Raw genomic sequence first — 123,710 nt, forward strand, 5'->3', positions numbered from 1 at the left:
GACACCCAGAAAAAAAAGGTGAAAGGTGGGAGGGGAGCTTCAGCACATTATGGTTGGACTGGATGGACTTGTGTCTTTTTTCAACCTGACTAACTATGTAACATAGCTCATGATTGACAGCCTCAGCTCTGTTCCTGTGTGCTGTGTCAAGGGTGGGGTGGGTGTGTCCCTTCCCTCCAATCAGCACTCACAGCTCTCCTCACTGAGCTCTGCAGTGTGTAAATTTAGCTCTCTACCCCCTTATACAGGAGGATTTGTTAAATATCTGTGTATCACCTGAGGCCAGTCACTTCACTGGCATAAATTGGGATTTACAACCAAAGGATAACTAAATGCAACATTTTTAGTTTTGGATAGAGTGGGGAGGGAAGAACACCTGTCGAGGCTTTATTGCTGTCTGTGTCCCCGTTAGGCAGATTCGTCCTCTCTAGTTGTCCTGTTTACCATTATCAAAAAGAAATTTTGGTTTGTCCTCAGAACAGGAATAGAGGGGAAATTTTCCATTGGGGATGCTAGTTCTGGTGACAACATGATATTCCCTCACTTTTGATGGATTTCCTCTCACTTCCTGTTAAGGCTGTGGGACAGGAAGTGATTTTTTTTTATATTGTGAAAGATAATGTTATGCTGAGTAAATTGATACCCAACATGTCAAGCTTCAAAATTGCGCCCACTCGTGGAATGGCGACAAACTTTTAACCTTAAAAATCTCCATAGGCAACATTTAAACATTTCTACAGGTTACCAGTTTTGAGTTACAGAGGAGGTCTTTTGCTAGAATTATTCCTCTTGCTCTAAGTCTAAGCGATACCTCACATGTGTGGTTTGAACACCATTTATATAAATTTAAGCAAATTATGCATGCGTTTGCTTCTGGGCGCGACGCACAGAAGCAAATTATTTTATTTTATTTTTTTTCTCATTTATTTTTATTTTTTATTTTTACACTGTCCCTTTAAAAAAAAACTGGGATCACTTTTATTCCTTTTACAAGGAATGTAAACATCCCTCCTAATAGAAAAAAAGCATGACAGGACAGAGCATGATGAGGTCAAAACGACCTCAGATCTCACATTTACACTTAAATGCAATAAAAAAATAAAAAATAAGTAAGATGTCAATAAAAAAAAAAATTCCCCTTTAAGGCCGTTGGGCGGAAGTGACGTTTGATGTCGCTTCCGTCATCCAACATCATTGAGTCGAGTGGGGGCCATCATTCCCTCACTCAACACAGTGCCTCAGAAGGGAAAGGATCGGATCGTCTCTGCCGCTACCAGCGTGTCCGGTAAGCAGCTGAGACCAAAAGAGCACACACGACTTCAGGCAAATCTTCAGGTGCAAATGAATGACATGTGCAGACCCCGTCTCACCACCATCCAATGCGAATAAAATAAAGAAATGGTCGCACTCTGAATTTCCAAAAAACTTGCTTGATGTACCTTTATTGTCACAAGTGTATAAGACAAACACAGAACAAGCAGTTGACATGTTTCACAAGCGATAGCTTGCTTGTTCACAACAAAAGTAGCATACACTAAGCAGGCTGTTTAAGGAGTACACCCTAATGAGGCACACCCAAAACCACCTGCTTAGGATTACGCTAACTGCAAAAAACATTTCAGCTGACATGTTAAAAACATTACAACGTTTAAAATGTATGTATATACATGCAAACACTGACAGACCTCAAAAAAGGAGAAATTGATCAAAACAAAAATGTCCATAAACAAGATATCCATGAGACAAAATGTCATATTACCCATAAATAAATGAAAACAACAGAAAAAAGAACAAAAACACACAAAACAAAGAAAAATCAATGTATTTATTTCCAGCCTACTAATGCCCGAAAAAGATGATTGTATATATACATTCTCAAACCATCTATTGAGTCTAAATGCATATGTATACTGTATACAAGATAAGTATAAATTATAAGTGTAAACTTGTTCAGAAGGGCATAAGAGGCGAGCTGCTATAATGCTGTCCAGCAAAAAATACATATGTATATGGGCTTGAGACAAAAACAAAATCAATCAAGCCCTAATACAGATGCATTTAAAAAATGGTGCTCAAACAAAAAAATACAACAAGAAACAAAGTTGCTATTGCATGATAATAAATTATCTATGAGTCCTAATGGGAACAGTGTATAAATGACAAATGGACATGTGCCAATAACTGGATATGTATAAGAGGATAAGAAAAACTCAAAAGTGGCGAGAAAAACGAACCAAAACCTGTGTATATATATATATATATATATATATATATATATATATAAATACGGTATATATATACCGTATATATATATATATATATATATATGGATACAGATGTAAACACAAACGCATGCCCAAAATATATATAACACAAACCATCCTGGTTAAATGGTTAAGTATGAAAGTGTGAGATGTCCCACTCATGGTTCATTCCGAAAGGTTTTCAGGTATTAAAATGAAATATCCAAAAAACCTCCCTTTTACAAAGGATTTTAAAGAAATCTCCTCCTCTTTTGTGTGTCTGGACTTTCTCCAAAATCTGTACCCCCACCGTGGCACTACTGCCACTGTGGTACTGGTTAAAGTGTCTTTAAATTGGAGACGGGTCACTTCTTGGGGTTTTTTATTGAGTAAGGCTGTAGCTGGATTAGGGTCCAGTGAGTAGTTAAATAATAGGGAAAGGATATGGAAAATTTCAGTCCAAAAGGTTGTAACCAGTGGACAGGTCCACCAAATGTGGAGGTGGGTGCCTGCTTCTGTGAAGCCGCGAAAGCAGAGAGAGGAGTATGAGGCAAGGATTTTTGAGATCCGGGCAGGAACAAGGTACCAGCGCATGAGGACTTTATAGTTCGTCTTCAATGCTACGATATTTTGAGAGGCCGATTTAGTGGCTTCCCAAATGTCTGTCCAGTCTTTGGCGTCTAGTTGAAGTCTTGGATGTTTAATTTGGAGATATCAGAAAAGTTCAGTGCTCGGGAGACCATGGGTTTCGCATAGGGATGGGAATGGCTTAAACGTGTCGGGTGTGGTAAATTTATAAGCTCGGGTAAGATTGGATGAAGTCCATCTGTTGAAGCACTCGGTAGAGATCCAAGCCGGGTAAAAAGCCGGGTGGCGGAGATATGACAGAAGTGGGTTATGTGGGGATTGGAGGTTTTGCTGTCACGCGGGCGGAGCCATAGCATGTTGGCTACTGATAATGGATCGCAGTCAACAGATTCAGTTGCTACCCATAATGGTGTTTCTTGTGTGGCGTGGTATTTAGGTAGCTGGGCTACTTGTGTGGCTTGAAGGTATTTCGTAAAGTTGGGGATTCCTAGGCCCCCCTTGTTTTGGGAAGGAAAAGTATGTTTCTGACGATGCAAGGTCTGGTTTTGCCCCAGATATATTGGAGTGTACGTTGTTGTAAGATTCTAAGAAAGTGGGATGGGACAGGGATCAGTAATACCCGAAATAAGAACAGTATTTTTGACAATATAGTCATTTTAAGGACTGTGATGCGGCCCAGCCATGCCAGGGGTAGCGCAGACCATGAGGACATGAGTTTGGATAGTTGCGTTAGCATTGTGGGGTAAGTAGCTGAGTATAACACCGCAGGGTCAGCGGTTAGGTTGATGCCAAGGTAAGGGATAAAATGGGATGACCAGGAGAATGAGAGAACCTGTTGGAGTTGGGTAAGGAGTGACAGAGTTAGTGAAATGTTAAGGACTTTTGATTTTTGTGGGTTCACTACTAGGCCCGATATGACTGCAAATCTGTCTAGGGTCTTAAGAAGATTAGGGGAAGAGATTAATGGAGATGAGAGGAAAAGGAGGATGTCGTCTGCGAACAGGCAAAGTCTATAGTGATGTCCTCCCAGCTCAACGCCTTTTATATCTGGATTAGAATGGATTAGTTGGGCTAAGGGTTCTATAGCTAGAGCAAAAAGGAGTGGGGATAGGGGGCATCCTTGTCTTGTCCAGGGAAGAGGTAAGACTTATATCCTGCATATCATAGATAGGCTGTGGGGAAGGTGTAAAAGGAAGATATCCACAATAGAAAATGGGGACCAAATCCCCAGCTACAAAGTACAAAGTTCAGATAGGGCTGATTCGCCTTTGGGGGCAAACTGGGCCAGGATGAGATCATTGGGTAAGACAAGAACCACCTGCTGGAGATTTGTCTAGCCTCAATGGCCTGTGTGTGGTAACAGAATGTGGGAGGAAAACAGGAGTGACTTTGTAGTCTTACCATGAACATATAATGTTATAATTGTAGGAACAAACATAGCAAACCAATTGAGAGCATAGGAGCCCACAAACACTTAACCGTTTGATCCGCACCTGATGGTCCCATAACCCATAGGGGTGTCACCGCACCTAGATAAGTCTCTAGTTGCGTGAATATCTCACCTATAAGGTTGTGGATTCTCGTAGGAAAGGGCGGTCAGATGAGGAATCACAGGGGAGTAGCAGAAAAAAGTGTCTGCGAGAAACATCTCGTGGCTAGGTTCCCAAGGTGTAAGTAACAAAACTATTGTTTTAGTAAAGAGAGGGGGTCATAGATCCAGCAACTTAGTTTCCAGCCCAATTTAATGGAGCGGGGAAATTAGTTTATGGAAGTTAGTTTCCAAAAGAATAAAAAAGGGGGGGATGAAAAAGTAAGATGTGCCCTAGGGGCTAAAGAACTATTTAGCAACAGCAAACCCTGTTAGTCATCCTCGTCTTCCTTCCTTAGTGGTAAATGTGGATTCAGTTGGGGGTTAGGAGGTGGTGAGAACAGTAAGTAACACACGTGTGGGGTGACTGGAGCACTAAGGAGAAGGCAGGGAATGCAGAAGAGTCAGTTCAAGATCAAAAATAGTATGGGTTCCCTGTATGGATAAAAAAACGGGCGAATACCCTGGAATGTAGGGAATCTCCATCAGTCCATGGAATCAGGTGGGTCCAGAGGGGGGGATCCGAATCTACCACGTTTGGAGGAGCTCCGGTTGTCAGCCGTAGAGATGGAAGCGAAGGTCTTCTGTGGTGAGTTGGATGCAGATCATCGTCTTTGGCATTGGTCTTTGGGTGAGGGTGTTGGGGCGGCGAGGTACAGATCCTGGGGGAGAGATTGGAGGTCTTCTTGCGATTTGCAGGCGTGTTTGCGGCCCTTGTAGGTAAATTGAAGAGAAAAGAGGAACCCCCATGTATAGGAGATATGGTGGCTTTGAAGAACTTGGAGTTGGTTTAAGCGTTCGGCGCTTGAAGATGGTCGATTGTGCTAGATCTGTGAACAGCTGATTATCATGGCCTTAGAATTTGAGGGCTTCCTTCTGTCATGATGCTTGGAGGAGCTGTTCCTTCGTTCTAAAAAAAGAAGTTTAGTGACTATATTGCATGGGGGGCCCTCCGGCTTGCGTGGGGTAAGTGCTCTGTGGATTCGGTCCATTTCCAGGCGTTCGATGGGGATGGATGGAGCAAGTTCTTTGGAATAGGGCAGTGGTAGTGGATTGGATGTCAATCACTTTTTTTAGGGATGCCTCCAATACAGATATTAACATATAATAATATCAGCGCTTTAGTCCTTATAACGATCAATAGTAGTTACTTGGTATCAGAACAGTCTCTAAAAAGTCCATATTGGTGGGTAGGTATATTGGCAGATAAACTCTTTTGTCTTTAATGATCACCAGCGCTGAGGGCAGCTTTCATGGAGAGCGAAGCCAGCTCTTAAAACGACCATATAAAACAAAACGGAGAAAGCACCTCTGAGTGCAAGCATTTAATTAGACATATTAATCACATAAGTACACTTACAGTAAAGATAGACGGGGTTGAGTAGCCGTAAAAGAGTCATCTGGGATCAGTAGAACGTCCAAATAGCGTGTTCCTATGATGTGACTCCAGAGGGACGGCTGCGGACCTCCACTCTGGGTGACAGATAGTAAGGCGGCTAAGTTGGATTGGGGCTTCCGTGTTCCGGAAGCCCCACTAGCATTCTCATTGGTTAAACACGAACCATGGGTGTACTGGACAAAGGACTGTACCAGTCCTATATCCTTTGTCCAGCACACCCATGGTTCGTGTTTAACCAATGAGAATGCTAGTGGTCATCAACATAGGATTATTTAAGATTAGATCCTTTCCGCCTTCCCCACACTTGAAAAAGGAGCGCGCATGCCCACTGTGAGCTTCGCGCATGCTCTGAAACGCGTTGTGTGCCCTTGTCTACTACAGTCTCTCGGTGACGTCACACGCTCATAGCGAGCGGCCGGAACACGGAAGCCCCAATCCAGCTTAGCCGCCTTACTATCTGTCACCCCGAGTGGAGGTCCGCGGCCGTCCCTCTGGAGTCACATCATAGGAACACGCTATTTGGACGTTCTACTGATCCCAGATGACTTTTTTACTGCTACTCAACCCCGTCTATCTTTACTGTAAGTGTACTTATGTGATTAATATGTCTAATTAAATGCTTGCACTCAGAGGCGCTTTCTCCGTTTTGTCTAATACAGATATTAGATCTGCGGGCTCGGTTTTCAAAATCCTCCAATTGGGATTGCAGGGATAGGTTTTTCTCTCTGAGTCCTTCCAGGTCATCAGCCTGGTTACTGACAGTGAGTTCCAGGCTGCCAACTCTCTGTTCCAATTCAGTTGTGCGGTGACCTAGCTTTCTGATTTCTTTAGTGAGGCGCTCTGTAATTTGGTCAGATGTTTGACACAGGGCCCTCTGAAAGCATGCGCTCGAACTGGTGGAAGAGATCAGGCTGTATATTGGTAGCTTGTGAGGGCAGAGGGGAAGCCAGGATATCACAATCCGACTCACCCTCATCTCTGTGCGGGAGCTGTTTCATCCTGGGAGAGTGCTTCGAGCCCGTATGCTGAGGAGACATCTTGGAGGAGGCCCGGGTGAGTACTTCCTGGATCGTTTTGGGCATGGGTTTCTGTCGGGAGCCGCCCAGCACCATGGTGGCAGCTGCGGAGTGTTCCTGTGGCTTATACGGTGCAGCGGGTGTATGTGACAGGGGCCTGGCTTGATTTTGTGCACTAAAACAATTCAATTGACTAAAAATACGACTAAAATGCCATTTTAGTCAAAAATCTATAGCTAAAACTAAATCGAAATTTGATGTCAAAATTAAAGGGGTTGCATAGGATGCATTAAGGTGAAAAAACACCTGGCAGTGACCGGCCCCCTAGCCCCCCACGTTTTACTTACCTGTGCCTTGAATTTCTGTCGGCGGAGACGCGCTCTCCCTTTCTCCACGGGGTCCCAGCTCTGGAATAGAGCTATTGGCTCCTGCTGCTGTCATCCAAATCCAATGAAGCGAGCGTTGGGGTGCGGGGCCGAGTCCGATATTCGTGTCTATGCAAATGCTGGACTCAGGAGCTCGCAAGGTAACCCCCCCCCACGGCAAAGCGCTTCTCCTAGGGGGTTATCTGATGCGGGAAGGAGCCACGTGAGCCGCCGGGGGACCCCAGAAGAGAATGTATGATATGTTTGTTATTTAAAAAAAAACAAAAAAATGAGCCTTTACAGTCACTTTAACACTGAATGGCAGGCAGAGATTTGCATGACGGAAACATTTTTAGAATTTTGTTTTGTATTTATTTTGTCCGAATTTCAATTTGTTATTTTCATCAGACCAGGCCACTTTCATTCATTGTTCCATGGTCCAGTCCTGATGCTCACATGCTCATTGTAGGTGCATTTGGCTGTGGAAATGGGTCATCATGGACAACCTGACCGGTCTGCTACACAGCCCCATACACAACAAACTGCAATGTCCATTTTTTATGCTTTCAATACAACATCTTCAGGGACAACATGTTTACTTGCTGCCTAATACATCCCACCGACTTTCAGATGCCACTGTAATGAGATAATCAATGTTATTCACTTTACCTGTCAGTGGTCATAAAGTTATGGCTGATCAATTTAAATGCTCCTTATGTCTAGGGGTAGATGAACAGGCATTTAGAATGTGAATATGATCTTTTTATTGTATATAATCTTTAAAAGGGGCTCAATTGCATCACACATAACACATGCATTGTTTTCATTAGTATGCAATATGTAAAAGGATCATTTCAGTGTAATAAAGAATATATCACATGGATTAGCCGGCTCTATGTACATCATATTCATTGATTTTTTTCTGGGACGTTGTATGTCAAATTCAGTTCTCAAACATGACTGCATGCATGTTGCACCTTAAGCACATGCATGTAAAGGGAAAATGTTTTTTTTTCTATTTTATCTGGTTGCCGTGGAGACAGTAAGGGTCTTCATACACTTTACAATCTAACTATACAATCTCTGTACAATCAATTTTAGATTTACCAAAACCATGTAATATGAATTTATGAATACCTCAACCGTCCAATTAAAGAGTATGTAAACCCAACATTTCATATTCCTGATATGTGTCTGCTGTACCATGTACTTGTATGAGAAAGTCTCCTGTTCTCTTTGTATTGCTTCATGTGTGTGAAATCCCTGGTGTTCCTATCAGTCCCTCTACTTTCCTCTTAAAAACTGACCACACTAAGCAGAATAACACACCATTGTCAGTTCTCTAGAAATGTTGGGAACTCAGCCTGCTCTCCTCCAAAGATCAGCCTTGTTTTGACACACCTCCCCTGCACAGACTATCACGGGGAAGATCAGTGAGCTGTTGTTTCTCTTCCCTCACCTCTCTGTGTTGCTGAGAACAGAGGGAATGTGATCACTTATATAAAAGGGAAAAACAGGTATGTATAATGTTTTTTTTATATCTATACACAAATGTTTTGCCTTTTTTTAAAAAAATGGAATGGGTTGTTTTACAAGGTGATCGTTTACAATAATTTTAATTTGTATCCAATCAGGCAGAACCTGGCATTTTTTTTTAATGCAACAAACACACACAATTTACTTTAGATCCACCAAAACCCGTAGTAGGTTTTGGCAGATCTGAAGTAAATTGTGTGTTTGCGCTACATTAAAAAAAATGGTGGTTTTTATGACAGAAGAGACCCTATTGGCTTCTGTCATAAACCCTTTCCCTGCCTGTCAGCTTTTATGTACACTGAGCCACAGATTCACAGCTCTTGTACATTTATGGTACAACTCTGTGTCTTGATGATGTGACTCCCATGCACGGGAGTGACGTCATCGCAGCCTGGCCAAACCAGCTAAAGAGTTTGAACCTAGAAAAAAAAACGGGAGAAAATAGAAGTTCCTTGAAAAGGTTGCAATGACGAAACGCATTGTGGCAGAGTTACGTAACATCATCCCACACATGGCCCAGGCTTACTCCAGGCTGAGCGGTGGAGCCAGAACTGAACAAATAACACAGCGGTTTATTTGAGTGCTGGAAGACAGTACATGACAATGTGAGTCTTATTGAGCTTTATTTTAATAAGAAATGCTATAGCACTTTTTTATTATTTTCTCCCATGGCCTGCATAAGTGAATGAGTCTAAAAGGTGAAGGAGAGAAGTCCCACAGTATATGAAGGTGGCCAGTCCTGAGAGATATTAGTCTGTGGTGGATTACCCGAGTGGGCACAAAGTGGAGGAGTGGTGGAAACCCCTTGACTTGTATTTTGAGCGCAAGGTGACCTAGGACTAAGTGGGTCAGTTGATCTGGTGAGTGCGGAGTGTGGGTGAAGGTACTCATGTGGTGCATTTTAAAAGAGTGAAGAAACGGAAACAGTACAGAAATTTTACTGTGTCCTGTTACACTGAAACTGGGACATTTTTGTTTATGCACTTTATTCTTATATAGAGATATATGAATTTGATCTAGAAATTGCAATTTATTTTTGTATATAGGTATATGAATTTTTTGGTGTAGGCGCACGTATGAATTGATGGAGCACTTTAGGTATTAATGGGTATATAGTTACTCAAGCGCTGTGCATAGGTGTGTGCAGGGGGTATGCCGGATGTGCCTGGGCACACCCTCATCACCCCTTGTGATGCAGATTCCCCCTGCTGATATTTCACCTAAGCCCCCGAACAGGGCTTCTAAAAAAAATAGTAAAAAATAAAATAGTAAAAAAAATAATTTAAAACAATTTAATAATAGAAAGTCCACTGCCCTACTACATTTTAAAATGTTTTTTTTTTTTTACATGTATTTATAAGTGTGTGTGTATATGTATATATATATATATATATATATATATATATATATATATATATATATATACATATACACTGGTACATTGTGGTTAAAATCTTCTGGGGGCCCGTTTTTATTTTTTTTTTTTATGCAGAGATTTATTTCCGCTTTAAGTTTATTGAAAACCTAAATTTTTGCATTTGTCACAAGAGCAGGAAGTGAGGGGAAATCTTCTAAAGGTTACAAATTTTCTGGTGACAGCTGTGTGATATGAGAATTGCCCACCCTTCATTTATTATTATTATTATTATTATTATTATTATTATTATTATACAGGATTTATATAGCACCAACAGTTTTACGCAGCAATTTACAATATAAAAAGGAGACAATACAGTTATAATACAATAAAATACAAGAGGATTAAGAGGGCCCTGCATAGAAGAGCTTACAATCTAATAACATTTAAGGTGAGATTTAGGTTCCCATGTTTCCGCACTAACATGCACAATACATAGTAAACGTACTAGTGCAATGCTATGCCATTCATTAATTTTCAACAGCACCCCAATGTATTTTTAATGAACACCTGTGGCAACACAATAACATGTGTTGCAGTGGAGTGAAAAGTACTATGTTGCACCAACGCACCTAATGCGCATTGCATGTGGGTTCACATATGGGTCTATTTATAATAAAAAAACACAATGTGTAAATGTCTCAACATTCGAACAGTCATCACAAATAGTTCAAATAATGTATCTAATATGCAGGTTTTTTTAATGATTGTCAGCTCCATCTAGTGGCCGTAATGCAGTATTTTCCTGTTTGAAGAATTGCGACCATTGGGTGGAGCTGATGATCGTAGGAAATAAAAATATCAAACACATAACAGAGATTATTTGTGACAGCTGAGAGAATACTAAGACATTCCCACAGCAAACCTTTTAAAAATAGACTCCTTAGATTCAGTAATTCACCCTAAGAAATACATTTTGGTATTTCTTTCAGTGTCCACATTAATGAGGCAACACCATACTGGACATGTCCAGGACTTTTCAGTTTATGTATCTTTATGCAATAAAATGAGATATACAGTGTCATTAGAAAAGGCTAAGATGCTGATTTTCTACTGCTCGTTTTTTGATAACTGTAGCAATTATTTAAAAAGTAAAGCTGACAACAAGCATATTAGTTTTGCATCAACTTTGTTTTAAATGTAATTGAAAGCCGTGTTTGCTGATGGTCAGGGCTTATTTTCAGCGGGAACGCAGTTCCGGCACCTCCAGCACTGAATGTATTCTATGGCAAAGTGTGCTGGAGAGTCAATTGATGCTGACTGCTGGGGGATCTATTGTCACTGGGGATCTATTTTTTTGTGGGGGTCTGTTATTGCTGGGGTGGTATTTTGTTGCGGGGATCCATTGTTGCTGGGGGGGAGGTCTTTCGTTGTGTGTGGGGGGATCTATTGTTGCTTCTTGGGTGGGCTCTATCAAATTCCATACAATTTAGTAGCACAAAATGATACTTGGTTCTGTATTTTCTAAAAAGGGGTGGTACTGGGAGGTGGGTAGGGGGTGGAGCCACGAGACAGTGCTTGGAGGTGGGTAGGGGGGCAGAGATGAAGGGGGACTCATAAGGGATGAGTTCCTGCGCCTATTCTCTGAGAAAAAAGCCCTGCTGATGGTGCTATACTTTAACAATGACAGGGACATGTGAATGACAGGGACACTTGCCTATTAAATTTAGGTGACCATGGACTTCCAAGGAAGAACATTATTACTGCATGAGACTATAGTTAATAAAAACTGAATACATTATATGACCAAACAGTTATGCACACTAGAGATGAGCATGGGTATGGTCCAAACTCAACATGGAAGAAAGCTGTTGCTCTTCCCAAATCAGCACCCAATTAGCTGTAGCCTGGGCATTCCCTGCCCGGCAGACACATGGGTAGGGATGCTTGTGACATCAATGACCCGATGTGGCCACATGGCCAGATTTAAACAATGTCATGGACCAAATATAGCTATGTTGCCATATTATGTCAATGCTGTCACAAGCATTTGTTATATTCTGCAGGAATGCCTTGACTGCAGCTGATTCTGCACTGATTTGGTGGAAGTGACAGCTTGCTTCCAGGTTCAGTCTGACCTAAATTTGGACCAAACTCAGGCTCATTCATAGTGAATACCAGAGCATCAGACTTATAAGAGCTTGTTGGACATTCCATTTTAAAACCATGGGCATTACAGCCTTCACGTTTGGTTTTGCATTCCACATGCTTTTGGAGTAGGGTTGCCACCTTTTCTTCAAGCCAAACTCGAACAGTTTAGAGGCGGCATTTTTTTGGAGGGTATACGCTATAAGATTGTAAAAGACCTGGGACACTTTTGGTGGCCTGAAAGAGAGTATTAAATGTGGTGCATAGCTCACCGCAGCAAACAGTGCGCATGGCTGAATTGTGAGTGTTCTGCACAGAATTCAGGGGTTAGATATGTCCTGAGGAGAGGGCTAGTGCTAGCAGGGGGGAGGGGAGAGTTAGATGTATGCTGGGGGGGGCAGTGCTCAAAATTTTTTGAGGGGGCGCAAACAAACTGAAAAATTCTGGAAAAAAACCCATCAATTGTAGCCTCACTGTGCCCCCTAAAATGCAGCAACTGTGCTCATCAAATGCATACATTGTGCCTATCAAATTCATCCGCTGTGCCCATCATATGCAGCCACTGTGCCCATAAAATGCAGCCTCTGTGCCCATAAAATGCAGCCTCTGAGCCCATCATATGCAGCCACTGTGCCCAGCATATGCAGCTTCTGTGCCCATCATATGCAGCCTATGCCCATCATATGCAGCCTCTGTGCCCATCATATGCAGCCTGTGCCCATCATACAGCATCTGTGCCCATCATATGCTGCCTGTGCCCATCATACAGCCACTGTGCCCATCATATGCAGCCTCTGTGCCCATCATATGCATCCTCTGTGCCCATCATACAGCCTCTGTGCCCATTAAACAGCCTCTGTGCCCATCATACAGCCACTGTGCCCATCATATGCAGTCTCTGTGCCAATCATACAGCTACTGTGCCCATCATATGCAGCCTCTGTGCCAATCATACAGCCTCTGTGCCCATCATATGCAGCCTGTGCCCATATGTGCTGGGGGCACTTGGGGAGGGGTCAGATATGTGCTGGGGGGGGGTGCTTTGTGAGAGAAGAGGGCCAGTGTAAGGGGGAGGGGTTAGGGGGTAGGATATGTGCTGGAGGGGTCCCTTTGGGAAGGAAGAAAGGTTGTCAGTTGCCAGTGGCCAGGTAAGCAGCTGATCAGACCGATTTGTGTCTGATCGGCTGCGTGGGAGTCCGGAGGAGAGTTGGGGTCAAATAGACCCCAACTGTCTCCATAAAGAGGACCTGTCACGGTCCATGCTATCACAAGGGATGTTGTTCATCCCTTGTGATAGCAATAAAGTTAGTACAAAAAAAGTGTAAAAAAAAATATTTTTGTATAAAATAAATAAATAAATAATACATTTTTTTTTAAAGTGCCCCCATCCCACCGTGCTCATGCGCAAATGAGTACGCATACGTTACTCCCGTGCGTATATGTAAACGGCGATTGAACACCACACGTGAGGTATTGACACGAATGCCAGAGCGAGAGCAAAAATTCTAGCACCAGACCTCCTGTGCAACTCTAAACTGGTAACCTACAAAGGCGTTTAAAGCGTCGCCTATGGAGAATTTTAAGCACCGTCGTTTGCCGCCATTCCACGGGCAGATGCAATTTTAAATCATGACATGTTAGGCATCTATTTACTCGGCGTAACATCATCTTTCACATTATACATAAAAATAGGACTAGCTTTAGTGTTTTGTTTTATTATAATTCATGAAAGTGTTTTTTTTTTCCCAAAAAAATTGTGTTTGAAAAACCACTGTGCAAATACCGCGTGACATAAAAAATTTCAACACCCACCATTTTACTCTATAGGGTCTCTGCTAAATAATAAAAAAAATATATATATATATATATATATATATATATATATATATATATATATATATATATATGTATGTTTGGGGGTTCTAAGTAATTTTCTAGCAAACAAAAGTAGATTTTTACATGTAGGTGTGAAGTGTCATAAATGGCCTGGATGTGAGGTGGATAATGTAACACTCATGCTGTATATGATGTGCACATTTTTATGCAAGAGATACAAATATAAATGTATGGAAGAGCCCTGGGGCCATCATAAAAAAAAAACTGAATTCTGACTTTGAAACTCAGAATTCTGAGATTGAAATTCAGAATTGTAAGTTTAAAAAAAAAATACAGAATTCTGAGATTCAAAGTCAGAATTCTGAGTTTCAAAGTCAGAATTCTGACTTTTAATCTCAGAATTCTGACTTTTAATCTCAGAATTCTGTATTTTATTTTTTTTTAAACTTACAATTCTGAATTTCAATCTCAGAATTATGAGTTTCAAAGTCAGAATTCATTTTTTTTTTTTTTTTATGATGGCCCCAGGGCTCTTCCATAATAAATGTAAACCTATCTTCCACAAATAAAAAGGGATTATCTTTACTTCCTATAAAAAAAGAATGGCAATGCATGAAGAAAGACTATGGAGAGAAAAAGATGGCTTGTGTGCTGTGGACAGTTACTGAGTGCCAGATTATCCTCTGCTGCCCTCTAGTGGTTAACAATTTAACAACTTCTATATATCTATTCCTAATGTTCTCAAACATGAGAAAGATCATCAAGACATTATTAATGATTGTCCATTAGAGGGAGATTTCAGCAATTTGGTGCAATTGCTATGTCTTAACGTGTTTGTCTGGGGAAAAAAAAATCCAGTATCTCTCTAAAAAAAAAAACACACATTGCAAGTAAAGAAAAATAACAGCTGGTCTGCCAGAAATATGGTATGTGCCTAACTTCTTTCACTTCACTCTCTGTCCAGGTGATGACATGTATCATCGCAAAAGAGGTAAGGGGAAATCTTAAAGAGGACACAGGCAGCAATGAAAATCTTGTTGCAATTTTCCCTAAGGTATCCATAGGCAAATAAAGGTTATAGTGGGGTTTAACCACTTCAGCTTTCTTTTGGTGGTATTTGTTCACCTCTGCGTTTTTTATTTTTTGCGCTATAAACAAAAAAAGAGCGACAATTTTAAAATGTTTTACTTTTTGCTATAATACATATCCAAAAATATATATATAAAAAAAATGTATTCATCAGTTTAGGCCAATATGTATTCTTCTACATATTTTTGGTAAAAAAAAATCGCAATAAGTGTATATTAATTGGTTTGTGCAAAAGTTATTGCGTCTACAAAGTAGTGGATAGATTTACGGACTTTTTTTTTTTTTTTATAATGTTTTTACTAGTAATGGCGGCAATCTGCGATTTTTGGCGGGACTGCGACATTGCGGCAGACAAAGCTGACCCTATGTCAGTGTTTCTCAACTTCAGTCCTCAAGGCGCCCCAACAGGTCATGTTTTCAGGATTTCCCTCAGATGAAACAGCTGTGGTAATTATTAAAGGCAGTGAAACTGATCAAATCACCTGCGCAAAATAATGGTAAGCCTGAAAACATGACCTGTTGGGGCGCCTTGAGGACTGGAGTTGAGAAACACTGCCCTATGTAACACTTTTTGGGGACTAGTGACATTATTACATTGATCAGTGCTATAAAAATGTACTGATCAATGCATAAAAGACACTGGCAGGGAAGGGGTTAACACTAGGGGGCGATCAAGGGGTTAACCTGCATTCCCTGGGTGTGTTCTCCCTGGGGGCTGCCAGAGACACGACAGAGATCGCTGTTCCCGATTACTGGGAACAGCAGATCTCTGAGATGTCTCCTGTCAGAACGGGGATCGCCTTGTTTACATAGGCAGATCCCCGTTCTGCCTCTGTGTACCTCATTCGCAGTTCGCTGGTGGACATCGAGTTCATGGGATCCATGGGCGCGTGCGCCCACAGTTTCAAATGCACGGACCGCCGTACATGTACGGCGGCTCGTGCAGGAGAGCCAATCTGCCGCAATATAACTGCGGTGGCTGGTTGGCAAGTGGTTAAAGTTGACCTCCATCTCTAGCAATTCCCAGTGTATTTTTTGAATTTTGAATTTTGCGTATATATCTTTTTTCAGACGTCTTCAGGATGGTCATTTGACATGCAGAGTCTTCTTTAGTGCTGTGTGGTCTTCATTGATGCAGAAAGCATCACTGGCATGATGATACCAAGCAAGCTGCAAGAAAAAAAATGTAGTGGCAATTGGGGGGGGGGGGGGGACAGGAATTTGACTTTAAGGACTTGTTCACACTTGACTAAATTTCTAACGCTTAACATTTGACCCAGGAACTGAGAGTGTGTTATTCGAAGGGCCCAGCAAATGCCTGCCATTCCATCTTGTCCTATTTGCACTGCTGGGCCCTTCGAATCCCACACCCACAGTTCCCAGGTCAGACATTTCCAGGCGACTACCATTAGGTCATGAGCATGTGATGTCTTGCAGATTTTTAAGTATGGGTCCTCATTTTGGTTGATACCCAATGTTTGCAATAACTGAATACATTGAATTACGCGTATCATATATTCCTAAACTATTTCTACTTTATAGGCAATTGTGTATGCATCAACCCCTGAGGAAGTGAGGCTATGTCACGAAACGCGTCGGGTTACATAGATGCAAGTTCACACCTATTGTGGATTGATCTTTGAAACACTGTACTTGGCTATGGAATTAGAATGTATATATTGACCGATCTGCTTAACTATTTGACAATTATGTCACTGTTGATCTGTTGGAAATTGTATTTACCAATAAATCTTTAATTTATTGATTTTATTACTGAGTGTGTTGCGCCTCATCTAAAGTCCCACTCATGTTTCTTTGTATGTTGAATGGGGATGAAAGCGCATCATGGGGCACATCCATCCATACTTCGTTAGTTCCTGCTCAATATAGGTTGGCCCCTTAGACTCACAAGGGCACTATGGGGCACAGGATCCTCCCCTGGGCACCAATGGAGGAGCACCCCTGAAAAGCCCCCAGCATGGCCTAACTAGCACCACCAGAAGTCTGTTCCATACCTTCCTCATGCCTTACAGCAATAAACTCCAAAAGCAGCTTCATCCGTAACCTGGTAATTTCCAGAGTACATTCCCATCTAGAAGTTAGGAGAAGGAAGAGTCCAAACAACAGAAAGCCTTTTTAACTATTGAACACAGTTTATTTACTCATAAAATCGTTTCAACAATGCTGCTGTCCAAAGGTGCCCCCCATGCTTCTTCACCCAGAGTGAAGAAGCACGCTAATACAAAAAAGTTTGTTACTAGCCAAATCACTAGGTGAAAACAGAGGTGAAAAGCTCAAAAAAGAAAACAAATGCAGCCACCATGTCTAATGATTGGTAAGTTGAATTATATTATTTTTGTTTTGGGTTCATTATCGCTTTAACTATGGTGGCATTCAGTGGCCAATTTGGGGAACTACACTGGACACCTCTGTGCCTGTACCCTACATGGTTAAATGCTGTCTGTATCCCCTTTAAGGAGATTTCCCTTTAATTTCTGTTTTGTGTGACAACCATCGTCACCTGGACAGAATGTAAAAGGAAAATCCCTCCACAGACATTTAAAAAAAAAACACTAATAACAATTTTCTGATTTACTGGGAAATAGATTTTATTGCCGTATGTCAAATAGAAAACTATAAAGAGAAATCTCCCATACAGAGACACAGGCATAAAACACTGTTGGAGTTTCTCACCTAAGAAGACCTAAAAAGTCATCATTTATTATATAGTTCTTTAGCTGCATCCTCCATGTGCATATTGAGGTTTGGATTAACAGTTTAAATAGTAATCACTGCTGCGTTAATATTTAAAAGATAGTACTAAGGACAAAATGTCAGCCAAAAAAATAAAAGCATACGTTGTGGAGTGATTTGTTTTTTAATGTAAAACTTTAAATACAGATGGATTAATGGCCATAGTTTCCATAGCTGAGAAGGTCGGAGTTTCGCTGTCCTGATTATGGATTCCTGCTCTCCATGTGGGCCATCTGAGAGATAGAATCCCTTCAGTAGGGATGAGCCGGACACCCCCCGGTTCAGTTCGCAACAGAACATGCGAACAGGCAAAAAATTTGTGAGAACATGCGAACACCGTTAAAGTCTATGGGACACGAACATGAAAAATCAAAAGTGCTAATTTTAAAGGCTTATATGCAAGTTATTGCCATAAAAAGTGTGTGGGGATCCGGGTCCTGCCCCAGGGGACGTGTAGCAATGCAAAAAAAGGTTTAAAAATGACCGTTTTTTGAGGAACAGTGATTTTAAGAATGCTTAAAGTGAAACAATAAAAATAAAATACTCCTTTAAAGATCGTGCCTGGGGGTCCCCTTAGTCTGCCTGTAAAGTAGCGCATATGTCTGATGTGTTTTACAGTCCCACAGCAAAATTACTAAAGGAAAAAATGTCATTTAAACTTGCTTGCGGCTGTAATGAATTGCCGGGTCCTGGCAATATAGATAAAAATCAAGGGAAAAAACAGTGTGGGCCCCCCCCCCCAGTTCATACCAGGCCCTTTGGACCCTGAGTGCCCCCCCCTTAACCATACCAGGTCACATGCCTTCAACATAGGGAGGGTGCTTTGGGCTCCCCCCCAAAGCACCTTGTCCCCATGTTGACATGTTGATGGAGACAAGGGCCTCATCCCCACAACCCTTGCCCGGTGGTTGCGGGGGTCTGTGGGTAGGGGGCTTATTGGAATCTGCAAGCCCCCTTTAACAAGGGGGCCCCCAGATCCCGGGCCCCCCCATGTGTATGGGTATCGGGTACATTGAACCCCTATCCATTCACCAAAAAAGTGTCAAAGTAAAAAACACACAAGACAGTTTTTGACAATTCCTTTATTAAAAAAGAAAAGAAAAAAAAGTGTTCCATGATGTCCAGCTATCTTCAATCACAGCGCAGACGGACCTGAAAAATAGAAAAAAAACAAAAAAATTCTGCCTCGATGGGAGGCCTCCCAGCGACTGCTGTCTATTCACGGTGACAGCTGTTATAAAGGCAAGGGCGGGGCCACCCGCTGACCTAACCGGATGACCCCGCCCCCTCTGAGGGCACATGATGTCAGAAGGGGCGATGTCACTCGGTTACATCACCGGTGGCCCGCCCTTGCCTATATAACAGCTGTCACTGGGAAAAGACAGCAGTCGGTGGGACGCCTCCCATCGAGGTGGAGCTTTTTTTGTTTTCTACATTTTTCGGGTCCGTCTGCACGTGATTGAAGATGGATGGACATCGTGGGACACTTTTTTTTCCTTTTTTAATAAAGGAATTGTCAAAAACTGTCTTTTGTGGTTTTTACTTTTTGACACTTTTTCTGGTGAATGGGTGGGGGTACAATGTACCCCACACCCATTCACATAGGGGGGGGCAGGATCTGGGACATTGTTAAAGGGGGCTTCCAGATTCTGATAAGCCCCCCCTGCCCGCAGACCCCCACAACCACTGGGCAAGGGTTGTGGGGATGAGGCCCCCGTGTGGGGGACCCCAAAGCACCCTCCCCATGTTGAGGGCAAGTGGCCTGGTATAGTTCAGGAGGCCTCCTCCTATCATGGCCTGCCAGGCTGCTTGCTCGGATAAAGGTCTGGTTTAGATATTGGGGGGACCCCCACGCCAATTTTTTTTTTTACATTTTGGTGCGCGGTTCCCCTTAAAATCCATACCAGACCTGAAGGGCCTGATATGGATTTTGGGAGGGACCCCCACGGCATTTTTATTTTTTTATTTTGGCGCAGGGTTCCCCTTAACCACTTTTAATATACAGTGTTATATATACTACACTGCCTGCACTGACTGAATATAGTCTACACTAAATGCAGAGTATATATATATATATATATATATATATATATATATTCAATACACTGCCTGCTAGCCACTAACTAACCTGCCTGCCTAATCTAGCTCAATCTATCTCCGTCCACACACTATACACGGACACTATGTAAGCAGCCATATATAGTGTGGGGCGTGGACTTAGTCCCCCTGAGCCATGATTGGCCAAAGGCACCCCGCCTTTGGCCAATTATGGCTCTTGCAGCAGAGCGTGCTGTGATTGGCCAAAGCATGCAGGTCAGGCGCATGCTTTGGCCAATCATCAGACGTCAATGCACTGCGATCTCGCAGTGCATTAAAGGGCGTTCCACGGTGCTCGAATTTCCTGCGAACGGCCCATATGTTCGGTTAGTTTACGAGCAAATGAAGACCCGATGTTCGAGTTGAACTTGCGTTCGACTCGAACCGTGGGCTCATCCCTACCCTTCAGTATGTTCTGGATTTGCATCGGGGCCTTCTCTTGGTTAAACAACCTTAAAATAACCCCTGTTGAAGAGAGTGGTGGCTGGTGCTCAATATTTTGGGGGAGACGGACAGGAAGGCGGCGATCAGAGGCCCCCTTACTAGGGATGAGCCGAACACCCCCCCCGTTCGGTTCGTACCAATACATGCGAACAGGCAGAAAATTTGTTTGAACACGCGAACACCGTTAAAGTCTATGGGACACGAACATGAAAAATCAAAAGTGCTAATTTTAAAGGCTTATATGCATGGTATTGTCTTAAAAAGTGTTTGGGGACCTGGGTCCTGCCCCAGGGGACATGTATCAATGCAAAAAAAGTTCTAAAAACTGAAGTTTTTTCGGGAGCAGTGATTTTAATAATGCTTAAAGTGAAACAATAAAAGTGTAATATTCCTTTAAATTTCGTACCTGGGGGTGTCTATAGTATACCTGTAAAGGGGCGCATGTTTCCCGTGTTTAGAACAGTTTGACAATACACATAAAAGTTCATTGATAAAAACAGCATGGGATTCCCCCACAGGGGAACCCTGAACCAAAATGAAAAAAAAAAGTGCGTGGGGGTCCCCCTAAATTCTATACCAGGCCTTTCAGGTCTCAACATCGGGAGGGTGCTTTGGGGTAACCCCCCTGTTTGAAATGGTAATGGGTATATTGTACCGTACTATTTCACAAAAAAAGTGTGAAAATGGTTCAAAAAAACAACACACACCATGGGAGAAGTCCTTTATTAAAAAATTAAAAAATAAAACTGTCCCACGTAGTCCATTCACCTACGCCGACGGACCGACAAAAAAAAAAAAAAGAAGATCTGGACGAAAAAATGGGAGGCACACGCCATATGACGCGTCCTCGCAGGTGACAGCTCTTTTAAAACTGTGGGCGGGGCCACACTGTGTTGTCGCCGGGTGACCCGGCCCCCTCTGATGCACGGGGACATCCCTATGGCTTCCCCCGTAGCGTCAGAGGGGGCGGGGCCACCCGGTCCGCCCCCTCTGATGCTACGGGAAAGCCATAGGGATGTCCCCGTGCGTCAGAGGGGGGCAGACCGGATGGCCCCGCCCCCCTCTGATGCTACGGGGGAAGCCATAGGGATGTCCCCGTGCATCAAAGGGGGGCTGGGTCACCCGGCGACAACACGGTGTGGCCCCGCCCACAGTTTTAAAAGAGCTGTCACCTGTGAGGACGCGTCATATGGCGTGTGCCTCCCATTTTTTTCAGTCCATCGACATTTTTTAATAATGGACTTCTCCCACGGTGTGTTGTTTTTTTTTTACCATTTTCACAATTTTTTTGTGAAATGGTACTGGTACAATGTACCTGTTACCATTTCAAACAGGGGGGGCGGGATCTGGGAGTCCCCTTGTTAAAGGGGGCTTCCAGATTCCGATAAGCCCCCCGCCCGCAGACCCCCACAACCACCGGGCAATGGTTGTGGGGATGAGGACCTTCTCCCCATCAACATGGGGACAAGGTGCTCTGGGGGGCTACCCCAAAGCACCCTCCTAATGTTGAGGGCATGTGACCTGGTATGGTTCAGGAGGAGGGGGCGCTCTCTCGTCCCCCTCTCTTTTCCTGCGGCCTGCCAGGTTGCGTGCTCGGATAAGGGTCTGGTAAGGATTTTTGGGGGGACCCCACACCATTTTTTTAAAAATTTTGCCGCGGGGTTCCCCGAAATAGCCCCCGAAATATCCATACGAGACGTGAAGGGCCTGGTATGGAATTTAGGGGGAACCCCACCATTTTTTTTTTCAAGGTTCCCCTGTGGGGTAATCCCATGCTGGAACTTGCAGCATTTGTACCATTAGTACCACAAAGCTGACTATTGTGATCCTTCCTACCACAGCTCCTGTCCAGTTCTCATACATTATTTACTGCAACTAGGGATCAAGTGTTCTGCTGAATTATCCTTCTTATTAATATCTTCTTATAGGAACAGACCCGTTTTTATCAATGAACTTTTATGTGTATTGCTGGACCGACAATTCATTATAGCCGCGAGTAGTTTTAAATGACCTTTTTTCCTTTAGAAATGTCATTTTGCTGTCAGACTGTTCTACACACCGGAAACATGCGCCCCTTTACAGGCATACTATAGACATCTCCCAGGTACAAAATTTAAAGGAATATTACGCTTTTATTGTTTCACTTTAAGCATTATTAAAATCACTGCTCCTGAAAAAACGACAGTTTTTAATTTTTTTTTTTGCATTGATACATGTCCCCTGGGGCAGGACCCGGGTCCCCAAAACACTTTTTATGACAATAACTTGCATATTAACCTTTAAAATTAGCACTTTTGATTTCTCCCATAGACTTTTAAAGGGTGTTCGAATTTGCCACAAACACCCCAAATTTTTCGCTATTCGGCGAACGGTCAAACAGCCGATGTTCGAGCCGAACTCATGTTCGACCCAAACATAAAGCCCATCCCTACTCCTTACCTTAGGAGGCAGATGACATGGATCCAGGGTATAGCTGCTGCTCCTTGCTCCAGCTACTCTTCGCTCCGGGAGACAAGATCAGTCAAACAACTTCATCCCAACAGACTGCTCTCAGTATGATGGACAGCACAGTTGGTTTAGTGGTTTGTGGCCAAGATACTATCTGCCTGGAATTTGCATGTTCTCCCTTTGCTTATCGTGGGTTTCCCCTGGTTACTCCGGTTTCCTCCGACACTCCAAATATATGCTGGTACAGTAATTGTCTCCTGTCTAAATTGGCCTAGTATGTGTGTGCATGTGAGATAGGGACTTTACATTGAGGGTAGGGACTGATGTGAATGTACATTATGTAAATTGTAAACTAATGCTTGTATTAATACTGATAAAAATAAAGGGTAGTAGATCTACAGTGTATCTCATCACCTATCACTATCATTTATTTCCCATTTGCTGCTTCTTGGTATACAGCACAGCAATGTCTGGTATAAAGCTAGGTATACACTAATAGAATTTTGAATGAAAATTTGTATAAAAATTCTTAGTATATTTGAATGTCATTCGTAATTAGTTCAAGATCTGGTTTGTTTTTCAAATTCAATTTTGAAATGAATGGACTTTACTAAATGAAAACCACATACACTGTCAGAAATGTGTGCACTGAAGAAAAAAAAATGAATTCTCTCACCATTGGGGTCAAAGAAACGATTAGAGAAACAAATTAATGTTCTTAGAACATACTTACAAGAAAAAATGTCAAATGAAACTCTACTGGTGTATACCAAATCTAAAGCGGAACTTTGGAAGTTCCACACTCCCTCCTCCACTGCCATATTTGGAATTTTTTTTTTGGGGGTGGGAGCGGGTACTTCGTTTTGGCAGGTACCCGTTCCCACTTCCGGATGTTCCAGAAGCCCATTGTGAAGCCTTGAGGAGTCACAGCCGGCTTCCTACAGTTAACATGCTGGCACCGAGGACCCCAAGACTGGCGAAGAACCAGCCTGGGTGAGAAAAATTAAGATCTGGCTGGAACTTCCAGCATTTGTACCATTAGTACCACAAGGCTGACTATTGTGATCCTTCCTACCACAGCTCCTGTCCAGTTCTCATACATTACTTACTGCAACTAGGGATCAAGTGTTCTGCTGAATTAACCTTCTTATTAATATCTTCTTATAGGAACAGACCCTGTTCCTATAGGCAGACATTGTTCCTATAGCTTGGTCAAAAAGGGCCCAAAGTGGCCAAACGCTGCGCTAAAATAGAGAATAACAACTAAACAAGGATAAATCAATTGAAAACGAGACAATAGAAGCAGCTTGCACCAAGAGTCTGCAATACAAAGCTCAAAATCATGTAGTATATAAATAGTGCAGCGCTAAATAAAATGATAAAGGTGAAAACAAGGCTGAAAAAAGAAAACTAATGCAAGCATGTGTGAAGGTTAAACCATTAAATGAAGTGAAACGTATTCAGAAAAACAGCACTAATATGCATATAAATGACAGTGATATAAGGTACACAAATGAATAAAATTCAAAATAAATATTAAATATGATAATCCCAAGTGAGAAATATTATCATGTGTGGTAAAATTAGTGAATAAAAAGTCCCAATAGCATTGCAGGAGAAACTTCAATAGGCGAGTGCTACAATAAGCACTGTGATGAAAGAAAAGTCCCTTAATCCAATGGAGACCGGAACACCCAAAGTGAAATAGATTGGCTCCTTACCAGCTATACAGACCAAAAAGTTGGTCTCACTAAGCCACGTTAAATGGGTCTCCCAAAAACCATAGAAACATATCAAGGTTGTGATAACTGGAACTCCTGAGAAGGATAGGAGGAGTCTGCAGTTCCGACGTCATCACGCTTTCCTCCACCGAGGAGATGTTCTGACAGCGGTAGTGTACGAAGGAAGCCTCGAGGGAAGCAGCCGCTTTGATCTATTGACATGATCATCTGTGTGTGCCTTTACCCAGTCGTCTTTCTGTAAGTGCAATACTTTATTAAGTTCATTAAATATCTGTTCATACTGCACCTCTTTGTTTTATATTTTGAGTGACATCGCCATCCTTAGTGGAGCAGCCTTGGTCCCTCCTATCCTTCTCAGGAGTCGCTGTTTCTTGGGACCAAAGCTGGGGAAACCCTTTGCCGTGTGTGCCTACATCAGGGAGGACCTAATCGCTGAAAACCTGATTGGGAGGATCTGATTATGAGTACTGAGACCTCTGGAATAGCAGACTGCCAAGTGATCTGGACCAGACAAGAAATGCTTGCCCCACACAGTGAATGCCAATAGAGTCTTAAAGAGACAGCTTCATGTGCACCACCTTCCAGAAGAGCCCCTAACGATAGCTGGCTGATATTGACAATTAGGCACCAGTTACTTTGCAGCCATTCCCAGGGGTACACCGCTCAGAAAAGTGTACACCCAACCACTCTTAGGGGTGTATGCGTAGAGTGAACTCAGGGACAATTTTTTTGAATAGCTATTGCCAAGAGTTACAGTGAGGCGTTTCTTTGTGCCACGCTTTCTTGGTTGATGCTGTTCTTATTGATGGTGTGTGTACTAGTTTAATGGGATTTAGCCTTATTGTGGTGTAAGTCAGAGTGAGGCTAATATTCCCATAAGTTGGTCTAATGCATTCTAACATATTCCTTCAGCATGTTTATTGCTATGTACAGAATATTGTGTTTATTCTACTTTGCTGCAATATGCTTACTTTATCATCGATTGCCTGTGGCCTATTGTCTGTGACTTACTATAGAGTGGTAGCATACTAACATGTAAGTTACACAGGTGTGAGCAGCCTTCAACTTAAAGGGGTTGTAAAGGTAAATTTTTTTTTTTTTTTAAATAACAAACATGTTATACTTACCTTCACTGTGCAGCTCGTTCTGCACAGAGTGGCCCCGAACCTGGTCTTCTGGGGTCCCTCGGCGGCTGTTTCAGCTCCTCCCCGCAATAACTAACCACCTTAATGCGAGCTCCCTCGCATGGTGGTTAGTTATTGCGGGCGAGCTCCCGTGATACAGCCGGCGGCTATAGCCGCTCACTGTATCACTCTGCCCCGCCGCCCAGCGCGCCGCATCATTGGATGTGATTGACAGCAGCGCGAGCCAATGGCTGCGCTGCTTCCAATCCATCCATTGTAGCCAATCAGCGGCCAGCCTGAGCGGAGGAATAGATGTCGGGAGCAAGCAGCTGTTTTTCGAGGGGTCAGGTAAGTAAAACGGGGGGGCTGGGGGCGGCGGTATTGTCAGAAGTTTTTTCACCTTAATGCATAGAATGCATTAAGGTGAAAAAATGTTTACCTTTACAACCCCTTTAAACCAGGTGTGTCAGTGGGGACCGAGCGGCTTAAAGAGTCATAGCTGAGAACAGAGGACCCATCTTGCCAAGTGGCTCCTGTGGGGGTAGTGCTACAAAAATAAATTAAATTTATTGATGTAGATTGCAAAGTTGCATTAATTTATGTATCTTATATTGGCCTGGAGTTCGGGGTTTTTTTTCATTTACGGTATTAAAGATTTTCAAAGTACCAAAAGCATAACCAGGTCCCTAGTTGCCATGAAAAATTAAGTTCTTATGGGCGCAGGCTATATGTATCAAGGAAAGAGAGAGAATGAATGAGTAGTTATATCAGAGTGGAGTGCTCGCATTCCTTTTGCTTCATCTTAGGTTTTTATAGCTGTCTGTTCCACCACTAAGGAGATTCACCCATTCTATTTGTTCTGGTGACCTCTGTCCCCAGAACGGCAAAGCTGGCTGTACATTGACTGAATTTTGGACAATTAGTGCTGAATCAGTCATAATTCTTTCATGGGCGGCCCAGTTGGCACCTTTTACCCAAGAAGCAGCAGGCACTATTCGGGTATTCTTTGATGACCCTAATTGCCACCAGCTATCAGAATACAATCACTGGCAGGGGAGATTCATTCATATAACTCCCAGGGAATAACTAGAGAAATCTTAACGTGCATGGCCAGCTTTAGTGAAGGGAAAATACACAACTAAGTAGTCATCAGAACAATAAAAAAGGAAAAGCCTTTGTTTCAGTAACAACTGTCAAAGCTTAATCCCCTCACCTTAGAAAGATTTCCTCTCACTTTTCATTCTGTGTGTAGCGCTACCCCCATAGGGCTGTTGGTAATAGCTGGTTCTCCCCAAATAGCACAGAGGTTACCGACCACCACAAGTGCCAGTCCATACACTCCGATTCAATAACTCAGTCTAGAAGATGTCTTTTTGATGTTTATTGCTTAAAGAACTTTGAACAGGAGAAGGGTTAGAACTTGGGATACTCCAAAGAACAATCAGCAATAGCAATGAGAGGACAATCTTCTTCCTAATTTTCTCCCCTCTCTCTGGAGGTATTTAGGGGCTTCGAACTGTCTAACAGCTGTAGACCATAATGCAAATCTCTTTGGCATCTGGTCACCTTGTGCTACTGCACAACTATTGGCAACCAGTGCGATTTCAGGAATGCTGCACAGTAACAGGGGACACTTTCTTCTAGGCTCACACTCCAGATTCTGCTGAGGACAGGGGAACAGCCATTTCTCTAAAACTCTATGAGAGCTGTGTCAGTCCATAGCTACCTCTATCTCTTATATCCCAATAACACAGTCACCAGGAACAAGTTCAGGGTATTTTCTCACAAGTCCCAGGGCAGCTGGACACATTCCAGCTTCCTCCAGACATGGTCCACTGAGGGAGAAAATGCTTCTCCTGACTTCTCCAGCTTCTCAGGAGATCAATTCAGGCCCTCAGCCCTGACAATGCTGAGGCTTCAAGAATAACTACACAGTCTATCGGCTGTTTTAGGGCAGCAACTCCTGAGGCTTTGAAACCCTCCTGGGGAGAAGGAACAATCTCACCAAAGCTTCGAATCACTGTATTTATTTCCTCCCAGCCACCTTTTGGACACTTCTCTCCATGTATTGGCCAGGCCATGATTATTTAGGCATTTGAATCTCCCCCCTATGTTCTGGAAGCTACTTCCAGAGGCAGGAGGAAGCACTTAAACTCCTAGACTGTGAAACTCTGAAAAGACGAGAATAAGCAAACAATCGCTTTACTACAGAAGGAGCTAAAAACTAAAATTGTCTAGCATCCCATACTAGAAGTGTGATACATGTGTGCATGACAGGAAGTGAGGTGAAACCTCCCAGTGGGAACCATTCCCTACTCTATCCAAATGGAAAAAAAAAAACTTATGGCTTTAAATACACTTTATCAAAAATATTTAAATCTGCAACATTGTATAAATAACGTATACAGACATTGATAAAATTACTTTATTAACTGTTTCTATGTTATTTTTAACATCATCCATTGTCTTCACTGAGCGGAACAGCTATATCCTGGTTTTACCATCACTAGCCTGGTTATAAGTATAATTTTCAGCTGGTTAGAAAATGGATTCAGTACCAAACTTCCTATTAGAATTACAGTTGATCAGCAAAGTAAGAAGCCATTTAGAATGACAGGAATGAAGGTCATGGTGCATAGTGTAGATTGTAAGACTTTATTTATCAATTTTAGCTTTGCAGGCAATCATGAACAATCAATCTATCTGCTGCCATCAACTGGTGTATTGTCCATTCAATTCTTTTCAATCTTCTTCAGATTTATATGAATCCCATTTAAAGAACGAAGAACTACTTGAGAGATTTTAACTGGCTCATTTTCTGGATCTGGAAGCAACTGAAACCTCTGCAATGTCAAAGCCAAAGCTACTTTCATTTCATTCATTGCAAAAGTTTGTCCAATGCAATTCCTAAAAAACAAAATTTATATTTGCAGTTTAATTTCTATAACTCAATGTCCAGCCTAAGGACATTAATAGGTGCATCAATACAAAGTGTCTATTTTTAGGTGTTTTTTATTTGTTTTTACATATATTTTTACATTTGCATTTATTTATTTTATTTTATATTTATGTATAATTTTTAAATTTTTCTGTATTTTAAGAAATGCAAAGTCTTACAGTTTGTTTTCTTTAGAAGCAGCCACAGCCTAAGTAGAAAAGCCTGTTCCCTGCCAGCATGGTATAGAGAATGACCCTTGCTCCCTGTGTGGAAGTAATGGTCTCACTGCAGAGATCAGACTTGTCCCCTGTAACGTCAGAGGTACAACTCTTCAATAGGAAGTGTGATCTTTGCTGAATATTGAGATCTAACTATGATTTCAGCATAGTTGGTACCCCCATCAAAAAGACAGAAAGTGGATATGAATCTTCCCAATGGGGACTGAGACAGCAATAGACTTTCACAATGCCAACATTCCCCTATAAAAGCATTGTGCAGATGACATGTCTTCTTAATGGAGACATCAGGAGTCTATTAGACCATTGATGTCTTTCCTGTTCTTTGCCTCAACAGAACAAGTACAGAAAGTATTCATTCTGCTGTTTTACCTGGCACTGCATTCTGTCATCTGTCAGCTGTAAACCAGAGCGCTTCTGGGTTCACTGCACAGAACAGAGATAGCCTATATGTACAAAAAAAAAAATTGAATATAAAAATCCTGTTTTTCCTTGTCTTAATATTCCTCCCTGCACGTGCCCCCCCCCCCCATGACTTTTCCATCAAAATCAACAATGCAACCATCAGGCCCTCTCCTCACGCCAGGGTATTAGGTGTAATCCTAGACTCTGACTTGTCATTTCAGCCCCAAGTCCAATCGTTGTCAAAAGTTTGTAGAATTCACCTCCGTAACATCTCTAAAATTCGCCCCTTTTTAACAAATGAAACCACCAAGCTCCTCATTCACTCCCTTGTTATCTCTCCCCTTGACTATTGCAACTCCCTTCTCATTGGCCTGCCTCTCCATAGGCTCCTCCCCTCTTCAGTCTATCACGAATGCTGCTGCCAGACTTATCCACCTTACCAACCAAATAAACACTGATTTGGGTTATTTTTACCAAAGAAATGTAGCAGCATCATTTTTGGTCAAAATTTATCAAGAGAAATTACTTATTTGCAAAATTTTATAACAGAAACTAGGAAAAATGTCGGTCTTTTTTTAATTGTAGCGTAAAAAATGAAAACTCCAGCGGTGATTAAATAGCACCAAAAAAAAGCTCTATTTGTGTAAAAAAAATGATAAAAATGTAATTTGGGTACAGTGTTACTTGACCGCGTAATTCTCATTCAAAGTGTGACCGCGCTGAAAGCTGAAAATTGGTCTGGGAAGGAGGGGGGTGAAAGTGCCCAGTATTGAAGTGGTTAAAGCAGGAGCCACAGCGGAGAGATGCTTCCTTGACACCTGCAACACTCCACCCAGAAAAATTATGTCAGCACTCAGTTCCATAGCATTACCACATTCTACGGGAAGCTAGTGGAAAAATGTGGGATTCAAAATAGGCACTGGTGAATAATAAAAATGGGGGAATGTCCGATGCCGGGCCCAAATAGCCTACTCAGAAAAGTGAGTCATCAGACAGAGCAAGTTTGGAGGCCATACTAAAAGCCCTTAACCTGAAAAGCCCTCCACAGCTAACTTAGAACAGTTTGGAAAGTACTAAAGTGGAGCCCAGTGCTCAAGGGTCACTTTCAGGTTTAATCTGCAAAACCAGATCCAGTGGGGTCAGGTCCAAAGTAAGACCAAAAACTGAGACTGAGGGCAACTTTGCCAGGTAGCTGCGAGGGAGCGAAGATACCTCCTACAGCTACATGAAGATGAATATGGTTGGAGGGAAAAAAGTTGCTAGAAAAAATGTAGGTTAAGGTATTTGGGTAGTGAGAGGGGCTAGACTACGGTTGTTTATTTGCCAGTGAACACTCCCCCCTGTAGGCATCAGTATATTATGAAAGATTTCCTCCCTCCCTCAGTGGACAATAAAGAAATTTTACTGCCTGAGTAGTACTCTGGAAAATGTACCTTTTGTCTTTAACATGTACTGAAAAATAGTAGTGCACTTGCTGGTATGTTAGGGGGTGCTTATTCACTCCTGAGCTTACAGCCTCATAGCTGTATTCCCACAGTATAAAATCCAAGGCACTGCTGCCTCTGACTGTTACTCCTAGGAGATGTAGAATGAGACTTGGTGATTTTACTATTGTGCTGCTCACTGTTGGATGTTCTGACATAAGGAAGCACAGTTCTGCCTCTACCAAGATGGCAAGCTCCGCACTGAGACACAGGGGGTTATTTACTAAAGGCAAATCCACTTTGCACTGCAAGTGCACTTGAAAGTGCACTGAACGTGCAATTGGAAGTAAAGTCACTGTAGATCTGAGGGGGATATGCAAGGAAAATAAAAAACAGCATTTTAGCTTGCACATGATTGGGAGATAAAATCAGCAGAGTTTCCACTCATTTCAGATCTACCCCTTAGATTTAAAGCGACTGCACTTCCAAGTGCACTTTCAGTGCAAAGTGGATTTACCTTTCGTAAATAACCCCCACAGTGTAAAACAAGTAATGGTAAGTCAGTGATGGGAAAAGATAAGCTTCAGAGACACCACAGGTTTTGCTGGTGACTTGGTTTTGATTTAGGACACAGCTATCAGAGTTCAGTTCCTATTTAATTGTACATCTTGAGTCCATGAAGTCTAGTGGACATGGAATTAATTTTTTTCTCATTGATCTAAATTTTTTGTCTGCAGGCTATTAATATTCATCTTGCTCACTTAGACTATGTTGTACTACTGTATTTGGTACCTAATTGGTAAATAACCATAATATATGGCCATAGTACCGATCTGGTCACAAAATGTGTTTCACATTTGTTTGTACTGTAAAATAGTTTTTACTTTGTAATTTAAAAAAAATATTGCAAAAAAAAAAAGAAAAGAAAAAAAAAAGTCAGTGAAAGGCAGAAACAAATGAAATTTGCAGTGAAAAAAAAGAAAACCTTCAGCTCCCCCTAAAGTTTACGCATCTCTGTGTGCCACTGAAGGAGCCTACTTTGTACCTGACTAGCATTTTATAGAGTACAGTTTCACTGGTGGCTTAATCTCATGACAGCATACAGCAGATGGATGTTAGATAACTGAGATGATATTTCCTTACCGTGGGCCGGCAGAGAATGGAAGGAAGGCATGTGAGTTTCTATCTGATGTGTTCTCCGTAGAAAACCGTAGTGGGTCAAACACCTAATTGACACAAAATATTCAGAGATCATCTTGCAGGAATGTGTAAGGCACCTTGATGATATCTTAAATGAACATTGAAATTCTTAAGTTTATAAGATAAGGCAAAACCCAAGGTGGAACCCAGCCCAAACTTTGCTTGTTTTGGATATCAGGGGGAAGTGTTAGTATCTCAGTCAGGTTTTTGTCATGTGTCTGTTGGATAGGTTTCCCTTCATAAACTGCGTGGCCACCATGACAGTAAGTGAGAGAGGAAATCTACCCAATAGGGACACAAACAGCATTAGAAACCTGATGGAAGCCAGGTTATGATTTATCCCAATCCTTGTCACTGACATGAGTATACTGAATTATTATACATATTAGCTGCAAATAGTTATTATTATACAATATTTTTGTTATAACCCTTTAAAATGTATATGAAAATAAATAGGATCTCCCTAATCAAACAAATGTGATAAATTAATAATAATCAGTCCACAAGTGTTGTGATAATATGTTCTTGGTGTCATTCTCCACCATCCACCACCTTGTAGTGATCTTAAACATCAGTGCCTCCACCAACAGCTAAAAAACTTGCTTACCAGCTCCAGTGGGCCTCTCATTACAAGGGGTCATTTGTACTTGTGGCTTTAGTCCAGCCAAGGCCTTTCTCCAAATCCGGTTACTCTCCTGCACAGGATCATCACTTGGCACCGTGTTACATGCAAAGATGTCTGTATAAGTCGGCAAGGGCTTGAAAGTTGAGTTTCTTGATCTTCTTTTCGTTCATCCAATACCTGACCTGCTTCCCTTTCAGGAATGTCTGCATTTTTTTTTTTGTACGTTTCTGCATGGTGCCACCAGAGGTCAGGTCAGTTTAAACCACCTTCAGTGAACGCAGCCCACGCAGTTCACCTGGATAGCAGATGCAGCCTAGTGGAAGGAGACAGCTCCAGGTCTCCCTCTTGTTGGTCATCTGTCTCTTCTGGACTGTCTCCCTCCCTCTCTCTCTTCTCCCACCCCCTCTCTCAGAGTTCAATTTCCTCAGCTGGGTCCCTCCCTGCTCTCTTCTTGCAGGCTGGGGAGGACAGGCAATGCACCGGGGCTTCTCAGACGGGGGACACACCCTGTGCTGTGGCTCCAGGTCCTCTTGTGGATCTCCGAGCTTCATCCGTGGAAGGGGGGAACAGCAGCTAGTGTGGAAGTTGGAGGCACAGCCAGCAGCACACACAGCACTGCCTGCTCATGGGAGCAGGAAGCATGGGAACAGGAAGGACCTGGAGCCACAGCACAGGATGTGTTACCCTACCTGAGAAGCCCCGGTGCATTGCCTGTCCTCCCAAGCCTGCAAGAAGAGAGCAGGGAGGGACCCAGCTGAGGAAATGGAGCTCTGAGAGAGGGGGAGGGAGAAGAGAGAGAGGGAGGGAGACAGTCCAGAAGAGGACAGATCACCAACAAGAGGGAGACCCGAAGCTGTCTCCTTCCACTAGGCTGCATCTTCTATCCGGGTGAACCGCGTGGGTTGCGTTAACTGAAGGTGGTTTAAACTGACCTGACCTCTGGTGGCACAGGAACATACAAAAAATGCAGACGTTCCTGTAAGGGAAGCGGGTTGGGTATTGGATGAGTGAAAAGAAAATCAAGAAACTCAACTTTCAAGCCTTTGCAGACTTGTGCAGAAATCCTTACATATAACACGGTGCCAAGTGGTGATCCTATGCAGGAGAGTAACCAAATTTGGAGAAAGGCCTTGGCTGGGCTAAAGCCACAAATACAAACGACCCCTTGTAATAAGAGGTCCACAGGAGCTGGTAAGTGAGTTTTTCAGCTGTTGGTGGAGGCACTAATGTTTAAAATCACTACAAGGTGGTGGATGGTGGAGATCGACAACAGGAACAAATTATCACAACACTTGTGGACTGTTTATTAATTTATCAGATTTGTTTGATTAGCGCAATCCTATTTATTTTCATGTTTGTGTACAGTATATGTCTGACAGAAGGTTTTGCTGCTTAGACTTTTTATTTATGAGGTCATTTATTAGCGCAGTTTTTTCATTTTTTTTACTTTAACATTAATAGTTCAATTTTTGGCAAAGTTAAACTTCTGTCTGACTCTTTTTCAAGTGACTCATGATTTCAAAATATCTGAATGTAACCTTTACTTGTAAGTCTTTTGGTGAACCTACTGCTCTGGAAGATGAAGGGGAATGTGTTAAAATGGAATATTATTGCTCATTACATCACCTCAGGGTCTTTCCAGAAAATGGTTGATCTGTTTATACAGTAAATGCTCAGGATAATCAGTGAACCTGTATAGGACAGAACATATGTTATTTTAATACTCTGATCTAAAAACACCAACATTTCAATGACAACATTATATAAAAGCTAAGCAAAGGGTTTATTTTTTATTTTTTTGGGTAAGTTAAAAAATATATAAACCTATGTATAGTATAGTAGTGAAGTATAGTGTGTATATATAGTATACAATTCATAACGAACGACAGATTGCAAAAGATATTTGGACAAACCCCCAAAAAATTCTTGAGTGGGTGACTGGGGACAAAGAGAAGGCAAATTTATTAAATACCTTCTTCAGCTTTGTGCATACAAAGGAGCATGGGGGAGCTCATGTCTATAATGGGGATGGTATTGACACAGCCCCAAATGATCCACTATGGCTCAAAAGTGATATGGTTCAGAAATATTTAGACAGAATAAAGGTAAATAAAGCACCGGGTCCAGATGGCATACACTTACGGATCCTAAAAGAATTGAGCTCTGTCATTTCAAAGCCATGGTTTCTAATTTTTAGATTTTAGATTTTTTTAGATTTTTAGATTTTTAATGACTGAAATAGTACCACTGGATTGGCGTAGGGCCAATGTGGTACCTATATTTAAAAAATGACCAAAGTCTTAACCAAGTAACTATAGACCTGTTAGTTTAACTTCTATAGTTGGGAAGATACTGGAGAGTTTAATAAAAGACCACATAGACGAGTTCTTGCTAGAAAAAAAACATTTCAAGTAATAGCCAGCTTTTATTCATGAAAGACAGAAGTTGTCATACAAATCTGATAACTTTTTATGAGGAGGTCAGCAAAACCTTAGACGAAGGCGTGGCTGTGGACGTGGTATACTGGATTTTGCAAAAGCGCTAGTCACAGTTTCCCACACCCGGCTAATGTGTAATTTAAAGTCTACAGGCCTGGAAAGATCAGTTTGTAAATGGATAGAAAAAAATGGCTAAAAGACCAAATTCAGAGAGTAGTGGTTAATGATTCTTACTCTGAATGGAATGGTCTAAGGTGGTGTGGGTACAGGTTCAGTGTAGGGACCCTTACTTTTTAATATCCTTATAAATGATATAGGGTCTGGGATTAAAAGTGCCATTTCAGTCTTTGCAGATGACACTAAGCTATGCAGTGGAATAACGTCCTTAAAGGATATCTCCAACTTACAAAACAACCTCAATGCACTGTCTAATTGAGCAACTAAGTGGCAAATGAGGTTTAATGTCGATAAATGTAAAGTTATGCACTTGGGAGTTAAAAATATGCATGCATCATGCATACTAGGGGGAGTCCAACTGGGGTAATCCATAGGTTAGAAGGATCTGAGTTTTGGTAGATCATAAGATTAATAACATGCAATGCCAAGCTGTGGTTTCCAAATTGAGCAGTTCTTTCTTGTATTAAGAGAGGTATGGACTCCAGAGAGAGAAAGATATAATTTTGCCCCTGTACAAATCATTAGTAAGACCTCATCTGGAATATGCAGTTCAGTTTTGGGCACCAGTTCTCTAAAAGGATATTGGGGAATTGGAGAAAGTGCAGAGAAGGGCAACCAAACTGATAAGAGGCATTTAGGAGTTTAGCTATGAGGAAAGATTAGAGGAAGATTAGAGAAACTGAATTTATTATCTCTTGAAAAGAGAAGATTAACCGGGATATGATCAACATGTTTAAATACATAAGGGGTCCATATAATGAACTTGGTGTTGCATTATTTACTTTAACCACTTCCCGCCTGGCCCATAGCAGATGACGGCCGGGCGGTGGTTCAGTTATCCTGACTGGGCGTCATATGACGTCCAGCAGGATAACATGCCACCGCGCGCCCGCGGGGGCGCGCATCTTGGCGATCGGTGGATCGGTGTGTCAGTCTGACACACCGCTACACCGATCTTGGTAAAGAGACTTCCGGCGGAGGCTCTTTACCACGTGATCAGTTGTGTCCAATCACGGCTGATTGCGATGTCAATAGGAAGAGCCGTTGATCGGCTCTTCCTCACTCGCGTCTGACAGACGTGAGTAGAGGAGAGCCGATCGGCGGCTCTCCTGGCAGGGGGGTCTGCGCTGATTATTTATCAGCGCAGCCCCCCCTCAGATCACCACACTGGACCACCAGGGATCACCACTAGGACCACCAGGGAAGGGGCAACATGTGGATGGCCAAGTATGTACCCCATGGCCATCCACATGTGCCCAATGTGCCCAGTCAATCCCCAATCTGTGCCAATCAGTGCCCACAAATGGGCACTAATTGGCACCATTATATAGCACTGATGCCCAGCAATGCCACCCTTAGGGGCATCAGTGCAAACAATCAGTGTCATCAGTGCCACCCATCAGTGTCCATCGGTGCCACCTGTCAGTGCCCATCCGTGCCCATCAGTGCCCACCTATCAGTGCCCATCCGTGCCCATCTGTGCCACCCATAACTACCCATCAATGCCACCTACGAGTGTCCATCAGTGCCACCTATGAGTGCCCATCGGTGCCACCTATCAGTGCCCATCAGTGCCACCTATCAGTGCCCATCAGTGCCGCCTATCAGTGCCCATCATCAGTGCCCGTCAGTGCCACCTCATCAGTGCCACCTCCTGCTTCTCTGCTTTACTTCCGGGTGTGGAGCGAGCGGTGGAACGCACACCGCACCGCACTGCTGTTACTGTTTTTTCCCATTCAGTTAGACTGCCCACTAGGCAGCGGGACATTGTTTTGTCTTTTTTAATCACAACTTTTAATAAAGTATACAATATTTTTACGGATTCACGCGATGGGGATCATTTTTATTTCATATGGATGTGCCTGCGGGGAGTAACTGGAGACAGCCCGGACACCGTGAACGGAGATTCGATTAGGAGCCTTCACTGAGGACCGTTGCTGCAGGATACAGCTGACAGGCTTGATACCCCTGCAGGGGTGTTTTCCTTCGGTGAGTGAGGGCACATTGGGGGGCTTTTTAGAAGATTGGAAGATTTCATGTCACTAAGAGCACTGCTAGAAGATTTGAAGAGACTCACTATCTGCACTTTATGAGGAACTTTTTCACTAATATATTTAATATATTTAATATAACTTTTTATTATCCATTTGGTTTTGGGACTTTTTGTGGACTGTAGACTTCATGATTTTTAATTTTTTATGTGCATTTAATTTATGAGTATTTTATTCATGCAACATTGGTGTTTTTTATGTCCAGTATTTTTTGTTTTTTCAAGCCTTTTCGGATATATTTTTTGGATTTTCACTTTATTCCTTAACACACATTGCACTTTGTATGGATGCAGGTGTCACATATATTTCATGAGTTTCTGCACATTGTTTCTCAATTTTATATATTGTTTAGTTTTGTTTATTGTTCTATTTGATACACACATTTTTTACACTTGAGACACCTTCAGTGGAACAGCGCCAATCACCCCTCATTTGACTTTAATTTTCTAGAATTCCACCTCATTGGTGCCACCTCATCGGTGCCCATCAGTGCCGCCGTATCAGTGCCCATCAGTGCAGCCATATCAGTGCCCGTCATTGAAGAAGAAAACGTACTTATTTACAAATATTTTTTACAGAAACAAAGAAAAACTTGTTTTTTTTCAAAATTGTCGGTCTTTTTTTATTTGTTGCTCAAAAAATAAAAACCGCAGAGGTGATCAAATACCACCAAAAGAAAGCTCTATTTGTGGGAACAAAATGATAAAAAATTTGTTTAGGTACAGTGTAGCATGACCGCGCAATTGTCATTCAAATTGCGACAGCACTGAAAGCTGAAAATTGGTCTGGGCGGGAAGGTGTCTAAGTGCCTGGTATTGAAGTGGTTAACCACTTGCCGACCAGCTGCCATCATTTTACTGCGGCAGGTCGGCTCTCCTGCGCAAACTGCTGTAGCTGTACGGCGGCTAGCGCATGTGACTCGATGTCCGCCAGCGACTCGCAATCACCTTGTACAGAGGCAGAACGGGGATCTGCCTGTGTAAACAAGGCGGATCCCTGTTCTAACAGGGGACATGTCAGAGATCTACTGTTCCCAGTGATCGGGAACAGTGATCTCTGTCATGTCCCAGGCAGCCCATCCCCCCTACAGTTAGAACACACGCAGGGAACACATTTAACCCCCTGATTGCCCCCTACTGTTAACCCATTCTCTGCCAGTGTAATTTTTTACATTGATCAGTGCATTTTAATAGCACTGACCAATATAATACTGTCACTGGTCCCCAAAAAGTGTCATTTGGAGTCAGATCGCTGCCATTACTAGTAAAGACACTTAAAAAAAATAAAAGTCCCTAAATCTATCCCATAGTTTGTAGATGTGATAACTTTTGCGCACACCAATCAATATACGCCTATTGCGATTTTTTTTTTAACCAAAAATATGTAGAAGAATATAAATCGGCCTAAACTGATGAATAAATTAGTTTTTTTATATATTTTTCTTTGGATATGTATTATAGCAGAAAGTAAAAAAAAATATATTTTTTTTTAAATTGTCACAATTTTTTTGTTTATAGCGCAAAAAATAAAAACTACACAGGTGATCAAATACCACCAAAAGAAAGCTCTATTCGTGGGAAAAAAAGGACATCAATTTTGTTTGGGTACAGTGTCGCACAACCACGCAATTGTCAGTTATAGCGACGCAGTGCCCTATCGCAAAAAATGGCCTGGTCATTAAGGGGGAAATCCTTCTGGTCCTTAAGTGGTTAAGGTCATCACAGAGGACAAGGGGGCATTCTTTACGTCTAGAGGAAAAAAGATTTATTCTCCAAAAACAGAAAGGCTTCTTCACGGTAAGAGCTGTGAAAATGTGGAATAGAATAATAAAGAAAAAGTGAGGGGCCGCTATACACAAGTGAATGATACAGTCAGATGATTATACCTGTGATGCTCAATAAATAAAATAGTAACATGCAAAATGATAGCGTGCATTAAATATTTAAAGTGCTTCAAATAAAGTTCATTGTGCCCTTCTGGACAAATAATCTTAATTCTTCAGTGTGGAATATCATTAAACCTTTACCACCATTTCCATTCACACCCAATGTGCTCTGATGGAATATCACTCACCAGACTGCCATGACCTCTTTAACTAAAAAGGTCAATAATTGCTTGAATGCTGAGTTTCCTTATGGCTCTTCAGATATATAACACAATTGTCAAGGATCCAATACTGCATTCCTCCACTCCTCCATACCACCATAAATCAGAAAAAACTATATAGTGTAATATTGTTTGTTAAAAATGATTAGAAACATGTGCAAAAACTTCTAACATAAATGGTGCCCTCTCTGACACTGGAAATGTCCACCTAATACAATGTTACGGAATCCCCGCTGCTCCGCTCAAGCCCTGGAGCCACCACACACTGTATAAAACACTAGTCTAGTCGACCTGGTCGAACCCTAATTACGTCATTTGCCGAAACGTATGCTGAGGCATAACTTTCGGTCACGTCATTTCCAGGTCCCGATCTTCTGGTCCCAAGCATTCGGCAGGTGGAACGCACTTGAGTATAACGCCTCCTTACTTTATCTTTTTTTAAATTCTGTTCAGTGTTTTATACACATTTGCGGATTGCAGCTTTACAATTATTTTGTTTATTTAATAAAATTTTTAAACACATTAGTGCGAGGTATAAATAATGTAGCGCTGGTGGATTTGCAATCTACCGCAGGTTAGGTAAATTTAGTGAATTGTGTGTTAGGAAGGCTAAAAGTTCACCTCTGTTCCAGCTTGGCTGACGTTGTGTGTGCTTCCGTGCTGACCGGTGGGTGTCGCTGTTACCACTGGTCAGTGTTGGAAAGGCAACGTGTCAAAGTGTATAGATGCTCCTCTTTCTCGGAGACAAGCTCGGTGGAGGTGGTCCTCCAAGTTGCATTCTGGGAAGAGGGTATTTATGAGACAGACGCCATGTTCTAGGGTCGGGTTTTACAGCCACCTGCTGGCCCTCCTGGCTGACAGGTATGCGTTAAGGAGCTACCTCGTGGTCCTCCGATCGGGAGGCCCACGATACAGCGGCGCAGGGGTGGGTCCAGAGGCTTGTCTGGGGCCTACAACCGCGGCTGAGGAATGGTCCTGAGCTGTCGGTCCTGTGTGACGAAGCTAGACAGCCGAGGAGATCCCAGGGGAGGACCTGTCTTGGAGAGATCATGCGGTGAGCTGGTCTATAGAGGGGCCCGGTGACTCGGTTGGAGGACGTATCCAAAAGAAGTAACTATACAGCATAGTGTTGCCGGTTCAGCTTAAAGGTTCAAGCACTGTGACTGACTTTCACTGCAGAGAAAATCTGATACATCCTGTGGCAGAGGATCGTATGGATTTACCCCCCAAACAAGTCTGTGGCAGAGACTTTTGATTCGTGCTGCGTACTGGCTGCTAGACCGGTGAGAGAGGCCTATCCAGACGAGCAAGGAGTGTGTCCCACAAGTGGAGCGCATTCCGCCTAGTTATCTGAATTCTACCAGGACATTTGTCGCTAAGATTCTATAAGAAGATATTTGAGTTTCTCCTGAAAGTTTCCTTTTCTGCCTCTTTCCTGCTACTTCCTAAAGTTTGTTTGTTCAATAAAGCATTGAAAACTCCAGTGTTGGTGCGTGTGTCGTCTAGCAGTAAACTCAACGGAACCCCTAGACCCGGTGAAACCAAGGGAAGCAAAGTGAAGGTAACAGACCCGCTTAAACCAGCAGCTCCACCGAGAGTTAGTGCTACATTAATATTTCTTTGAAAATGTGGAATAGACTTCTTCAAGAGCTGGTAATGTCCAGGCCAGTAGATTGTTTAAAAAAATGCCTGGATTCTTTACTAAATGCACAAAATGTAACTGGATACTAATATTTATAGGCAAAGTTGATCCAGGGAATATCCAATTGTTTCTTGGTGGATCAGGATGGATTTTTTTTCCCCATTGGAGCAAATTGGATCATGCTTTACGGGTTTTTTTTTTTTTCGCCTTCCTCTGGGTCAACTGTGGGTATGGGATAGCGTATATGGAGGTTTTCTATTTGTGTGTGTTTTTTTTAATCTGTTGGCTGAATTGGATGGACTTGGACTTGATATGTAACTATATAGGATAACGATGACACATCAAACAGGCAATCTGCACAACTGATACAAAGACAGAGCTGCGCCGCTTCAGGTGGGAATGATTGCTCCCCTCAACCTTGTGGTGCAGGTCCAGTCCGCAGCCTGGATAAGAGCCAATGGTTCAAGAAAGGTTGACCGCACTCCCAGGTATGAAGCAGTGATGATTACTTTATTGAAGATAAAAATCCATCAAGATACATCATAAGACATCATGAGACCTCTAGGCAGGCATGGCAAGATTAAAGCATTTCACGAATCAAGAGCCCTAGGGGGCTCAGGACTTAAAGTGGATGTAAACCTTCTCCTATACCCAGTGAAGTGAACAGCCTCAGATGATACACAGAGATGAAACAAATCTCCCTACATAAGTATATCTGCTGCCTTCATCTTTATATACTGTTTAGAGAGTGCACATGGTGTTAGGAGATTTTCTCTTCCTGGTTAACACTGCAGTGAAGCCTGGGCATACAGCCAAGACAGCTGATTGCAGGAAAGTCACACACCCCCTCTCCTCATAGGTAGAGACTTTCAGCTCTGTCCCTTGAATCATTCAGCTCAGTGCTAATCTATTTATAACATCCTCCCCAACACAAAACTCTGTCTGCTTTTATCTTGTGTCAGAGAACTTTTCAGGAGTTATCAGGCTGATAACAGAAGAATGAAGCAGGAGACAGCTACGGGACATAGTGCTTTGAAGAGAGATAACAAAACAGCTTAAAATTTCATGAACTTGGTTTACATCCACTTTAAGAAAGAACTGGACATGTGCTGAGGCCTCCTGGGACCTGTGGTCCATCTTCGGAGCGCTGATTCATTGGGACACCCAAGAACAAGGACATCTCCAGTCGAGTTTTGCCAATTATGGACTTTTCCCAAAGAGACTTCACCTGTACAGGTAACCTGGGGCAGCCACTGTTAGGTGTAGTTAGGAGAAGGAATTTAAATGCATGTAGTACATGTTGTGCCAAGTTTCCAGTAAAAGTTGCTTCAACTGCTTGAGTACTGAGTTCCCAGTATAGGTAGAGAACTTACCACAATGTGCTCTCTTGCTTAGTGTGGTCAGTTTTTAATAGGAAAGCAAGGGGACTAGCATGAACACCAGAGATATCACATAAAAGAAGCAATACAAAGAGAATCGGATATTTTCTCATACAAGTACATGGTACAGCAGGCACATATCAGCAATATAATGTGTTGCGGTAACAATCCCTTTAAGTCTTCAGAGACTGGGTCACTCCAGAGGATGTGCCATGGCTCTGGACCTGGATAGCTCTCTACAGCTAACATAGTAAACAAGGGTCTGGAAAGCACCAAAGAGCGGAACCCAGTGTCTAAAGATAACATTTCAGACTAGCTTTAGATCCAACAGGGTATGGTCTCCAAAGCTGTTGCTGAGTATGTGCTGATCCAGATAGCTGCTGTGAAGAGACTACAGTAAGTTACAGTACACATGTCTATATGCAGGTGAACATTTTCCAAAATATTCATTAATCATAGCCACTGATTTAGAAAGAATTAAATACATTTTGATGTTCATTAAAACAGAACTGAGCAAATGACATAAGCTCATGTAAGCCCAAATGTACCCTTAGACAAACCAACACTTATGGTACATGCCAGAGTAGGCTGCATGTAGGCCAGTGTGACTTTGCATAAAGGGCCTACAGGGGTAGCTGAGTGGTTGTTTGTCACGTCCTTTATTTTTTCCCATTAACTCGTTAGACGCCAAGTACTGGGTCACACGGCAGACCTAACCCGTGTGGGTTCTTCTGGGCTACGTTAGGCACTTTGTACAGGGTCACTTTACTGCACATATGGGGTACTTTGTCTTTAGTGCCATTTTCAACAATGCCTAGGGACAAGGCTGAGGCTGCCGTGGGGTAATACTTGACCTTAAGGTGTGCCTTACAGATAAATGTACACTATGCACACTGCACTACAACTGTTCTTCAGTTAACTGTCAGTTCCCTGTGACAATGCACACCTTCTCTGTAATCTGCATTTTGGAGGGATACACTGAGCCAATATCCATATCCACCTATCCAGTGGTTTCCACTACCATTCCCCAGTAGCGGAGGGGGCCCCTCCGTGCACTCTTTGCAGGCTCCACACGTGCAGTCACTTAACTCTCAAACTTCCTCACCTCTGTACAGGATGGGAAACCTCTGTGGTACAATCCGATCCCGTAGCTATAGGTGACAGACCGCAGGCAGAAGGAGTGCCGACAACATCTCCCTCGCTGCTAGTGACCTGTGACAGGTACACACTATTGACAGGCTGCTGTAAAACTTCTGTTACTCTGGGTAACCACTTGTATCTTCACACTACTCCACTCCACATGGATTCATACCCCAATGTGTGTAAGACCCACTCGGTGAACCATGTGTGCCGGTTACTTACAATACACTCCTTTCAGTAACTTCAGACCAGACAGGGACAGAGTTTCAAACGCTTTACTTTGTAAAAGTGCAAAAATAAACATTTCACAGTCCAATAGGGAAGACATGATACTTCCTGGATCCCTAACTAACACAATAGGTGAAGTGCTGCCCCGGCATACCTGAAAATGGTGCTTTTCAGAGTTCATAGTCCTTCCAAGGATCTCACGCAAATGTAAATCCTTATGAGGCACATCCCAGCATTAGTGTCTTTGGGATGAACCCCAAGTTCCGATAGCTTGGCATTCCTATAGTGATAAACAGCATCCTTCTGGTTACGTGGAGAGCTTCCACATGCACTTATGAATCCTGGGCTCTAGTCCATGGTCCCTTTTATATGTCACAGGACCAGTGGGTTTGACCCAACAAAATGACCTGCCAAAAAGCAAAAGAACTGGGAAAGGTCTTAACTCCTACCCTCCCTGTCAGGGCAGCACCAAGCTTATTGGCTAAAACTTCTAACCTGCCTTACATGCATATTATAGTTATTTTCTACAGACATTTTATGGAGGCTTTACAGGGAGCATCAAGTATTAATAACAATCTGTGTTCCTAAGGAACTTACAATCTAAAATTTCTACACACAAACAGGAACTGGGGCCAGTTTGGGTAGCCTAACCTGCTAATATGCATTTGGATTGTGGAAAAGAAACTAAGCCCCCAGAAAAACCTTATACAAATAGTGGAAGAACACACAAACTCCATTCAACTAGTGTCCCGAGTGGGAGTTGAACCCATGATCCCAGTGGTGCATGTGCTAAAAACTGTGCTGTAGGGCTGTTTCACATATACAGTAGTTACTCTTCTGTTTGTACTTCTACATTTTGGGTATAATCCTAGCCTGAGGATGCAAAAATGATAAATTATGATAAACTTACCTTCTGGAAGGCTCCGCCCATCACAGAAAGTGATTGGTTTGGCCAGCTTCCTTGCAACCCCGGGAACAGGAGGATAAAGACGCAAACATTCCTTAATGCACATAGTTGTGTAAGGTATCTTTCCAATGTCGTCCCTAGTACAAAATGAACAAAGAAAATGTAGATCATCAATTTTTAATGTGCAATAAATTCCCTGAAAGAAAAGAGATTGACAGGAAATCACACCATAAGCAGCCGCGGAGTTCAACAACCCCTCAATCTCTAGAAACAACCACACAGATTAGGCAACAATTTTTCTTTATGCTTCACTAATACCTTTCTAAAAACACATACTGTATAAGTTTATGCAAAAATGAATCATTTAACATCTTCAATACCAGACACTTTCACCCCCTTCCTGCCCAGGCCAATTTTCATCTTTCAGCGCTGTCACACTTTGAATGACAATGCGTGGTCATACAACACTGTACCCAAATTAAATTTTTATCATTTTTTTGAGACAGATAGAGCTTTCTTTTGTTGGTATTTAATCACCACTGGGTCTATTTTTTGCTATACAAAAAAAAAAAAAAAACAGGAACTAAAAAAAAAAAAAGAATGAAAATTTTGAAAAAAAAGTGTCTTTCTTAGTTTCTGTTATAAAATTTAGCAAATAAGTAATTTTTCTTTTGTGCTGATGAGACTGCACTGATGGCCATTGGTAAGCTGCACTGATGGGCACTGATGAGGCTGCAAGGATGGGCACTGATGAGGCAGCACTGATGGGCACTGATGAGGCAGCGCTGATGGGCACTGATGAGGCAGCGCTGATGGGCACTGATGAGGCAGCGCTGATGGGCACTGATGAGGAGGCACTGATGGGCACTGATGAGGAGGCACTGATGGGCACTGATGAGGAGGCACTGATGAGGAGGCACTGATGGGCACTGATGAGGAGGCACTGATGGGCACCGATTGGCACTGATGGGCTGCACTAATGATCAGGGCACTGATTATCAGTGTAAACAGTGTGCTAACAGTTTTGTCGGTTATCTGCACTCCTTTTCTCACACAGGCACAGCGCACGAGAAAAGGAATGCCGATAACCAGCAAGTCTCTGTACATGTAATCAGCTGTGATTGGACAAGCTGACCACATGGTAAAGGGCCGCTGTGATTGGCGCTGATGGGCGCTGATGGGCACTGATGAGGCTGCAAAGAATGGGCACTGGTGAAGCAGCACTGATGAGGAGGCACTGATGGCCACTGATTGGGGCTGCACTAATGATCAGAGTACTGATTATCAGTGTAAACAGTGTGCTGACAGTTTTGTCGGTTATCGGCACTCCTTTTCTTACACAGCCACAGTGCATAAGGAAAGGAATGCCGATAACCAGCAAGTCTGTTTACATGTGATCAGCTGTGATTAGACACAGCTGATCGCATGATAAAGGGCCGCTGTGAATGGCCCTTTACCCCGATCACAGTACAGGACACAGTAGTCACAGAGCGTGCACGATGCGCAGCCCAGGGGGTGCGCAGGGGGCAGAGTTCTGGGAGGACGCCTATGGGCACCCTCTCAGAACTATAGTACCACGCTGTAGTTGTCTTTTGGCTATAGAGCGGTACTAAAGTGGTTAATGTGCAGACTTGACAGAAATGTAACTGTTAAAGTGTTATTAAACTCAAGACCCTGCATTCAATATATCTGGTCTTACACAGTACATAGAACATGGAAATGCAATCGTTTTATTAAACGGCTAAACACCTTTTTTCATCAGCAGTTAGAGCATTCTTGTGACTTCTATCAGTGTCCAACAGAGCACTAGCAAAAGCTTGTAGGAGGAGTTTTTATTCTCCTGTGACTGTCCTATGAGGCTGCAGGACCCCGAACCGTGCTGATTGGCCCTGTGCTGAACACATGTACTCTCCCAAGGAAAAAAAAAACTCTCCAGCAATACACACCAAATTGAGCATGTGCAACTTGCCCCCAAGGGTCTGTTCTATCAGGACATGGTTTGGGGACTGTGTAAGAAGGGGGGGATCAGAGAAGACAGGCTCAAACAGCCTTTTTACACAAGGCAGAGGATTAACCCCTTAGGTTCTACAGTGAGTATAACAAGCATGCTTTACTGCATATACAGACTGATATTTACTGTTGTGGGTTTAGTGACACTTTAAGCTGGCCAAAGATGAGTAGAATTTCAAGCAAACATTCTTAGTGAAGAAGAAGATTCTAAGAAAGTGCAATAGTTTTTTCTAATCTCATTAGTGGGATGAAATTCGATGTTTGTTACTGACTACATTGACGAGAAAATTGCAAAGAGTGGGATGGAAAATGTTTCTTGAACTAATACATTTCTAACAGTGTATGTGGTTTTTGTTTGGGAAAGTGCATTTATTCCAAAATCAAGTGTTGAAAGCAAATGAAATCTTTTGAACGAGAAGCAAATGTTTGAAGAAAGTTCTGAGAATTTTTGTATGATTTTGCTAGACTTTTCCTAAGAATTTTTGTTCGAAAATTCTATCCATCTATGGCCAGCTTTAGACTTCAGTCTGTCAAGGGGACCCGCTGTTCATGTGGAAGCAAGTTTTCTTTGTAAATCCTTGGACTGGAGTTGCCTTTGGACACAGGTACAAGTCAATGGGGGTTATTTACAAAAGGAAAATCCACTTTGCACTGCAAGTGCACTTGGAAGTGCAGTCGTTGTAGATCCGAGGGGGACATGCAAGGAAAATAAAAAACAGCATTTTAGCATGCACATGATTGGATGATAAAATCAGCAGAGCTTCCCCTCATTTCAGATCTACCCCTTAGATTTACAGCGACTGCACTTCCAAGTGCACTTGCAGTGCAAAGTGGATTTGCCTTTCGTAAATAACCCCCCATTGTCTTACAATGGCTTCCATAGTACAATTGACAGACCTTATTATAATTTTATTACCCTATTATGTTTTACAGACCATCTAAGCCAATCAAAAACAGAAGAAGCATTTTGACAGCTGCGCTATGAAAAATGGCCTTGAAGGGCAAATTACTAGTTAACTGGAAACCAATACCTGTCTGGATGGAAAAAATCAGAAATGGTATTGTTGATTTTCTAAAAATCCTTGCTTCCTTACAAAATAGGTAAAATAAATATACAGTACATGCAAAAAATCTTATCTACTAAAGCATACCTCCCAACTTTTTGAGATGGGAATGAGGGACACCTATCAGCAAAAGTATGCAGACATATGACACACCTCTTGCCACGCCCCCTTAGAGGGGAATTGTACAAAAACGAGCTACCTCTCCCAGCAAGGCCAATATCAAGACAGATTCTGGTACTTATTCTAGTTCAATGCAAAAAATACAGCCACCTTTGTTTAAAGGTATACCCAACTGCATTAAATTGTGTTCTCTGTTACAATTCATCCGGAAAGTATTCACAGCGCTTCGCTTTTTCCACATTTTGTTATGTTACAGCCTTATTCCAAAATGGATTAAATTCATTATTTTTCTCAAAATTCTACAAACAATTCCCCCATAATGACAACTTGAAAGATGTTTGTTTGAAAGGTTTGCAAATACTTTGTTGAAGCACCTTTGGCACCAATTGCAGCCTCAAGTCTTTTTGAGTATGATGCTACAAGCTCGGCACACCTATTTTTGGACAGTTTGTCCCATTCTTCTTTTTGCAGGACCTCTCAAACTCCATCGTGTCGGATGGGGAGCGTCGGTGCACAGCCATTTTCAGATCTCTCCAGAGACGTTCAATCGGGTTCAAGTCTGGGCTCTGGCTGGGCCATTCAAGGACATTTACAGAGTTGTCCCGTAGCCACTCCTTTATTATCTTGACTGTGTGCTTAGGGTCATTGTCCTGTTGAAAGATGAACCTTCGACCCGGTCTGGGGTCCAGAGCGCTCTGGAGCAGGTTTTCATCAAGGATGTCTCTGTACATTGCTACATTCATCTTCACCTCGATCCTGACTAGTCTCCCAGTTCCTGCCGCTGAAAAACATCCCCGCAGCATGATGCTGTCACCACCATGCTTCACTGTAGGGATGGTATTGGCCAGGTGATGAGCGGTGCCTGGTTTCCTCCAGACATGACACTTGCCATTCAGGCCAAACAGTTCAATCTTTCTTTCATGAGACCAGAGAATTTTGTTTCTTTTGGTCTGAGAGTCCTTCGGGTGCCTTTTGGCAAACTCCAGGCGTGGCTTCCATCTGGCGACTCTACTATATAGGTCTAATTGCTGCAGAGATGTTGTTTTTCTGGAAGGTTCTCCTCTCTCTCCCCCAATCTTTTAGTTTGGCTGGGCGGCCCACTCAAGGAAGAGTCTTGGTGGTTCCAAACTTTTTCCATCTACAGATGAGGCCACTGTGCTCATTTGGACCTTCAATGCCGCAGAAATTTTTCTGTACCCTTCCCCAGATCTGTGCCTCAATACAATCCTATCTCAGAGGTCTAGAGACAATTCCTTGGCGTTCATGACTAAAGCTGGCCATACACTATACAATTTTCCTGTTCAACTTTCCTTTAGATTTACCAAAACCATATAATATGAGGTCAAACCTAAACCCTTTCAATTTGTATGCAATCAGACAGGCCCTTGCACTACATAGTTGAAGGTAAATCTAAAGGAAATTAAATCAGAAAATTGTATAGTGTATGGCCAGTCTTAGTTTGTGCTCTGACATGCACTGTTAACTGTGGGACCTTATATAGACAGGTTTGTGCCTTTCCAAATCATGTCCAATCAACTTAATTTACCACAGGTGGACTGCAATCAAGTTGTAGAAACATCTCAAGGATGATCAGTGAAAACAGGATGCACCTGAGCTCAATTTTGAGTGTCATGGCAAAGGCTGTGAATACTTATTTACATGTGATTTTTTTCATTTTTAATAAATTTGCAAAGATTTCAAACAAACTTCTTTCATGTTGTAATTCTGGAGTATTTGTTTGTATTTTGAGCAAAATAATACATTGAAGCCATTGCGGAATAAAGTGCTGTGAATACTTTCCGGATGCACAGTATCTGTTAGGAGTTCAGCGACTTAAAGTGGTCAGTAATAGTGGTCCCCATGTTTCTCTTATAATCAGTTTCCCTAAATATAACTGTAGTCCATCAGTTTATAGTAAGAAAAAACATTTATTTACCATTCCATGGTGTCCCGATCTCCCAGCACCTCACTGATCTCCTCCCGACATTTTTCCTGGTGTTCTGGATATTTGGCCATACAGTAGAATATCCAGGAGAGCCCACTGGCCGTTGTATCATGTCCTTCAAACATGAAAGTGTCCACCTCTGCACGCAGGTCTTTATCAGACAAACCCTGACCGTTCTCATCCTAAAAACACACAGCTAATTCATCATTTATTTACATTTGAACTTCTAATGCCGCGTACACACGAGCAGACTTTTCGACCGGACTGGTCCGACGGACTATCCGACGGACTTTCGGCGGACTTCCAACAGACTTTCCCAACGAATGGACTTGCCTACACACGATCACACCAAAGTCCGACGGATTCGTATGTGATGACGTACGACCGGACTAAAATAAGGAAGTTGATAGCCAGTAGCCAATAGCTGCCCTAGCAACGTTTTTCGTTCGTCGGACTAGCATACAGACGAGCGGACTTTTTGATAGGAAATGGGTCCGGCGGAGTTCCTACGTAAAGATTTGAAACATGTTCCAAATGTAAAGTCAGTCAGATTTTCAATCGAAAAAGTCTGCTGCAGGTCCGATGAAGCCCACACACGGTCGAATTGTCCGCCGGACTTGGTCCGTCGGACCAGTCCGGTCGAAAAGTCTGCTCGTGTGTACGCGGCATAACTCTTACTTAGCATGAAGAAGCACGTTGAAAGATGGCTAAAAACTATATCTAACACATTTAATTTTTTTTTTTACTTAATTCTATATGCATTTACATCTGTTTCTATCCATTAATGTGCCTTTCCAGGAAAAATGAAGGCCTATAATAAATGTACTTGTTTCTTAGTACAAGGCACAACAATGAGGTGCGTGTAGAAGTATAAAGTTGTCAACAATGAAAAAATACCATTAATAAACACTACATTTATTGCATTGCACATTAAACAGAAGAAGGGGCAGCCATTTAAACCAATGAGAACAACTGCCCAGTGCTGGCAATCTAACCCAGGGAGCTTGCAAACAGGAATGTAAAGCACAAAAAATGCTGTTGCTTCTTCAAGATCCAATCAGACTCTAAGACAGTTTTTTTGACTAAGGCCGACCATACACGGTTCGAATCTCAGCTGGTTCAGCAGCAACCAGACAGGATTCAAACCATTAATGGGTAGGCTGAATGTACCAAGTAGATCGATCGATCAACTTGGGTACAACCAGCCTGCCGAATTCTTTTTGCAATTATCGCTAGCGGCTGCTTTAGCGTCTAGCGATAATCACTCTCAACGGCCTGCCAGAAGGGATTCCCGCATCAACACTGACTTGATGGGGAAATCAAACGATTTGCATGCCTGAAACCCGTGGTTGCAGGAAAGAAATTCACTTCATGTATGGCTGGCCTAAGGCCTCTTTCACAGGGGCGCCTCCGTGGAAAGGGATTCCGCCTGCTCAGTGGGGGGGAATCGCTCCGCTGATCCCGGATGAGCAGGCAGATGACAAGTCCTGGCCGCTCTGCTATGCAGAGCAGACACAGACACAGTCCTGCTTTCCTCTATGGGGAAATTGTGTGGAAACGGACCGCCTGTGCATTTTCATTTGATCCTATCCAATCTGTCGGACAGATGGAAAATAGGACCACCATCCGTCTGGATTTTATGGGCAGGATCGGATCGCATATGGGCGGATGTCAGCGGACATGTGCCTGCACACATCCGCCGCTCCATAGGGGAGACTGCAAGATCCAGTCAGGTCCGCCTGAAAAACTGACAGGTGGACCTGATCGGAAAGCCCGTGTGAAAGGGGCCTAAGGGACTGCAATACATAAACCTGAGGTAGGGCCCTGGTTATGCTGTCTGGCAGGGTTATCTGGATCAGAAAGCTAAACATGGCTACAAATCTATTGCCACAAAAAGCAGATTACACATTTGTCTTTTAACTGTTAATCTAGCTGTCTACTGGCCTTGATCCTGAATGTAACATGAATACGATACACATCTAACATTCACACTACTTCTAACATCTGACCTTTGCACACAGTAGAATATCAAGAAAATCAAGATGTCTTTTTTGGCTGATTTTGTCCAACTCCTTCTCACATTTTAGCAATTCTTTTCTTTTTTTGATTACTTTATCTGGAATGCAAAGAAAAATGTAGATAGATAGATAGATAGATAGATAGATAGATAGATAGATAGATAGATAGATAGATAGATAGATAGATAGATAGATAGATAGATAGATAGATAGACATGCAAGTGTTTATCTCTGTTCCCTACCACATCTTACCACACAAGACCAACTTCATCCCGGCCATTACCCTATCGTCTTTAACAGCTTGATACAATTTTATCTTACCAGCACCAATAGAGCCAATCCCATGCCTTGTCTTAAATGGCTATACATGTTTTTTTTAAAGGAATGATCCCTCTACAAATATAATTTTGTCCACAAAGCCATTCATGCACCTCCAATGGCCCCTGTAGAGCTTTATGACCCATACAACTGTGCAGGCAGTATTTCTCACCTTTACTTCAACACAGGCCTCCTCAGATACATCATGTTTAATCTAAATGTAGCATCCTCCTAGTATAGGATGCTGGGTACATTTATATTTTTACTTGCACTGTAATCTGAGGCACAGTGATCATTTGCCTTGGTCTGATCATGATTTCACAGTCTAGGTCTAGGAGGATAGGGCAGGGAATGCAAATGACTAGCCTGTATATTTACTATGCCCTGGACAATTTCTGGGGAGGGGCACCCAGAAGGTGATCAGGGAGGAGGTAAATGGCCTGAAGCATGCTCTTTTTCCCCGTGAGGGATGGATCATTGAGCGAGGGATGGATCAGTGAGCTTCAGGGGGCAGCTTGCCCCTGAAGCATTCCCGGACTGACTGCTGAGTTTCACTATTAGTGGATCACACCTGAGAACATGTCTCTTCTGGAATTTGTGAGTAACTGTTCTGCAATAATTTCCATGATTCCCTGTTGTCTAACTATCCTGGAGCTACCTCATGGTCACCAGCTATGAGGCTTTAACTGTTCTGCAGACTTATGATCCCCAGCTGTAAGAGCTAGATTGCACTGTCTTTATTGAGAGTAGAGAGTCATTTGTCAACTGTTCTTAAGCATTTGGAGTGTCACATATGCCTCGTACCCCTCTCCTGTTCTGCAAGCAATAGATAAAAATGGACATGCCTTAGACCAGGGATATGCAATTAGCGGACCTCCAGCTATTGCAGAACTACAAGTCCCATGAGGCATAGCAAGACTCTGACAGCCACAAGCATGACACAGAGAGGCAGAGGCATGATGGGACTTGTAGTTTTGCAACAGCTGGAGGTCCGCTAATTGCATATCCCTGCCCTAGCCTGTGTAATCGAACCAGAGTGAATGGATTGTTGCCTGTGTGATTGCTAGTCTCTGCACTGCTTGGGGAAGAACCAGTTAAAATCAGCGGCTCCTATGGGGATAGCGCTACATAAACACACACACATATAGAAAAACACGTACATTAAATCCAAAATCTTACCTGTATGATGATGTGCTATCCTTTGTGCCTTTCGAAAGCGGAATCCCTGGGGGCTGAGGTAGTAAATGGTGTCACTATGATAGAGGAAGTTGCGGAACCTGTGATCGACCTGGTAAGCCAGCTGATAAACTGCCTTAATGTAGTCATTGTCACTTGAAAAAAAGGAAAAAGAAGAAATACTAACAATGGGTAACATTAAGGCTGGATTAACCTTCTTAGCGGTATTCCCGAGTGTGGCTCGGGGTTCATTTTCAATACCAAAAGCAGTAACCCCGAGCCACACTCGGGATTGCATCGCAGTATCCTGGTACAGGTTACATATCTTGTCCCCAGGATCCTGTGATGTCCTCCCACTGTGTCCTCCGCCGGATCCTCCGCCCAATGTATTACTGTTCCGGGCTCCATTCCCTGCGAGCATTGCAACGCATAGGGGCAGAGCCCGCCGGCAAATTCAAAAAAGTACAAAACACATAACACACATAATACACTGTAATCTGTAGATTACATTACTGTATCAAATCATTTCACATCAGTTTTGTCACTAGTGCTTTGTCCAATGCCCTGCATGCACTTTAATATTATATATGCTGTTCTTTCTGCCTGGAAACTTGAGAACGTCCATATAATCCAACAAGTCTCCCTTTACGTCAAAAGCGGTTTTAGACCAACTAGAAAACAGCGATAGTAAATTAGAACTCTTGCAGAATTGAGCGATAGTGATTCATGGAGAAATTCGTCACCAGACACTGAAAATGACGACAGCGAAGATTCTGCGACTGAGCAAATTTCAGTGTTTTTGATTACATTATTGAGTAAAATGTATTATTATTATAGTATTATTTTTTATAATTATTTATAGTTATTTATATATATAATTTATCAGGGCTTGACAAATTTGCTTGGAATCTAGGAGCCAGCTAAAAAAGTTAGGAGCCAGGTTTTTTTTTTTTTTTTTTAAACGACCGACAAAGCTTTATTTTCAATATAAAAATTAACCAATCTTAAATTTACACAGAGACGACTAGAACTAATGTGACTGCTTTTATTTCCTGCCATGCAGGGACACAAGACCACCATATTCTCGCTAAGGATCCAATCAGGTCCGCCTGAAAAACTGACAGGCGAATCTGATCAGACAGCCCGTGTGAAAGGGGCCAAGCAGGGAGATGACAAATAATAAATTCATTTTAATTAACCACTTCCTTCCCGCAGGATGAGTATATACGCCCTGTCTTTGAAGAGAAATACCGTTGTTATGGTAGCAGCTAGCTACCATAACCCCGGTATCTTCTTCAAGAGCCGGCGGTTCTCTTTCAGATAAAAGTGGTCTCTGCAGCAGATTAGCAGCGAGATCACTTTTATCGGCGGCAGGAGAGGGCCCCCCTACCGCCGCTCTCCGGTGCCCTTCACCGCTTACCGTGGCCGTCGGTAACGGCGGAGGCGATCCGGATCTGTCCCTGGCCTGACATGGAGACAAGTGAGAGGAAGATGGCCCCCCCGCCCATCTCCAAGTCATTGCATGGCGGAAGCGACGTCAAATCGTCACTTCCACCCAAAGCTCTTGAAGGGACATTTTATTTTTTTTTTTTCAAATGACAATTTTTTTTTTTAATGCATTTTAGTGTAAATATGAGATCTGAGGTCTTTTTGACCCCAGATGTCATATTTAAGAGGACCTGTCATGCTTTTTTTCTATTACAAGGGATTTTTACATTCCTTGTAATAGGAATAAAAGTGACTTTTTTTTTTTTTTTTTTTTTTTTTTTTTAAAGAACAGTGAAAAAATAAAAGTTAAAATAAATAAGAAAAAAAAACATTTAAATGTGCCCCATCCCTTGTAATAGAAATAAAAGTGACACAATTTTTATTTTTTTTTAAAAACAGTGTAAAAATAAAAAATAAAAAGTAAAATATATAAGAAAAAAATAATAATTTTTTTAAATGCGCCCCGTCCCGCCGAGCTCGCTTGCAGAAGCGAACGCATATGTGAGTAGCACCCGCATATGAAAGCGGTGTTCAAACCACACGTGAGGTATCGCCACGATCGTTAGAGCGAGAACAATAATTCTAGTCCTAGACCTCCTCTGTAACTCAAAACATGCAACATGTAGAATTTTTTAAACGACGCCTATGGAGATTTTAAAGGGTAAAAGTTTGTCGCCATTCCACGAGCGGATGAAATTTTGAAGCGTGACATGTTGGGAATCAATTTACTCGGCGTAACATTATCTTTCACAATATAAAAAAAATTGGGCTAACTTTACTGTTTTCTTATTTTTTAATTAAAAAAAGTATTTTTTCCCAAAAAAGTGCACTTGTAAGTCCGCTGCGCAAATACGGTGTGACAGAAAGTATTGCAATGACCGCCATTTTATTCTCTAGGGTGTTAGAATAAAAAATATATATAATGTTTGGGGGTTCTAAGTAAAGGGAAGGAGATGAGCAGGCAGTGAAAACAGGTAGGGAAAGCTCCATTAGCATTGGTGGATGTCTTGTCATACCAACGGCCACCACCAGAGGGCGCCCGATTGCAGAAGGAACCAGGAACCATAGGACTGCAGTAGGCCGCAAAGCCGGGGCCTCAATTACCGGCGCGGCCCAGTGCGATCGCGGCGGGAGGGGGGGGGGGGTGTCGAAAGGACACAGGATACCCCAGCTGTGCCGCCCCAGGCGCCAGGTCGCTAATTCTAGTCGCAAATGCGACCTGGCGCCCGGGGTTTGTCGAGCCCTGTAATTTATGATTTTGTGTTTCAAACTTTATCATGCCCGGGATGTAGGGTTGCACCGATAACACTTTTTTAAGACCATTAGTACAAGTACCGATACTTTTTTTTTAAAATGTCAAGTGACAGTTTTCAAAGCACAATACAGACTAACAATATCTTCTTTATAATTATGAATGGGCACTGATATGCAGCACTGATGACTGGCACTGATAGGTGGCAGTTATGGGTACTGATAGGTGGCACTGATATGTGGCACTGACTGATGGGCACTGATGGCTGGCACTGATGGCTGGCACTGATAGGTCTCTGCACTGTTTGGGGAAGAATGGAAGTACAACCAGCTTACCCCGGGCCAGCTTACCTTCCGCTGCTGCCAGGACTCGCTCTCCACTGCTGGCAGGACTCGCTTTCCGCTCCACCCTCTCCGCCCCGCCCTCTCTGCCCACTGACTTCCGGGAGCGAGCGTGCCGCCTCCTTAATGCAAAGGTATCGGATTAGGTATCGGGAGCATTTTACCGAGTACCGATACAGAGGAATGAACAAAGGGTTCAATTAAAAATGATTATAGAGCATATACAAATTGCATGTAGTGGGTCGCTGGTGTCCCAATATAAAGAAGGTGGTCATAGGTAGATGTTGTATCCCAACATGTTTCGCCAGTGATGGCTTTCTCAGGGGATTGTTTAGGACCACCACAAATAACCCAGCTCTAACACAAAATACAAAACAAAATATCAGTTGATTATATGAATAGTGAACATACAAAAGTAAGAGAATTAAAAATAAAAAAAAAACACAACCCCCCCCCCCAAAATGACATTTGTCATGGCTTTAAAAAAACACACAATACCTACCTCCGCCACTCCCGAACCAGAGAATGGACAAAATGGAGGGACCCCCTCAAAAAGAGGGGGGGGGGGGGTGTAGGTGTAAAGAGCCCCAGCCAGGAATAGTGCGAAGGAGACCGTGCACAGCCACAGGAAGTAGATAAAGACCCAGCTAAAATCTAAGAGAACAAGCAATAAATTATTATTTATGATATACATGGATATTGGACAAAAACCAGAGATCCAATGCACAGGCAACCAACACTTGAGTTGATGGTTGTAGACGTGTTTTTTTTTTCTACGCGTGCATCGATGTGGGGTAAATTTTGTGTTTGTTTACAACAAGAGCCAGAATACTTTTCATTCCTTAACATGCATTTCAGAACACTTGCAACACATTGGGGTTGATTTACTAAAGGCAAATGGACTGTGCACTTTGCTTTTTTTAGCTCTGGAGCAAATGCCCTTGCAGAGCACAACTGTACTTGCAAAGAGAGCTCTCACAGACTTTGGGCAAGTTAGTCCAGTGAGCCGGACTCTCTAGGGAGGTCAGGACTTGGGAAGCAGCTTCTTGGTGGAAATAGCCAACAGGGTGTTTGGAGTCCGTCACATTTGGTTGGCAGCGCTGGGATGCTTTCTTGTGCCTGGAACATCCAAACCACCGACGGGACCTTGTTGGATGGATCTTTGCTACTCCAGCCTTAAGCTAAGCACACTCAAGGATCTGCTGGAATCAAGGGGACAGAATGCCAGCAACAAGTCAAAGGCAACTCTAATTGCCAAGTTGATGGAGAGTGACCAGGCCAGCGACCAAAGCAGAGGGACAGCTATGGAAGGGTCCAGGATGGGCGAGCTCCAGTGAGAGATCCAGTGGCGGCTGTTGCTATACAGCACCACTCCCGCCCAAGAGATGATCACCCAGATAATTGCAGACACGACACGTCTGAAAATGCTTGAGGTTCAGAAGGAGATCGGGGGTACTGCAGCTGCAGAACGGGCTAGCCACAAGAAACTTCCCTATGCAGCTTTTCGACCCTTCCAGGATGGGGTAGAGGAAATCGACCTTCATGTCTTCGAGACCCAGTGCGATCTCCAGGAAATTGACGAAGCTGACTGAGTCACTATCCTCATCAGCAAGCTGTCTGGTCGAGCACTGGATGCTTTTGAAGCCATACCTGGGGAAGACAAAAAAGACTACAAGCGAGTCAAGGAGCGACTGCTGGCAAGATACGCAATCACCCCCCGAAGCTCATAAGTCCAAATTTCGCAGTCTACCACGGAAAGAGGGCCAGCCCTATACAGAATGGGCTCATCAGATGTGCCAATCCATAGATGCAAGGTTCTACGGCTGTCAGGCAACTAACTGTTGCTGCCCAACTGATCCTACTGGAACAGTTTTACAACCAATCCCCTAATGAACTTCGCCCAGTGGGTCCAAGACCAAAAGCCCTTGACAGTAGACAAAGCAGCAGAACTAGCCGACCAGTATATGGATACCAAAAGATCCCACCAACCGAAGCCTTGCGGCATCTCCAGACCACTGCAAGCACCTGCCCATATCCAGCCATTCACCTAGCAGTCAGTCGCCCTCCCTGCAATGGCTCGACCGGCTATACCCATCAAGAAGACCGGGCCTCGCTGTTATGGGTGTAATCAAATGGGACACCAACGAGCTAACTGTCCTCAAAATGTCAACCTCACTTCATGGAACCGTGCTGCCCCTGGCCCAGCCCGAGCGGCTGCTCATTACCTGGAAGCCACCCCACCATCTACCTCAACTAGCTGGGGTGAAGAGGAATTTGGGCTACTCAATGAGGTTAACCCGATACAAGCTGCTGCCGAAGACAATCGCAGGCCGTATGGGTGAATGGGCGACCCGCCCAAGGACTCAGGGACAGCGGAGCTACTATTACTTTGGTGCAACCCAGGATGGTTACAATGACTGAGAAAACCGGGAGGTCCATAGCTGTGCGAGCGGCTGGAGGCAAAGTTTTACGCATCCCTACAGCCCAAGTGCATATGGATTGGGGCTCGGGATACAGAGATGTGGAAGTTGGAGTTATGAGAGATATACCCACAGATGTTCTACTTGGAAATGATTTTGGACATCTTTTTTCACCTTTCCATGTGGATTTATCCCCAGAAGCCTTCCCTGTGACCACCCGGCAGCAATCAAGGCGAGCTGAGGAGGCACTCGATGATGGGACCCAGGTAAGGCCTAACTTCCCTAACCCCAACCAGACTGTACCACCCTTTACCTGGGTTACCCTGACTGACTTGGGAACTACTATCTGACTCAACTTTAGATAGTTACCGGTAGAGGGCAGGGATGGACCCCAAGGGATTAGAAAGGGAACGGATAGAGTGGGATAGGGAATTAATTTATTGGGTGACCGAAGGGAAGGGATCTCATCCAGTGCCCAAGTGACAGCTAGTCGTGCCGACCTGCTTAGCATCGGGCATGACATTCCCCTAGCTGGTCACTTTGGAGTGACCAAAGCTGTTCACCGTTGGACTCAGCTATTCTTCTGGCCAGGGATAACTGGAATATTAGACAGTATTGCCATACCTGTGATACATGTCAGTATGTGGGAAAGAAGGGTTACCAATCTAAAGCTCCTTTGTATCCCCTACCGATCATAGCTGAGCCCTTTATCCGGTTAGCTGTAGACCTGGTAGGACCATTACCCCGACCCAGTGCTTCTGGGAAGAGATATATCTTAATGGTGGTGGATTATGCTACTTGTTACCCAGAGGCAGTTCCTCTGACAAACATCCATGCAGAGACAGGAGTGGAGGCCCTGCTCCAAATCTTTGCCAGGGTGGGTTTCCCTCAGGAGTTTATCTCAGACCAAGGGACTCAGTTTACTGCGGACTTAACCCAGCAGTTGTGGAAGCTCTGTGGAAATAAGCCTATACACAGCTCTCCCTACCACCCCCAGTCTAATGGACGATGTGAGCGGTTCAGTGGAACGCTAAAGCAATTGCTGCAGACGTTCGCAACTTCTCACCGGGATTGGGAGAAATTTCCGCCGCACCTCCTGTTCGCTTACAGGGAAGTGCCGCAGGAATCTACGGGGTTCTCCCCATTTGAGTTATTATATGGGAGACGGGTGAGGGGGCTACTAGATCTACTTAGAGCCCATTGGGAAGGAGGTGTAGGGGCTGAAGAGACCTCTGTGGTAGGGTACGTACTAGCGCTCAGGGACCGGCTGAAGGAACTCATGGATACCATATGGGAGAACCTTCAGACCGCACAGCGGGGCAGAAGCGCTGGTGTGATCGTACCACCTGGAATCGCACCTTGGCTGTAGGGCAGAAAGTTCTTGCCCTCAAGCCTACCAAGACAGACAAATTACAGGCCTCTTAGTGCACCAAATATGTGACACTACCTACCTGGTAGCTAAGTGCTCAGATGAAAGAGTCCGGCGGACCTTCCATGTGAACATGCTCAAAGCGTACCAAGAGAGGCCTGAGGAGATAGCTGCCATATGTGCTCCAACCAGGGAAGATTCCGAGAACCTTCCCCTGCCAGAGCTACCGGTTAGAGATGGGGACAGAGCAGGTGTAGAGACAGTGAGGTTAAACAGGCAGCTAGGGCGGGAGCAGCAGGACCAGACCAGGCTGGTCCTTAGGCAGCATCAGGAAATGTTTTCCACCAAGCCTGGATACTCTACTATGACAGTGCACCGAGTGGAAACCCTGGGACAGCCACCTATCCGGCAGGTGGCTTACCGGGTACCTGAGTCAGTAAGAGAGTGTATGAGGCAGGAGATAAAGGACATGCTTGATTTAGGAGTCATCGAGCCCTCCAACAGCCCCTGGGCATCCCCAGTAGTGTTAGTGCCAAAGCGGGATGGTACTACCCGCTTCTGCATAGATTACTGCCGACTAAACGACTGCACAACGACTGACGCCTACCCCATGCCCCGGGTCGATAAACTGTTAGACCGAATCACCCAAGGTAATTCCCTAACTACCCTTGACCTATGCAAAGGGTACTGACAGATTCCTCTGGACCCGTAATCTGTGTCGCAGTCAGCATCCATCACCCCCTTTGGCTTGTACCAGTCTAAGGTCATGCAATTCGGAATGAAAAATGCTCTGGCGACGTTCTAGATGGTAGATTAACTCCTTGATGGCCTTCAGGATTATACCTGTGCATATCTGGATGACATTGTGATCTACAGCGATACCTGGCAGGAACATCTACTCCACTTGGGTACTGTGTTAGACCGCATCAGGACTGCGGGAATAACATTAAAGCCAGATAAATGTAGCATAGGGATGTCCGAGGTTCAGTACCTCAGGCATCGGGTAGGCCATGGGCAACAGCGTCCTGAACCAGCTAAAGTGGAGGTCGTTGCCAACTGGCCTACCCCCCCGGACAAAAACCCAGGTCTTGGCATTCATAGGTACTGCAGGATACTATAGGAGGTTTGTTTTTCCTGGTGCCTCCATGGCAGCATACCTGCGACATGCTCTGCCTTGGCTCCTCTCTCAGGACCAGTGAATCTTCTAAAAGAAAAGGATTAGTGCACTCCCAGCATTCTACCTAATATAGCATACTGAGGGTGGGATTGTATGCTGTCATGGATAGGCACCAGGAAAAGAGCAAAAAAAATTACCGTAAGTAGGATACAACTTTCTGTTTTTTTTTTCATTTTGGATAGAGTAAGGGAGGGTCAAAACCCCTGTCAGTTTATTTTTTGCCATCTATGTCACATTGCGGAGATTTGCCTTTACTTCCTATCCCACAGCCAAAACAGGAAGTGAGAGGTAATCCCTTGGATACCCCCAGATTACCAGAACTACTTTTCTGGGGACAACCCAAAATTTGGGAATTTCTTTTACTTTCACTTTCAATGATAATGGTAAACAGGACAAATAGAGAGAGTGAATTTCCTTAACGTGGGCACAAACAGCAGTAAAAACTGGCAGGTGTTCAGTGGCATCTCCAGCTTTCATATTTAGGGGGGGCACATGGGGGGACAGGGACAAAAGTAGGGGGGCAACTATAAAATGCAATTACATATATATATATATATATATATATATATATATATATATATATATATATATATATATATATATACATATATATATATATATCTATCCTGGGGCCCTTTACTAGGAACCCACAACGGCCTTTTCACATGTTCTGCAGTGAGCTCCCTTCCTACTATATTGGGGCCTCCCAGTGTGGCAGAAAACAAGAGATATATGTCACCAGCATACCAAGAAAATATAAGGATCCAAAGCAGTGGGAGAACTATCAGGGTTGCAAAGGTTGTCTTGCCACCGGGTCCTGGTGTTCTGCCACTGTGGGGTTCCCCAGCCTCCTCTTGCTGTCCTGCCCCTGCTATTGACAGTGCTGGTCTTGCATCTCTTGGAATTTACAGGCTGGTTCTCCTGTCCTAAGGATGGGAGAAATCAGTCTGTTTTTTCAGTAACTGAGAGTCCTGGTGAAGTCCTTCCTGCAACTCGCTCTTCTCCCTGCCAATGAGGATGCAGGGGAAGGAGCAGATCGGGTGGCCGTGGTTGTGTGAGCACTCGCATTATGCAGTGTTATCGAGCAGAGGGAGGGGGGAGGAATCACCCGCAGGAGCTGACTGGGGACTCTCTCCCACTTAGACACATGGTGGGGCACAGCATAATGTTGGGGGGGTCAGGGCCCCCCTCTGGCCCCCCTTAGGGACACCATTGCAGGTGTTCTAGACTCTCTCCACTCCATCCAAAACTAAAAAAAGTTTGCCTTTATTGTAGTTGTACTTTAAATGTTGTATACACTGATCTGCATAAGGTGTTTTTTTAATCCTTCGATGGCCCCTCCCGTGGCCCCCATCTTGCAGTTGCGTTAGGTCTTTGACAGAAGGTCATGGCTATTCTGAACACAAACTTGCTATCAGACACGATGAAGTATGACAGCTCAGGGGGTATTTGTAGAATTACAAAACACCTTTTGCAGAACAATGTACACAGCTTTTAAATATGTACATTTACTGGTAATTTACCGAAACAGTTCCTTTCTTGCATTCTGGCATCGGACCTGCATGCTCTCAGCACAGAGGATCCTAGAACAGGAACAGGTGAGTGTTGAGAAATTAATGTTTCAAAAATCATGGCATTATACTCTAACATGACAAACCCCATAGAGTCCACAAAACTCCATTCCTGGCTTCTCTACTATGATTGAAGTCTCTTGACATTACATTTTTTTTAAATAAGGTAACACTTTTTTTTTTAGAACACCGTTAATGAAAATGTATTTGATCATTACAGGTGAGAGTTTGCAGTCTTCAAAGTTTTGTTCTACCTGTCTGTCTGGCAGTTGCTCTGATAACTGAAGGCACATTTCATGATGGTGTCCAGAGTCATGAGGCTGACATGTTGGAAGAGTTCCACCGGCTTATCTTGGACAAGCTGCTCCCATTTATCCTGAAATAAGATAAAACAATCTTAGAGGGGTTGTGTTCTTTAAATAATTTTCCTATTCAATTAGCCATAGAAATTGGATCATCATTTTGTAATCTGGCCAATTTTAGCAGGATCAGGTTACCATCATTATAATGGGAACATTCAGAGTGCAGCGGACATTCCTAGCCATCAATGGGACTACCTGTACAGGGATGCATAGAACAGCTTAAGTACACCCCAAATGAACAAGGCGTAATGCATATTACCTTTGAATTAAAATACATTTAAATTGTCTGCATGTAGTCTGTATGTGAACGCTAAACATCTCAATATTATTTCAGCTTTGAAGGAAAACCCCATTACCAGCATGATCTTAGTGCAGTCAGCCGTTAATCGAACGTAGGGCTTTAGGACATCGTAGTGAAAGCCAGGAGTCAGAAGCCTGCGATGCTGGAACCACTTTGGCCCGGATAACACCAATAATCCTTCACCTAGTTCAAATAATAGTATTTTTAGAAAGCTCTCAGACCAGACAGGTGAGTCAAATAGCAAACATAGGCTGTGGATCCTTCAGTAACATTTTACATCTTAATAAACTGTTCTAGAGTATTACCCTGACTGCCAGTGAACTGCAAATGGTCTTTTCAGAGTTTATACATTTATTTAATAGAATATTGTGCATAGCTCCCAACTGTTCCTGATTTCGAGGGACTGTTCCTCATTCAGAACAAAGTCCCTCTGTTCTTCTTTCCTCCTCATTTGTCCCTCATTTTGGTCTGATCTACATATTTATATATAAAATGTACTACTTATCTTACTTATGAAAAAGTGTTTCCCAGTACTAATCCTTTCACCCAATTTCTAAATTTCTCCATTTGTAAATTCCAAAAGCCAATATATATAGGAATAGCACAAATAGGTGATAGGGGGCGCTTATGTGATTCTAATATATACCTCAATTTAAGACTGTATAACATGGAATAAAGTGACATGTGCAAAAAGTGTAATAATGTTAATAATAAATACCTAGAATAGTGCTAAATAATGTGAATTGAAACGTTTACATAAAGTGCACCAATAATTGACCAATTGTGATATTAATAAGGTGTGATTAATGATTGATTGGTATAAAAATGGTAGAGACCATAACATATTGTATTTGATCTTAATAGTAGAGGAGAATTCCTTCACCGTTTGCATAAGAAACACACCCAAAGTGCTCAGATGTAAAAACTGCTCACCAGATGGATATGACCTCTCTACTTAAAAAGAAGGTCTATTGCGCTGTAGGAAAATCCTATTTGGATACCCTTGGTTACTGGATAAATCCTCTGTACTGTGTCTTCCTCTCCTCCAAGTTATCTCACAAGGAAACAAAGGGACAATCCATAGCGCAATACTGAAGTTTTATTTAAAATAATAAATACAAAGAGGGGTGCCTGCTTACATTAGTAGGTGCCTTAGCCTGGCACTGAGGATAGCCTGCAGAAATTACGATATGAAAGCTGCCCGCCGCTGGCCTCACGTCCAGAGCTGGCGTGCGTTCCATTTGTGCATGGGAGAAAAACGGAAGCAGAGGGGCATTGAGTTTAAATTCAGGTCTGTGTACAGGATGCCAGGGATGGGTGTATGGGTTCTGGATTGAAAGTCTGTGTCCCTTTTGTTTGGGTTGTGGTCCCTTTAAGGGGGTGACAAGTATAGGTTTTCACCTATTTTGGGTGAGGGGGTTCCAGGGTGGTCCAGTAAAAGGGGAAACTGACTTGCAGTTTCCCCAAGAGAGTTAAATACTATGTTCTCCTTTTGTAAAAAAAAAATAAATAAGAAATGCACATCATTTTTCAGGTAAAAACAAGTTTATGCTTTTTTTTTTTTTTTAACAGCGCAACCTGTACAGCATTGGACCCGCGATCAGCAGATTGTAGGTGTAACGTCAGGCTCCTGCAGACTCTCAGTATAGCTGTCTACCTGTATCTCCTGTACAGGGCAGACAGTTAGGGCTCCTTTACACTTGCTTTGACTTCAACACACATTAAAGCGTCTACCGCTTCAACATGCTTTTTTGATGTGTTTTTGATGCTTCGTGATGCTTCGGTGATACTTTTTTTTAAAGCTTTAATGAAGCTTAACAGATGCCCTGTGTGTGTGTTGATATCTCATACCTGCAATTTCTCCAAAACAAAGTGAAGCTAAACCTGAATTAAAGCATCTCAAAAGCTGTAGGTGCTTCAAGCGAGCTTTGTCATAGACTTCTATGGAGGCTTTGAAGATGCTTTGAAGCGCAACTAAAGAGACATGGGGTATAATTTTTGAAGCGAAGCAAACGGGACTTGTAAACAGGATTGTCGCAGTTCTCCTAGAGCTGATGAGACACATTTTGGCTCTCCAGAAGTACAGGTGGAGAATCACTTCAGCAGATAGTACAAACCCCTTTGGCACGAAAGAGGTGGAGACCTCTCCCCATAGGGCACCTGGAAAGTCATGCAGATGAACTTTGGTCAACTAATATACAGTTGTGCTCATAAGCTTTCAGACCCTGGCAGAATTTATGATTTCTTGGCCATTTTTCAGAGAATATGAATGATAACACAAAAACTTTTCTTTCACTCATGGTGAGTGTTTGGCTGAAGCCATTTATTATCAATCAACTGTTTTTACTCTTTTTAAATCATAATGAAAACAGAAACTACCCAAATGACCCTGATCAAAAGTTTACATACCCCAGTTCTTAATACTGTGCATTGCCCCCTTTAACATCAATGACAGCTTGAAGTCTTTTGTGGTATTTGTGGATGAGGCTCTTTATCTTCTCAGATGGTAAAGCTGCCCATTCCTACTGGCAAAAAGCCTCCAGTTCCTCTAAATTCTTGGGCTGTCTTGCATGAACTGTACGTTTGAGATCTCCCCAGAGTGGCTCAATGATATTGAGGTCAGGAGACTGAGATGGTCACTCCAGAACCTTCACTTTATTTGGCTGTAGCCAATGACAGGTCGACTTGGCCTTGTGTTTTGGATCATTGTCATGTTGGAATGTCCAAGTACGTCCCATGCACAGCTTCCTGGCTGATGAATGCAAATGTTCCTCCAGTATTTTTTGATAACATACTGCATTCATCTTGCCATCAATTTTGATCAAATTTCCTGTGCCTTTGTAGCTCACACATCCCCCAAAACATCAGCGATCCACCTCAGTAGGAATGGTGTACCTTTCATCATAGGCCTTGTTGACTCCTCTCCAAATGTAGCGTTTATGGTTGTGGCCAAAAAGCTTAATTTTGGTCTCATCACTCCAAATGACTTTGTGCCAGAAGGTTTGAGGCTTGTCTCTGTGCTGTTTGGCGTATTGTAAGCAAGTAAGCATTTGCGTAGTAATGGCTTTCTTCTGGCGACTCGACCATGCAGCCCATCTTTCTTCACGTGCCTCCTTATTGTGCATCTTGAAACAGCCACACCACATGTTTTCAGAGAGTCCTGTATTTCACCTGAAGTTATTTGTGGGTTTTTCTTTGCATCCCGACATGCTTTTTTGATGTGACGGAATTTTCCTGGAAGTTGTGGCTGAAATTTTAGTTGGTCTCCTGATCGTGGTTTGGTTTCAACAGAACCCCTCCTTTTCCACTTCTTGATTAGAGTTTGAACACTGCTGATTGGCATTCTCAATTCCTTGGATATCTTTTTATATCCCTTTCCTGTTTTTATACAGTTCAACTACCTTTTCCCACAAATCCTTTGAGAATTCTTTTGCTTTCCCCATGACTCAGAATCCAAAAACGTCAGTGCAGCACTGGATGAAAGATGCAAGGGTCTGTCAGGAGTCCAGAAACTCATTGACCTCTTATACACACACACTAATTACAAGCAAACAGATCACAGGTGAGGATGGTTACCTTTAATAGCCATTCAAACCCCTTTGTGTCAACTTGTGTGCATGTTATCAGGCCAAAATCACCAGGGTATGTAAACTTTTGATCAGGGTAATTTGGGTAGTTTCTGTTGTCATTATGATTTAAAAAGAGTAAACACAGTTTATTGATAATAAATTGCTTCAGCCAAACACTAACCATGAGTGAAAGAAATGTGTCTGTGTTATAATTCATATTCTCTGTAAAATGGCCAAGAAATAATAAATTCTGCCAGGGTATGTAAACTTATGAGCACAACTGTATATCTAGAAGAGTAATACATGAACTGACTTTTAGCTGTTCATTCTCATTTTAATTGTTTGGCATAGGGCAGATATTTTTTGACAAAACAGGACAAATAGAAACAATACATCTTTCTAACAGGGGTCCTACCTACTTACTACTCCAAAACTAATAAAAAAAGTTTTAGGTTTAGATAAACTTTAATTTACGTACCAATCCATGGGACAATAAATCTATAGGCTGCATCATCTTTAGGATCTGAAATAAAAATGCAAAATAAGACAGAATGAAAAGTTTAGCATTGCAGTCTATACATGTTTGATACAAATAGGGGACAGATTTCCACCACTGGAGCCTGTAGGCACAATGTCTTTGATGTATTTGATATGACTACTATCTCGACCAGTGTGTATATGACTGACCCTCCCATTCATTTCCGGGGACCCTCAGCTGCTACAGCGATATATGTGAGCACCATAGGTGGGCAGAGGTCTCACAGGGAGATGGGAGGGGTGCTATCCCCCTCTTCCACTAGGACGGCATCAGTCGCCATACTTCGCCCAGTGTTGATTGGGAAGAAAGGTGATTGGCTGTTGGTAATTGAGGATTCATTCAGGTGTGCTTCTCTAAAAAGCAGCAGTGGATCAATTTTGAAAGGCGTTTGACAGGTGGTGAGGTGTCCATATGACGTCTGATTTAACCCTCAAGATGCCAGGCCATCGTGCCACCACCGCCTGCTTTACAAGTGGTTGTGACGCAACCCCATTTACTTAAATGGGTCACATTCAGCAGCGCGACCAACCTTGCCTGAATGCCTTGTGCAGGTGGCTGGTCAGGAAGGGGTTAAATGGCAGAACTAATAGGAGGAGACTCCTCTTCCCAACACTCCCTCACTGGTGCCAGCATCTTCTCTTGTGTTCCAGGTCTTAGCCATCTTCATTGGCTGGTGCAGGATTACGTTATTCCAGTGCATGTGCGGGAGCCAGTCATTTCGGCAGGGATGGGGCTGCCTACTGTGTATGTGAAGCTCGGTTTATAGTTCAGGGATCGCTGGGATACAATCTGATTGTACAATCTGCTTTAGATCTACCAACATGTATGTATTGTAAGGGTCTGCCTGATTGGATAGATTAGGGAGGTTCTCATAATACAAAAGGGGATGACAATCAGCGCAAACAAATAGAACAAACACAGTCACAAGTAAATAATGCAAGCTGAACACTACAGGTAATCACATATGCCTGGAGAGTATACAACAATGGAGGGTAAGTGCAGCGCAATAGGTAAAATTGAATGATTAAAGGATGGATGGATAGATTTTACAAATGTCCATCAGGATAAATCCGTATTAAATAAACTTCAAACGACATGAATCGGTCTTATATAACACCTTCTCCCAAAAACTCAAAATGCGCTTACCAGATTCAGTGGACCTCTGCGAAGCAGGGGTCAAACTCACATGTATCCCCACGGGGATTTTTATACATACATATTTTTTTTTTTATTGCCGCATAACCCTCTTTTCCTGGACGTGTCACCGTGCAATTTAACGTGGAGGTCTCTATCTGACTTCCATTTCCGCCACCTCTTATTTAGATATGGCTTGATTCTAATTGTTTACTGGAGAGGACGTCGGTAAGGTCTGGTTGCTAAGGAAGTTCCTCTGACTTCCGTTCGTGCCGCAGCCCATTCGGACACTGTCTGCTCTCTTCATAAGCTGCTGGGTGACAGTCAGGCTGACGAAGTCCAATAGGATGTTATGCCACGTACGGGGGGGAGGAGCTTCGTTATGGACGTCACCCGCTGCCACATTGTCTGTGTCGGTACTACATTGTGTTGTAGTCCGATTATTATTTTTTCCTTGTCAAAAGAAGTTTATTGAGTATACAATGTTATAAAGATACATAAAGTAAGTTTACAAGGATCTATAAAGTAAGCTCATTGTTTTCCGATTATTATTTTTTTATATTACGTTCAAGAGCGCTGTTTTTTTTTTTGTTGTTAACCAAGTGAATTTTTCAATAAAGCAAACAGATTACTCTTAGATGGTATCCCTATATTTTTTATTGACACTGTGGAGCGGACTTTCCTACATCTTCACATATCGGGCTGGACGGCTGGTTTATTCCCCTGGATGACCGGATCTGTAGGTTCTCATATTACTTAGTATTGGTCTGGGCTTTGTTTCCAGCACTTAATACCACAAAACAGTGATATCAGCAGGGAGCGTCGTCAGCAGTTTAAAAAATCTATTAGATGGGTACCTTAACGATCACAACATACAGGGATATGCAATGTACTATTGACATAGACCCACACACACAGGTTGAACTGGATGGACTGGTGTCTTTTTTCAACCTCACTAACTATGTAACTATGACTGATAGGACAAAATGCAGGGCTTATAATTATATGGGGAAACACCTATTACTTATTCTTCTTTATACACTACTCTATGTGTTTTGGTGTGCTATTAAAAATAATTGGCAAATCAAAAAACAATGCAGGTTTTCAGGAGTGCAATTGTTATAGCTTCTCTGCCTTTTGGCTAAGATCAAGTGTAGTATCTGCTCTTATCAGTGATCCCGTGGGGGTACTGTGCTGTCATTCTGACCTGACCAGGGCTGGAGTGGTGGCCATATACTTCTGCTGGAGTGATGGGGGCTTGGAAGCTCAGTACCAGCTGGGACAGAAATCGGGGCGCACACAGGCAGTTGGGGCACGAAAGTAATCCTCTGGGGAAAACTGGAAGAGCCCAGTACCTCCTGATTTGAGTGGATCTACCTTGTCTGGCCATGGGGGAAGGCAGAGAGTCTGTGGTATCTGTGCCCCCTGGGAGTGGTCGCCCTAGGGGTGCTCTTAGTAAAGCTTGGGTGTGGGACCCCACTGTGTGAACAGGCACATGGTCACAGTCACCAAATGCTTACTTTCTGCACTGCACCTTTTTGGACTAGGCCTTTTGGCTAAGTCCGGGGCAATTTTTGTCTTCCAGGCCTCAGGTCCCGACAAGTGCACTATTGCACAGCCACTTATTTATTTTATTTATTTTCTCCCACTGTTTTTCTCACTTTCACTTTTATGTGTGTTTTCTCACTAGGATGAAGCCCTCAGGCTTGCCCTGACTTCTAGGGGGAGGATGTGTCGCCTTCTGGTTTCTTCCTCCCCTGCCCCTGGGGGGGGGGGGTCACTCTTCGGGAGGGCCCCTCGACCAAGTATTCAATGGTCGACTTCAGCTGATAATAAATAAATGTTTACTTTTGGGTTAACGTTTAATACTGCTTTAAGATCTCATTCACACTTGAGCTCATCATCTTTAGTCAATTTTCAACCATTTTTTTATAGCCAGAGAAAAGCTAGTTATTAGGCAACAAAATACCTCAATAACACACATTTTTAAGGAGCTCCAACTGAAGTCTATTGAGACCAAAATGTGCAACTTTGCCCCAAATAGAGCTCATTTACTTCAAGCTATGAAGTTGCACTATGCTCAGGTGTGAAGGGGCATCACTGAATACATTTGTAATTCTGGGGAAGCTTCAAATTGCTCAGGTGTGACCAAGGCCGAAAAAGGGTCCCTGCAGTCAGCATTCCTTGGCTCCGTTCACAGCTAGGCAATTTGAATCGCGGCAAAACGCAGGACGCGTCTGTGATGCCATTATTTCTTAATGGTACTCCAAATGTGGCTCGATTTTGCCGCAATTGCAGAGCGACAAAACGCATTACACTTGCAGCAAAAAATCGCAACACTCCTGGCTCTGTGCCAAGATTTGGTACAGTGGCGCTCCACTAAAAAACACAAAACAGCTAAAAAAAATGCGCTGTTACAGCTGTCGCTGCGCTACGCTCAGGTGTGAATGGATAAGTTCACCTTTCATAACATGTTACATCCATATTCAGGGTGTAACATGTGACATATTAGAAACAGGACTGCCCCCCACTCCCCTCCAATCCCCCGCTCTGACAGCTAGCGGGGATCTTCTCAGTTTTAAAACAGTCCTCTGTGAATGAAAAACTACAAGTCCCTTTGTGGCTGTCGACTTGTAGTTTTCAACGAACTACGATGGTGCAGTGGAGCGCTGTGGTAGTTCATTGAGTCTTCCTGTCAGATTGTATCTGCGTGCCTGTACAGGCACACAGATACACTGACAGGTCTGCAGGAGACCTGCATGGCACCAGTGGTCTGCTGATGGTTGGTGCAATGCTTTATAGGCTCCAGAAACAAAAAACAATAAATGTACATATTCTTTACCTGCAAAAAAAAAAAAAAATGTGCATTTATTATTTTTGTTAAAAAGTGAACTTATACTTTAAGGCCTGGTTCACACAACTATGCAACTAAAAGAGCTGCTTTTGCTTGAGCAAGGCAGCCCATTCAATTGAATAGGCCACTGTGCCTGCATTTCATGCAGGAAAAATGTTCCTGCACCATTTTAAAATGCAGCGGCAGGGAAATCACATGTTGCTTTTGCACCATGAGATTTCCCGGCGGTTCTCACACCCACAAATGCACTGTGTTTTTAGATGTGTGGGGCTGCCATTAAGAACGAATGGCAGCCTGCACGTTTTTAAAAAGCAGCGCATTTTGGACTGGGGGTGCCAGAAAACCACAATTCCCTCATCTGGAAACATCTGCAATAGTGTGAACAGGTAGTTGTTGCTGGTTAACAAACTATTTAACCACTTCAGCCCCAGAAGGATTTACCCCCTTCCTGACCAGAGCACTTTTTACAATTTGGCACTGCACTGCTTTAACTGGTAATTGCGCGGTCATGCAATACTGTACCCAAACTAAATTTGTGTCCTTTTTTTCCCACAAATAGAGCTTTCTTTTGGTGGTATTTGATCACCTCTGCGGTTTCTATTTTTTGCAAAAAAAGACCGAAAAGTTTGAAAAAAAAAAAAGATATTTTCTACTTTTTGCCATAAAAAAATTCAATAAACTCAATTTTAGTCATATATTTAGGCCAAAAAGCATTCAGCCACATGTCTTGGCTAAGAACAAATTCAATAAGCGTATATTTATTAGTTTACATAAAAGTTATAGCGTCTACAAACTAGGGTACATTTTCTGGAATTTACACAGCTTTTAGTTTATGACTGCCTATGTCATTTCTTGAGGTGCTAAAATGGCAGGGCAGTACAAAGCCTCCCCAAATGACCCCATTTTGGAAAGTAGACACCCCAAGGAATTTTCTGAGAGGCTTGTTGAGCACATTGAATATTTTATTTTTCTGTCACAAGTGATTGAAAAATAAAAAAAAAATAAAAAATTTACACAAAAGTTGTCACTGAAATTATATATTGCTCAAACATGCCATGGTTATATGTGGAATTACACCCCAAAATACATTTTGCTGCTTCTCCTGAGTACGGGGATACCACATGCGTGGGACTTTTTGGGAGCCTAGCCACGTACGGGGGCCCCGAAAACCAATCATCGCCTTCAGGCTTTTTAAGGGCGTAAATTCTAGATTTCACTCCTCACTACCTATCACAGTTTCGGAGGCCATATGCCCAGATAGCACAACCCCCCCCCCCCCTCCAAATGACCCCATTTTGGAATGTAGACACCCAAAGCTATTTGCTGAGAGGTATAGTGAGTATTTTGCAGATCTCGCTTTTTGTCAGAAAGTTTTGAAAATTGAAAAAAGAAGAAAAAAAAAATCCTTTTCTTTCTTCATTTTCCAAACAAGTGAGAGCTGCAAAATACTCACCATGCCTCTTAGCCAATACCTTGGGGTGTCTACTTTCCAAAATGGGGTAATTTGGGGGGTTTTGTGCTATCTTGGCATTTCATGGCCTCCAAAACTGTGATAGGTAGTGAAGAGTGAAATCAAAAATTTACGCCATTAGAAAGCCTAAGGGCTTGGTTTTCGGGGTCCCGTACGTGGCTAGACTGCCAAGAAGTCCCACACATGTGGTATCCCCATACTCACGAAAAGCAGCAGAATGTATTTTTGGGGTGTAATTTCACATATGCCCATGGCATGTTTGAGCAATATATCATTTAGTGACAACTTTATGAAAAAATAAATAAATTATTGTGATTTTCCCGAAACTTGTGGCAAAATATAAAATATTCCATGGACTCAACATGCCTATCAGCAAATAGCTTGGGGTGTCTACTTTCCAAAAAAGGGTCATTTGGGGGGGGTTTGACCTGTCCTGGTATTTTATGCACAACATTAGAAGCTTATGCCACACATCCCCCACTCTTCTAAACACTTGAAGACAAAGCCCTTTCTGACACTTTTTGTTTACATGGAAAAATATTTTTTTGCTAGAAAATTACTCTGAACCTTCAAACATTATATATATTTTAAAGCAAATGCCCTACAGATTAAAATGGTGGGTGTTGCAATTTTTTTTTTCACACAGTATTTGCGCAGCGATTTTTCAAAAACAAAAAAAACCCTTTTTTGAATTTTAATGCACTAAAACACACTATATTGCCCAAATGTTTGATAAAATATAGAAGATGATCTTATGCAGAGTACATAGATACCAAACACAACATGCTTTAAAATTGCGTACAAGCGTGCAGCGGCGACAAACTACATACAATTTAAAAAGCCTTTACAGGTTACCACTTTAGATTTACAGAGGAAGTCTATTGCTAAAATACTGCCCCCAATCTGATGTCTGCGGTGATACCTCACATGCATGGTGCAATTGCTGTTTACATATGACACGAGACCAACGCTTGCGTTCGCCTTTGCGCGCGAGCATGGGGGGGACAGGGGTGCTTTTTTCTATTATTATTATTATTATTTAATTTGTTTTTTTTATTTTATTTTTACACTGTTCCTTTCTTCTTCTTTTTTTTTTTTTATAATTTTTATTGTTATCACAGAATGTAAATATCCCCTTTGATAGCAATAGGTAGTTACATGGTGGTTACATGGTTAGTAAGGTTGAATAAAGACACCAGTCCATCCAGTTCAACCTGAGTGAGTGTGGGTGTGTGTTGTCCCTATTCCTGTATCTCATTAATATGCTCATCTATTATGTTATTATTTTTTTTATTCAAGGTACCCATATAGCGCCATCAATTTTACGCAGTGCTCCACACATACATTGCACACTCACATCGGTCCCTTCCCTCAAGGAGCCCACAATCCAAGGTCCCCAACTTACATTCATATACTAGGGCCAATTTTGGACAGAAGCCAATTAACCTACCAGCATGTCTTTGAAGTGTGGGAAGAAACCGGAGTACCCGGAGGAAACCCATGCAGGCACAGGGAGAACATGCAAAGTCCAGGCAGGTAGTGTCGTGGTTGGGAGACGAACCAGCAACCCTTTTTACTGCTAGGTGAGAGTGCTATCCACTACACCACTGTGCCGCCAGGTAGTGACAGGTACGCTTTTTTTTTTTTTTTTAAATTGGGTCTTTTAGACTCTAGATCTCTCCTCTTCCCTCAAAGCATCTGACCACATCAAGATCGGTGTGATAAGATGCTTTCCCAATTTCCCAATGGTGCTGTTTATATCCGGCGAAACCAAAGTCATGAAATGCTCACAGCTTCCGGTTTCTTATGCCATAGAGATGATTGGTGCCATTCTGATCTTAGATCAGCTCTATGGTCAGCTGGCGGAGCCACCAGCTGCATTATCAGGTTACCCAATGGGACAGGAGAGCCAGTGAAAACCAAGGAAGATGACGGGGGGGGGCGGGGGGATGTTCCCTCCCACTGCTTGTAAAAGCAGTCTAGTGGCTAATTGGGTCAAGGGTCAACTGGGGATTATCGGCGATGAATTGACCAGCATACAAATTGCTTTGGTCTACAATAGATCTATAGAAATCTTCCGTGAAAAACAGCGAATAAAAATCAAGAGACGTAAAATCAACTGTTTCCACCTGAATTCCGAGTTGGCCAGTGAATGGGGAAGTATGGGTGGTGCAGAAGTGGTGGGCTCCCAATTAGGATTGGCAAATGAAGCAGGAAGGGCACTATGGGCTCGACGGGCTTGTGTTTGTCTTCTTGGTGGCTGCGGGGCACTACTTGTGCTAGCCACCACACCAGCTTGAACTGCACTTATGGGACTCCCCACGTCACCACGTGATACTGCAGTGCTGGTTTGACTACGACCAGTGTGTACTAGGCTGCTGGTGCTTGCCAGTTCACCAGAAGGATGAGCGGCACTAGTACTGGCTCTCTGCTCCATACGAGAGCCCTGCGGTTCTTGCACCTCAACAACAGCAGAAGAACGGGGTCGGGTACGCCTGACCTTAGCAGGGACCACTACTCCATCGTCAGAACTATCTGTCAGGGTGCCGCTGCTGGCTCGTATTCTGTGCCTCAATCTGACAGATAAGTGACTTCCTCTTCACTCTCATCTGTCATGCTCAGAAACGTGTAGGCCTCTTCACTAGTGTACCTTCGATTGGGCATTGTGGCATCTAAATTTACTGGTACAACTAGTGAAACTCACAGGAAAAATGAGCACCTGATTGTCAGCGACTGCTTTAATCGCTACCAAAAAAACTGTTATGCCCGTACACACGGTCGGATTTTCCGATGGAAAATGTGTGATAGGACCTTGTTGTAGGAAATTACGACCGTGTGTGGGCTCCATCACACATTTTCCATCGGGTTTTCCGATACACAAAGTTTGAGAGCAGGATATAAAATTTTCCGACAACAAAATCCGTCGTCAGAATTTCCGATCGTGTGTACACAAATCCGACGCACAAGGTGCCATGCATGCTCAGAATAAATAAAGAGATGAAAGCTATTGGCTACTGCCCCGTTTATAGTCCCGACGTACGTGTTTTACGACACCGCGTTCAGAATGATCAGATTTTCCGACAACTTTGTGTGACCGTGTGTATGCAAGACAAGTTTGAGCCAACATCCGTTGGAAAAAACCCTAGGATTTTGTTGTCGGAATGTCCGATCAATGTCCGACCGTGTGTACGGGGCATTAGGGTTCGCAGGGATCAGGCCTGTCTCTGCGAACGCGGCAGTTAGGTGTTTTGTGTTTTGTAAGTGACAGTAATCGATTGATACTGCACTTGGGTGGGCTGGACTGGGTGGAGGGGCTAATCCGCTAATGCTGCGTTTTTGGGAACCCTAAACTACTGGGGACACTAGTATAGATCTGATCAGATCAAAGATAGTGATTTGTTCAGACAATATACTAGTAAGGGAGGTGTATGGTGCATGCATATATATGGCGGGTGCCCTGACGCTATAAAAAAAACAACTAACTAACCAGCGTCACCCTTGACACTAATACGGTAATCACTGGTGACAGGAGGTAAAAGGGTTAACTAGGGGGCAATCAGGGGGTTAAAACCTTTATTAGGTAATCTATGGGGGTACCTGACGCTATAAAACCTGACGGTGAAACGGTTCAACTAACTGGCTAACTAGCGTCACCCGTGAAACTAATAGGGCGATCAGAAAAAACAGTGACAGGGAGTGAAGGGGTTAACGGGGGGGGGGGGGGGAGGGGCGATCGGGGGGTGACAAGTGTGCCTACGTGTACTGTGTCAGTGTAGTGTTGGTGCAACTCACTGTAAGACGTCCTCTCTCCTCTCTCTGGAACGGAAAAGAATTCCAGAGAGGGAGATAACATCACTTCCCCTGCCTGTGTTTACACTTACAGGCAGGGAAAGCATTTTCATTCGCCAGAATCGATCAGCAGGTCCAGGCCAGAAATCATTGGCCTGGACCTGAAGACTGATCGGTTCTGCAACTAATCCGATGGCCGCAGGCGACGTACAGGTACGTGATTTTGCGCACCCGGGCCACTTTGCCGACGTATATCGGTGTGAGCCGGTCGGCAAGTGTTTAAAAAAGGCTTTTCCACAAAGAATAGTTAAAATGTCGCTGAAGGCAAAACTTTTTTTTTTCATTTACACTGAGCAAAATTATAAACACAACACTTTTGTGTTTGCCCCTATTAATCATGAGATGAACTTAAAGTTCTACGACTTTTTCTATGTACATGCAGTCCCCGAGTTACTCACACAATAAGGACTGTAGGTTTGTTCGTAAGTAGAATTTGTTCATAAGTTGGAACACTGCATTTGTAAGTGCAACTTCCACCTGTGCATGGATGTGGGATGTTCCGGGTGCTTGTTATGTTATCTGGGGCTCTTCTGGCCATGCAGTAGATGTAGTACTGCAGTGTGGGATGTGTCCGGAGGTGCTCGGAGGTATCTGGGACCAGTGTGGAGCACAAGTGGCCAGCATTTGAGGCTGTTCGTAAGTAGGAGTCGTTCGTAACTCGGGTCTTCATAACCTGGGGATTGCCTGTACTCAAAAGGCCTATTTCTCTCAAATATTGTTCACAAATCTGTCTGAGCCTTGGTTCACCTGACTGTGGGAATGAAATTGTGCGAGTTCAAACTGGCACGATTTAATTCCTGCATGCCAGTCCCGACTTCGGGGGCGATTTCAGAGACATTTGTGTGGGTTTCTGCACAGATGTCAATGGAAATCACACCCCGAAATCACCAAAAGTAGTACAGAAACTACTTTTGTAAATCAGTGCGGCGCCGCAAATGCGGCGTCGCACCGGTTCGGATGCTGCCATTGCAGCCGATTTGACATGCCATGCCATGTCAAATCGCATGTCAAATAGCATCAATGTGAACCAGGGCTTGATCTGTATTAGTGAGCACTTCTCCTTTGCCGAGATAATCCATCCACCTCACAGGTGAGGCATATCCAGATGCTGATTAGACAGCATGATTATAGCACAGGTGTGCCACAATAAAAGGCCACTCTAAAATGTGCAGTTTTATCACACAGCACAATGCCACAGATGTCGCAAGTTTTGAGGGAGTGTGCAATTGGCATGCTGACTGCAGGAATGTCCACCAGAGCTGTTGCCCTTGAATTGAATGTTCATTTCTCTACCATAAGCCGTCTTCAAAGGCGTTTCAGAGAATTTGGCAGTACATCCAGCCGGCCTCACAACCGCAGACCACGTGTAACCACACCCAGGACCTCCACATCCAGCATCTTCACCTCCAAGATCGGCTGTGACCAGCCACTCGGACAGCTGCAGCAACAATCGGTTTGCATAGCCAAAGAATTTCTGCACAAACTGTCAGAAACCGTCTCAGGGAAGCTCATCTGCATGCTTGTCGTCCTCATCGGGGTCTCGACCTGACTGCAGTTTGTCGTCGTAACCGACTTGAGTGAGCAAATGCTCACATTCCATGGGGTCTGGCACTTTGGAGAAGTGTTCTCTTCACGGATGAAACCCGGTTTTCACTGTACAGGGCAGATGGCAGACAGCGTGTATGGCGTTGTGGGGGTGAGTGGTTAGCTGATGTCAACATTGTGGATTGAGTGGCCCATGGTGGTGGTGGGGTTATGGTATGGGCAGGCATATGCTATGGACAAAGAACACAGGTGCATTTTATTGATGGCATTTTGAATGCACAGAGATACCGTGACGAGATCCTGAGGCCCATTGTTGCGCCATTCATCCACAACCATCACCTCATGTTGCAGCATGATAATGCACGGCCCCATGTTGCAAAGATCCGTACACAATTCCTGGAAGCTGAAAACAACCCAGTTCTTGCATGGCCAGCATACCGGACATGTGACCCATTGAGCATGTTTGGGATGCTCTGGATCGGCGTATATGACAGCGTGTTCCAGTTCCTGCTAATATCCAGCAACTTCGCACAGCCATTGAAGAGGAATGGACCAACATTCCACAGGCCACAATCAACAACCTGATCAACTCTATGCGAAGGAGATGTGCTGCACTGTGTGAGGCAAATGGTGGTCACACCAGATACTGACTGTTTTTCAGATCCCCTGGACATATTGGGGTATACAGTAAAACTACACATTTTAGAGCGGCCTTTTATTGTGGCCAGCCTGAGACACACCTGTGCAATAATCATACTGTCTAATCAGCATCTTGATATGCCACACCTGTGAGGTGGATGGATTATCTTGGCAAAGGAGAAGTGCTCACTAACACAGATTTAGACAGATTTGTGAACAATATTTGAGAGAAATAGGCCTTTTGTGTACATAGAAAAAGTCGTAGATCTTTAAGTTCAGCTCATGATAAATAGGGGCAAACACAAAAGTGTTGCGTTTATAATTTTGCGCAGTGTAGTTTTGGATAGAGTGGAGAGAGATTACAATTCTTGTCAGGTTGTATAGCTGTCTGTGTCTCTGTTATGGAGATCACTCCTCCTATTTGCCCTGTTTACCGTTATCATCAGAAGCATAGCTCCCAACTGTCCAGATTTTAAGGAACTGTTCCTGATTTGGAACAATGTCCCTCTCTCCCTCTTTCCTCCTCATTTGTCCCTCATTTTGACTTGATCTATATAGTCGTATACAAAATGCACTTTTTACCTTTCAAAAAGTGTTTCCTGGTGCTAAACCTTTCATCCAACTTCTAAATTGCTACATTTGAGGAGCCATGCTTTGCTAAATTCTGTATGTAACGCAGGGGTTTACTAAAGTCATTTACTGGGTGGGGTGTTATTCCTTAAGTAAGGGAATGGCTCCCTCTAGTGGCTGCTACAACTTTGGCATGAACTTTTCTCTACTTAGCAACAAACAATGATGCATTGTGGGATTAGTATTTTAATGAGGAATAGGGATGAGCCGAACACCCCCCTGTTCGGTTCGCACCAGAACATGCGAACAGGAAAAAAGTTCGCTCGAACACGCGAACACCGTTAAAGTCTATGGGACACGAACATGAATAATCAAAAGTGCTAATTTTAAAGGCTTATATGCAAGTTATTGTCATAAAAAGTGTTTGGGGACCTGGGTCCTGCCCCAGGGGACATGGATCAATGCAAAAAAAGTTTTAAAAACGGCCGTTTTTTCAGGAGCAGTGATTTTAATAATGCTTAAAGTCAAACAATAAAAGTGTAATATCCCTTTAAATTTCGTACCTGGGGGGTGTCTATAGTATGCCTGTAAAGGGGCGCATGTTTCCTGTGTTTAGAACAGTCTGACAGCAAAATGACATTTGGAAGGAAAAAACACATTTAAAACTACCCGCGGCTATTGCATTGCCGACAATACACATAGAAGTTCATTGATAAAAACGGCATGGGAATTCCCCCCAGGGGAACCCCGAACCAAAATTAAAAAAAAAAAAAATGACGTGGGGGGGTCCCCCTAAATTCCATACCAGGCCCTTCAGGTCTGGTATGGATTTTAAGGGGAACCCCGCACCAAAAAAAAAAAAAAAACGGCGTGGGGTCCCCCCAAAAATCCATACCAGACCCTTATCCGAGCACGCAACCTGGCAGGCCGCAGGAAAAGAGGGGGGGACGAGAGTGCGGCCCCCCCCCTCCTGAACCGTACCAGGCCACATGCCCTCAACATTGGGAGGGTGCTTTGGGGTAGCCCCCCAAAACACCTTGTCCCCATGTTGATGAGGACAAGGGCCTCATCCCCACAACCGTGGCCGGTGGTTGTGGGGGTCTGCGGGCGGGGGGCTTATCGGAATCTGGAAGCCCCCTTTAACAAGGGGACCCCCAGATCCCGGCCCCCCCCTGTGTGAAATGGTAAGGGGGTACTTACCCCTGCCATTTCACTAAAAAACTGTCAAAATAGTTAAAAATGACAAGAGACAGTTTTTGACAATTCCTTTATTTAAATGCTTCTTCTATCTTCCTTCATCTTCTTCTTCTTCTGGTTCTTCTGACTCTTCTGGTTCTTCCTCCGGCGTTCTCGTCCAGCATCTTCTCCGCGGCGTCTTCTATCTTCTTCTCCTCGGGCCGCTCCGCACCCATGGCATGAGGGGAGGCTCCCGCTCTTCTCTTCATCTTCTTCTTCATCCTCTTCTCTTCTTCATCTTCTTCATCTTCATCTTCTCTTCTTTTCTTCTGCGGGCCGCTCCGCATCCATGCATGGAGGGAGGCTCCCGCTGTGTGACGGCGTCTCCTCGTCTGACGGTTCTTAAATAACGGGGGGCGGGGCCACCCGGTGACCCCGCCCCCCTCTGACGCACGGTGACTTGACGGGACTTTCCTGTGACGTCACGGGGAATGCCACAGGGAAGTCCCGTCATGTCCCGTGCGTCAGAGGGGGGCGGGGTCACCGGGTGGCCCCGCCCCCCGTTATTTAAGAACCGTCAGACGAGGAGACGCCGTCACACAGCGGGAGCCTCCCTCCATGCATGGATGGGGAGCGGCCCGCAGAAGAAAAGAAGAGAAGATGAAGATGAAGAAGATGAAGAAGAGAAGAGGATGAAGAGAAGAGGATGAAGAAGAAGATGAAGAGAAGAGCGGGAGCCTCCCCTCATGCCATGGGTGCGGAGCGGCCCGAGGAGAAGAAGATAGAAGACGCCGCGGAGAAGATGCTGGACGAGAACGCCGGAGGAAGAACCAGAAGAGCCAGAAGAACCAGAAGAAGATGAAGGAAGATAGAAGAAGCATTTAAATAAAGGGATTGTCAAAAACTGTCTCTTGTCATTTTTAACTATTTTGACAGTTTTTTAGTGAAATGGTAGGGGTAAGTACCCCCTTACCATTTCACACAGGGGGGGGGCCGGGATCTGGGGGTCCCCTTGTTAAAGGGGGCTTCCAGATTCCGATAAGCCCCCCGCCCGCAGACCCCCACAACCACCGGCCACGGTTGTGGGGATGAGGCCCTTGTCCTCATCAACATGGGGACAAGGTGTTTTGGGGGGCTACCCCAAAGCACCCTCCCAATGTTGAGGGCATGTGGCCTGGTACGGTTCAGGAGGGGGGGGGGCCGCACTCTCGTCCCCCCCTCTTTTCCTGCGGCCTGCCAGGTTGCGTGCTCGGATAAGGGTCTGGTATGGATTTTTGGGGGAACCCCACGCCGTTTTTTTTTTTTTTTTTGGCGCGGGGTTCCCCTTAAAATCCATACCAGACCTGAAGGGTCTGGTATGGAATTTAGGGGGAACCCCACGTCATTTTTTTTTTTTAATTTTGGCCGGGGTTCCCCTTAATATCCATACCAGACCTGAAGGGCCTGGTATGGAATTTAGGGGGACCCCCCCACGTCATTTTTTTTTTTTTTAATTTTGGTTCGGGGTTTCCCTGGGGGGAATTCCCATGCCGTTTTTATCAATGAACTTCTATGTGTATTGTCGGCAATGCAATAGCCGCGGGTAGTTTTAAATGTGTTTTTTCCTTCCAAATGTCATTTTGCTGTCAGACTGTTCTAAACACGGGAAACATGCGCCCCTTTACAGGCATACTATAGACACCCCCCAGGTACGAAATTTAAAGGGATATTACACTTTTATTGTTTGACTTTAAGCGTTATTAAAATCAATGCTCCTGAAAAAACGTCCGTTTTTTTGCATTGATACATGTCCGCTGGGGCAGGACCCGGGTCCCCAAACACTTTTTATGACAATAACTTGCATATAAGCCTTTAAAATTAGCACTTTTGATTTCTCCCATAGACTTTTAAAGGGTGTTCCGCGGCATTCGAATTTGCCGCGAACACCCCAAATTGTTCGGTGTTCGGCGAACTTGCGAACAGCTAATGTTCGAGTCGAACATGAGTTCGACTCGAACTCGAAGCTCATCCCTAATGAGGAAGTGACTCATATGTTTAAATCAGTCAAGGAACTACCTACCCACAATGCCCAACTCACCTACCCACAAGGCAAAGCGACAGAACAGCCTGCTGGGTAAGGAAATAAAAGGGACAGGCGTGGCACGTTTTTTCTCTCTCTTGGGGGGACGCCATTAAAGACCTGCCTGCATGGAGCTGTGGGTGCGAGATCGGGGGACTGCGGCCGGGGTAGCTCGGAGCGGAATCGTGTGGCCTCTGAGGAGTTCCGGAACACAGTGGGCTGGATCAGCGTGTGGACGGATCGGAGGACCCAGGATAACCCGAAAATGTTTCCTGCATCACAGCCATCAGCCATCAGAAGGAGCGGTGTGGTGTGACAGCCCCAGCTTGGAGCGGGACTGAGATATCAGAAGCGGAGCAGTACAAGCATCTGGGCCTTGTGTGGTGAGTGGGGACTTGCCCAGATCGATGTAATACTTTGCTGCTGTGTAAATAGGTCACAGACAGCTGGTGAGACCTGTAGTCCCACAGAAGCGATATCACTTATTCATAGACAGTGTACAGTGAAACCTCAGAGTTCGTCTTCCCTGTACTACAAAGTTAATGTTGAGTTGCATCCTTCCATAAGGAAGAAGTTCTACAGGTGCTTTATATAACTAAGCACACAGTTACCTACACATCACCTTTACTATAATTTGCTACTTACTTGTTCCCTGGATTACAAATACTGCCGTCTAATTAGCTAGCTGAAGAGGAAGAAGACAAGAGACTATACTAATCATTTAAAGCATTCTTACCTTCTTATACACTCTGAGAACTGCATTGCAACCTAGGGGGAGCCCTTGAGTATATGACATAAATATATGTATTGTATCACACTGTTGCATTGTGTTTGATATTGAACTGTTAATTTAAGGTGTATATGCTCTGAGGTTGGAGTGGAAAGGTGCCCAATGTAAGTGCTTTATCATGTTGGGCATTAGTCTCACTTCTTTCCTGTCTGCGTATACTCCTCAGGTGATCATGGATTCCTCAATTTGCTATACATGTTGATTGTTATCATTTTAATTCGTTATATCTGAGTTTTCACTGAGTCCATTGTGTTAGAAATATATAATACAGTAATTTATTCAGTAGCTTTGAGTATGACTTTTATTGGTAGCATTGCACTACAACATGGAACCCGAGGTGTCAGGGGTAAGAGAGGATCTGAGGAGTCGGGGTAGCCAGTGGGGTATAGAGTCAATCAGCAGCCCTTACGGGGATACCGCTACATTTGTAAATTTTCAAAAGCTAGTATAAGGAATAGTAGTGGTAAAAAAAAGGCATTTGGGGTTTAATTAATCTTTTTTTTGTATAATCCACCTTTAAGGGGGCGTGGCAGGGGGTGTGCCATATGCCTAGATACATTTGCTAATAGGCGTTCCTAGTTCCCATCTAAAAAAGTTGGGAGGTATGTCATAAGTGAAAGTAAAAGAAAATCCCAAATTTTGACATCGGACACACCTAGAAGCGGGTTCAATGCTAAAGCCAGTGTAGTGCTTAAAGACAGTGGAGAACAGCAGTAACTTCCTTTTTTTTATCAATTTCCCGCATATACTTGAATATAAGCCGAGTTTTTCAGCACATTTTTTTTTGCTGAAAATGCCCTCCTCGGCTCGAGTCTTTGTCATCTACAGCCTCGTGCGCCTGATCTCCCGGAGCTGTGACATGCAGTCAGTCTAGTGGATGGCCGTGCAGTGTACCAAAGCCCCGCCTCCTCCTCATCCTCGCCCGTGATAGGTGGAACACTGACTCACTGCTGGGAAACCGAGTCAGTGTTCCGCCACGAACGAGGATGAGGCGGCGCTTTGGTACACTGCATGGCCGCCGACTAGACTAACTGCATGTCACAGCGCCGGGAGATTGTAAGGCTGCAGATGGACACAGCGCCGGAGATCAGGTAGGGAGATTGGGCACAGTGAGGCATGGGCACAGTGAGGCATGGGCACAGTGAGGCATGGGCACAGTGAGGCATGGACACAGTGAGGCATGGGCACAGTGAGGCATGGGCACAGTGACAATGAGGCATGGGCACAGTGAGGCATGGACACAATGAGGCATACACATGGCCGTTTTTAAGACAGGGCAATAGGGGCAGCTGCCCTGGGCCCTGTCATTGTTGTGGGGCCCTAAGCAGCTGCCTCATACCTGCCAACTATCCTGGGTTAAATTCCCTCCTCCCTTGAGGTTTTAGTCCTGTGCTGTGTCCCAATATCTGAGTGTGAAGTGCTGCTACTAATGCTGTCCAGCTCTGCCCTATTGTTGTGTACAGATGATTCACCTGCAGACCCTGTGTTTACATGTAAATTACCGGCATTCATATGTAAATAGAGGCGGCATTCATATGTGAATAGCGGCGGCCGGCGGCATTAATATGTATATCATGCCCCCCTGAGGTCATATCCACAGTAATCTCTAGCAACCAATCAACAAGCAAAAATCATGCGTTGTGATCTCTAGCAACTAATCAGTGAGCCGTAATGTGTGCTGTAACCTCTAGCAACCAGTCAGTGAGCGGTAATGATATACTGTAACCTCTGGCAACCAATCGCAATCGCTGCCTGATCTGATTCAGTAAACTGATTTTGAGTCTAGCTGCTATTTATTGTATGTCTCAGAGCAGGCGAAGAGCGAAACTGCATGGAGGGGGGCCCCCCCAAGAAAAGTTTTGCCCAGGGTCCAATCAATATTAAAGACGGCCCTGCATGGACACCCTAGGCTTATACTCGAGTCAATACGTTTTCCCAGTTTTTCGTGGATAAAATTAGTTGCCTCGGCTTATATTCAGGTCGGCTTATACTTGAGTATATACGGTACCTTTTAAACCAAGGGCAGAGTCACTTAAACAACAATTCAACACTAATACAACACTGACATTGATTACTTACCCTGCCTGGCCAAAATAGTCTTTGCATAATCAGGGTGGGTGACTACCAGCCATGCTTGGAAATTGCTGACCCACAGTGGGAATCCATGCGGATACGTCTGAGCCCAATGCAGAGCAAAGTCCAAGTCCTTTCCGACTTTAAGGAACTGCAAATGAAGCAAACCAAATTTACACAGGGTACTTGCAGTAGGCAATCTCAACCTTTTACATTACATATTTTCCTGTTTTCCAAGTATTTACATGGGTTTTGAAGGCAGGGGTGGCACTGAGACACACAGGGGGCATGGTGGGTACTAGAGTCAGCTGTTGTAAGAAGATGGCAAAAGCTAAAGTGTGGTGGAAGTGTGGCTGGTGTGCATTTCTCTACTCACATAGGGGTTGATTTACTAAAGGCAAATAGAAAGTGCAGCTGCTCCACGACTTAGTACTATAAATGAAGAAGTTTCACTTTAAAAAGAATGCCCAATCACGAGCAAGAAAAATTAAAAAAACAACAGTTTTGCTTGCACATGATTGGATGATGGAAGTCAGCAGAGCTTCTGCTCATTTACTAAGCTCTGGAGAAAATGCTCTTGCAGAGTGCAACTGCACTTTGAAAAGTGCACAGTCTATTTGCCTTTAGTAAATCAACCCCATTCTCTCCTCCGGGTAATGCTAAAGAGACTTGCCGTCTATATGCAGGGTGTCGCTTGCCTGGCATTTTCCGCCATTTAGAGGACATCTTGTATTGAATATAAGGCTGATGACATCATGAGGCTGATAACATCATGAGGCTGGTGACATCATGGGACCTCGTCCAATCAGATAAAACAATGGGGTTTATTTACTAAGGGCAAACAGACTGTGCACTTTCTATGCATTAGGGTGAAAAACCTTCTGTGCTGCGCTGCCCCCAGACCCCTCCCCCTTTTTTCTTACCTGAACCCGATCGTTCCAGCGACGTGCATGAGTGCAGCAGCTCCAGCCGTTGTCTCAGGTCCTCATTGGATAGACTGATAGCAGCAGGGGCCATTGGCTCCTGCTCCTGTCAATCAAATCCAGTAAAACGAGAGACGGGGGCAGGGCCGAGTTCTGCTGTCTGTGTCAATGGATGCAGCAGTGGTACTCGTGAGCGCACACACACGGGTGCCCCCCATGGAAAACGGCTCTCTGTGGGGGCACCCGGTGAAGAGGAGGAGCCCAGGGACATGCAGTCAGAGAGCCATGAACATAAAAAAAAAAAATAGACTTTGAGGGTCGTAGCTTGGCGACAGGGAGTAGGTAGCTGAAGTATTACCCCACCACTGGTCAAAATTTGGGGCTCCTATCGTGTATGGTTCCGGAGATACGGGGCTCCTTGTGCAGCCTGTCAGAAGCTACATACAGAACAGACAGTTTAAATACAAGCTGGCAGACTCTTTACATTAGACTGAAAGGATGAGCTCACAGTGCCTCTCCTCACTTCTTTTCAGAGGCACTGAGCTCAATGGATAGCTTGGAGTCTTGTACCAATGGTAAAGTACCATTAGCCCAAGCTGTCCAATAAAAATGCTGCAGTGGAGGCACGCCTCTCACTGCAGTATCATAGAAGGGGGTGTGTCTAAAAGACACATGCTCCCTTCCAGCCCAGTCCTCTTAACTACAAGGAAAAAGCATGTGATTATGGATATAAGATTAACCCATAATCCCATGTTTTTCTCACACAGTTAAGAGGGAGAATGAAAATCTGCTGCTGCTAAAAAGGTACAAGCTAAATCATATATTATTATGCTATATGTTATAAGCATAAGCACAGGAGACCTGGCTCTATTTCAGGAGCGCTCGTCCCCTCCTTCCCCTCGGTGGCAGCAAGGCTGCAGATGAACACTGATCAAGCTGCAGCGAAGAGCAATGCTGCAGGCGGGCACTAATCAGGCTGCAGTGAGGAGCAAGGCTGCATATGGGCACTGATTAGACTGCAGATGGACACTAATAAGGTTGCAGATGGGCTCTGATTAGACTGCAGATGGGCACTGATCAGGCTGCATTGATGCTCACTGACCATTATTTTGCTTCAAAGTGGTTTATTTTGAAAAAAAGTTTTTTCTCCTGAAACTTTACTCCTAAACTGGGGTACGCCGGCGCGTATTATACACCGATAAATACGGTACTTTTTTTGTTCGAAAATTACTCAGAACCCCCAAACTATATATATATATATATATATATGCACAGCCTTAAAATTTTCCACTCGCCTAGTCGCATTTTGCGAGTGGAAAATGAGGGCTGGCGAGGAGCTGGGCTGCCTGGGAGTGGGGGCGCGAGCACCGCCGGCGGGCGGGGTTGACTGGGAGCCGTTCTCCCGGTGGAAGAGTGCATGGAGTTAGAGGAGAGCCGCGGGATCACTGAGCGGTAAAACACGCTGTAACAGCTTACATTGAAACTGTCTCTGCTCTGCTCACTCTCACACATCCCCGCCTCCTCCTAACCTCCACCTGTAATAGACAGAACGCGGGTCCAATGCTGGGATGCATTCTGTCTATTACAGGCGCGGGGTTAGGAGGAGGCGGGGCTGTGTGAGAGTGAGCAGAGCGGAGACAGATTCAATGTAAGCTGTTACGTGTTTTACCGCTTGGTGATCCCGCGGCTCTCCTCTAACTCCAGTCACGATCCAGCCACCCCTCTTACTTCCTCCATCCTGGCAAGGCTGCAATGGGGGCAATGTAAGGCTGCAATGGGGGCAATGTAAGGCTGCAATGGGGGCAATGTAAGGCTGCAATGGGGGCAATGTAAGGCTGCAATGAAAAGCTGCAATGAGGGCACTGTAAGGCTGCAATGTGGGGCACTGTAAGGCTGCAATGGGGGCACAGTGAGTCTGCAATTTGGGGTATGGTGAGGCTACAATGTGGGGCACGGTGAGGCTGCAATGTCGGGCACGGTGAGGCTGCAATGTGGGGCACAGTGAAGCTACAATGTGGGGCACGGTGAGGCTGCAAGGTGGGGCGCGGCGAGGCTGTAATGTTGGGCACGGTGAGGCTGCAATGATGGGCACAGGTCACGCCGCATTGATGGGCACAGGTGAGGCTGTGCTGAGGGGAACTGATAAAGTTGTTGTTAAAATTTATTTCTGTAACTTAATTATGCATAAAACATTTAAGTGTCATTTCATGAGATAATTTATGATGGCGTGATTAGGGGCGGGGCAGGGTTGGGTGGGGCAACTGGTGGCGAGTAACCCTTGAGACCTGGCTAGTAGCTCAGGACTTGACATTTTGAGCCCTGTGTATATATATATATATATATATATATATATATATATATATATATATATCTATATATATTGTTTTAGCAGACACCCTAGGGAATAAAATGGTGACCATTGCAACTTTTTATGTGTATTTGTGCAGCAATTTTTCAAACACTTTTTTTTGGAAAGAAACTGTTTCATGAATAAAAAAAAACATTGAAGTTAGCCCGATTTTATGTATACTATGTAAGATGATGTTAGTAAATAGATACCTAACATGTCAAGCTTTAAATTTGCGCACACTTGTGGAATGGCGCCAAACTTCAGTACTTAAAAATCTCCATAGGCGACTTTTTAAAATTTTTTACAGGTTGCATGTTTAGAGTTACAGAGGAGGTCTAGTACTAGAATTATTGCTCTTGCTCTAATGATCGCGGTGTATGTAACCTGTGTGTATCTGGCTCTGATACTAGCCAGCGCTTCACCAGCTACTGACCTCACCGCGTGTCCCTGGAGGAGCCAGGAGCGCCACCAGGGGACCCCAGAAAAGGAGGATCGGGGCTGCTTTGTGCAAAAAACCCTTGCACAGAGCAGGTAAGTATGACATGTTTATTATTTAAAAAAAAACAAAAAACTAACCTTTACATTCACTTTAAGGAAAACAAAACAAGCAGATTCCTCATCTACACAGATGAGGTGGATGACACTGTATTTTGTCAGCGGGACTCAGCTGCAACTTGTCTGTTTTTCCAGCTTGTCTGTTCGACAGAAGTCCATCTAAAGATGGACTTCTGTCAGTCGGGGATGATCACACACAGATAGAAATTCAATCCTTCCTTGCTATTCCGACCGAACTTCAATCCGTCTATGGTTAGCTTAAATGCCTGCATGCTTAGTGGTCCACCGGATGTGAGATGTGAAGAAATAGATGTAAATACTAAGGTAATATTTTAAAGTTTGGATAAAAGAGTTAGTACAATATAAAGACTTTTGCTAGTTCAATTCTACGTTCATTTATACAAATCTATGAATCAGACCTGAAGAGAAGACAGTTGGGTATACTGGAAAGACAGGAGTATTTTCTTTCAAATGTTGTGCAATTCCAAATGCAATAATACACTTATCAGATCTGAGAGGGATTAAAGTACACCTTACCTCCCGTGCATTTCCATAGAGCCAGTGACACGGAGGACCCGGAAAAGGTTGGAATGCAGTGACCAGCTCCCTCCATCCCATATAAATCCTAGTGATTCTATACAGCACATAGAGTCCAAACAGCCAGGCTGCCCATTGATACAGATTTGTGACACTCAGTGACAAGAGAGAGGAAAGCAGAGTAGACAAAGCCATGCTCAGGATAGTAAACAGACTGATCTTACTGCTTACTGGGCATGTGTAATGAGGAACGCAGCTGCTGCCAAGGGTAGCATAGCCTCAGCCTATCATTGTGAGCCGAAGGCTGGCCATGAATGAGAGGGGCTGGGAAACAATCTGAGCCTTACATTCTGATGAAAGAATAGCTGCAGGGTAAATAAAGAGAACTGAAATGAATCATTTCTGATCACCGCCAGGGATTAGCAAAACCTCTCATGTACAATACGTGTTATTTCATGGGAAATTCACTTATTCTAAAATAATATCTACATATACAGGGTGCTTAAAAGTAGGTAAACACTACTTCCACATTATAGTACATTATACATGTAGCGCTACTCCCGTAGGAGCCACAGGAATTTTTTGCCCAGGTCTTCCCAAACTTCAGCCCCTCAGCCAGGCACACAGTGTTTTCTACAGCCAGGTGCACACAACACTTCCGCTCCTTTCTTCAATGACCAGTCTAGGGGATGTTGTTTTTGTTTTTGGATAATTTGGATAGAGATGAGGGTCGTGGTGGGATCCCAGATAGCAAGCAATTGTGCCTGCAAGTTTGAAAATGACTTGCTATTGTTGTAATATGTTGGCCGATTTATGTATAATGTTGTATTGGAGTGCCATGTTGACCAGAAATTCAGATGAATTGTCCAAGTCAACTGAATTTTGACATATCAAGGGGACAGCTGAAGACTCTTTGATGTGTTGATCTTATGCAAGTCTACCTAGGTGTGTGAGGTGAGGTATGTTCTGTAAACCTAATTGAACATTTCAAACGGTACATTGTTTAAAGGACCATAGAAGAGGTATTTATTGATGGTGATTAGACTTGAGGGGGTAACAATAAGATCAAAGAGTATTTTGGGTTGACCTAGCAGAACCTACCTCCTAGTGGACTAGTATTTCAGAGAGGACATTCAAGCTGGCATTTAGTTTTTTGGTATAGTTTTGTCTGTGTATGACTGTAAAGACACAGACCTAGGAAAATGGGACTCTGAATTATATCTACTCTGTCAGATTTTTATGTCATCTGTGGACTTTGGACTTTGTTCTGTGTTGGAAGTCAATAAAGTGCATCTCTCTGGAAGAATTGGGTTGCTGCCGAAGAGTACTTACTAATTAATTATCATACCCACGATACTACTATACTACACATATTATTATATCACTGCAGCTATCCCATCCCAGAGCCTCCAATTACCTAAAAGAATGTAAAATTTAAATTTACCCTTCAGCCTAAAATATTGTGACCAGCAATATCTCTGATATTCATTACTTTTTGGTGATTCCTTATTTTTAATTTTCCTTCCCAATATTATTTCAATACTCATAGTTTATACTGTAAGAAGCATCGTTAAAGTGGTGACCGTCCAGTCCTACAGCTTGAACCCAACCGGGGTAGGCTGGACTAGGCCATCAAGGTTTATATCAGTACTATACTTTATGCCTTCTCAGTTTTTGTATTACAAATGTTGTATAATATATGCAGCAACTTCAATTGATTTGTATTTGTTTGATAAAATAAATAAAAATTATTGATAAAAAAAAAAAAAAGAAAGAAAATGACTTCCTAAACTATTGCTAGACTTGCCAGGCTTCATGAGTTTGTTGCAGAATTTCAGCAAGACTACATTGCTTGACTCCAGATCAACTTTCTTTGAAAACATTTTGCAAGTCTGTAGCAAGTTTTGGTTCAGTTATGTTGTGCAATAGTCCTCCCACCACAGGGGGTCACTGTGGATGAATATTCATGCTGTAGATTTGCAGAGCTCTTGCTGTAGACTCACCTCTGCAACTTTCCTCTTGCTAGAGACTTGCCACGCAAATTTGCTACAAATTGGAAAAGTGTCAACTAGAACCTGTGCTTCAAGTGCTCTGCAAGTGTACAACTTGCCAGTGAAAATGTGCAGCAAGTTAACACGACTTACAATTCAACACTGCCACAAATTTGTTCAAAGTTATCCTTGCTATCTGGGAGGTTGTTCTAAACATCTTGGAGAACTAACCACAGATCTTCTGTAGATGTAGGCTGTCTCTTCATGTAATCCCAGACAGACTCTATGATTTTGAGATCAGGGCTCTTTGGGTGCCAAACCATCACCTCCAGGACTCCTTGTTCTTCTTTACGCTGAAGATAGTTCTTAATGACATTGGCTGTATGTTTGGGGTTGTTGTCCTGGTGCAGAACAAATTTGGGGCCAATCACACATCTCCCAGATGTTATGACATGATAGATAAGTATCTACATGGATTTCTCAGCATTGAGGGCTCCACTGATCCTGACCAAATCTCAAACTCCATTTGCAAAAATGCAGCAAAAAACATCCAAGGAACCTTCACTGTGACCTGCAGACTCTAATGTAGGGGTACCCCCCTAGGGGCTGCTGAGTGATGTGGCCCTCCTCTCACCCTGCCCAGTCCGGCATTCACTTTCAGACACTCCAGACAATGAAAATGTTTTTGTGTTTTATTGAGGGATTAAACTTGGATGGGGTAAGGGATTCATGGGATGCCCATAAAAGATTCTTACATGGCTTGGGACAAATTAGATACTCTCCTCTTGCACAATGCTTGCTGCAGACTATCTTTCCTTCATCCTCCTGCACAATTGTTCAGGTGCAGCTAGCACATGGTTAGGCCTAGCACTGGTTTTAGGCAGGCCTTAGCAAAGTGCCTTATTACAGGCAGGAACCGCGGGCCCCTATGGTGTAGCAAAAGGAAGCTCTGGTGCTAGCTGCCCTCTTTGGTGGACTACTGATCGCAGTCAGTCCTCTTCAGACACTGACAGCCCTCCTGGCTGCAGCTGCCTGCTTCCTCTGCCCATAACACCACAGTCCTTACTGGCTCTACATCTATCTCAGATTGCATCCTCCCAATCCACTTGGGCATGCCTATCCAGTGTTCCCAGCTGTGTGTCACTCACCAACACCTGGTGGCTCCCTCCTGGAGACTAGGGATGAGCCCGCGGTTCGAGTTGAACGTAAGTTTGACTCGAACATCGGATGTTTGTCCGTTCGCCGAATTCTGAACATTATGGGGCTTTACCGGGAAATTTGAGCACCCGCGGAACGCCCCATAATGCACTGCGAGATCGCAGTGCATTGATGTCTGATGATTGGACAAAGCATGCACCTAACCTTAATGCTTTGGCCAATCGCAGCGCGCTCTGTTGTGAGAGCCATGATTGGCCAAAGGCAGGGTTCCTTTGGCCAATCATGGCTCAGGGGGCTAAGTCCACGTCCCACACTATGTAAGGCTGCTTACAGAGCTGCCGTATATAGTGTATTGAATAAGAGCAGCAAAATGACATTTCTAAAGGAAAAAATGTCATTTAAAACTGCTCGCGGCTGTAATGTATTGCGGGATACCGGCAATGTAGATAAAAATCAATGAAAAAAATGTGTGGACATGCTGAGACTTATTATTTCACAATAGTTGATGCAAACAGTTAATCTTTGCTCAAGGAACTTTATGCCAGCAGCACATGGAAACTACCTAGATGCATATTATAGATTACAGTACATGCTGGATGGGTGGAGTGCCTTGATGCCTGCTATGACAAAAAGGACTGGGTATTTTAAATGGGACTCTGAAGGCTTCTGATCATTGTATTATGTGCAAGTACTCTGTGTGTCATTTGTTCTGGAAACCAGTAAATACTGCTCTCTGGATGAACCAAGTTGCTGTGGGAAAATTCGGTTGGATTGGAGAAGTTTTCCGTTGAATTGGTGTACTCCTGTTTCCACAGTAACACTAATAATTATATCAATTATTAGTCATCGTCCATATATTTACAAATTATTGAACAGGTGTCTTTTTATTAAAAGTCAGCAGCTACAGTATCTCACAAAATTGAGTACACCCCTTACATTTTTGTAAATATTTTATTCTATCTTTTCATGTGACAACACTGAAGAAATTACACTTTGCTACAATGTAAAGTAGTGAGTGTACAGCTTGTATAACAGTATAAATTTGCTATCCCCTCAAAATAACTCAACACACAGCCATTAATGTCTAAACCGCTGGCAACAAAAGTGAGTACACCCCTAAGTGAAAATGTCCAAATTGGGCCCAAAGTGTGAATGTGTTGCGTGGCCACCATTATTTTCCAGCACTGTCTTAACCCTCTTGGGCATGGAGTTCACCAGAGCTTCACAGGTTGCCACTGGAGTCCTCTTCCACTCCTCCATGAGGACATCACGGAGCTGGTGGATGTTAGAGACCTTGCGCCCCTCCACCTTTTGTTTGAGAATGCCCCACAGATGCTCAATAGGGTTTAGGTCTGGAGACATGCTTGGCCAGTCCATCACCTTTACCCTCAGCTTCTTTAGCAAGGCAGTGGTCATCTTGGAGGTGTGTTTGGGGTCGCTATCATGTTGGAATACTGAAGGGAGTGGATCATGCTCTGCTTCAGTATGTCATACTACATGTTAGCATTCATGGTTCCCTCAATGAACTGTAGCTCCCCAGTGCAGCCCCAGGCCATGACACTCCCACCACCATGCTTGACTGTAGGCAAGATACACTTGTCTTTGTACTCCTCACCTGGTTTCCGCCACACACACTTGACACCATCTGAACCAATTAAGTTTATCTTGGTCTCATCAGACCACAGGACGCGGTTCCAGTAATCCATGTCCTTAGTTTGCTTGTCTTCAGCAAACTGTTTGCGTGCTTTCTTGTGCATCATTCTTAGAAGAGGCTTCCTTCTGGGACGACAGCCATGCAGACTAATTTGATGCAGTGTGCGGTGTATGGTCTGAGCACTGACAGGCTGACCCCCCACCCCTTCAACCTCTGCAGCAATGCTGGCAGCACTCATATGTCTATTTTCCAAAAACAACCTTTGGATATGACGCTGAGCACGTGCACTCAACTTCTTTGGTCGACCATGGTGAGGTCTGTTCTGAGTGGAACCTGTCCTCTTAAACCGCTATATGGTCTTGGCCACCATGCTGTAGCCCAGTTTAAGGGTCTTGGCAATCTTCTTATAGCCTAGACCATCTTTATGTAGAGCAACAAGTTTTTTTTCAGATCCTCAAAGAGTTCTTTGCCATGAGGTGCCATGTTGAACTTTCAATGACCAGTATACGAGAGTGAGAGCGATAACACCAAATTTAACACACCTGCTCCCCATTCACACCTGAGACATTGTAACACTAATGAGTCACATGACACCGGGGAGGGAAAATGGCTAATTAGGCCCAATTTGGACATTTTCACTTAGGGGTGTACTCACTTTTGTTGCCAGCAGTTTAGACATTAATGGCTGTGTGTTGAGTTATTTTGAGGGGACAGCAAATTTACACTGTTATACAAGCTGTACACTCACTACTTTACATTGTAGCAAATTGTCATTTCTTCAGTGTTGTCACATGAAAAGATAAAATAAAATATTTACAAAAATGTAAGGGGTGTACTCACTTTTGTGAGATACTGTACAGTATTTGCAAATACCCTGAAGATCCTCTTTAACTTAACCCAAAACATCCATTAACTACTTCAATACTGGGCACTTTCACCCCCTTCCTGCCCAGGCCATTTTTCAGCTTTCAGCGCTATCACACTTTGAATGACAATTACGCGGTCATGCAACACTGTATGCAAATTAATTTTTAATCATTTTCTTCACAAAAATAGAGCTTTTGGTGGTATTTCATCACTTTATTTGGGTTTTTTCATTTTTTACAATAAAAAGGAAAAAATACCGAAAATGTTTGAAAAAAAAAAAACAAAAGTCTTTCTTAGTTTCTGTCAGTAAATTTTGTAAATAAGTCATTTTTCTCCTTCACTAATGTGCATTGATGAGGCGGCACTGATTAGGTGGCACTTATGAGGAGGCACTAATAGGTGGCACTGGTGGGTACTGATAGGTGGCACGGATAGGCAGCACTGATGGCACTGATGGGAGGCACTGATGGGCAGCACTGACTGGCATCATTAATGGGCACTGATTGGTGTCACTGATGGGCACTGCTGGGGGTTCCTGTAATCAGGGCACTGATGATCAGTGCCCTGATTACCTGTCCTGGTCTTCCCTGCAAAGAGATACCGTTGATTGGCTCTCCTCACCACACACTCTGTTAGTGTGAAGCGATGAGAGCCAGTTAACACCACTTCTGCATTTACATGATTGGACACAGCCGATCACATGGTTAAAGAGCCGTATCATCAGCTGTTTACAGAGATCAGGGTCGCGCCGTGTCCTAGGAGAGCGGCCATTCTGGGGCGCTGTCATATGGCATCATCCCAGAACGAGAGCCGCACCACCCCTCCGTCATTTGGCGGTGGGCAGGCGGCAAGCAGTTAAAGTGATACTAAACAGTGAGGGGTTAATTGCCGTAATTCATTCACATAAATCATATACTGTATATAATGCCACTGTATTTTTTTTTAATCCTCTAAGTACCTTATTCCTTCAGAGTTGTTGTGTGGTCACATGATCTTTCTCTGTTCTTTGGCATCTGCAGGGAAAGTTCCTTCAGAAGGGCTTCTATTACTCCGCTGATCTACAGTATCATGTGTATGTGTATTTTTTGTGAATTAATATCCCAGATAGCAAGGATAACTTGCCACACATTTGTGGCAGTATTGAATTGTAAGTCTTGTGAACTTGCTGCAGATCTTCCCTGGAAAGTTGTACACTTGCAGAGCACTTGAAGCACAAGTTCTAGTTGGCACTTTTCCAATTTGAATCAAATTTGCGTGGCAAGTCTCTAGCAAGAGCAAAGTTGCAGTTGTAAGTCTACAGCGAGAGCCCTGCAAGTCTACAGCAAGAGGCCCGCTAGTCTCAGGAAGAGCCCCGCAGGTCTACAGCAAGAGCCCCGCAAGTCTACAGCAAAAGCCCCGCAAGTCTCAGCAAGAGCCCCGCAAGTCTACAGCAAGAGCCCCGCAAGTCTACAGCAAGAGCCCCATAAGTCTACAGCAAAAGCCCCGCAAGTCTCAGCAAGAGCCCCGCAAGTCTACAGCAAGAGCCCCGCAAGTCTCAACAAGAGCCCCGCAAGTCTCAGCAAGAGCCCCGCAAATCTCAGCAAGAGCCCCACAAGTCTCAGCAAGAGCCCCACAAGTCTATAGCAAGAGCCCCACAAGTCTCAGCAAGAGCCCCGCAAGTCTACAGCAAAAGCCCCGCAAGTCTCAGCAAGAACCCCGCAAGTCTCAGCAAGAGCCCCGCAAGTCTATAGCAAGAGCCCCGTAAGTCTACAGCAAAAGCCCCGCAAGTCTACAGCAAAAGCCCCGCAAGTCTCAGCAAGAGCCCCGCAAGTCTACAGCAAGAGCCCCATAAGTCTACAGCAAGAGACCCGCAAGTCTCAGCAAGAGCCCCGCAAGTCTATAGCAAGAGCCCCATAAGTCTACAGCAAGAGCCCTGCAAGTCTCAGCAAGAGCCCTGCAGGTCTATAACAAGGGCCCTGCAGGTCTATAACAAGGGCCCTGCAAGTCTCCATTTTTGGCAAGAAAAGAAAAGCAAGCAGCGCAAATGTACAATGGCATAATCTGGTGATAGTGAACCCACTGCTATTAACCTAATCCCTTACTGTACACGTGTGAAATACAATCAATCCAACAATAATATAATGATAAACTCTGTGTCATTGCATAAATTAATTCATCATACAAAATCATTTGTTTCTATGAAACAAACCAGGTGCAAATGCTGTTAAAAAAAAGTGCAAACGAAAAAACAGTGTGCTGACACAGTGAACAAAAAGTGCTTAGTGCAAGAAAATATTGTTAATTAGTAAAGTGCATGCATCAAAAATTCACAAGTGCTCAAAATATTTGAAGTCCATTTTGCAATCCCAGGATGAATCCAAGAAAGATCACCAGATTGTGGGAATATAGATTTGCGCTGTTTGCTTCTTTTTTCTTGCATATTAACTGGTGATCATAGGCATGTTCCGGTAGGTGTGCCAGGTGTGTCCGGGCACACCCTAATCACCCCAAGCACATTAGCATTATCACTCTGTGTGCAGGCAGGGAGATGGGAAATATCTCCCTCTGACCAGTTCTGCCATTCACTAAGTACTACCATACTTCTCTTTCACTGTAACGGCTCTACCATAATGCCCTGTACACACGATAGGATTTTCCGATGGAAAATGTGTGATAGGACCTTGTTGTCGGAAATTCCGACCGTGTGTAGGCTCCATCATACATTTTCCATTGGAATTTCCGACACACAAAGTTTGAGAGCTTGCTATAAAATTTTCCGACAACAAAATCCGTTGTCGGAAATTCCGATCGTGTGTACACAAATCCGACGGACAAAGTGCCACGCATGCTCAGAATAAATAAAGAGATGAAAGCTATTGGCTACTGCCCCGTTTATAGTCCCGACGTACGTGTTTTACGTCACCGCGTTCAGAATGATCGGATTTTCCGACAATTTTGTGTGAACCTGTGTATGCAAGACAAGTTTGAGCCAACATTCGTCGGTAAAAACCCATGGATTTTGTTGTCGGAATGTCCGATCAATGTCCGACCGTGTGTACGGGGCATAAGAGTGTGTGTGTCTGTATGTATATGTAATATATATATATATCTCACACACACACATATACACAAGCGTGTGTGTGTTTGGTCTTTGGGGTAGGCACCCTAATGCAATAGGCTACACACACCTACGCTGGTGATTCACCGGTACTTAGGTGGCAGCAATCTTATTTAATCCCTCAATCTTCCATTAACATCTTTGGCACTAGTTTTTCTTGTTGTTTGTCCAAGTGTGCGTTTTTATCGGGTCTATTCACTAATAAGTGAAGAGAGATGAATTGTCAGAAAAATTGCAAAATCTAAGCCAAAGTGGCTGAAGTGAAGTAAAAAAAAAAAAAGCTCTCATTGAAATATTTTTAGTTCAGCTTTTTTGGCCTATATTTTTCCATTTCCCTAATAAATGTACCTCAGTTCACTGAGTAGTACATTAAGACAAAACTGATCTTTATAAAAAACATTTATTAAAATATTTGAAAAAAATCAATACAAAACACTGGATTACATCTTAGTTAAAAACAATAAAAATGATACAAAAAACCCCCCCCCCCACAAAACAAAAATTGCAGTATTATGCTATAATATGCGATACTATGTGAAACAGTGATAAAGTCCACTAATTCAAGAAGCTAAACAGACAAAAACAGACAAAAAAGGCAAAAAAGACAAATATGCATAAATGACTATTCCTAATTTAAAAAACAAAAAAATACAATAATATGTGAAACAATGATAATGAGTGCTCGAATCAAAAGCAGTTATTCATCTCATTTTACATAAAAAAAAAAAACAATAAAATAAAAAAGTAATGAGATGTGAAGATCATGTGCTCAAAAAACAGTTCTTGAAAGCTGTGAACACAATTGTTCCCACCATCCAGGCATCCACCAGGAGTGTGCCCTAGCAGCTCACCTTAACCACTTGCCGCCCGCCATATAGCAGAATGATGTCGGCAAAGTGGTTTCAATATCCTGACTGGACGTCATATGACGTCCTCAGGATATTGAGCCGCTGCGCGCCCCCGGGGGCGCGCATCGCGGCGATTGTTGTTGCGGGGTGTCAGTCTGACACCCCGCAACACCGATCTAGGTAAAGAGTCTCTGACGGAGACTCTTTACCACATGATCAGCCGTGTCCAATCACGGCTGATCACGATGTAAATAGGAAGAGCCGGTGATCGGCTTTTCCTCACTCGCGTCTGACAGACGCGAGTAGAGGAGAGCCGATCGGCTGCTCTCCTGACAGGGGGGGTCTGTGCTGATTGTTTATCAGCACAGCCCCCCCTCGGATCCTACCCAGGACCACCAGGGAAGCCGCCCAGGACCACCAGGGAAACCAGCCACACTGGACCACCAAGTATGCCCCCTAGACCCCCAGGGAAATACTGATCTGTGCAAAGGCAGCTGTCAATCAATGCCCAGGCAGCTGCCAATCAGTGCCCACTCCCATGCCTACCACTGCCAGTGCCACCAGGGATGCCCATCAGTGCCGCGTATCAGTGCCCATCAGTGCCACCTATCAGTGCCCATCAGTGCTGCCTATCAGTGCCCAGCAGTGCCACCCATAAGAACCTATCTGTGCAGCCTTTCAGTGCCCATAGGTGTTGCCTAACAGTGCCCATCAGTGCCCACCAGTGCCACCCATAAGTGCCCATCAGTGCCGCCTATCAATGCCCATCAGTGCTGCATATCAGTGCCACCCATCAGTGCCGCCTACCAGTGCCCATCAGTGCCGCATATCAGTGCCCATCGTCAGTGCCCGCTCATTGGTGCCACCTCATCGCTGCTGTCTTATCAGTGCCCGTCAGTGCCGCCTTATCAGTGCCCATCAGTGAAGGAGAAAACTTACTTATTTACAAAATTTTTAAACAAAAACAAACGCAAAACTTTTATTTTTTTCAGAATTTTCGGTCTTTTTTTATCTGTTTCGCAAAAAATAAAAACCGCAGAGGTGATCAAATACCACCAAAAGAAAGCTCTATTTGTGGGAACAAAATGATAAAAATTTAGTTTGGGTACAGTGTTGGATGACCGCGCAATTGTCATTCAAACTGCGACAGCACTGAAAGCTGAAAATTGGTCTGGGCAGGAAGGTGTATAAGTGCCTGGTATTGAAGTGGTTAAACAAAGACCACAACAGGTCTAGTGGCGCTTTGGTATACAAATCCTTAATGGCAGTTCACATTCCACTCTCCTCTCCTCTCCTCCATCGAAATCCACAGCTGGTCTGACAAGTCTTTAATGGATCCATATATTAAAGACTTGTCAGACCAGCTGTGGATTTCGATGGAGGAGAGGAGAGGAGAGGAGAGTGGAATGTGAACTGCCATGCAGCACTGGGTGGGCATGGATAGACAGCACAGATAGGCTGCACTGATGGGTATTGATGGGTGGCATTGATGAGCAGCAGTGATGAGCATTGATGGGCAGCACTGATAGCCAACACTGACTGGCATCACTAATGGCCACTGATTGGTGGTACTTGTGGGCACAGATTGGTGGCAATTGTGGGCACTGAATGCTGGCAGTGGTGGGCACCCAATTCTGGCACTGGTGCCACTTAATTTTAATCAGGGCACTGATGATCAGTGCCCTGATTACATCCCTAAAGTGGCACCAGTGCCAGAATTGGGTGCCCACCACTGCCAGCAATCAGTGCCCACAATTGCCACCAATCTGTGCCCACAAGTACCACCAATCAGTGGCCATTAGTGATGCCAGTCAGTGTTGGCTATCAGTGCTGCCCATCAATGCTCATCACTGCTGCTCATCAATGCCACCCATCAATACCCATCAGTGCAGCCTATCTGTGCTGTCTATCCATGCCCACCCAGTGCTGCCTATCTGTGCCCAGCAGTGCCGCCTATCTGTGCCCAGTGCCCACCAGTGCCACCGATCAGTGCCCATAAGTGCGGCATATTCGTGCCTCCTCATCAGTGCCACCTAATCAGTGCCCATTAGTGCTGCCTCATCAGAGCAGCCCATCAGTGAAGGAGAAAAATTACTTATTTACAACATTTACTGACAGAAACTAAGAAAAACTATTTTTTTTCAAAATTTTTGGCCTTTTTAAAAAAAAAGAAGAAGTAAAAAACCCAGGAGTGATTAAATACCACCAAAAGAAAGCTCTATTTGTGTGAAGAAAATTATAAAAAAAACTTCACATGGTTACAGTGTAGCATGACCGCACAATTGTCATTCAAAAGTGTGATAGCGCTGAAAAATTACCTGGGCAGGAAGGGGGTGTAAGTGCCCAGCATTGAGGTGGTTAAGGTGAGCTGATAGCATATAAGCAAGGAAAAAGAAAACATTCCAAATTGTGCTCCACCAATGGGATATTAGGGTTAGTCGTTCTTGATTTCTACCTCTCTGAACTCCATATCAGATCTCATGGATACCCCTCACCTCTCTGCACACCACACCCAAAGTGATTCTATGACTGCCCCAGCACCAATTAAAGAAAAACCTTACACACAGCAGGGAGCAATGATGACAATCCAGCCACAGTGACCCCCTGTGGTGGGATGACTAGTACACAACATAAGTGAACCAGAACTTGCAGCAGACTTGCAGAATGTTTGCAAAGAAAGTTGATCTGGAGTCATGCAATGCGGAGTTGCTGCAATTGTGCAACAAACTTGTGAAGCCCGGCAAGTCTAGCGATAGCTTAGCAAGTCATTTTCAATCTCGCAGCACAATTGTTTGCTATCTGGGATGGTGTAGGCAGAATCAGAGATGATTGACACAAGCTTTCATTTTGTTCAGATGGCATCTGCATACAAAGCTCTTTCTTTTATGTTGCAGGTATTAGCAATTACATTTGATATATTTAATACTGATTTATATTAAAACTAAGCATTTTTGTGATTTTCTTAGTGAATGTAATCAATTAGCATACTATATCCCGCTCCCATAGTGTTTAGCAATAGGAGGATATGGAGGAGGAGGGAGGGAAGTGTCATTTAACACTCGGTATACACCCACTTGTGTGACTCAATAGTCATGTGGGCTCCACAGATAAGTAACAGGAGGAAATGAAGAGCTTAGAACTGAAACTGGAGCATGCTCCGTAGAGGACACTAGCTGTTGTACACAATCGCAGGCTGCAGTGGGAACATAGGGAAGATAGGAGAGACATAGAGTTGCCACCTCATCCCTTTAAAACCAAACACATATTAATTACACAGGTTCTGTGGCTGATTAAGGTGGTAATTAAAATCACTTGGTGCCTTACCTGCAATAAATTAGCCTCAGAACCTGTGTAATTCATATGTGTTCGGGTTTAAAGGGATGAGGTATATTTCACTCTACACATAACATACATTTAGTGGCTTTGTGAGTATTAACACTGTAGGTTATTTACTAAAGGAAAATCCACTTTGCACTGCAATTGCACTTGGAAGTAAAATCACTGTAGATCCGAGGGGGACATGCAAGGAAAATAAAAAACTGCATTTTAGCTTGCACATGATTGGATGATAAAATCAGCAGTTTCCACTCATTTCAGATCTACCCCTTAGATTTAGAGCGACTGCACTTTCAGTGCAATTTCAAGTGCACTTTGCACTTGTAGTTTGCACTTGTAGTGCAAAGTGGATTTGCCTTTCGTAAATAACCCCCACTCTGTTATATAGCATGTAATGGGAGTTTTTCATGGATGGTTTTCAATGGGGCTTTAATGGTACTTTAAATGCGGTTCCCCCGGCTGAGACAATATTGAGACAGGAAGTATCTTTGTTTTTAACTTTACTTGAACACGTTATCAAAGTACAACAGCCCACATTTTGTCATTCTCTTCAGTGTATACAACATCCACAACTTCCCATAATACTGGCATTAGAATATAGTTTATACTTCACCAAGTCCTGGTAGTCACATTGTAATGTCCCACTATTAGAGCTGCACGATTCTGGCTAAAATGAGAATCGCAATTTTTTTGCTTAGAGGATAGATCACGATTCTCTCACGATTCTCACGATGTAACATCATCTTTCACATTAAACAAAATAATTGGGCTAACTTTACTGTTTCGTTTTTTTCTTTATTCATTGAAGTGTATTTTCCCCAAAAAATTGCGTTTGAAAGACCACTGTGCAAATACAGTGTGATATAAAATATTGCAACAAGCGCCATTTTATTCCCTGGGGTCTCTGCTACTATATATATATATATATATAATGTATGGGGGTTCCAAGTAATTTTCTAGCAAAAAAATTGGATTTTAACTGTAAGAAACAAGTGTCAGAAAAAGGTTTAGACTTTAAGTGGTTAAACTTCCTGCATATTCTATTCACACAGAAGTTTTATCCCTTTGATCTAAGAGAAGAGTTACAATGTTGTTAAAAACTTGGCAGACTGCCCGGTTTGACAGACTGCCAGAGTGACATACTATATACTTGTTACATTAAAGAATTGGGAAACTCTGCAATGCAGATCGTCAGAGGGGTTGAATCAAGATTGCGATCTTTTAACGATTAATTGTGCAGCTCTACCCACTATCTAACAGGAGGGGTGCTATGGTGCTACTCACTATTTCCCTTTATGATATTCTGTCCAGGCCGTATACCTCCACATGTCTAGTCCCATCCCCTAGGCTCCAGGTGGAGCTCTCCTCCTCAAGGGTCCCATGCTTCTTCTATCAGCTGATGGCGTTGCAATACAGTGATTGACGTGAATAAACCTCAAGCTGGCCACAGCTAGATATGTTAGGGGTTACTTTTCAAAGTGATTTCTCAACAAAATAAAGCATAAAGCATAGAGACATGGATGGATTGATGAGTTTGCTTTGAATATTAAAAATTAAATTAAGACTTAAATAGAGTTTTGTGGCACTCAGATTCTGTTTTAAGGTCCAGAAATTGACATCTTGTTATATGATAAATCAGCATACACAAAGCAAAAGCCCTTAACATGCTATTTATATAGACAGACGTTCAACAACCATCTCTCTTATAAGTATGTGTTTGGTGGTTCTGCCACTGGGTGGTGCTGTGGGGTTAATTTATGCTCAACCTTCCTTTTTTCGTTTTGGGCATGTCTTTCTTTATTTTGTAGCTTACACATTTCACCTTTTGTAGTCTACTCTAATGTTATACTTTTAAAAGTTTTTGGACACATGGTTTTCATTTAATACTTATTTAAGATACATACATTTTATTTCCTTGATTTAATTGGTAATAAATATAGAAAAGGTTAAAAAAAAAAAAAAAAGCAGTTTTCCTGTAGTTTTTCCCAAAGCAACTCCCATAAATCCCCTGTCTCCAGACATTTACCCCAAAATACAATGAACAAAATCTTCTGACTAAAGGGACACAATTGCTATTTTTAAATAACTTTGTGCATTGGTAAAGATCAAAGTTAGCATTCACATTTCAGCTCAGAAGAGCTGTTTCCCCCCCAACAAAGCATGTGGCAAAAAGTAATACAGTTGCATAAACTGCTAACATATAATTTGAAAGTCTGTTCATAAAGGATTCACCGCAGAATTGGCATATAGAATGTTTGCTGGACATTTAATAGCTTTCAGCTAATATTTTCAAGGAGGGTTCACCTTATTTGTCTACCATTATAAAGAGGATGTGTCCATTAACATACAACATAATAGAAAGATCCCAATTGCAAACAAGAATTACACATCACATTTAAAGTGGCTGTAAATGTGCCCTATGAAGTAGAGTTGCCACTTTTTCTTCAAGACAAACCCGAACACTTTGGCAGAGCAATTTTTTTTTTTTTTTAGGAATGCTATGGACTCTGGTGTAAAGGGGAACTCTGATATATGGGGGGTTCTGCTCTCCAAGGCCCTCACTTACATCAGAGTTCCCAGCATCCCCCCTTAAATCAGGGTTCCCAAAGCCTCCCTTACATCAGAGGTGCAGAGCACCCCTCACATCTGAGTCCCCCTTACCTTAGTGTACTCACTTGGTCAGAGCCAGGAGACAGAATCGAGGGAGGGGGGAGACTTCAGTCACCGACAGTGAATGGGGAGCTCACTTACCCAAGGATAGGGGCTCAAGCATTGGCACCTTTTATCCACGATGTATCTGCTGGGCTTCAAAAATTTTCTGAAGCACAGCACGCCAGGTATTAGAGTGTAGGTTGGCAGACACAGGGGGTAGGGTGGGAACGTGCCCTCTCTCCTCTCCCATCTTTCCAATGGGGGGGGGGGGAGTGGGACTGTGCTGGTTCTGGGCAGTGTGAGAGAGATAGTCACAGACACTCAGCTTAGACAGCTGCAGCCAGCCCTCCAAAACGGTTGGCAAACCTGGTGATTAGTTACGCCGGTATGCACTCAGCGTGGTACTGGGTTACTAAGCTTCACTATAAATAAATAAATAAATATATATATATATACACACACACACACACACACTTACCGGCCACTTTATTAGGTAAACCTGTTCAATTGTTTGGTAACACAAATTGCTAATCAGCCAATCACATGGCAGCAACTCTGTGAATTTAGGCATCTAGACGTGGTGAAGATGCTGAAGTTCAAACTGAGCATCAGAATGGGGAAGAAAGGAGTTTAAGTGACTTTGAACTTTTGGTTGTTGGTGCCAGATGGTCTGGGTATTTCAAAAACGGCTGATCTACTGGGATTTTCACACACAACCATCTCTAGGGTTTACAGAGAATGGTTAAAAAAGATAAAATATCCAGTGAGCGGCAGTTGTGTGGACGAAAATGCCTTGTTGAGGTCAGAGGTCAGAGGACAATGGGCAGACTGGTTTGAGATGATAGAAAGGCAACAGTAACTCAAATAACCACTCGTTACAACCAAGGTATGCAGAATACTATCTCTGAATGCACAACAGATTGAACCTTGAAGCAGATGGGCTACAGCAGCAGAAGACCACACCGGGTGCCACTCCTGTCAGCTAAGAACAGGAAACTGAGGCTACAATTCGCACAGGCTCACCAACATTGGACAATAGAAGATTGGAAAAATGTTGCCTGGTCTGAGGAGTCTCGATTTCAGTTGCAACATTCAGATGGTAGGGTCAGAATTTGGCATAAACAACATGAAAGCATGGATCCATCCTGCCTTGTATCAATGGTTCACACTCTTGGTGGTGGTGGTGGTGTAATGGTGTGGGAGCTATTTTCTTGGCATACTTTGGGCCCCTTAGTACCAACTGAGCATCGTTTAAATGCCATGGCCTTCCTGAGTATTGTTGCTGACCATGTCCATCCATTTATGACTACAGTGTACCCATCTTCTGATGGCTCCTTCCAGCAGGATAATGCACCATGTCACAAAGCTCAAATCGTCTCACCACTGGTTTCTTGAATATGCCAATGACGTCACTGTACTCCAATGGTCTCCCCACAGTCACCAGATCTCCATCCAATAGAGCACCTTTGGGATGTGATGGAATGAGAGATTCACATCATGGATATGCAGCCGACAAATCTGCAGCAACTGCATGATGCTATCATGTCAATATAGCCAAAAATCTGAGGAATGTTTCCAACACCTTGTTGAACCTATGCCATGAAGTGAGTGTATATAATTCACATGTACATACACACATATATATATATATATATATATATCTATATATATATATATATATATATATATATAGATAGATATATATCTATATATATAGATGTATATAGATATATATCTATATATATCTAGATATATATATATATATATTACTGTTGTGCTTCTAAGTTTACATACTTACATATTGCCCCCTTTAACATCAATGACAGCTTAAAGTCTTTTGTGATATTTGTGGATGAGGCTCTTTATCTTCTCAGATGGTAAAGCTGCCCATTCCTCTTGGCAAAAAGCCTCCAGTTGCTGTAAATTCTTGGGCTGTCTTGCATGAACTGCACATCTGAGATCTCCCCAGAGTGGCTCCATGACATTGAGGTCCAGAGACTGAGATGGCCACTTCAGAACCTTCACTTTATTCTGCTGTAGCCAATGACAGGTCAAATTGGCCTTGTGTTTCGGATCATTGTCATGTTGGAATGTCCAAGTTCATCCCATGTGCAGCTTCCTGGCTGATGAATGCAAATGCAAATGTTCCTCCAGTATTTTTTGATAACATACTGCATTCATCTTGCCATCAATTTTGACCAAATTTCCTGTGCCTTTGTAGCTCACACATCCCCAAAACGTCAGCGATCCACCTCCGTGTTTCACAGTAGGAATGGTGTACCTTTCATCACAGGCCTTGTTGACTCCTCTCCAAATGTAGCGTTTATGGTTGTGGCCAAAAAGCTCAATTATGGTCTCATTACTCCAAATGACTTTGTGCCAGAAGGTTTGAGGCTTGTCTCTGTGCTGTTTGGCGTATTGTAAGCGGGATACTTTGTGGCATTTGCGTTGTAATGGCTTTCTTCTGGCGACTCGACCATGCAGCCCATCTTTCTTCAAGTGCCTCCTTATTGTGCATCTTGAAACAGCCACATCACATGTTTTCAGAGAGTCCCGTATTTCACCTGAAGTTATTTGTGGGTTTTTCTTTGCATCCCAAACAATTTTCCTGGCAGTTGTGGCTGAAATTTTAGTCTAGCTGACCGTGGTTTGGTTTCAACAGAACCCCTCATTTTTCACTTCTTGATTAGAGTTTGAACAGTGCTGCATTCTCAATTCCTTGGATATCTTTTTATATCCCTTTCTTGTTTTATACAGTTCAACTACCTATTCCCACAGATCCTTTGACAATTCTTTTGCTTTCCCCATGATTCAGAAGCCAGAAACTGAAAGGGTTAATTCTGCCAGTGGACTCCTTACAGAGCTCTGGGAGCACACAATGAAGAAGACACAAAATGGATTCAAAGTATGCTCGATTTTAATGGTAGCTTGGCTTGAGTTTCTATAAAAACTCAGAACGAAAGGCGTCACGTAGCATAAGGGGAAGGAACAAGACATAAATCATATACATGTATATAGTATGACATTTTAGACATACAGTTTAAACTAGCAACATGCATCACAGGATGTTGGTGGTCAGCCTGTCCGGGGACATTGTCTCACAATCAGTTATTTATGGAGCTCGTTTGGCCTGCGGTTATGCTATGTGTGAAAGTACAGCAGAAAGACACTTTGTTTCTCAACCATTTAATGTTACAGTGCATTAACTCTTTCTAACCCTTCAATCCCCTCTTAAAACACAACTTGATTTCACCATAACTTTCTGGTGACTTCAGTATTCTGTTCACCATATTTGCAGAAAAACTGGATAAGTTTGAACAAAACGTATACAACAAAAAACAGTAGGCACATTAAAATTAGCATTCCAGCTTTCCTAAACCATGAAAAAATGGAGCCAAAGAAATCACCAAAGCTTCCCAATCCTTTAAGGCATTCCATCAATCTTTGGCAATGTGTATGGCTTGGCTTCAGCCTGGAGGAGTGACACCTCCTGTCGGTGTTTGTTGATTAATTCATAATAATCAAGTACTTCAATACTTGGATTATGTATCCAGGTACAGCACTCGTAGTCCTCCGTGACTTCACAGAGTCCTATCAGGGCAGCACTCATGGATTCGATAGCTAAATCATGCAGTTCTAATTTCTTACGAATAGCTCTTTGCTCAATACTTAACAGTTTGATATCTGCAGAGTTTTTTTCCATAACATCATCTATAATTTTGGAGTAGTTGTTTAGCCTTTTCATTAATTCTATACCCCACCCTGTCCATGAGGGGAACCATGCCCAAGTCATGTCATGTCCCAAAACAGTTCCCTTTTTCCTATGTGTTTAAGGGGATACATGGGATGTGTACTAGCCTTCAAAAGGTGTTGATGTTTACCTTCTCCATTATCTATGATCCCCAGTATTGGGACGAGTAAGGCCAGATAACACCATCCTTGCTCTTTAATGGGAATCCGTATGGAACTCATCTGGAATGCAGCAAAACACATCAAAATTGCGCCGGAACGCACTAGGCCTCAATTGAAATGAAGAAAAAGGGGAAAACACACACCGCAGCACATCAAAAACACACTGGAGTGCATCAAAAAAATGCATGCAGAAATGCATCCGGAATGAAGAAATTGTGGTGTGAACCGACCCTTAAACCATGTGATTGAACTTGTTAGTAGTTACAGTACTGAATCCCTTATTACTTATTGTCCAAAACGCGCCATTCTAAAGGGCACTTTCATGTACACCATCTTCAAAAAAATCTGTGAGACTTTCATCATTGGTTACATTGACCCCTTGCCACACACATATATGCGGTTACTCGGCGGTTGGGCCTTAACGACGCGCGTCTGCTTATATGTGGCCTTATTAAAAAAACGTACTCAGCTGGCAGCATGCTTCCAGCTTGGTAGCTGGTGGGTAATGGAAAGCTCCCGATGCTCATGAAGGAAGGGTCAACAACTTTGTGTGATGCGCCCTAAAATGTAATTTATTATAGCTTCATAAAGAGTACTAAAACGTCCCAATACACAAGAGGTTGACGCATTTCAGCCTGAGTGGGCTTTAGTCAAAGTTTGTATGGCTGCGGTCTGGACACACGTGGAGCACTTTCTAATCTCCTTTGGATGGGTTGCAGCAGCACAGATTCGATATTGTGTATATATATATATATATATATATATATATATATATATATATATATATATATATATATATATATATATATACACACACACACATACACATATACACACACACACACACACGTATATATCAGTATACATTTTGTACTTCTACACTCTGAAAGCCTACTATTCAGCTATAATATGTATATCTGCTTTTTGAAACCAATTGCCCTGCAGTTTTCCAAGCCAATACTTGCAGATGAAAAAGGCCATTTCTCAACAGGTTTCCCATATATTAAATTTGCTTAATCAGGAGAATGGAATCATTTTTTGAATAATTTACTAGAATCAGGCATTTGATCATATATATGGGGAAGCGGGAGCAACAAGATATATAAGGGTCTCTGAAAGCCAGCATCCAAAAGAAACCATTGATAACCTAGATCTCAGCATCAATAATCATTCACTATAAATCACCAAACCCAAAATATAGAAAATCCAAAATATCACCAAACCCAAAATGTACCCACTATACTGTATGTCACCAGACCCAAAGTTTGATAAATTCCACAGGTCCAATTTTATGGAAGTGAGCTGTAGGTAGCACATTCGGAATGAGCAATTTTTACGTTTCAAATCCATCAATGCACAAATAAAGATTAAGATTGCATAGGTATAAAATCTTTTCGATCATGCTGGTCCAATAAGTGCCTCCTCACCTCCCAAACAGAAGGGACAGGACATCTACCTTGTTCATGACATGCTGCTTCTGTTGGGGAAGTGCGCTTGTTTGTAGGCTTGTGCAATTCGTTTCTTAACGAATCGAAATTCAGCCGAATTTGGCATCTAAATTTAAATGTTGGATTGGCATTGATCTATTCTGTTAAAGTATAACTAAAGGCAAAACTTTTTATTTAGTTTTGGATACAGTGGAGCGGAATTGGGAGATTCTCCCTCTCTATTTGTCCTGTTTACCATTATCATTGAAAGTAAAAGTAAAACAAAATCACAAATTTTGGGTTGTCCCCAGAAAAGCAATAGAGGGGAAAGCTTCCAATGGGGACCTGGGGGTCCCCAAGGAATTCCCTGAATTTGCAGGGATTTCCTTTCACTTCCTGTCCTATAGCCAAAAAGGAAGTACAAGGAAATTCCTGCAATGGTACACAAATTGGCAAAAAAACTCCTTCCTTACTCTATCCAAAAGGAAATAAAAGATTTGCCTGTAGTTCCACTTCAGCCCCTGTATTTGCCCCCTTAATGACCAGGCCATTTCTTGCGATATGACACTGCGTCGCTTTAACTGACAATTGCGCGGTCGTGCCACCCTGTACCAAAACAAAATTGATGTCCCTTTTTTCCCACAAATAGAGCTTTCTTTTGGTGGTATTTGATCACCTCTGCGATTTTTTTTATTTTTTGCGCTATAAACAAAAAAAGACCGACAATTTTGAAGAAAAACAATATTTTTTACTTTTTGTTATAATAAATATCCCAATTTTAAAAAATTTCTTCATCAGTTTAGGCCAATATGTATTCTTCTACATATTTTTGGTAAAAAAAAAAAATCACAATAAGCGTATATTGGTTGGTTTGTGAAAAAGGTGTAGCGTCTACAAAATAGGGGATTTATGGCACTTTTATTATTATTTTTTTATAACTGTGTTACCTGGGTGTGTTCTAACTGTAGGGGGAGATGGGCTCACTGGAACATGACAGAGATCGCTGTTCCCATTCACTGGGAACAGAAGATCTCTGACATGTCACTAGGCAGAATGGGTAATTGCATTTTTACCCAGGCAGTTCCCCGTTCTGCCTCTGTACACCGCAATCGTGGGTCATCGGAAGACAACAAGTCCACAGGACCCACGAGCATGCTCCCACTGCTAGCCTCCCTGCACAGACCGACGTACACCTACGGTGGTTTGCAGAGGAGAGCTGACCTGCCGCAGTATAATGACGGCGGCTGATTGGCAAGAGGTTAACTCAACACATCTTGATCAGGGTGATAAATAGTGGAAGATCATTGATGCCAAAATTTGGGTTATTAAAAATTTCTTTTGGATGCTGCCTCTGCCACATTTAATCCCTTAGAGCCATCACGGCGGTCACGTGATTGGAAAGCTCCCAATCGCAAGAAGCAAACAGGAGCTTTCAGTTAGCCGCCGGTAACTGTGCTGGGAGTGTGCAGAGTGCGTGCTCCTGGCACAGCTCTATTGGTGTTATTGAACACAAATATGCAGCCGCTCGGCGCCGAGGTCCAGCCACCAAGAGGTCACATATTTGCGTGTGCTCGGCGCCAAAGGAGTTCATTTCTGTTCTTATGCCCACTGATTTGAAACATAGCAATTGCTGATTTTGTTTTGTTTTGTTTTTGTTTTGATGTTACTCATAGCTCACCTCCATGATATTGGACCCGTGGACCACGTTCACTATTGTGTCAGCGGAGCCCTTAATGCCCCGTACACACGGTCGGACTTTCCAACATAAAATGTGCAATCGGAGCTTGTTGTTGGAAATTCCGACCGTGTGTAGGCTCCATTGGACAGTTTCCATCGGAATTTCAAATCTGGTGCTCAATTTACTGACAACAAAATCCGTTTGCGCAAATTCCGATTGTGTGTACACAATTCCGACGTACAAAGTGCCACGCATGCTCGGAATCAAGCAGAAGAGCATCACTGGCTATTGAACTTAATTTTTCTCAGCTCGTCGTACGTGTTGTACGTCACCGGGTTCTTGACGTTCAGAATTTCCGACCAACATTGTGTGATGGTGTGTATGGTAGACAAGTTGCAGCCAACATCTGTCGGAAAAAAATCAGTGGATTTTGTTGTAGGAATGTCCGATCAATGTCCGATCGTGTGTATGCAGCATAACACTGCAAGGGTGAATCAGACCGATTTGTTGGATTTTGCATTATTCACAATGACAATATTTATTGTTCCACCCTAGCATTTACATCCTTAGCAAATTCTTTCCACCAGCTGTATACTTTTGTAAACTTTTTGCTGTTTTTATGCATGCTATAACCTTGCACAAAGTAAAGTAATCTACAGAAGAGTCAATAAAAAGTGATTATGTATTACAAAGGTTAAGGTCGTACAGGTAATCATTTGAGTTGAATGCTTTACCTTTACCTTAATTTCCATAAACAAAGAATTGGACGTCTGTAATAAGGCGTACACACGGTCTGACTTTGTTCGGACATTCCAACAACAAAATCCTAGGATTTTTTCCGACGGATGTTGGCTCAAACTTGTCTTGCATACACACGGTCACACAAAGTTGTCGAAAATCCGATCGTTCTGAACGCGGTGACGTAAAACACGTACGTCGGGACTATAAACGGGGCAGTGGCCAATAGCTTTCATCTATTTATTTATTCTGAGCATGCGTGGCACTTTGTCCGTCAGATTTGTGTACACACGATCGGAATTTCCGACAACGGATTTTGTTGTCGGAAAATTTTATCTCCTGCTCTCCAACTTTGTGTGTCGGAAAATCCGATGGAAAGTGTCCGATGGAGCCCACACACAGGCGGAATTTCCGACAACACGCTCCGATCGGACATTTTCCATTGGAAAATCCGACCGTGTGTACGGGCCATTAGACTGATGGCATCGGGTGTAACTATCCTCAAATCACATCAAAAAAGATATCTGTTATATCTGTTATCAGACAGCATTAATGGGACATAGGCTTCCTCAGTGATATAGTGAATCCACAGTAATTAATTATAGTGCAGTTTACTGAAGCCAGACAAGAACGACATGGATTACAGTTAGTTATTATGACTACTGGACTTAGCACTTTGCCCCTTGTCCTGTTTTATAGAACTGGTCCGTAAGGTTCACCCATAACCCTAATAAAACAATTTTAAAAGATTTTATGGTCCTGTAAATGTTTGTATTAGTTTTATTGTACAATTAAATGTATTCATCCTAATGCACTGTGCTAAAGGCAAAATGTCCACTTGGAGGGTGTCTGATATGTTGAAATTTACACACAATTCATTTAAAATGCAACCTAATTAATCACTTGACCACTGGAAGGTTTTACCCCCTTCATGAGCAGGCCATTTTTTGCAATTGAGCTCTGTGTACTTTAACTGGCAACTGCGCAGTCATTCTTCACTGTACACAAATAAATAAATTTGCATTTTGTTCACACAAATAGAGATTCATTTTGGTGGTATTTAATCACTACTGGGTTTTTTATTTGTTTGCTATATAAATGAAAAAAATATTGAAAAGTTTTTTTATTAGTTTCTGTTATAACATTTTGCAAACAAATAATCGTTCCTCATATATTTATTCAAAATGTAGTCTGTTACATTTCTTTGGTAAAAATAAGCCAAATCAATGTATCAAATCAGTGTATATTATTTAGTCTGTGTGAAAGTTATAGAGTCTACAAACTATGGTACACTGCATCTGAAAAATATTCACAGCGCTTCACTTTTTCCACATTTTGCTATGTTACAGCCTTATTCCGAACTTGGTTTAATCATTATTTTCCTCAAAATTATACAAACAATACCCCATAATGACAATGTGAAATAAGTTTGTTTGAAATATTTGCAAATTTATTTAAAAAAAAATAAAGAAAAAAATGTACCTATGTATTCACATGTAAAGGGAAAGGGATGGCCGCACACCACAACAGAATTGAAGCCTTTAAAATTCTTTATTGTCACCGTGCCAGACAAAAGACAGGAACACAACTGATGGGTTTCACATGGACAATTCGTGCTTATTCATAACACAGAAATAGCCCAGAACCCGGCTTTTTATGTGCACACCCAACAGGAAATGCACCTACAATGCCTTGAAAAAGTATTCATACCCCTTGAAATTTACCAAATTTTTCCATGTTACAACCAAAAACGTAAATATATTTTATTGGGATTTTATATGTTAGACCAACACAAAGTGGCACAATGAGGTCATAGGCCTTGCAAGTATTACTATGCATTACTGTTTTATCTAATTCTGCTTTGGTGCACTCCGGAAGGTTTTTGCTTGCTATATAATGTGATACTGATCTTATTATATTTTGTGTACTGTATTACCATTATACCATTGTTACGTGTTGTATCTGCTATACTTGGTTGCATCCTATGGCAATCAATAAAAATTCCAAGTATGTCCACCAATTTACTTTTTTGCAACCACGTGCCTCATATAAAGTCCCACCCCTTTGCTTTGTCCCCTTTTTGATGCATGACAGGGATGGAAATTTGTGGCCTTACTAGGCCACATTTTCACTCAAAGTCCCAAAGGATGGAACATTTGGCCTTACCAGGTCATATGTTCATCTAAAGTACCTAAACCTTATTTTTTATTTTTCACTTTAATACATAATTGTGAAATGGAAGGAAAATGATAAATGGTTTTCAACATTTTTTACAAGTAAATATGTGAAAAGTGTGGCGTGCATTTGTATTCAGCCCCCTTTACTCTGATACCCCTAACTAAAGTCACCTAATTAGTAAATAGAGTCTACCTGTGTGTAATGTAATCTCAGTATAAATACAGAGGTTTGTTAGAGAACCTTAGTGAACAAACAGCACCATGAAGGCCAAGGAACACACTAGACAGGTCAGGGATAAAGTTGTGGAGAAGATTAAAAGCATGGTTAGGTTATAAAAAAGTATCAAATTCACTAATTCCGCGCTAAGGTAACCCCAAAAACTTCACTAGGTGGAGTTGTTCAAAATGGTATAAATAGGGGAGGGGTATGGTGGCGCCGCCAATAGTGTACAGTTTTAATATATGTGTATAGTATCTTACATCATAACATCCTCTGAGTGCTTAGTAAAGTGATGATACATATATGCTAATGAGCATAATCAGTGCAAATCAATATAAATATAATAAAAAGTGCAAAAAGTGCTTAAAGTGCAAGAAATTCCTGTTCATCTTTTGGAATAAATTTCTGTAAACAACAAAATATATAAAAATTATATATATATATATATATATATATATATATATATATATATATATATATATATATATATAACAGGGGGCGCAATATGGGTCCACTTTCTTGAGATTGTGGACTCCCCCATCACAGGTTAGTGTAGGTAACATTGCAGCAATATAGGTATAGGTAGCAGGGCTGTGGCCCCTTTAAGGAGGAGAAAGTAAGGGATTCAGGAAGAGCCAATCAGGTTACTGGGAAGTTTCTGGATGGCGGGGTTAGGCTATATAAGGTTAGCAGGAAGGGGGTTTTCCCTCTTTGCCCGCGGAAAAGCAAGAAGATTGGAGCTCTCTCCCTCCCGCCCCAGTCGCGAGCACCTGTTATGTGGTAGGGTCACCCCGGATTCTGGGGGGGACTGTTATTTATATTTAAAATTGTGCTTTGTGCTACTGCTCGAGTTCTAAAAACTGAGCAGATAGAATTCTGTTTGGTTGAATTTATGAAGTTACGTGATTTAGTAAAAAAGTTATGTTAAATACATTGTTAAAAAACCAATAAAGATGCCGTGGCCAAATTTTTGCCAAAAGGTGGTTTCGTTGTTTTACTTAAGTTATTGTATCCTGGGAATGCTGGGTGGGTATGGGTTGTGGCCTACAATCTCAATGTTCTCTGGTGCAAAACACAGTCTAAAAAAAAAAAAAAAACTGCAGATCTGTGTTCTAGTCATGATGAAAGATACTATACACATATATTTAAACTTTACACTATTGGCAGCGGCACCATATAACTCCCCCATTTATACCATTATAAAAAAATATCCCAAACATCTCACGGAGCACTGTTCAATCCATCATCAGAAAATGGAAAGAATATGGCACATCTGCAAACCTACCAAGACATGGCCATCTACCTAAACTGACAGGCCGGGCAAGGAGAACATTAAATCAGAGAAGCAGCCAAGAGGCCCATGGTAACTCTGGAGGAGCTGCAGAGATCCACAGCTCAGGTTGGAGAATCTGTCCACAGGACAACTATTAGTCAAGCACTCTACAAATCTGGCCTTTATGGAAGAGTGGAAGAGTGGCAAGAAGAAAATCATTGTTGAAAGAAAGCCATAAGAAGTCCCGTTTGCAGTTTGCAAGAAGCCAAACATGTGAAGGAAGGTGCTCTGGTCAGATGTACCAAAATTTTACTTTTTGGCCTAAAAGCAAAACGCTATGTGTGGAGGAAAATAATTTCCCAAACTGCACATCACCCTGAACACACCATCCCCATTGTGAAAAATGGTGGTGGCAGAATCATGTTGTGGGATGCCTTTCTTCAGCAGGGACAGGGAAGCTGGATGGAGCTAATTACAGGGCAATCTTAAAAGAAAACCCGTTATAAGTCTGCAAAAGAATTGAGATTGGGGCGGTGGTTCACCTTCCAGCAGGACAACGACCATAAACATACAGTTAGAGCTACACTGGAATGGTTTAGATCAAAGCATGTTCATGTGTAATGTAATACACACGGTCGGATTTTCCGACGGAAAATGTGTGATAGGACCTTGTTGTCAGAAATTCCGACCGTGTGTAGGCTCCATCACACATTTTCCATCGGATTTTCCGACACACAAAGTTTGAGAGCAGGCTATAAAATTTTCCGACAACAAAATCCGTTGTCGGAAATTCCGATTGTGTGTACACAAATCCGACGGACAAAGTGCCACGCATGCTCAGAATAAATAAAGAGATGAAAGCTATTGGCCACTGCCCCGTTTATAGTCCCGACGTACGTGTTTTACGTCACCGCGTTCAGAATGATCGGATTTTCCGACAACTTTGTGTGACCGTGTGTATGCAAGACAAGTTTGAGCCAACATCCGTCGGAAAAATTCCTAGAATTTTGTTGTCGGAATGTCCGAACAAAGTCTGACCGTGTGTACGGGGCATTAGAATGGCCCAGTCAAAGTCCAGAGCCAGACCTAAATCCAATTGAGAATCTGTGGCAAGACTTGAAAATTGATGTTCACAGACTCTCGCCATCCAATCTGACAGAGCTTGAGCTATTTTGCACAGAAGAATGGGCAAAAATGTCACTTTCCTAGATGTGCAAAGCTGGTAGAGACATCCCCAAAAAGACTTGCAGCTGTAATTGCAGTGAAAGTTGGTTCTACAAAGTATTGACTCAGGGGGGCTGAATACAAATGTACACCCCACTTTTCACATATTTATTTGTACAAAATGTTGAAAACGTTTATTATTTTTCTTCTACTTCACAATTATGTGCCACTTTGTGTTGGTCTATCATATAAAATCCCAATAAAATACATTTATGTTTTTGGTTGTAACATGACAAAATGTGGAAAATTTCAAGGGGTATGAATACTTTTTCATGCATTACAAGTGGACACAGATAATTAAAGTAATCAATCAATCCTTACTAACATTACTAAACAAGAAATTTGGAAAGAAAAGAAAAAATAAAATATAACACAATACATATAAACACAACTCCATCAGCGGTCAACAGCTCATTACTTGCCTGAGCGATGTGCACTATTATGTTTGGGCCAGAAGTATTCACAGCCTTTGCCATGACACTCAAAATTGAGCTCAGGTGCATCCTGTTTCCACTGATCATCCTTGAGATGTTTCTACAACTTGATTGGAGTCCACCTGTGGTAAATTTAGTTGAATGGACATGATTTGGAAAGGCACACACCAGTCTATATAAGGTCCCACAGTTATTAACCACTTAAGCCCCGGACCATTTGGTTGCCCAAAGACCAGAGCACTTTTTTGCGATTCGGCACTGCATCGCTTTAACTGACAATTGTGCAGTGGTGCGACGTGGCTCCCAAACGGAATTTACATCCTTTTTTCCCCAAAAATAGAGCTTTCTTTTGGTGGTATTTGATCACCTCTGCGATTTTTATTTTTTGCGCTATAAACAAAAAAATAGCGACGATTTTGAAAAAAACACATTATTTTTTACTTTTTGCTATAATAAATATCCCCAAAAAATATATAAATATTTTTTTTTCCCCTCAGTTTAGGCCGATACGTATTCTTCTACATATTTTTGGTAAAAAAAATCTCAATAATCGTTTATTGATTGGTTTGCGCAAAAGTTATAGCGTCTACAAAATAGGGCATAGTTTTATGGCATTTTTGTTAATCATCTTTTTTTACTACTAATGGCGACGATCAGCGATTTTTATCGTGACTGCGACATTATGGCATACAGATCGGACACTTTTGGCGCGATTTTTGGACCATTCACATTTATACAGCGATCAGTACAATTAAAAATGCATTGATTACTGTGTAAATGTGACTGGCAGTGAAGGGGTTAACCACTAGGTGGTGCTGTGGGGGTTAAGTGTGTCCTAGGGAGTGATTCTAACTGTGGGGGGGAGGGGCTCTGTGTGACACGACACTGATCACCGCTCCCGATTACAGGGAGCTGTGATCAGTGTTAGTGTCACTAGGCAGAACGGAGAAATGCAATCAGCATTTCCTCATTCTTCCTCTCCTTGAGACGATCGCAGGTATCCCTGTGGACATCGAGTCCGCGGGACCCGCGATCACACTCACAGAGGTTGTGGCGCGTGCACGTGCCCGCAAACCGCTTCTTAAAGGGCAACGTACAGGTATGGTAATCTGCCTGTGCGAGCCCTCTTGCCGACGTATATCGGCGTGAGCCGGTCGGCAAGCGGTTAATGCATGTCAGAGCACAAACCAAGCCATGAAGTCCAAGTCCAAGGAATTGTCTGTAGACCACCAAGACAGGATTGTATCAAGACATAGATCTGGGGAAGGGCACAGAAACATTTCTACAATGCACAGTGGCCCCCATCATCCGTTTATGGAAGAAATTTGGAACCACCAGGACTCTTCCTAGAGCAGGCCGCCCGGCCAAACTGAGGGATTGGGGGAGAAGTGCCTTAGTCGGTCACTCTGACAGAGCTCCAGCGTTTCTCTGTGGAGAGAGGAGAACCTTCCAGGAGAACAACCATCTCTGCAGCACTCCACCAATCAGGCCTGTATGGCAGAGTGGCCAGACGGAAGCCACTCCTCAGTAAAAGGCACATGACAGCCTGCCTGAAGTTTGCCAAAAGGCGCCTGAAGGACTCTCAGACCACGAGAAACAAAATTCTCTGGTCTGATGAAACAAAGATTGAACTCTTTGGCCTGAATGGCAAGCATCATGTCTGGAGGAAACCAGGCACTGCTCATCACCTGGCCAATACCATCCCTGGTATTGGCATGGTGACATCCCTACAGCATGATTCTGCCACCACCATGCTATACTAGTAATGTTCACTGTTATACAATCAGGTCCATAAATATTGGGACATCGACACAATTCTAATCTTTTGGGCTCTATACACCACCACAATGGATTTGAAATGAAACGAACAAGATGTGCTTTAACTGCAGACTTTCAGCTTTAATTTGAGGGTATTTATATCCAAATCGGGTGAACGGTGTAGGAATTACAACAGTTTGTATATGTGCCTCCCACTTTTTAAGGGACCAAAAGTAATGGGACAGATTAACAGTCATCCATCAAACTTTCACTTTTTAATACTTGGTTGCAAATCCTTTGCAGTCAATTACAGCCTGAAGTCTGGAACGCATAGACATCACCAGACGCTGGGTTTCATCCCTGGTGATGCTCTGCCAGGCCTCTACTGCAACTGTCTTGAGTTCCTGCTTGTTCTTGGGGCATTTTCCCTTCAGTTTTGTCTTCAGCAAGTGAAATGCATGCTCAATCGGATTCAAGTCAGGTGATTGACTTGGCCATTGTATAACATTCCACTTCTTTCCGTTAAAAAACTCTTTGGTTGCTTTCGCAGTATGCTTCGGGTCATTGTCCATCTGCACTGTGAAGCGCCATCCATTGAGTTCTGAAGCATTTTGCTGAATATGAGCAGATAATATTGCCTGAAACACTTCAGAATTCATCCTGCTGCTTTTGTCAGCATTCAACATCATCAAAAAGTACAAGAGAACCAGTTCCATTGGCAGCCATACATGCCCACGCCATGACACTACCACCACCATGCTTCACTGATGAGGTGGTATGCTTTGAATCATGAGCAGTTCCTTTCCTTCTTCATACTCTTCTCTTCCCATCACTCTGGTACAAGTTGATCTTGGTCTCATTTGTCCATAGGATGTTGTTCCAAAACTGTGAAGATGTTATTTGGCAAACTCTAATCTGGCCTTCCTGTTTTTGAGGCTCACCAATGGTTTACATCTTGTGGTGAAACCTTTGTATTCACTCTGGTGAAGTCTTCTCTTGACTGTTGACTTTGATACACATACACCTACCTCCTGGAGAGTGTTCTTGATCTGGCCAACTGTTGTGAAAGGTGTTTTCTTCACCAGGGAAAGAATTCTTCGGTCATCCACCACAGTTGTTTTCCGTGGTCTTCCGGGTCTTTTGGTGTTGCTGAGCTCACCGGTGCGTTCTTTCTTTTTAAGGATATTCCAAAACAGTTGATTTGGCCACACCTAATGTTTTTGCTATCTCTCTGATAGGTTTGTTTTGTTTTTTCAGCCTAATGATGGCTTGCTTCACTGATAGTGACAGCTCTTTGGATCTCATATTGAGAGTTGACAGCAACAGATTCCAAATTCAAATAGCACACTTGAAATGAACACTGTACCTTTTATCTGCTCCTTGTAAATGGGATAATGAGGGAATAACACACACCTGGCCATGGAACAGCTGAGCAGCCAATTGTCCTATTACTTTTGGTCCCTTAAAAAGTGGGAGGCACATATACAAACTGTTGTAATTCCTACACCATTCACCTGATTTGGATGTAAATACCCTCAAATTAAAGCTGAAAGTCTGCAGTTAAAGCACATCTTGTGCGTTTCATTTCAAATCCATTGTGGTGGTGTATAGAGACAAAAAGATTAGAATTGTGTCGATGTCCCAAAATTTATGGACCTGACTGTATATAAACGGATAAGCTGCTGCTATGATAAAAAAAATTAATGAAAACCAACAACCCTAGAAATTCATGGGTTAAAGCAGCGCTTGAAGGTGATAGGAAAAACACCAAATTGTGGTAAGGTGCCCTATGAAGGGCGAGTCCAAACAGGCACAAAAAAAAAAAAATTTTATAATTCCTATAGAGTGTTCATATGGGATCTTGTCAAGGCGTGACCAGACGACTTGTTGTACCTGTCAGCTGCTACGAACTCCACCTGGGCATCACCGCGGACGTAATATTTCAGGAACGGTCAGAGAGTATCAGGCTTTGCTGTACAGACCAGATGGTTATACCATGAAATGCTTGTTTATTTTTGACAGTTTGTAAGTGTAAATCTTAAAAGGGGGGTTCTGTTGGCTGGAAATAAAATTTTAAAACAGGTTCATGCTATGAGGACTGTTTTTGTTTCCTTATGTCACAAGCCATTTTTCCAGCAATGAGCCATTGAGTGGAAATCCTATCTGACTGAAGATATATTTCAGAGTGATGCACTAACCCTTTATGAGTACCGATAAGAATTTAACCACTTCCCTACTCGGCTATTGTCAAATGACGTCCACAGATGGGATCTCCCATCCTGGGTGGACGTCATATGACGGCCTGGGCTCCCCGCCCGCCCCGTTGCTCGGGACCTGGTGCGTGTGCCCGGCGGCCGCAATGTCTGCCGGGCACCCGCGATTGCCCGTTAACCGGGCCGGACCGTGGATCTGCGTGTTTAAACACGCAGATCCACAGCCTGTCAGTTCAGAGGAGAGCGATCTGTGTTCCCAGTACAGAGGAACACTGATCAGTCTCCTCCCCTTGTACGTTCCCGCCCCCTACAGTTAGAATCATTCCCTAGGAAACATATTTAACCCCTCGTCTCCCCCTAGTGGTTAACCCCTTCACTGCCTGTCACATTTACACAGTAATCAATGCAATTTTATAGCATTGATCGCTGTATAAATGTGAATGGTCCCAAAAATGTGTCAAAAGTGTCCGATGTGGCCACCATAATGTCACAGTCATGAAAAAAAAATCGTGATCGCCGCTATTACTAGTAAAAAAAAGAAATAATTTTTTTTTTTTTTAAATGCCATAAATCTATCCCATATTTTGTAGACGCTATAACTTTTGCGCAAACCAATCAATATACGCTTATTGCAATTTTTTTTTACCAAAAATATGTAGAAGAATACGTATCGGCCGAAACTGAGGAAAAAATTTGTTTTTTTTAAAAAAAAATTGGGATATTTATTATAGCAAAAAGTAAACAATATTGTGTTTTTTTCAAAATTGACGCTCTTCTTTTGTTTATAGCGCAAAAAATAAAAACCGCAGAGGTGATCAA

The 123,710-nt window shown here is 43.1% G+C and overlaps 1 protein-coding gene and 1 pseudogene across 1 annotated transcript; one reads left to right on the plus strand and one right to left on the minus strand.

Annotated features, from left to right (window-relative positions):
- Nucleotides 1-28,410: 28,410 nt before the first annotated feature.
- LOC141103700 (cytochrome P450 4B1-like) lies at nt 28,411-90,489 on the minus strand. Its single transcript, XM_073593592.1, has 12 exons — nt 90,235-90,489; nt 85,876-86,020; nt 67,650-67,694; nt 63,658-63,785; nt 63,194-63,315; nt 53,325-53,476; nt 51,819-51,925; nt 49,801-49,991; nt 44,674-44,807; nt 34,229-34,293; nt 31,921-32,003; nt 28,411-28,681 (listed from the first exon to the last, which is right to left on the minus strand). Exons 1-12 carry the CDS (start codon nt 90,427-90,429, stop codon nt 28,507-28,509), a joined length of 1,542 nt encoding a protein of 513 aa, XP_073449693.1. The 5' UTR covers nt 90,430-90,489; the 3' UTR covers nt 28,411-28,506.
- On the plus strand, nt 69,965-70,083 carry LOC141103985 (U2 spliceosomal RNA; annotated as a pseudogene).
- Nucleotides 90,490-123,710: the final 33,221 nt, after the last annotated feature.

This window comes from Aquarana catesbeiana, linkage group LG07, assembly GCF_042186555.1.
Source record: "Aquarana catesbeiana isolate 2022-GZ linkage group LG07, ASM4218655v1, whole genome shotgun sequence".
NCBI lineage: Eukaryota > Metazoa > Chordata > Amphibia > Anura > Ranidae > Aquarana > Aquarana catesbeiana.

What these genes read in the sequence shown, in the direction of transcription:
- LOC141103700 (XM_073593592.1), bottom strand. Translation starts at nt 90,429, where the DNA reads ATGGCTTTGTCTACTCTGCTTTCCTCTCTCTTGTCACTGAGTGTCACA. An exon ending in ATTTATTGTCCCATGGATTG is followed by an intron (nt 63,786 to 67,649) that starts GTACGTAAATTA and finishes TATTTGAACTAG; the next exon opens with GTGAAGGATTATTGGTGTTA. An exon ending in GATCGGGACACCATGGAATG is followed by an intron (nt 44,808 to 49,800) that starts GTAAATAAATGT and finishes ATTTTGTACTAG; the next exon opens with GGACGACATTGGAAAGATAC.